Source organism: Benincasa hispida, chromosome 7 (genome assembly GCF_027475165.1).
Source record: "Benincasa hispida cultivar pf3 chromosome 7, pf3_genome.v1.1, whole genome shotgun sequence".
In the NCBI taxonomy this organism is placed as follows: Eukaryota; Viridiplantae; Streptophyta; class Magnoliopsida; order Cucurbitales; family Cucurbitaceae; genus Benincasa; species Benincasa hispida.
In genome coordinates, this window is record NC_143484.1 from 27,617,150 (window position 1) to 27,761,328 (window position 144,179).

The window sequence follows — 144,179 nt, forward strand, 5'->3', positions numbered from 1 at the left end:
GAGATAACTGCGTTTAGCTAAAGCATGCTAGACGACATCTTCAACTGTGAGAGTAGAAGTGAAGATGCCATTCTGATCTATCGAGAGAAGGTTAGAAGAATGCGTTAACTAAAGCGAGTAGTACTTCCAGACATGGAAGCAACCTTGCATTTATTACGTTCGTCTCTGATTCACCATAGACATGTGGGAGCGCGGTCGATCACTGAAAGGTATACACCAAGAGAAAAGCAGAACCATACTTATAACTTCGACGCAATTAAGAAACTTGCGCTGTTTATGTTAGTTATCTTTCTCTTTCTGTTTATACATAAGACTTGCCGCCGCATTCCCTGTTCTTTGTATAATCTTCACAGCCAGCCTAGACCCCAGCATCTTGTATCATGAAGCTTGTATCTTGTATCATCTAGCTTAGGTTTACTGTACTTATTTTATTATCGCATTTTACTGCTTTCCTTTACTTTACCACAATTTTATACACTTGTACAAAACACTCTTTAAAGATTGAAAAACCTGGTCGCATATACCATGAACATACCACAATAACCTCAAACAGTCCCTGTGTTCGACCTCGGATCACACCGAGAAACTTGCAGTAGAATTACACTTGGTTCCAACGTAAGGAAACTTGTGACAACGCAAGGCATACTACAAGAATATTCATAAATAACGCATATCTAGAAGTAGTATCGCATATTTGTATCAGTGCATTGTTTAAGAAGAATAAAATTTGCGTTACAAGTTTATGGTTACAAGTTTATGGCGCCATTTCCAAGGAATGGTTAACGGTTTATTGTTTGAGTGTGTTTTTGGTATTTTGCAGGACAAATCTCTTTGTACTGGCTATTCAACGCGGAGAGTAGTCTGACGGCTTGTGAGTGCTGGAGTGATCTAGTAACTCTAAGTGGACCTAGAGATCAAGAGTACTATTCGCGCAAGAGTTCACCAGGGCCAAAGTAATTGGTGAAGAAGTATGGCTAATGAAGATATGGCACCGGCAGGAAACCAAATGGGAAATTTACCAGCGCAAGATTCAGTTTTTCTTGTTGTTGACCATAATATCCCTATAAGGGATTATGCGGTGCCAGATTTTTATAATTTCTCACCAGGAATTTCAAGACCTATGATTGAAGGGAATGTAAGCTTTGAGATGAAACCTATTATGTTGCAGATGATTCAGAATGTGGGACAATTTGAAGGATTACAAGGAGAAGACCCACATGCTCATCTGACAAATTTTGTACACATGTGCAACGCATTCTCCATGCCTGGTGTAACTCAAGAAGGGCTTAAGCTATATCTATTCCCGTACACATTGCGGGATGAAGCCAAGAGGTGGGCTCAAGCATTAAAGCCGGATGAAATTAATGAATGGGAACAGTTGGTTGATAGGATAATGAACAGATTCTTCCCTCCAGCCGTCAACGCAAGGAGAAGGAGGGACGTTTTGAATTTCGAACAAAAGGGTTACGAAACCTTGAGCATTGCCTGGGTGTGATTCCGGCAGTTAGTGAAGAGTTATCCGCACATCGGGATTCCTGATAGTATTTTGATGGAAACCTTTTACAATGGCTTAAACCAATCAACGCAGGCAGTTGCCGATGCCTCCGCAGAAGGGGGATTAATGAATAAATCATATACGGAAGCAAAGAACATATTGGATCGCATCTTGCGACATTTTGATGAGTGGGTTGATAACGGGCTTGAGGCAAGAGGTCGGGAACAAGAGAGAGTAGAAAGTGTTAATGTGTCAACTGATACAATGAGCACACTGGTAGAGCAAATGACCACAATGACCTCACTCCTCCAGACGGTGGCTAACCAACAGAGAACTCTCTCTCAAGGATCAGCACAAGTTAATGCGGTGACTCACGTGGCTGCAATGAATTGCGTCCAATATGGAAAGGGACATCCAGTAGAATCCTGTCCATGGAATCAACAACCCGTATATTCTAGCTGTGATGAATCATTTGGCAACATCTATAACCTTGGTTGGTGGGATCACCCAACTTCAAGTTGGGATGGGAATCACAACCAGGGGATTCAGAGTTTCTATCAGAACAGTTATCAAGAGGGTAGAGGCAACCCTTCGGTCTTCATTACTTTGGACTGTAACTTAGGTAATTCTCAAGGTATACCACCCTGTGACCAACCGTTCCTATATGATACCTCTTGCAACACCTTGACTCTAGAGACATCATTAAAACATTACATTGAAAAGAGCGAGGCATTGAGACAATCGCAAGCTGATTCCCTTAAAGAATTAGAAGAGTAGATAGATCAGCTTACAAGGGAATTAAAGAAGAAAGCACCTGGTACGCGTCACGAAAATTCAGGAACAAAGGGGTAGCGAGGTAAAGTACAATGTCACGCAGTGACATTGAGAAGTGGCAAAACAACAGCCTCTATTATGCCAAAAGCACCAGATGCGACAACAACACCAGTAGATTTGACTGTTGATGATGACCAGTTAACTAATAGTGGAAAAAGTACCAGTTCAGAAGTAAGCTCTTCAATATTTGAATTCTCAATCAGCGCAACCTCCAGCTAATGATACACAGCAAACACCAGAACTTACCAGACAACCAAGTGAACAAGAAATACAGTAGGATCCTCCACCATTCTCGTCCAAGCTGAAAAAGAAAGATGATAGAAAGCAATTTCAGATGTTTCTGGACGTTCTTCGACAGCTACACATTAATATTCCCTTGATAGAAGCATTAGAGCAGATGCCGAGTTATGTAAAGTTTCTCAAGGATATTCTCGCCAATAAGAGAAAGATTGGGGAAAATGAAACAGTTGCGTTAACATATGAGTGCAACGCTCTATTTCAAAACAACCTCCCCACTAAAATGAAGGACCCTGGGACCTTTACATTACCCTGCACGATAGGAGGGAAGATGGTTGGGAACGTGCTGTGCGTTTTAAGGGCAAGCATAAATTTGATGCCCTTGTCAATTTTTAAGAAGCTGGATATCGGCGAAGCAAGACCAACCACGATCACGTCATAGCTGGCCGATAGATCGATAAAGCTTCCTGAGGGCAAGATAGAAGATGTTCTTGTGCAAGTGGACAAGTTTATCTTCCCGGCAGACTTTGTCGTATTGGATTACGAAGCCGATAGAGAAATCCCTATCATCCTAGGTCGACCATTTCTCGTTGATCGATGTGCAGACAGGAGAACTGACCATCAGGGTCGACGATCAGAAGGTAAAATTCAACGTACTCGATGCGTTGAAGTACCCAGGTGATATAGAAAACTACCAATATATCGAGGAACTGTGGGAAGGACATTGGCACGAACCCCTGAAGGAGCTGGAGGAAGAAAATTGTAAAATCGGCGCAATAATGGAGGAGGACTGCGTCGCAATTTATGTGGAAGCAAATTTTGAATCACTCAAGTTGTCTGAACGAACTTCGCAGCGCATTAAGCCATCTCTGGAAGAACCACCTGTGCTAGAGTTAAAATATAGGATAGGAATTAAGCTTGATTGCCTAAGTGGAAGATATACTTGAGGATAAGCATATATCTAAATTTGGGGGTATGATAACTTGTAGAAAAAGTTATTTAGACTGCCTTATCTAGATATTGCGGCCAAAAGAGAATAAATATGCGTCAATTGTATGAAAATTAACTTCGAAATACAATAATTATAAATTATCACAATTACACCCACTAACATCTTTAAGATGGAAGAAAAGGAGATTTTACTCTATTTTGCAGGAAACCAAGTCACCGCTTGCGCTCAAGACTAAAAAAGAACTGATCAACGCATCTCTGTCACATTGCGCCCGTCAATTAACAATGAAGAGACGATTAACGCAATGATGGCGAAATGTGATAGTCGATCCAGAGCTGACTTTCAACCGCATGCGGTAATAAAAACAAACACCGCATGCGAACACTCGATCGAAAGATGCAGCTGAACAATGCAAAAGCGGAGGATTGAGACACGTGTACAACTAACAGTTGTGCAAAATTGACTGTCTGATTGCATAACAGAAGAAATAATATCCCTCTACCGATTGAGCAAGCCTAAGAGGGAAGCTCATCCATCCATCTGATCCATCCAATCCGGCAAGCAGATCTCCACCCTAATCGGTGCCAAGACGTTGGCGCTTGTTTGTATCTATTCTATCTCTTTTCATCATTATATTTCACCTTCTTTATCTCTTCATTCACAAACCATGTATCAAATGCTTAATAGATATATTAAATGTTTCGATTGCTTTCATATTCCATTTTCTGTCTACTTCTGTTCCTCCGTGATTCAGTTTCTCTATGATGTCTTCTTAATCCCCTGGTAGTTAATATGAATTAAACGAGTACTTAACTTGTGTTAAAGAGATAACTGCATTTAGCTAAAGCATGCTAGACGACATCTTCACCTGTGAGAGCAGAAGTGAAGATGCCATTCTGATCTATCGAGAGAAGGTTAGAAGAATGCGTTAACTAAAACGAGTAGTACTTCCAGACATGGAAGTAACCTTACGTTTATTACGTTCGTCTCTGATTCACCACAGACATGTGGGAGCGCGGTCGATCACTGAAAGGTGTACACCAAGAGAAAAGCGGAACCGTACTTATAACTTCGACGCAATTAAGAAACTTGCGTTATTTATGTTAGTTATCTTTCTCTTTCTGTTTGTACATAAGACTTACCGCCGCATTCCTTATTCTTTGCATAACCTTCACAGCCAGCCTGGACCCTAGCATCTTGTATCATGAAGCTTGTATCTTGTATCATCTAGCTTAGGTTTACTGTACTTATTTTATTATCACATTTTACTGCTTTCTTTTACTTTACCGTAATTTTATACACTTGTACAAAACACTCTTTAAAGATTGAAAAACCTGGTTGCATATACCACGAATATACAACAATAACCTCAAACAGTCCCTATGTTTGACCTCGAATCACACTGAGAAACTTTCGGTGGAATTACACTTAGTTCCAACATAAGGAAACTTGTGACAATGCAAGACATACTACAAGAATATTTATAAATAACGCATATCTAGAAGTAGTATCGCATATTTGTATCAGCGCATTGCTTAAGAAGAATAAAATTTGCGTTACAAGTTTATGGTTACAGTAACCATGAGATAAAAGGAAAACTGTTTTCCTAAAATTAGAAGTTACTTGATTCGGAAAGTTTCTCACAGACATGGCTGTCAAGTGAAAATGTTTCACTAAGCGATAGCTTATAGAGAGACTAAACGATCGTCCACATTGACTATATGATAGTTCATCAACTGATCGTAGCTAAATGATCGCGTGGCATTGTCTATACGATAGGTTACCATTTACTACACGGTCGAGCATATCATCTATACGATAGATAACTTCCTATCTCCCACTTGCTCGATCATCTACACGATTGTTGTCCTCCAGTCTCTTCCTCAAGCCAAGTTCATACAGAGCCCACAACTCCTAGATTCTCACATCGAGAATACCAAGGTAACCATTGTGGTGGTGTCCTCACTCAACTCGATTGGTTTTAAGGAGCCAAAGGTCGTTCGTTGAGTTCGTGATCATTGTGTTCGTTGTTTTCGTGTTGGTGAACGTGTTGCACCATTCTGTGTTGCCATGGATGCTAGTAGATTGATCGAGGGAGTTTGAAGAATGATTTTTCAAAGGTATGCATACTCTATCCCTTGAGTACTATCTAAGCATGTTGTGATTTCTTATTGTGCATGACCTATTAGTTTCTGTTCTTCTACTGTAATTGTATATGTTCAATTTCAAATGGAATTTGGAATGATCCTTCCGCTGCTCATGGAAATCCTCATGCTTGATTTTCTTCAATTGGTATCAGAGCCAAGTTGTTATGATATTCCAAATTTCACTTCTGTTTTGAACTTCTTTTATAGTCGTGGTGGGTTTTAAGGTTTTTACATTGCATTTAAGTGTTAATGCATTTGTGGATGGATGTTGATGAATGTTTATGAGATAATTGCCTCTGTTTAAATCTTTCTTTGAATTTACAAAGTGTTAATTTTTAAGGGCCCCTACGTTTTTGGGCATAATTAACAAGTAATCGAGTATGTAATTCAAAGTGTTTGAGTTTGTTGAGTTATTCATGATGAAGTTTCAAAGCATGGAGATGCAGTTTTCATCGAGGAAGAAGACCAAAGGTTGTTCGTATCATGTAGCCTAAGGTAAACGATCGTGTAGAAAAGTTTTGCGCGATCGTATAACATTTACTAAACAATCGTTTAGCTTGGGTAAAGTGTTTGCTCTATCGCATAGTGTTGGTTACTCGATCGCGTGGATGTTGGAGGTAGACGATCGTATTGAGCATTTGATGCTCATCGTTTAATAAAATGCGTTCATACTAAACGATCGTGTAGTTAGCATGCCTCATCGCATAGTCACTGACTACATGATCACGTGGTATATGATACTTTGGTGCTCACTCAGCAATCGTTTAGACGATTTTGCTTCACCACATCGTTGTCGTTTAGTCAATCGCTTAAGGCTTGCGTTGCACATTGTGCGCTGCATGATTGTGTGCCTCATGCTTCATTGCATAGTCAAAGATACATGATCGTTGCTAGACAATCGTTTAGCTCAGGAAGCGTTGGTAAACGATTGAGTAAAGCGTTTACTCTTTCGTGTGGGCAATCACAAGGAGTTTGGTACACGAACAAGGAGACGCGGATTTCGACCAGACGATTCAAGACCCGGTTCGCCTGTTTAAACTGGTGACTCTTTGCTATTTGTAATAGTTAGCTTTGGTTTTTGAGGATTTAAGGCTAATTATCCCGGTTCATCAACTTTTACTTAATGTACATGAGATGTATATTGGTTTATATGCCATAGTATATGACATATAGATTTAAAACCCACCTTAGGTTGTGCAATTATTCATGCATCATATATTATAAGTGTTATAATATAGCTTTTGGCATGATGAAATTACAAGATAGCATGTGCATGCATTATGAAATATAAGAGTTATATTTATGCATGCAGTAAGCATATTCATGCATCATCTTTATATTATAAGAGTTATAGTATAAGGGTGAATGAAGCATGTTTGCTTGGTTCATTGCTTGGTTGTATAAGTGTTATGTAAAAGTAACAATGAATGAACAATGCATGGAGCATGACACTTAGACTTGTTTATAAGCGTTATGAATGCCTTGTATGTGTTTGCTTAACATTGTGGATGGTTTTGGTTGTTTCTGTTATAAGCGTTATAATGGAAATTAGAACTAAAATCGATAAGAAAGAGTTGCATGTGGACTTAGGCGAACTCATGTTTTAAAAGGGTTTTAAAATTGGATTGAGATAGACCTAAGTTCAAGGTTCTAACGGGATTAGCAACCTAAGTTTAATCTTTTTAAATCGATTTAATAGGATTAAATTGATTGGCATAAAAGATTAAAATTGTATTAAATCTGTTTATAAGGGACTTTTTGTCTAAGGCGGGTTCTGTCTAGGCTGGGGTACTTAAGCGGACTAAAACGGAACACTCTTACCTGGGAATACTTAAATGAAAAACATTTTCATATATCTCATGAAAAACATCCACCACACCAAAATTAAACCAAATTGAATACTTAAATGATGCTCCGATACCAATTCTAGGAATATATCAGCATGCACCGAAAGCAACAAGGATCAATAAGCATTCTAATTCATCAATTTTGGGTATAAATAAAGCATGCTCATACAATAATAAGAGGGTTTCAAGTAATACCTTTGTAGAACCTCTTTAATCTCGAATTCACCTGCAAATCTTCTCCAATTCTTCTTGTAAAAATATCTCAAGATCTTCCCTACTATTCTCTTGGAGCTTTAGATTGAGTTGTGGGACTCAAAATAAGCTTGAATGAAGGGAATTTGGAGAAGAAGCTCACTGCTACACCCTCTTGAAGAACACCTTCTTCAACTCAAGTTTTTCAACAAAAACTCAACTGATGCATGCACAATTTCCATTTCAATCTTCTTTATTTATTGCAGGACAATCATGCAATGGAGAAAGCAGCATGAGGAGCAACTCATGCTTGGAGATTTGAATCAAGAAGAAGTGGTTTTTGAGTGAGCTACTTAGTGAAGGTAAGTGGAGATTTCCAACTTTTCAAACCAAGTCCCTCTCGGGCCAATGAGAGAGTGGGGGTCTTATCTCATGAAAAACACTCACCACACCAAAATTAAACCAAATTAAATGCTTAAATGATGCTCCGATACCCCTGTAGGAGTAAATTTCATCTTGCACCCTATGTCTCCAGCTATCTACCCGGTCTTACCCCTAAAATGGAGGTTTATTGAGCCAACGCTGTTGAGCCAACCCTCACCTATGCAAATCTAGAGATAATCTCGAATAAACAGGAGTTCATAGTTGGCTCAGAATTAAGGCAAGTTACCTAAGTCATCGATTTGAAATAGTCAGTCTTAAACAGTAATCAACGTAAGAAAGTAAGAGTGACTAATTTCATGGTTCGATCTTTTACAAACCCATTGCACAGGATGCCCCCACTCCTCATGTCATAACATGTACGAATTAGGGATCACATTGTCTATAGCACTTTACAACTCTTTGTAACAACTACAGAGTGGGTCGCATCCAATAGTGTTACCAAAATAATGCACCTAACTTCATTCATATACTATAAATCATTTTGACTATTTACTCGAACTTGATCCACTTTTATGTCTCCACATAAAGTTGAAGTACTCATGTAATAGTCATGGATCTTTTAGTTTATTGGATTTATTTCTAAAATGAAATAAGCAATTCATATATTCAATAACAACTTATTGAATTTTTAGATAAGTTTTATTGTTTACAAACCACGAGTTTTAGGACATAAAACCCAATAGTCTTATGAGTCTTGAACTGTATGTAGAGACATATAGGAATCAATGTTCAAGATATAGCCTAAAGGGTTTCTAGTACAGGGATAAAGTTAGGTACCTTATCCTGGTAACACTATGGATATTACCTAGTTCGTATTTGATAGAAATGTAGTGATCGAACGTGTTTGTGTAGGAAACACGTGAGTAGGGGTATCCTGTGCAATGGGTTTGCACAAGATCAGACCGCAAAATAGTAACCACTAAATGTAAATCCATTGACTAGTTAGGTTTATATTTCAATAGGATGACCTAGGCAACTTAGTCTTCTTCCTAAGTATATTATGAACTCATGTTCATAAGGGATTGTCCTTTGATTTGTATGGGTGAAAGTAGCCAGTTTGCCGACTCAATATACCATTTTTGGGATAAGACCGAGTGGGTAGTTGGGAACATAATCATACAAGATGGATTTAACTCCTTCCCGACTTTAGGGAAAGTAGATGAGTGTTCCTTAAGTGGTGTCTCCGGGACTTGAACAAAGGACCTTACCCTCTCATTGGCCCAAAGGGGTTTTTGTTTAATTGTTGGACCATAAACAGGTTGTTGATTAGAGGAGCATATATACTTAAAAATGTAAATGTAACCCAAGGGTAAAACGGTAATTTGACCAAGTTGGTGTTACGAACACTTGTGAAGGACTAACTTGCTGTTACTGGTCTATATCCGTGGACACAGAAACATATCTATAGTGAGAAGAGTGCAGCTCTGGATCTTTAGTGGAGTGTACCAACAGTTAACAAATATTGATTAATTTGGTTAATGAGTTTAGCCAATTAATCTCACATCGTTGGAGCTTCTGATCTGTAGGTCCATTAGGTCCCATTCCTAGCTTGTAAAAAGTATTGATGTAATTTATCATTAAATTGAATTTGAAATGTTCAAATTCATAATTGAAATTTTTTTAATGTATGTTGATTTTAATATAAAGTTTAATTTTAAACTTTATTATTAATTTTGGATATGATTCAAAATTAATAAATGAGAGAACGTAATATTTGAAAGGAGATCAAATATTAATTTAATATGAATAAGATTTATATTGAAAACTTTAGGTTAAAAATAATGTACATTTGACGTGCATTAAAACTATAGGTTAAAAATAATATACATTGGATGCACATTAAAAATATAGGTTAAATGAGAGAAGTGTTTTTTTAATATGATTCAAATGGGAAATTAAATTAAATATGTGATATTTAATTGGATGATTAATTAATCATTTAATTTAATTTAATTTAATTTTGAATTTAGTTAACTTGATTAAATCAAAACTAGGTTAAATTTAATGTAAATTAGATGCACATTAAAACTATAGGTTATGTGAGAGGAAATCATTTAAATATGATTTAAATGATCATTTAATTAAATATGATTTAATTAATAAATGTAATTTAATTTAATTTAAATTAAATAAATTAACTCCCCATTTTAGGGTAGTTACTAGAAAATGTGGGATCAATTCCATGTTTTTCTCTCACCATCTCTCTAACAAAAGCACTAGAAGAAATTCGGGCTTTAATGTCGGTTGAAAAAAGTGAAATCGGATGTATAATGTCGGTTTTTTTTTTAAAAAGAATCTTTAATATCGGTTTTAAACCGACATTGAAGATGGGCTTTAATGTCGGTTTAAAATCGACATTAAAGGTGTAATGTTTTTTTTCTTATTTTATTAAATAATAAAACCCTATATTGCCGCCTCCTTCTCGATTTCTTACGCCCAAACCCTATCTCGCTCACACCGTCGCTCGTCCTTCACCCTTCTTCGCTCGTCCGTCGACCTCCTTCACATCGTCGCTCGTCCGTGTCCGTCGATCTCCTTCACGCCGTCGATCTCCTTCTTCGCTCGTCCGTTGATCTCCTTCACGCCGTGCCCATGTCCGTCGATCTCATTCTCTTCTGTGAGAGGTGATTATTTAAACCTCTAATCATTTGCAACTTCTCTTCCGTCTATATTGATCTCTTTCACGTCGTTGATATGAATGAGGATTGTAGACCTCGAAGTCTCCGACGTTGAATGAGTTAAGTTTGAGCAGTGTTGGAATTTTGATGTTTTTGTTGATTATCATTAGTTTTTCAATTCCCCCATTTTTTGTTGTTTAATTTTTTTTTTCCTTTCCATACACATTCTTTCACAAAACCATTTACAGGGTTATTCTGAATAATCTTTGATTTCAAATGATAAAAGCAGTAAGTGAAAATTTCGATACAATGTAAACTATATACATGTTTGTAAGCAAATTTCTTTTGAATTCATCATTTAGCTTGTAAAATGAGTTTATTATGTTGATGACATTTTGTTCATTGATTTTGGTTGCTACATTTTTTTAAGGATAGAACCAAAGGGGAAGGGGAAATTCTATTAGGAGTGTGAATTACTCAACGGATGATGTATATTTTACTTTTTCTTATATAAATTCGCAATTTCTATAGATTATGTTAATGACATTAATTTGACTTCTCAATTGTTGTTTGTGATAATGCCTGACTGAATAAAACTCAATAGTTTTAGTAGAGAGAGTGTGAGATTGTTGGATGGTTAGGGTTGATAATTGAAGTCATTTTTAGCTTGCCCACTTGAGGAAATGACATCTCCCAAACTTAAGATTAAGCCCTCTGATCATTGAGGCATGTTCAAGCTTTTATTTCTAAGTTGTAATTGTTTCTTGTTTTTATTTCTTCTTCTCTCCTTTCATGTTTTTTTTAAGTTTACTTTCTGGTTTAATCCTCTCCTATTGGGATGTTCTGCAAACCACCAAATCAAATCCATAAATTGACATCCAATTCTCTCTCTCTCTCCATAAACTTTTTCAGTGTCAAGCTGGTGGTGTGTTGAGAATCGGATTCTCCTCCACCTCATTGGGAAGCCTTGGTTTTATTTATTTGAGTTTGTATTGGCTTAATTCTATTATGTTAATGGTTCTTATAGATAAGATGGTTCAAAACTAGTAGGATAATTTTGATTCCTTTTGCTAAATGGTGGAGAACTCTGATGATATTGAGGCTTGAATTGAATAGACTCTAAGTCTTTATTTGGTTTTTGTGAGTTATTATCAGGTGTGAGCTTCTAGAGATTGAAAGGCCAAACAAGTAAGAAAGATGAAAGTTTCTTTTTCTTTTTCCTTTTCATAAAACATGGAAAATGAGGTGATCTATTATGCAACAGTTATCAATGTAGCTTCTAATTGGTATGCCTCTTTTATTTTGCTTAATAGATGTGTGAACTAATTGGATATTGGTTTCACTATCTCATTTTCTCTATGATTAATTCGCTTGAAATTAAAGAGTGCAAACTTTGGATTGTTAGTGAAGTACGTTTTTAGCCTTTGAGTTTGCTTGTTCAACTGCATATTTAGAATTAAACATTTGTTGCTTTCAGTTAGATATTACTTGTATTTTCTGAACACAACTTCTTACTTTATTATTCAGAATAACCCTGGAATTTTGTTTTTTGGCTTTTCTTTTCATCGATAGGAATGAGTCCTTGATATTGACTCATACAAAATACGGTCTAAGGACACGACTTATTGTGATATTTGTTTGGATTGATATTTGTTTTGATTCAATACTTGATTTTGAGTGAAGTTTTTCATTTGTTAGGTTCAAGTTTGACGTGTAAGGCTAAATTTTGATTCTTGGGGATTTGGAAGGAAGATAGGAAGATTGCATTGGACCGTGTTTTAAGAAGGTTGACAAGTGGAGAAGATGCACCCAACACAAAAAGGACTTCATAACAACATTAATAACAAGGACAAGGTAATATTTATAAGATGCTTATCTTAAAAGTCTAGTTGTTCTAAATTTGTTGAATGTTGCATATTTTACAATCATAATTTTATGCTTTTAAATTTTCCCTTGTTATTGTTTTTTTTGTAGATTAAGTTGCATATTTTACAATCATGGATAAGTCATGGATGAAAATGAATAGAATGTCAGCTGAGTATGGTTTAGGGGTCGAGGTGTTTATTAAAAATGGTCTACAACATTCAAATATACCGAATGTCATGAGTTGTCCATGTTTGAAGTGTGTTAATGCAAAGACTCTAGATGTGAACAAAATAAGAGAACACTTATTTTTTAATGGTATAGATCAAAGTTATCAGACATGGATTTTTCATGGTGAATCATTACCGATTAAGAGAAACAATGAAAATGTGTCTACTAGTGAAAGAGACGAAGTTGATGAGGATGATGTTGATGTTGATGACACAATTGGAATGTTTGAGGCTGCATACAATAACTATTTTAGTGGAAAATCCGATAATTTTGAAGAATTATTAGATGATGCGAAGAAACCATTGTACCCAAATTGTAAAACTTTTTCCAAAATATCTACATTGGTAAAGTTATATAATTTAAAAGCTAAATTTGGATGGAGCGATAAGAGTTTCACTGAGTTGTTGGAATTAATTCATGACATATTACCTAGTCCTAATGAAATTCTAACTTCTACTTATGAAGCAAAAAAGATGTTGGGTACTCTTGGAATGAAGTACGAGAAGATTCATGCATGTAGAAATGATTGTTGCTTGTTTAGAAAAGAACTCTCTAATGCAAATGTATGCCCCATTTGTGATACGTCAAGATGGAAGCTTCAAAAAAATTTAAACGAAAGGGCTAAGAATATCCCATCAAAAGTCATGTGGTATTTTCCCCCAATTCCATGATTTGAAAGAATATTTTGAAGTAAAGAAACAGCAAGTTTATTGACGTGGCATGCTAAAAAAAAAAAGAAACAGATGGTTTATTAAAACATCCCAAAGATGCCCTATCATGGAAAAAAAATAGACAATTTGTGGCCAGAGTTTGGGTCAGAACCTAGAAATCTTCGTCTTGCTCTTTCGACAGATGGGGTAAATCCACATAGAGATCTTAGTAGTAGATATAGTTGTTAGCCAGTGATGTTAGTGACATACAATCTACCTCCATGGTTGCATGAAGCGAAAATTTTTTATATTGACTGCACTAATATCTGGTCCTAAACAACCGAGAAATGACATAGATGTTTATTTAGCTCCGTTAGCAGATGACTTGAAAAAACTTTGGAAAGATGGGGTAGAATGTTACGATGCATATGAAGAACAATGTTTCATGCTTAAAGCCATTTTATTATGGACCATTAATAATTTTCCTGCGTATGGTAACTTGTGTGGTTGTACGGTTAAAGGATATCATGCATGTCCAATTTGTGGAGAGAATACTACATCCATTTATTTACCAAAAGGGAAGATGATGGCATATCTCAGGCATTGCAAGTTTCTATCCCGCCATCATCTATATAGGAAACAAAAGAAAGCTTTTAATTGTGCACAAGAATTAGAATTTGGTCTAGAACCATTGAATGGGGAAGAAATTCTTGCAGAAACAAGTAAGTATCAATATTCATTTGGTAAGAAAAGTATCAAAGAAAAGAACAGTGGAGATAGCACTTCAACTAATTGGAAGAAAAAATCTATTCTTTTCGAGTTAGAATACTGGAAGTATCTTGACATGCGGCATTGTTTAGACGTGATGCACATTGAAAAGAATGTATGTGCAAATCCTATTGACATATTGCTTGATATTCCTGGTAAAACAAAAGATGGAAAAAAGACTCGATTAGATTTGGTGGAATTGAACATTAGATCACAGTTAGTCCCTCAAGTAGGAGAGAAAAAAGTCTTTTTACCTCCCGCATGTTATACATTAACACGAGCTGAGAAATTGAGCTTTTGTAAGGTACTATCAGAAATTAAAGTACCTGAAGGCTATTCATCGAACATTCAAAGTTTAGTGTCGCTCACAGATTTGAAACTTTACGGACTTAAGTCGCATGACCATCACGTTCTTATGCAACAATTATTACCGATAGCCATTCGTGATATTTTAACCAAACATGTAAGACTTGCAATTACTCGCCTATGCTTCTTCTTTAATGCTATATGTTGCAAGGCGATCGATTCATCTCAATTAAAGGGTATGCAAAAGGATATCGTTGTCACTCTATGCCTCTTAGAGAAGTATTTTCCTCCATCATTCTTCACAATAATGGTACACCTTGTAGTGCATCTCATAAGAGAATTTGAGTTTTGTGGACCTGTTTATTTGAGGTGGATGTATCCTTTTGAACGATACATGAAAGTGTTGAAAACTTATGTACGAAATAGAAATCGACCAGAAGGATGTGTTGGAGAAAATTATATTGTTGAAGAGACTATAGAGTTTTGTTCTGAATTCATATCTGAAGTTAATTCTATTGGGCTAAACTTATCAACAAATAAAGCGAATTCAAACATTGATAGAGCATTGTCAGCTGCTTCTTTTATCAGATCGAGTAAGGATGAGTTGGATCAAGCTCATCCTTATGTCATTCAAAATATAAATGATGTGCTTCCTTACGTCGATTATGTAGATCTTCATCTTATTCTCGTTTTAGGTTACTTGATTATTCAATAATCTACTAACTTTGTCATTTATAATAGGCAACATATGGATATTTTGTCTAAGCTCAATTCTGGTAAAAATAAAAGTAAAAAGTGGATTCAGGAAGAGCATAATCGTACATTCAGCCGGTGGTTGTCCACACGGGTAATCTCTAGAGACCTACTATTTGATGTATAATTAAATGTTAACTACTAAAATATTATGAAATATATCATAGGTTGCACTAGCTAACGAAATTCCCAAAAATTCCATATCGCCTTTTTTGAGATGGATAGCTAATGAACTTTGTCCAATTGTGGCAAAATATTCTGGTTATGTGGTCAATGGTTACTACTATCACACAAAGAATCGCGATGATGTTAGGAGGGTTCAAAATAGTAGAGTTAGTATAACGGTTACCATAATGCAAGTCTCTAGTGCTAAGGATAAAAGGCTCGTCATGTCAGATATGACCTTCTATGGTGTAATACAAGAAATATGGGAGCTTGACTATCATGGATTATCATTTATTTTATTCAAATATAATTGGGTTGAGAATAGAACTGGAGTCAAAACAGACAAGTTTGGGTTTACTATTGTGGACCTCAATCGTATTGGAAATAAATCAGACCCATTTATTTTAGCCTCTCAAGCAAAACAAGTGTTCTATGTAAAAGACCCCGCAAATTCGGGTTGGTTAATTGTTTTAACATCTCCACAACGAACAATTGAGGATGATTTTTATGAAGATGAAATAGGAGATATGCTACAAGAGTGTGGTTATGGAGGTATGCAAAGAATGCCCACTGTTGATACATTTACTGAGATTGATGATACAACATCCACATACATTAGACATGATTGTGAGGGTCGATGGGTTGATAAATAATGTATTAAACATGGTATGTCATTTACTATGGTTATATGTATTTAAATATTAAGATTATATGTTTTTTTGTGTAAGTAATGTTTTTTTATTTATTTTATTTTTTTGACATGGAAACTTCAACAAGTAGCAGCGAGGATGATAGAAATATGATCCCACAAAAACATAGCAGAATAAGTATACCACGTGGCCCAACTATAATGTATGAGTTGGCACAAATAAGGACATTTGGGCAACGGTTGACCATCGATTATAATGAACATGGACAACCGGTTGGATCTGGAGCAAAGAAGCTGCAGAGTTATATAGGAGTTTGTGTTCGACAATAAATTCCTATAATGTATGATTCTTGGAAAAAAGTTCCAAACCATTTAAAAGACAAACTTTTTGATTGTGTAGCGGTATGTTTTCTAAACTTTTAATTCATGTGCATAGTATTTTATTAGTTTATTGTTTAACTACTTTTTTCATTGTGCAGATGTCGTTCAATGTGGACTTTAAGTCCAAACATTGTATACTAATGTCTGCATCTAGGAAGTTTCAGACTTTCAAGACAACGTTGACTCAAAATTTCATACTTCCATTTAAGGATGAACCCTCGGTCTTGCAATTTCCACCGCAACAATATTCTCATATAGAGTAAGATCATTGGACATCGTTCGTCAATGAACGATTGAGTGAAGAATGGGAGGTAAGTCATTCACAATAAATTACATGTCAACATTATCATTGTTTTGATAAGTAACTTCAACTAGATTTATTGTATAGAAAATCAGTCATGTTAAAAAAGAAAGACGTGCGAAATGTGTATATAATCAGCACATTTCTCGGAAGGGCTATGCGAATCTTGCCCAAGAATTAGTAAGTTATTCGACCTAAATTAAATATTTTATTCTAATATGTTTATGCTAATTAAATATGTATGTTCATGTAGAACCTATCAAATGACCCTTCTTATCGGGCGACTTTATGGAAAGAAGCAAGAAAAGGAAAGAATAATGAAAACTTTGATGAAGTTACTCGAGAATGTGCCAATCGGATTATAAGTATATATTATGTAAAATTTAAGATGACATATATATAAGTTTAAGATGATATAGATATTGTGTGAAAATTGTAATATGTTTACAGGATAAATTGGTTGAAGTTCATGAAGGGTGTGAAAATTGTAATATGTTTACAGGATAAATTGGCTGAAGTTCATGAAGGTGAAGATGTTCTCACCGAAGCATTGGGTACGGAAGAACATTGGGGACATGTTAGAGGAATGGGTGATTTTGTTTCCTATTCTCGATATTTCAAATTAGTAAGACCAAAGTCCTCTATGAGCCAAGAAATTGAAGGAGACTCTAGTCAAAAAAATGTTCAACATGGTAAAGTGTCAAGAGAAAGAACTCATAGCAGACAATCTCATCAGTCCAAATCATCTGTTGGAAGTGTTGCACTAAGTGCATCTGAAGAAGATACTGAGAAGATGTCTAAAGAAGAAGATACTGGGAAGATGTCTAAAGAAGATTTGGAGGTAATTTATTTATTGTGACTTTTAAATTTTAATCATATTGTATGTGCTTAACCGTGCATGACAAAAGTTCTTTTAAATTTGTTAAGGGGACACCATGCCACTTGGCTATAGGAACTGTAGATAATATTGTTGTAGTAGCCACAAGATTTGATGATGATGTGTCATGCTTAACTGTTAAAGTTCTGATTGACATTGTCATTGGAGAAGATTTGTCTATACCAATTCCTATGAAGGGTAAAATAGAGTTCTTAAAGCAAGCAATGGGCAACTTCGTAAAATGGCCTCATGAACTTGTAGTTATGGTTGACGAGAAAAAAGTATGTTTCCTTTTCAGTATATGAGTTTGGTTATTTATTATTTTTCCTACTTTGAATTTTTGTAACTTTGGTTATGGTAGGATCATTTGCCAATTAAGAGCTTCAGCCAGCCCTCCAAATATACTAACGCTAATGGTACTATCAAATTATTGAACGGACATGCCATGCATAACATGAACTCTCTTTGGATGAGCATATATTTGGAAGAGACAAATTTATTTATTTAGGCCACGATGATCTGCTCCAATATTGCAATATGGTTGAAATAGGCTACATGTGTATTTTGACATACATTGCGTAAGTATTACTCATCTAGATTAACTCATGTATACTTTGTTTCATGTTGATAAATAATAACTTTTACTTTGTTTAGGTATCTTTAGGATGAATGTGGTTGTGATATTACGAAGAAGTTTTTTATAATTGATCAAGCAAGAATATCGCCACACGTGAAGTCTAAAGATATCCGATCCAGAAATTTAGCCAATCAACTAGAATTGGCTAATTTAGACCAATTAGTCCTCATTCCATATAACACATGGTAAGTAGATATAGGTTCTTAAGTTATTTTTAGTTTGCATTATACACATACTAATATTTCAAAATTGTTGCTTATTATAATTATCATTGGATATTGATTGTAATCAATCTACAAGAAAATTGTGTTTATGTTTTGATCTCTCTTCGAAGCAAGGTTCAAGAGGATTTTCATGGAGTTATAAATATGTAAGTGTAATTGAACTTTCTTAGCTCTTAATTGAAGTATTTATGTTTAACTAATGTTTTTAAACTATTTAATAGATTGAAAACATGGCAAGCCAAGCACGATCTCCAACACTATCGGTCTTCTCCAAAATGGAAACCTATAAAGGTAAATTTGTATTCATTTTTAACAATTTATGTTCATTCGACTTCTTTATAATAATTTAACAATTGTTTTCAAATTCTTTATATGCAGTGCCCTCGTCAATTAGATTATGTAGGATGCGGGTACTATGTGCAAAAGTATATACACGAAATAGTGCATAATCCTACTACTCCCATTACTAGCCTCGTGCATAAATTATTTATTTTTTATATAGTACTAGCTTTAATTTAATAAATGGACGTAAACTTATATTGAATTTATCTTCTTTTTTTTTTTTTTCCTTTTTGTAGTTCAATACAAAAGATGCATATACGCAAGGAGAGATCGACGTAATCCGGACCCAATGGGCAAGTTTTATTGGCCGATTTGTGTAAGGATGTAATTCTTGTTTTTTGTCTCAATAGAATGTAAATGCTAGCTTAAAATGAATGTAAATTTATCTAACCATGATCTTTGTGAATGGAATTAGTACTAATATGATATTTGTGAATGAGAGAAATGATGGCTTGGTGTAAGTATTCTATGAAAGTCTGGTTCTGGTATTGTGATTCTTGTTTGTGGATAAATTCATAGGTGGAAGACATGATCTGTTTATTATTGGAAGCTGTATTCATGGTATTGTGATTCTGGTATTGTGATTTTTATTTATTCATGGAATTAGTACTAATTGATATTTGTGAATGAGAGAAATGATGGCTTTGGTGTAAGCTGTATTCTATGAAAGTCTGGTTCTGGTATTGTTTTGCAAATTTTGGTGGATAAATTCATAGGTGGAAGACAAATATTGATGGGCTCGCCATGCAAATTTTTTTATACTTTTTAATATAAAATAATGACGGACATTTCCTAACCCAACACGAGACATATAATATCGTTTTTAACTTATTTGACCAAAAAAATAGATTCGGCAACGGAATTTAAAAAAAAGGACTGATCGAGCTTCAATGTCGGTTAAGAATTAAAATAAAAAAGGCTTTAATGTCGGTTGCAATCGACATTAAAGACCTTTAATCACTAAAGACCTTTACTGTTGGTTGCAACCGACATTAAAGACCTTCAATGTCGGTTGCAACCGACATTGAAGGCTATGTTATGGTGTTATTGAAGCCCTTTAATGTTGGTTTAAAACCGACATTAAAGGCCTTTAATAACACTATCTTTAATGTCGGTTGCTAATGTCGGTTTAAAACCGACATTAAAGCCCAAATTTCTTCTAGTGAAGGTTTTGTTTTTTAGGGTGGGGTTCTCAAGCTCTATGTGTGTTTTTCTTCTTGAAAGAAAAATGGTATTGTGATATTCCCAAATCAAAAGAGAGAATTTCACAATTCTCCATAACCTCAATTCCTTGCAAGGTTTCTAAATGGTGGTGCTCAATCCCAATTCAATAGGATTGCCAAAAGATTTGCAAGGTAGGTTTCTTCCCGGGTATAATTTGTCTTTTTGGGAATTGCTTTTATTTCAACGCAAAATTATTTTATTTTTAAATGTCAATTTGAAAAAACAAAATGCAAAATTGTTTCGTTTTTTAATGTCAATTTGAAAAAACAAAATGATGTACACCGATGTATACCAATGCTTGGATAGAAAGGTTAACATGGTCACCTAGAGGACTGGATCACTTACTAGTATTTCATACTTATCATTTCTTATATTATGTTTTTTTAAGGTACGGATAGCAACATAACACAGTCGACAGGGGCTTTGAAACTTTAATATCTTACCAAAATCACCAAAATTGATCCCACAATTGCTGGACAACAATGTTGCCAACCTCCAAACTTATCCAACTGCAAAAATCGAAATTAAACTAATTGTTAGGCCAAAACTTCAATGGGTGATGAAGATCTTGATGAAAATCCACCAAAATAACCAAGCCCTTACCTAAAACCATGATTCCGGAAACTTGTTGCGGCTACCGGTGTCAATAGAAGGTTGGACGGTGACGGCTGAGGGTGGAGGTTGAAACGCCAAATCGGACGACCTCGCCACTCGAGATGATGCAACGAACGCCAGCGACCAATCCTGAGTGCCGACAACGTGAGCGGACGGTAACTGGCCTGCATGAGGGAGACCAATGGGCAGCAATGAGTCCGGCGGTCATGTGTTTCTACCGAGGAAGAACAGGAAGAGATATTGGAGGGGGGGTCTCACGACTGAAAAAACAACGTGAAGGCAGCTTGACTGATGCGGCCGCATTAGATTGACATCGGGTTGAAAGTGATGTTGCGTCTTATGAGCAGCAAGATGATGATGCAATCGCATCACCCTCACAGGATAGAGAGAGCAAAATTATGACTATGGAGGAGGACTTTGACTTTCTATTTGAATATGAAACGCCATGCGTGCTACGTCCAGAAGACTGACAAGGTCGGCAGCAACAGCAAAACGTAAGGCAGCCTCTAGTGGCGAGCCTTCAAGAAAGAGAAGACACAAAAATTATACAAATCAATACAAAAATACACCATTGATATACTTTAAATTTGGATTGATATACCAAAAACGTGAATGTGCAAAAATGGCAAAATTAGAATACAAAATAAATGAAAATTCAAATATGAGAATTTTACCGTGTGTGATTCTTGTAATTATACATTTTGAATTTGTTACTCATTTTAAATTTCCTTTTAAAAAATGTTTTCTTCTTTCTATTATTTGAGTTTGTGATATTATATAACTTTCAATTTCATTATTCGTACAATAAAATTTTAAATTAGAAACTCTTGATATAAAAATAATAAGAGAGCGAAAAAAACGAAAAGGATAATTTTAGATTAAAAGAAATAAAAAGTTAATTAAAAAATAGTTAGGATTGTGAGAGAGAGGAAGATGATAGACGAGTGAATAGATGAACTTGATAGGTGAGAGGAGAGGGATTATTGGATTTTAATGAATTTGGGCTCTAATTGCTTGCAAATTACAAATCAACTCTAAGCCCAACAAATCAAACATCGGTTGGACTCCAAAACCAATACAATCATTCCAAATTAACCCAATTACAATTTTTCAAACACATCTTAATAAGAAACCTCGACTTCCGACATTTTTTCGTATGAATTTAAATAGTAAATACTATTCAAGATTATTGGTTTTTTTTTCATTACAGCAATAAATTTTCAAAGTATTATTTCTCTCTTTTCTAATCTTTTCTCTTTCCATATTAAATAATTATCTCTCGAGGTTTCGTCTTTTATTAGTTTATTTTGGATAATGTACCTCTACATGACAATAATGTTTTTTGTTATTTTAATTTAATAACATTTCCAGTTTTTTTTTAGTCAATTTAACTAATTCAAAGATTGATTTTTTAAGCTTAGAGTACAAAATACTGGTTTTTAACTAACTCAAACACCAAATAAAAATTAAAACTTAAAAATGTAATATATATATATATATATATATATATATATATATATATATATATATATTTATATTCAATAAATGATTTTAAGATTTATAATACTAGTTTATTTTAATTTTAAGTTAGCATATTAGAATAAAAAAAATTATATTCAAATTAGTTAAAGTCACAAAAGTCTATAAAATTTTATTTTAAAATTTAGTAAAATTAAATAATTCAAATTATAATTTTAGTCAAATTTTAATTTTCAAATTAAAAAAATAAATATTCATTTAAATTTTTACGATAAAGTAATTGAAATTCATTTTAATTTGAATTACAAACTACCAATCTAAATTTAGTAAAATAAACAATATTGAATTTGTACTTTGATTGCATACGTATAACTTTCAATTCTTTAAACCTTTCTCAAACAATACTTTCATATCATCGTGATCTTTCTCATTCAGACGTGATCTCCATTCATTTATATCCTTCTTCTAAATTCGGTGAGTTACATATAATTTTAGATTAGACATATTAAAAAAGTATTTAATTTACGAGTTATAGACTTATTATATTCATGGCAAAATAAATATATGATGTAGGATATTCTATTTCACCTTAATTATATACAAATTAAATATATATTTTATTTTTTATGTACTCATTTAAAAAAATCTACCCAACGAATTTTGTTCAAATGAGTCAATTTTTCACATATTTAAGTTGGTCAATTTTAAATAACAAAAATATGTTAAACACAATTTTTATTATTTTATTTTGAACTTAACTATATTAAAATAATTTAAATAAACTATTAAGATGACAACTTTAAACTAGTCTAAAACCACTAATTAAATAATAAAAATTTACAAACATAGACTTCTTGAACACAAGCTTCCGAAAGTTACACCCAAACACACTTTTCTCAAATTCGTTAACTTCTAGCTTAAAATTTCAAACCTACATGTTAAATACTCACTCTTTAAATTTTCATATTGTTTCTATTAGTTTGGTTGATTTTGCTATACATGCAACCAACTTTAGCAAAATGTGTAGATCAACTTAAATAAAAAATAATATTATCCATAATATACGTGATAATAAAATAGGATAATGTATAACAGTTTGGAGTGGTGGTGTGGACTTACACTTTTGTCTACATAAACATAGCTCAACTGACATAGTGCTTGTACTATCAATCTAGAGATCAGAGATTCGATTCCTCTATCCCACATTTTAATTACAATACCTATTTAAAATTTTTCAACTTGACCCTGGTTAAAAATAAATAAATACCTCCCCTCAAATTCATTTAATATATATATATATATATGTGTGTGTTTGTGTGTGGTTATTAAAAAATATTTGAGGTCATGATTTAAATGAATAAATCAAGAGAGAATCTGATTTGCAAATGATCTTATAATATAAATGATAATTAAAAAAACATAATATTTATTGATGGTCCCTTCTTTGGATATAATATAAATTTATGGTCAAATAATATATATATATATATATATATATATATATACACCATTTGTCATTTTAAGTGACATCAATCATATATATTTTGTAGGTCAGCCTACAGAGACTTGATATTATTAAAGAATGTGCAATACTAAAATGACAATTTATTTAGTTTATATATGAATTTTCAAACTGGTCCCCTAATTCTTTTAAATATTTTAATTTCATTTTTTATTTATATTAAATTTATTTCAATTAATTTATTCCCATCAATAAATGGTACAAATATCCTAGATATATACAAATTCATTAAAAGATTTTGAAATTGTTTTTATAGTATGTGTATCAACATTTTATAATTGGTTTTAGGTAAAATATGTTTTTTCAAGATGTATTAGACGATCAAAAGGTTTGTAGTTTGAATTAGGGGTGTTGAAATGATCCGACACTCCGAACAATCTAGACTATTCAATCTAGGGGTGTTCGGGTTAGGTTGGGTTGAAAGACTTTTTAGACCCAACCAACCCAATCCAATTGTTCGGATTGTAAATTTTTTCAATCTAAATAACCGTTATTAAAAAATGAACCCAACCCAATCCAACCATAAAATATTCGGGTTGGGTTAGTTCAGGTTAATCGAGTTGTTTATTTAAAATTGTGTTCCAAAAAAAAGCAAAACACAAATATGTAAAAATCTAGTTAATTATTTCCATATATTGAATTAAGATTAACAACTCAATTTTAATTTATATAGTGAAAATTTTCTTTCTAAAGTGCAAATAAACTAATTTTGAGAGTTGTTGAAGAACAAACTATTCAAAAAATATTAGAATTAAATAAAATTAAAATCAATATATGTATAAATAATTGTGTTATAAATAATAAAAAACGTATTTTAAAGTTAATAATAAATTCGGATTGGTTCAAGTTGGTTTGGGTTATATTAGGTGAACCCATGAACCAACCCAACCCATAAAATTTTTATTTATTTGAACCCAACTCAACCCAAATGAGTTGATAACCCAACCCAAACCGCACGGATTGGGTTGGGTTGATTGTTTTTTCGGTTCATTGGATTTTTTGAACACCACTAGATGACACATACAAAACTGTCATTATTGGTTTTTTCATGATTTTTCAATAATTTAGTTAACAATAAGCATTTGTTGACATTTAATACATGTCATGAAACATTTTCTATGAAAAATTTTCATTGTTAGATAAATTTTCCAAAAGTTGATTTTTTTGTCAATTAGGCTTTTATATTAACAATAAAAATTTATCACAGAAACATAATAATAACATATTTACAGTATCAATTAATCGTGACACTTTTTAAGCGTTGTTGAATTACGATCATTGATACTTATTTATAGTCATTGAATTTTGATTAATAACAGCATTCTAATGTCATATAAATATATCTCATGACATTTTGGTGAAAAGTGAAAGAAATGTTTATGATGATAAATAATTGTTGGTTTCATATTTGTCATTACACCTATATTTCCTCCAACTTTGACATAATGTGTACAATTATAAATATGAATGTTCATTTATAACAATAAAGCCAATCGGTTATCCAAAGAATATATACAAGAAAACTAGTAGCCAAATTTTAGTTAACTTATTTACAAAGAAACTAAACACAAGTGTTGCAAAAAAAAATGTTTGCACTATCCAAAAAAAAAAACACACATATATATAAATAACTTGCTTGACGTTTGTTCACTTCAATAAATTTATGCAAGGCCTAATAAGAAAACAACATTCATTCTACTGAAATAAGTCAATATTTTTCTAAAATCGTAACAACAAACATTAATCTCCTCCCCCAAGTCACAACCACGTCCACTAAAAAAATTCACAAGTATAAAATAAATATGGAAGAAAAAAAAAATAAATATGAAAGGAAAAAACAAACATATAATTCATGAAAGTATACCTAGAAATCTACCTATAAATTCCAATACAAACTAATATATTTTGTGCTAGAAAGAAAGATCATATCTAGCAAAATAATAATAATAATAATAATAATAATAAATAAATAAATATATAAATCCTATGCAATCAAATCATCTTCAAAGCATAATATTGAATTCATTTAAATGTCATAATTTCACAAAATTTGAAAATTGACTTCTCCTATATTTTAGATTTCGACAGACTCAAATGTCACTTTTTAGTAAATTTTCAATTGTTAATTTTATCGTTCAAAATCAAGATTTATTATATATATAGAGTATATTTCTCGCAATAACTATTTCTCCTGTAATTATATTTTTTATGATAATTAATATAAGTCATAATTGATGACACTAAAAAAAAATAATCATAAAGGGCCAAAAATTTAAAATTTTCCCTAAAACGTTTTTTTTTTAATTAATTTTCAATTTTTTTAAGAGATATTGTAATTAAAGTGTGGGGGGAATCGAACCTCAAACCACGAGGTATTGTAATTAATTTTCAATTTATTGACTCTAAAGAGCTATCACTCTTTAATGACGGTTAATTCTACTCATGAATTGGAGACATAAAAAATATCAAAATAGTTGAAAATCGGAAACTTTTTGTATTTTCCTGCTAAATTTGCACGTTTTTTTTTTTTTTAAATTTTCCTATACTTAGTGACGGTTACTTTCAATCATAAATTAATGATACGAAAAAATTGTCATATATTTTTAAAAATTTGAAAAGCTATCTTTATTCTGAAAAATGCGTGTTTTAAATTTCAATAACTATTTTTTGTCTCTCCTCTCCAAATTTGCTATTATTCATGTATTATGGAATGGTTTCTAGAAAAGACTCATGTAAAATACTATGTATACATTTTTTTTAGCAAATAGATGAGTGTTGTGCTTTACTTGGAGAAAATTATAATGAGAGATACATTCAACTCGATCAATAAAGTAATATTTTTCTTAGCCTCATCATTTTATTGGTTTCATTTGTATATTTTATGACAACAAAAACTTGATTATCAAAATTATAAATACATAAAAAGTAAAATTAAAACTTTTAAAAGAGAAATGATTGAGAAAAACAAAAGCAAACATGATGTTAAATTATATACTTATTCCAATCAAATCATTGGAGATCAATTAATATTCATTATTTATATTAAACAAATACAAAATCGCATCTGTATAATTTCTTTTAGTACATATCCAAAATCCCATTTGTATCGACGTATGAATATTTGATAAAGAAAAAGGCTTTGGATATTAATTAATAATTAAAGTTTGGTGGGGAGTGACCATCATTTTTATTATATACTATACAAAATAAAAAATAAAAAATGGATCACGTCCAATCATCACACACATATATATATATTCATTGACGGAACCAAAAATTTATACGATGAGAAGTACAAATATATATAAGGTTAGAAGTTAAGTCCATAAATTTCTACAATTGTATTTATATATAACTCCTAAGCATTAAAAAAATTCAAATAGATCATTGAATTTTCGACTTTTGTGTTTTATAGATTTCAAAAATATCAATATTGCATTTAATAGTCTCTTACATATTTGAATTGGTTAAAAAGTAAATGTAATTTTTTTTAAGCAAAATTAAATGTAATTTTGAACTAATATATGATATCTATATTATAGTATTATAAACTTTTATAGAATCATTTATCTAAATATATAAGCTAAAATATTTTTTTAGTACAATTAGGAGTAGGGAGATTTGAACAACACACATGTGATTTTTAACACACTCATAAACCAATTAAGTTATACTCGGTTAGCGTGTAAAAAAATAATTTTACCAAATTTTAAAATATTTATCTATTTCTATATACGTGTGTGAGAAAAATTAAAATAGAATTAATTTTTTTGTTTGTTTCAAGTGTGCTAAAAATTAAACCATACTACTTTCCAAAATAAAAAAGTTATAAATATACGATGGTGAATAATTCATTTAATTAAATTTCTATATTTTTTGAAAAAAGTATAAATATAAAATTAGTAGCAAGTACAAGCTAGCAATTAATTAAAATTAAATTTTTACAGATAGAAAAAATGTTAAACTATTTACAGAAATAACAAAAAAAAAAAAAAAAAACATTGATGTCTTGTATCAGTTTCTATCACTTAGTATCAATGATAGACTTCTATCAGTTTCCATCACTGATTAAACACTGATAGACTTCTATCAGTCTCTATCAATGACAGACTTATATAATTTTCTATCACTGATAGACAATGATAGACTTCTATCAACATCTATTAGTGATAGACTTGCATCAAGTTCTATCACTAATAGATGCCGATAGATTTCTATCTGCGTCTATCTATGATAGACATTCATAACAATGTCAATCACAACTATCTAAAAGCAACAAAAATTTCAATAACAATATCTAGTGCATGTATCATAAACTATCTAAAAAAGAAAAAAAAACTACCAACAACTAGCAATATCAAATGATTATATATTGATAGACAATTGATAGTAGTCTGTCACGGTAGATGGTGATAGACTACTACCAGTGTCTATCTCTAATAGATAGTGATAACAATGTCTATCACAACTATCTAAAAGCAACAAAATTTTCATATTCAATAACAACGTCTAGTGTATAGTTGATGAAAACAAAATTATAAACAAAATCATTATCTATTGATAGACCATTGATAGTAGTCTATGTAAACCTTAGAACTTATTTTACTAAGTAAATATGCTTAAGTCTATTAATGTATGATATTTACCTCGTCCACCTAGTTACATAATATGTTATAAGTAATGTGAATGTAAAGAAGTGTTTAGAAGAGGAAAAATATTCTAAGTGTTAGGCAAAGGGGCTCTCGGGTAGGAAATGGAACAATCAACACTTAGTGAAATGTTGAGAAATGTAAACTAAAGGAACTAAGCATGGAGCAGGACCAAGAGTGAAGAAAAGGTTGTAAGAGGGAGATTTGAGGCTCCCTGATGCCATAGGAAGTCGGGCACTTAGACGGAAGATTGGAAGACTTGCAGAGGTTAGAGTCATGTCATGCCAAGCATCAAAGTAGCGAAGAAGGAAAAATTGGTTAAGTGTAGCAAAGAGGCGTGGGAGTGAAGACTTATGCGAAAGGATAGATGGCTACCAAGGCGTGGACATGGTGTGGATGAGGAGAAGTAGGTGTTGGCCTCAAAGAAGACCTCAAGGGAGGTTAGCGTGGCCTAGAATAGGTGACATGCGAGCCACCAAATGCCTATGGTGAGTGCTTATGGGGCACAAAAGCATGAGACCGAGCATGGGCTTAATGGTCGTTGGTAGAGAAGAGAGAAGGCAACCCAAGACTTGGCCGATGGCATGAGTGAGCGGCGTGCCTTGGAGGGGCACCAAACAATGCTAAGAGGTTAGTGTGGGTATGGGATAAGGCATGAGGCAAGGCGATGGCAATAGCCATGCGTGAGTACTAGGCATTGGCATGAAGGGCACTGAGGTGTGATTTAGAGGTTATTTGAAGCGTTGGTGAGCGGCAAGCCTAGATGCAAGCGTCTAAGCAAGGCAATTAAGGGCATTGGTTGGTGTAGACGGTAGCCGAGAGAAAAGGCTTGGTTGGACACCAGCCTATGCATTGGTGTGAGGCTTAAGCAACCAGCTTAATCACCCGTTAGTGGGCTAAATGGCATGATTAGGCTCTTAAGTAAAAATTAGTGGCCTAGGTGTCACTCTAATAAGCCATCCGATCACGCATCCCTTAGTATAAAAGAAGGTTGTAAAGAAAGCTTCGTTTGTCCAAATTACTCGTGAAAAAGAGGAAGAACTGCTGCAAAATTGAAGATTGTTCAATGTTGAAGATGATCTAGAGCTACTAGATGGAAATTCCCACAAATTGGAGCTGAAAATTGAAGAATTCCACAAGTGTCTCAAGTTCTCGGATTGCTCAGATAGGTTGAAAAGATTAAAGGATTCTAAGCTCATGAAGAGGAATTTGATGCTCAAATTTTAAAGTAAGAGAGTCAAGATATTTAAGTACAAGTCCCTAGAAGGAAATTTTGTGAGATGATGTCTGGAAATTGAGTTATTAAAGCTGAAATTTGAATTTAGAAATTTGAAGGATGAACAAGTAGACAACTACAACCCAAGAATAAGCAAGCAGCTGGCCAATTAAGGTTGTGCGTGAAGGAATGATGAAGTTCCATTGTGAAAGCGAGATCGTCCCAATTTTTTAATTTTCACAGAATACAAAAAAAAAAAAAAAAAAAAAACCACAGAACAAGATTATAAAAAATTTCAAAAAAATTACAGCATGCAATTGAAGAAGAATTTAGGGTTAGAAATAACATACCTTTGAAGAGTTGTTCTTCATGAATCCTCTTCTCCGAATTGATCAAGATCAAGGAATAGAATGACCACCACCACAAGATCTTCCTCTATATTCTATGTAAGGAATGAGAGTTTACAGAAGGAGTAGGCTCTATAATCTTGTGGGAGAGGGAGAAAGATTTGAGAGCAATTTTCTTTTGCAGTGAGTTCTTCAGAAAGTCCGAGAGAGCGATTGTTCTCTATAAACCTTTTGTGAAGAAGATCAAAAACCAATTCACATAACCACGATTGATCAAGAGAGAAAATAGGGGGAGGGAGTTACAACTCCCTCCCGAATTAATTTCAAATTAATTCTTTCAATTGATTTGAACAATTCAAATTAACCTAAAATTAATTCTCATCAATCCTGTTGAGCTGCAGAGGGGACTTTAGGACCTGTAGATTGGAGCTCCAATGATACTTAAATAATTAATTAAACTTGTTTAATTAAATTATTTAATATTCATTAACTTTCGGTCACTTCACTAAAAACCGACAGCCGCACTCTTCATGCTACAAATATATTTCTGTGTCCATTGGATATAACCAGTCAATAAAGCGATGACCTTTCACAAATTGCTCGTAAGTACAGTTGGGTCAAAATTACCATTTTGTCCCCATAGTTACATCTGATTCCTTATGTACCACTGATCCCTTTAATGAATAATAAGTCATAGTCCAACTATGTTCAAACCCTATTGGGATTGGTGTCCTAATTCTCCCGGAGTCTCGTTGTTTTGTAAAGATACACATTGTTCAATGAATAAAATAAGTGTTACTCATATCTAATAAACAAAGTTCCTTAGTTATCTTATGTGAACTTAAGCATGTATATGTGATATACAAGTGAATCATGCCTTAAGTGATAACTTAAATGGGTATGTAGTATAAGGATTAAGGTGGGATACCTGATCCTGGTGACACTACGGATACGGCCCGCTTTGTAGAGGTTTGCAAGTGTTGTAAACTACTATAGATGATAGATCCTGATCATTCATGTGGAGACGTGGAGCGGGGGTGTCCTATACAAAGAGTTTGTATAAGACTTGGACCACGAGATGACTAGACTCTGTATATAACGCCGTTGATATTAGAGACTTACATCTCACCTAAATGACCATAGGTGACACGACCTCAATCCTGAGTATTTTGTGAACTCCTGCCTTTGAGGGCGGTCCTTTGATTAGTATGAGTGTGAGTGGCCAAATTGCTAACTCAACATGCCTACCTTTTTGGAGACTTGTCTGATCTGGGAGCTGGGAACTCAATCCACAATATGAAATTCACTCATTTCCCAAAGTAGGGATAAGTAGAGAGATTGCTCCCTTAAGGGCTGATTTCGGGGCTTGAACATAGTGGCCACAACTTCTCTTTGAAAGAGAAGACTCAGTCATAGTAGGACTATGACTTATGTTCATTAGAGGGATCAGTGGTACTTAAGGAGACAGATGTAACTACAGGGCATAACGGTTATTGGCCCAGCTTTACTTACGAGCGATCTGTGAAGGGTTGTCGCACTGCTGATTGGTTAAGATGGATAATCTATAGTAAGGAAAGTTCAGTTATCGGTATTTAGTGGAGTGCCTGGCAGTTAATGGATGGTGGATCCCGTGACTAAAGAGTTTAGTCAATTATCCACGTACCGTTGGATCTTTGGAGCTACAGGTCCATGAGGACCCCTTGGTAGCTTAGATTCTATTGAGGATCAGTTCTTGGTGTTGATTTGAAATGTTCAAATTGACAAGTAGTATTTTGATTATATATGATATAATCGGTTTGATATATGAGATACATCTAGTGGAGGATTGATGTAAATGAGATTTACATTAAGTACCATAGAATAGAAAAAGAACTATGGTTTATATGTTTCTTAAGATGAAATATTAAAACTATAGGTTATAAATATAGTATGATAAGTTGGTTATCATTTATGTTTATAATAATATTAATTATTAGATAATTAATTCCTTTTCTTTTAAATAACCAAAGTAGTGGGTGGTTATTGGATCATGGTAACAGTGAGTTTAGAAGGAAAGTGGTTTCCTGTTTGAAAAGGAAGTTTTAAAAAAAATATTGAAAAGGATTTTGAGTTCTCTCTCCGCGCAAAGAAACTAGTAAATACGGATTTACTAAATGACGACTAGACGAGCTAAACGATCGTGCAGGTGCAAGCTAAACGATTGTGCAGTGTTTACTAAACGATCGCATAGCTTTGCTAGACGATCGTTGGCCCAAGGTACACAACCGTGTAGAGTTTATAGGCGACAAACCGAGCTAAACGATATAGCTAAATGATCGCATAGCTTTTGCAAGACGATCGCATAGCTTTATCTAAATGATTGGGCATCGACCTATACGATAGGTCTCCGCCTTCTCCCATTTGCCCAGTCCTGTACGCGATCATTGTTTCCTCCCTTCGTCTGCCTCATACCAAGTCCGAACAGAGCCCACCCTCCGGATTCTCATACCAAGAATACCAAGGTCGCCTTGTTGGTGGTGTCAGACTCAACTCGACATCGTCGTGGTTTTCTGGAGGCCGTTCGTGGTACTGCAGAGGAGTTCGTTCGTGTTGCGGAGGAGTTCGTGACCGAGGATATCATTGAGGACGAGCGCGAGGTGTTCGTGCGGTGTTGCAGTCATGTAGATCGCGTGCTCGTGGTAACTGTTGTTCGATCAGAGTCGCGCATCGGAGCGTGGAGACGCTTCTGCCTATGTGCGTAGAGTTTTACTCTCTGTTCCTTTGTATTTTTATATGTTGTAATTTCTGTATAAATCACATAATTGTTTGTTTGAAGTCGACTGTAAATGATTTATCGATTCATGAATGTAATTTGGAATAGTCTTGTTCCGCTGCTCATGAAAATCTCACTTCCGATTTCCTTCAATTGGTATCAAAGCCAAGTTCTCTGATATTCCAAATTACATATCTGAATTGAATGCATTTTATAATCGCGGTGGGTTTCTGCATTTATGGTTAACCGTTTTCTGCATTTGTGGATGAATTTGATGAACGTTTAGGGTTTTAAATTGCCTTTTTGTTAAAGCTTTAAGTTTTACAAAGTGTTAATTGTAAGGGCCCTGCGTTTTTGGGCGAAATTAACTTTGTATTCGAGCCTGTCATTCGAAAAGTTCGAGTTTGTTGAGTCGTTAGTGATGAAGCTTTGGCACATGGCGATGCAGTTCTCAATGAAGAAGACGATCAAACGTTGGTTGGATCGTGTAGCCTCAGGTAAACGATCATTGGGATTTTACTAAGCGATCGTTTAGATTTTTTTTAGACGATCGTGTAGTATTTTCTAATCTATCGTTTAACTAATGCTAAGCGATGGGGTAAATCATTTACCATATCGCGTGGTATTGGTTACACGATCGCGTAGGCGTTGGAGGTAGGCGATCGTAGTAGGAGCATGCGATGCTCGTCTTTTAGTAGAAGGCGCGTGCTAGACGATCGCGTAGTTAGCAAGCTTCATTGCTTAGTTACTACCTATGCGATCGCGCGCATGCGACACAGAGAAGCTAACTAAGCGATCACTTAGGCGATGGTGCTTCGCGGCATCGTAGTCGCTTAGACGATCGTGGAAGGCGGGCGTTTTGCGAAGCGCGCTAAGCGATTGCGTACTTCAGGCTTCATCGCTTAATAAAGGTACACGATTGTGTAATAATAACTATACGATCATTTGGATTTTTCTAGACGATCATATAGTAAATTCTAAACGATCGTTTAACTCTAGGAGCACTGGTAAGTGATAGAACAAAGGGTTTGTTTTATCGTGTAGACGATCACGGGGTGCTTAGTACACAATGGATGGTTGGAGAAGCATGATTTACCGAGCAGTTCAAGACCCAGTTCGCCTGTTTGAACCAGAGACTCCTTGTCTTTGTAATAGTTAGCTTTGTTTTGTGTTTTAAGGCAATTTTACCTAGTTCATCAACTTTTATTGCTTATACATGTGATGTATGGTGCTTATATGTCAAAGTGTTTGTCATATAGTTAAAAACCCACCTTAGGTTGTGCAATTACTCATGCATCATGTATTATAAATGTTATAATCTTGCATGAAGAAATTATTTGAAAGCATGCACATGCATCATGAAATATAAGAGTTATATTTTGCATGCATTGAGCATTATCATGCATCATCCTTTTATTATAAATGTTATAGTCTAAGGGTGAATGCAAGCATGTTTTGCTTGTTTCATTGCGATTTTGTATAAGTGTTATATAAAAGAAGTAGTAATGAATGGACAATGCATTGAGCATGACACTTAGGCTGTTTATAAGCGTTATGAATGCCTTGCATGTGTTTGCTTCGTATTGTGGTGGTTGTTTCTGTTTATAAGTGTTATAAAGGAAATTAGACCTAAAATCAAGAATTCAGAGTTACATGCGGACTTAGGGTGAACTCAATTTTTTTTAGAAAGGTTTTAAAATTGCATTGAGATAGACCTAAGTTCAAGTGGTTCTAAAGAGTTTAGTAACCTAGATTAATCTTTTAAAATCCGTTTAATAGGATTAAATTGGTTAGAATAAAAGATTAAATTTGTTGTAAACCTATCTATAAGGGTCCTTTTGTCTAAGGCGGGTTCTGGCTAGGCTAGGGTTCTTAAGTTAACGGAAACATAACACCACTACCTGGGAACCTACCTGGAAAGGTGAATTAGATAGATTTTCAACAAGCATGCGACGTTTTGGTCAAAGACTCCGTTAAAGAGTTTAATGGATGATGATCAAAAGTTGTTCAATCCAAGGTAAAAGTTACTCTTGGGAAAACTTAAAAGTCACTTAGTTAAAATCCTTAGCCATGTTTTTTTCTAAGTAAACTAAACCCTAGGTTATAAAATACTCAGTGGGAAGAGAAGGCGTATTAGATATGTCTATGATTTCACTCACGTTTCTCCCTGTATGTTCACACCGTTAGATTCATGCTTGGCCTTGAGATGCCCTAGGATGCATCTCCCTTAGGATGGTGTTTGCATGAGTCAATATCAAGGTGGACGGAGAGAGTATTTATAGTAAGTGGGTGAAGGTTGTGTGTCAACACGTCCTATGGTCTTTGTCATTGGTTCTTACCGTGAGATCATTCTGTACGCCCTTGTGTCGCCCTGGAAGCGGCCCCCTTAGGATGTGTTTTGTGCAGTTGGTCAATATCAAGGTGAACTCCAGAAAAGGATAGAGTCGCTTTAGGTTTTTCCCCAATCGGATTTTTTTCCTTCGGATTGGCCTTTTGGGACGGACCTCTAGGGCTTAAAATTACGGGTCACACTTACGGGAGATTGTTAAATAAGTTAATAATATCTTGGCCAAATCAATGATGGCTAGTTGTTATAGGAGCAAAAGTTGTTTTGGTATTAATGACTGGTTGAGAACTTCTCAATTCAAAGGATGGATAACTGACCTCCCTTCGGCGGCTTTTGTCCTAAACCTTTGAAGCGTCATTGCGAAACTAGATGTCGCACGAGGTTCATGTTAGTTTGGCTAAAACTTTGTTGGATGTTGTTTTATTTTACAACGGGTATTTGCTTAAAACCTAACGTAGGTCAATGTGTTTTTCTTTTCAACAACTCGTTAGTATTTCCGTTTAAAGCTTTTAAAATGACCGATTATTTACAGTGGAAAGAATCGTGTGAAACGAATTTCATGGCAAACGAACTCCATCCCACTACTCTCCAAAAGAGGAGACAAGACAATAAATATGATTTATTGGTCTTAGAGACATGTCTGGTAGAGAATGATGATTCTGCCTGGATCCTCGATTCAGGTGCTACCAATCATGTCCGTTCCTCTTACCAAGGATTCAGTTCCTGGAAAACGTTGCCACAGGGAGAGATGACTCTTCGAGTCGGTACTGGTAAGGTTGTTTCAGCTGTTGCTGTAGGCAGGCTGAAGTTATTTGTTGACAAGAAACATTATCTGTTACTGGATAATGTTTTTGTAGTTCCTCATATTAAGAGGAACTTAATCTCGGTTTCTTGTCTCATTGAACAAGGCTATACTGTCTCCTTTTCTGAGAATAAAGTGTTTATTTTTTAGAATGGAATGAAGATTGGTTATGGTTCAATAGAAAATAACTTATAAGTTCTAAGATCGTTAGTCATAAAAGCCTTGTTTAACACTAAAATGTTCAGTACGACAACAACAGCTAAAAGACCAAATGTTTCTACAAAGGAAAACGCCCATATTTTGCATCTAAGGTTTGGTCACATCAACCTCAATAGGATTGAGAAGTTGGTGAAAAGTGGACTTCTAAAGAGTTTAAAAGAAAACTCCTTGCCGACATGTTAATCATGTCTCGAAGGCAAGATGACCAAACAAACTTTTACTGGAAAAGGTTACAGAGCCAAAGAATCCTTGGATCTTGTACATTCAGACCTCTATGTCCGATGAATGTTAGAGCTTGAGGTGGGTATGAATATTTCATCTCTTTCATAGATGATTATTCAAGGTTTGGGTATCTCTTCCTAATGCAACGTAAGTCTGAAGCCCTTAACAAGTTCAAGGAGTATAAAGTTGAAGTTGTAAACTTGTTAGGTAAGAAGATAAAAACACTACGATCTGATCATGGTGGAGAGTATATGAACCTCCAATTCTAGAACTATATGATAGAACATGGGATTGCATCCCAACTCTCAGCCTCTGGTACACCTCAGTAGAATGGTGTATCAGAAAGAAGAAACAGGACCTTGTTGAACATGGTTCGATCTATGATGAGTTATGCTCATCTTTCAGACTCGTTTTGGGGTTATGAAGTGCAGACTGCATGTTATATCATGAACAACGTTCCCTCGAAAAGTGTTTCTGAAACACCTTTTGAGTTATGGAGAGGCCGTAAAGGTAGTTTACACCACTTCAGGATTTGGGGCTGTCCGACACATGTGCTAGTGATTAACCCAAAGAAGTTGGAACCGCATTCGAAGGTTTGCCTCTTTGTGGGCTACTCCAAGGGAATCAGAGGGGATACTTCTATGATCCAAGTGAGAACAAAGTGTTTATTTCCACTAATGCGATCTTCTTGGAAGAAGATCACATGAGGGATCATAAGCCACGAAGTAAGCTCGTTTTACGTGAGATGTCAAGTGAGACTGAGACTGCTGAGGGTTCAACAAGAGTTGTTGAACAGACCGACAGATCAACCAGAGTTGTTGAGGTCGGAATGTCTAGTCAACCAGCTCAAGAATTGAGACTGCTTCGACGTAGTGAGAGGGTTATGAACCCACCAGATTGCTACATGGGTTTGACCGAAGCCCAAAACGTCATTACGAATGATGGGGTCGATGATCCGTTGTCTTTTAAGATTGCAATGAAGGATGTTGACAAAGATCACAGGACGATGGTTAAGACGTTCTCCAAGTATCTTCGGAGAACGAAGGACTACATGCTTGTGTATAGAGTTAAGGATCTGATCCTTACGGGATACAACGTTGCTGATCCTTTTACAAAGGCCCTCATGGCTAAAGTGTTCGAGGATCACCTGGAGAGTCTGGGTATGTGAGACATGCGGCATCTTGTCTAGGGCAAGTGAGAGATGATACTAGGGTATGCCCTAGTTTATTATATATTGTACATATTTTATATTGTATTGTACATTAGTCTCCCGAGTCATTAGGACAAGTAGAAGATTGTTGGGATTGGTGTCCTAATTCTCCCAGAGTCTCGTTGTTTTGTAAAGATACACATTGTTCAATGAATAAAATAAGTGTTATTTAATTCTGGCATTTACTTATATCCAATAAACAAAGCTCCTTGGTTATCTTATGTGAACTTAAGCATGTATATGTGATATACAAGTGGATCATGCCTTAAGTGATAACTTAAATAGGTCTGTAGTATAAGGATTAAGGTGGGATATCTGATCCTTGTGACACTATGGATACGGCCCGCTTTGTAGAGGTTTGCAAGTGTTGTAAACTACTACAGATGGTAGATCCTGACCATTCATGTGGAGACGTGGAGCGGGGGTGTCCTATAAAAAGGGTTTGTATAAGACCTGGACCACGAGATAACTAGACTCTGTATATAACGTCGTTGATATTAGAGACTTTCATCTCACCTAAACGACCATAGGTGACACGACCTTAATCCTGAGTGTTTTGTGAACTCCTGCCTTTGAGGGCGGTCCTTTGATTAGTATGGGTGAGAGTGGCCAGATTGCCAACTCAACATGCCTACCTTTTTGGGGACTTGTCTGATCTGGGAGCTGGGAACTCAATCCACAATATGGAATTCACTCATTTCCCGAAGCAGGGATAAGTAGAGAGATTGCTCCCTTAAGGGTTGATTCCGGGACTTAAACATAGTGGCCACAACTTCTCTTGGGAAGAGAAGACCCAGTCATAGTAGGACTATGACTTATGTTCATTAGAGGGATCAGTGGTACTTAAAGAGACAGATGTAACTACAGGGGCATAACGATTATTGACCCAACTGTACTTACGAACGATCTGTGAAGGGTTGTCGTGCTGCTCATTGGTTAAGATGGACACATAATATATCTATAGTGAGGAGAGTTCAGCTGTTGGTGTTTAATGGAGTGCCTGGCAGTTAACGGATGGTGGATCCCCTTACTAAAGAGTTTAGTCAGTTATTCACATACCGTTGGAGCTTCAGATCTACATGTCCATGAGGTTCCCTTGGTAGCTTGGATTCATGTTGAAGGATCAAGTTCTCTGTGTTGATTTGAAATGTTCAAATTGACAAGAGGTATTTTGATTATATGTGATATAATCTGTATGATGTATAAGATACATCTAGTGGAGGATTGATGTAAATGAGATTTACATTAAGTACCATGGAATAGGAAAAGAACTATGGTTTATATGTTTCATGAGATGAAATATTAAAACTATAGGTTATAAATATAGTATGATAAGTTGGTTATCATTTATGTTTATAAAAATATTAATTATTAGATAATTAATTCCTTTTCTTTTAAATAATCAAAGTAGTGGGTGGTTATTGGATCATGGTAACCGTGAGTTTAAAAGGAAAGTGGTTTCCTATTTTGAAAAAGGAGTTTTTTAAAAAAGATTGAAAAGGATTTTGAGTTTTCTCTTCGTGCAAAGAAACTCACAGGTCGTCAAGTAAATACGGATTTACTAAACGATGACTGGGCGAGCTAAACGATCGTGCAGTGTTTACTAAATGATCGCATAGCTTTGCTAGACGATCGCTGGCCTAAAGTAAACGACCGTGTAGAGTCTGTAGGCGACAGACCTAGCTAAACGATAGAGCTAAACGATCGCATAACTTTTGCTAAACGATTGGGCATCGACCTATATGATAGGTCTCCGCCTTCTCCCACTTGCCTAGTCGTGTACGCGATCATTGTTTCCTCCCTTCGTCTGCCTCATACCAAGTTCGAACAGAGCCCACCCTTTGGATTCTCACACCGAGAATACCAAGGTCGCCTTGTTGGTGGTGTCAGACTCAACTCGACACCGTCGAGGTTTTCTGGAGGCCGTTCATGGTGCTGTGGAGGAGTTCGTGACCGAGGAGATCGTTGAGGACGAGTGCGAAGTGTTCGTGCTGTGTTCGTGCGGTGTTACGATCGTGTAGATCGAGTGCTCATGGTTGCCGTTGTTCGATCAGAGTCGCGCATTGGAGCGTGGAGACGTTTCTGCCTATGTACGTAGAGTTTTACTCTCTGTTCCTTTGTATTTTTTCATGCTGTAATTTCTGTATGAATCGCATAACTGTTTGTTTGAAGTTGACTGTGAATGATTTGTTGATTCATGATTGTAATTTGGAATAGTCTTGTTCCGCTGCTCATGGAAATCTCGCTTCCGATTTCCTTCAAACCCCTCACGGGCCAAGAGAAAGTATAGCACCACATTGTTAAAGCTTCAGAATCAACCTTTAAGGGAGCAATTTATCTACTTACCTAGACGTTAGGGAAGGAGTGAATTCTGTCTTGTGTAGCTGTGTTCCCAGCTCCCAATCAGACGAATTTCCAAAATGGTAGACTTATTGAGTCGACGATCTGGCAACTCTCACCCATACAAATCAAAGAACCGCCTTCATAGGCAGGAGTTCACAACTTAGTCAGGATTCAGGTCACGTCACCTATGGTCATCCTAGTGAAATGTAAGTTTCTATTATTAATGATGTTATATAACGAGACTAGTCATTTCGTGGTCCGGTATTATTCAAAGTCCTTTGTATAGAATACCCCCGCTTACATGTCTTCACATGAATGATCAGGATCAGATGATTTGTGACACTTTACAACAATTGTAACATCTACAAAACGGGCCGTATTCGTAGTGTTACCAGGATAAAGTACCCAACCTTATCCATGTAGTACAGACTATTTACGTTATCACTTAAACATGATCCACTTGTATCTATATACATGTTTAAGCTACATAAGATAACCTTAGATGTTAGTTTATTGGTTTGTGGGTTAATGCTACTAAATGTTGAATAAAACATCTTGTATTTTATTAAATAAATAAAATGTTTGTACACTACAATTACAAACTACAGAACCCACGAGATTTAGGACATCAACCCAAACATCTCCCACTTGTCTTAAAGCTAGTGGGTTATACAATATAAAAGTCATGCTAATATAAAAGTACACACAAAATAATAAACTAGCGTGCCCAGTACAAAATCTCCTACTTGTCCTAGACTAGACGTGGCCTGTCCCATAGAACCATACTTTGTAGGTGACCCTGAAACACCTTAGCCGTGAGGGCCTTTGTAAATGGATCAACAATATTGTGCTCCGAAGCTATTTGCGTGATGATCACATCCCCTTGATGCACAATATCTCTGATGAGATGATACTTATGCTCTATGTGCTTCCTGCGCTTATGACTCCTAGGATCTTGGAAATTAGCCACATCACCACTATTATCACAATAAAAAGTGATAGGCTTAGACATATCTGGAACCAATTCCAAATTAGTCAGGAATTTCCTGAGCCACACAGCTTTCTTATCAACTTTACAAGCCGCTACGTACTCAGCCTTCATAGTGGAGTCAGCAATGCACCCCTGCTTGGTGCTCCTCTAGACTACTGCCTGTCCATTAAGAGTGAACACTAATCATGATGTAGATTTCTTAAAATCCTTATCAATCTAAAAGTCAGAGTCTGTGTTTTCTATAAGGATCAGATCCTTAGAACCATACACGAACATGTAGTCCCTCGTTCTCTGTAGATACTTAAGGACGTTCTTAACGGCGGTCCAGTGATCAAATCCTAGATTAGACTGATATCTATTGACTATCCCCATTGCATAATAGATGTCAGGTCTAGTACATAACATTGCGTGCATAAGGCTACCAACAACCGATCCATTGGGGATCCATCTCATTTTCCTTAACCTCTTAAGGTGTTTTAGGACATTGTTCCTTATACAATATAACTTTATGCCTGAATGGGAGTAAACCTCTATTGGAGTTTTGCATCGAAAACTTGACAAGCATCTTGCCAATGTACAATGCCTAAGAGAAGGCTAATGTTTTGTTCTTTCGATCTCTAAAGGTCTGAATGCCTAGAACAAACTGCATCTCTCTCAAATCTTTCATTTGGAATTGGGTTGCTAGCCAATTCTTAATTTCATTTAGTAGAACTACATCATTTCCAATGAGTAGGATATCGTCTACATACAACACTAGAAAAGCTACTGAACTATTAATGATTCTCATGTATACACAAGGCTCATCAACATTTTGATCAAAGCCATAAGATTTGATTGCAGTATAAAATCTTATATTCCAAGATCGAGAAGCTTGCTTCAATCCATAAATGGACCAATTAAACTTGCAAACCTTTTGCTCTTGACCTTGGGTTATGAATCCCTCAGGCTGCTCTATATAAATGTTCTCCTCAAGATTAACATTCAGAAAAGCAATCTTGACGTCCATTTGCCAAATCTCATAGTCATAATACGAGAAAATGGATAGGAAGATCCAGATAGACTTTAACATGGCAATAGGTAAGAAAGTCTCCTCAAAGTCAAGTCCCTCAACTTGGGTATAACCCTTTGCCACAAGTCTAACCTTGAAGGTTTACACCTTCCCATCAACACCCTGTTTTTTCTTATAGATCCACTTGTAACCTATAGGTTTAACACCATCAGGTTGATCTACAAGATCCCAAACCAAATTGAAGTACATAGACTCTATATCGAGATCCACAGCTTTGATCCATTCATCTTTATCAACATCTTTTGTTGCCTTCTTATAAGTCAACGAATGCTCAACATCTCCGTCAGCTATGATAACTAAGGTTTCTGTTAAACCCATATAATGAACAGGTGGGTTCGCAACCCTTCCACTATGTCGTGGCTCCTTCAACACTTAAGGTGGATTTGACCTACTAGATGATCCAACTTCAATAACTCTTGTTGAGGTATTGAGTTGTTCAACAACTCTTGTTGAAGGTTCAGTAGTTTCATTGGAACGTTCACTCAACACAATCTTACTGCGGGGCTTATGCTCCCTTATGTGGTCCTCTTCTAAAAAGGTAGCATTTTTCGACAAAAACACCATCCTTAGGATCGAAGAAGTAACCACCTCTCATTCCTTTAGGCTAACCTACAAATAGACACAATTTTGAACGAGGATCCAATTTCTTAGGATTTGCCTCAAGCACATATGTTGGGTAACCCTAGATTCTGAAATGACGTAAACTACCTTTACGACCATACCATAATTCTAAAGGTATTCTAGTAATGCTTTTTGAGGGAACATAGTTCAAAATGTAAGCTGCAGCCTATATTGCATAACCACGAAACGAGTCAAGTAAGGAAGCATTACTCATCATAGACCGAACCATATCCAATAGGGTTCAATTTCTCCTTTATGATACACCATTTTGCTGAGTTGCATCAGGTGCTGAGAGTTGGGATACTATTCCATGTTCTATCAAATAGTTTTGGAATATAAGATCCAAATACTCTCCACCTGGATCAGATCAAAATATTTTAAATGTTTTATTTAATGCATTTTGAACTTCAGCCTTAAACTCTTTGACTTTTTAAAAGTTTCAAACTTATGTTGCATTAAATAAACATACTTATATCTAGAATAATCATCAGTAAAAGTGATGGAATATTCAAACCCTCCTCTTGCCTTAACGTTCATTGGACCACAGAGGTCTGAATGTACAAGTTCCAAGAGTTCCTTGGCTCTATGACCTTTTCCAATAAAAGATCTTTTAGTCATTTTTCCTTCAAGGCATGACTCATATATAGTAAAGAATTTTTTTCTAACTCGCATAGAAGTCCATTCTTAACCAATCTCTCAATTCTATTGAGATTTATGTTTCCTAATATTAGGTGCCATTGATGGCCATTTTCCTTATGAGAAATTTTAAGTCTTTTATTTTGAGTTACCGTAGTTTTAAACAGCTCAGTATTTAGAAGGGCTTTAGTTGCTAATTGTCTTAGCACATAAAGATTATCTTCCAGCTTACTAGAATAAATATTGATACTATTTTTGTAAATAAACACTTTTTTTTTACATTAAATGAAACAGAATATTTTTGTTCTAGTAAACACTTTACAGAAATTAAGTTTATCTTAAATTTAGGAACAACATATACATTTTCTAATAAAATATAACTATTCTGTAAAGTAAGTCGGAGTCCTCCCACTGTCGTAGTTGAGACGACATGCCCAGTTCCAACACGTGTCACCATCTCCTCAGCCTCCAATTGCCGCCTAGAACTATCCCAGAAATGAAGAACAAATATGGTTAGTAACGCTTGAATCAATTATCCAGGCTGAATCATCATTCTCCACTAAACAAGTTTTCAAAATAAGTAAATCACATTTACCTTGCTTGGCCTTCTACTTTTCTGCCAAGTATTTGGGATAATTCCTCTAGTGTCTCTCATGGTTGCAATGGAAATAGATTCCCTTTGCAGCTTTGGCCTTCTTACCCTTCTGGGTAGTAGTTGGTGGGTTAGCATTCCCCTTTCCACCTTTCTTCTTCTTCCACCTTTTGGTGCTGGAAGAAGAAATCACAGACTTAGTTTCAGAGGACGGTCCTTTGTAAAACATTTTAAAGGACATGGCAACATTTTCCTCACCCTTCTATTCCTTGGATTTCATCAAGGATTGGAATGTTTGTAGCTCGTTGAGCAAGGTGGTCAAGTTGTAGTCAATCCTATTCATAACCACATTGCTACGAAACTGCAGGAAACTTTCAGGTAAACATTCCATGATGAAGCTAACTGGACTGGCCTCATCGATGACAGACTCATTCATCTCCACCACGTTGAAGTGGACGATCATGTTGAGAACATGTTCTCTAACAGATGCCCCTTCTTACATACAGACATTGAAGATGTTTTTTAGAGTATCATTACTGAGTTATGCGGACGGTTGTCCAAACATCCCCCACAGGGACTCCATGATCTCACGAGCAATGATCATGGGCTCATGCTTCTTGGCCAAGACTTCAGAAAGGCTTCCTAATATATACGCTCGAGCCTTCTCATTTTCCCGTATCCAACGCTCATATGCCTCCCAAACGTTTTGAGAAACATTTTGAGCATGAACAAGAGGACAGTCCTTCATTAGGACAAATCTCAGGTTATCAATGATTAATATTATGTTGATTTTGTTTTTCCATGTAGCATAATTTTTTTCGATAAGTTTGTCAGCGGGTGTTGCAGAAGTCATCATGAAATTTGCTGAAACATATGATTTATTTATATTAGTATTCAAACATTACCTATTGGGAAAAACCGATCATATTTACAAAATAAGTTTAAAGCACCCTATGTGACATCTATTTTGCAATGATGTTTCAGTGAGGCAGGGTAAAAGCCACCGTAGTTTGATCAGGTACCCCTTCACTGAAATGAGACCATCTCAACCAATATTCAGAACAAATCCTTCTTATCATAAATATCAGTCACTGTTGTTCATTCCAGAAACTGTTAACTAGCTTAAAATTTTCTTGTAAGTGTAACCCCTCATTTTAGATTTCTAGAGTTCCGCCCGAATGAGCCAACCGTAGGGAAAAACCGATTGGTAAAAGAGTTTAATTAATTATTTAAGTACCATTAGAGTTTCAATCTACCGATCCATAAGGTCCCCTCTATAGCTCAATAGGGATTAATGAGAATTAATTTTGGGTTAATTTAAATTGTTCAAATTAATTGAGGAAATTAATTATATGTGATATAATTAATATAATTTATTTGATACATTATAACATAAAGTTTATTTGAGAGGAACTAAATATTTGAATATGATTCAAATATTAATTATGTGAATTGGATTCATATAATTAAATTTAGTATAAACGCGATTTATATTAAATACTCCAAATAATCGACAGAATTAAAACTATAAGTTATATTGTATTTGATACAATATAAAAGCTATAGGCTATGTGTTATATTTGATATAACATATAGTTTAATATATACTATATGATAAGATAGTTATTATATATATATATATATATATAAATTTATTAAATAATTTTTGTTTATTAAATTTAATTAATTGATTTTTTAAAAATTAATTTTGGAGGGAGTTGTAACTCCCTCCACCTATTTTCTCTCTTGATTGATCGTGGTTACGTGAAGTGGTTTTTCATCTTCTTAATAAAAGGTTCATTGAGAACAATCACTCTCTCTAGCTTTTCTGAAGAACTCACTGCAAAAGAAAATTGCTCTCTCAAATCTTTCTCCCTCTCCCAAAAGATTACAAAGCTCACTCCTGTAAATTCTCATTCTTTAGAGAGAATAACGAGGAAGATCTTGTGGTGGTGACCATTATGTTTTTCCTTGATTGTGATCAATTAATTTGGAGAAGAAGATTCATGAACGGTTCTTCAAGTGTATGTTATTTCTAACCCTAAATTTCTTCTTCAATTGGATGCTCTAATTTTTCTGAAAATTTACATAATCTTGTTCTGTGATTTTTTTGTATTCTATGAAAATTAAAAAATTGGGACGATCCCACTTCTGCAATAGAACTTCACCATTCCTTCAATTGGTATAAGAGCAAGGTTTTGGTCCCAATTTTTTTTCCCGAATTGTTTTTACAGATTTGGTGGGTTGCATTATACAAATTTTTCATATGATGAATGGGTTTGGATTGCGAATGGTTTGCAATTATGGATAATTTCGGGATTGGACCTTAGACCTTAGATTTATCGCTTTCTTTTACAAATTGGTTTGTAATGGCCCGATGTTTTGGGCATTTAATTGCAATGGAATCTGTGATTTAAATGTTTTGAGTCGTTTGTGATCATTTCAGTGAATTTTTAGAGAAAATGAGGCCCAAATCGAAGAAGGATCGATGGATTTCGCAATTGTACAGTGGCTACTATACAGTAGTGTTGCAATGCTGTGAATGGCAAATAGAAGAATTTTTCGTAGTGTTGCAACGCTTCGAGATGGAGTTTTTTTTTCGGTTCATGTGCGGTTCGACTCGATTTACATCTAGTTCGCATTCAGTTCGCTTGGTTCGAGCAGTTCGTTTTACGTGAGATCTCTAGTGAGACTGTCGAGTATAATTGATTGTGGTTGTGATCAATTAATCGAGCATCGAGTATTTACCTGAATACTATCGAGTATAATTGAGTAAGGTTGTCGAGTCATCGAGTAATTACTAAAAGGTCATCGAGTAAATGCTACTGAGTAATCGAGCATCGTGTATCGAGTAAAGGACCATCGAGCATTGAGTATCGAGTTAAAGACAAAATGCTCGCTTTTTGTTGCAAAAATTCGATGCGTCGCAACGCTCCTCACAGCGTTGCAACGCTACGGATTTAGACGCAATTCATCCCCTGCGCCTTGCGCAACCAAGCATCAGCGCAACGTTGCAACACCCAACGCTTCTTGGCTTTTCTACGATTTTGCATTGCAACGCTGGCCTTGATATCGAGACGCTATCCTTGCAACTATAAATAGTTTTCTTTCATTTTTGTTGAAAGAGGAAGCACGATTTCAATGGAGGCTGGAATTTCTCCCTGTATCAATTAGTCGCTATGGTAATTTTATTTCCTACCTAGGTTAGATTTTGATTTTTTTTTTTTTATTTGTAATCAATAACTTGTAATTCTTCATGAATTTGTCTATGGATTTATGAAGTAATTGAATCTTGTTTCTATTTCAAGAATTTGTCTATCTATTATGCACTTGGATTATATATCATGTTTATAAAATGAAATACGCATGTTTTACTGATATACTCACTTTTAGGTATATCAATTATATGACCTACTTTCACATCTTAATATTAAATATATAAACTTACTAATACACTTTGATAATATATCAGCTTATTGATATACTTGGGTTATTATATATGTAAATTTTTTTTTTTTTTAGTTAACATATCAATTATGTAACTCATACATTTGAATATTGTAAAATTTTGTTCCATTGGATCATCAATTATGTAACTCATACACTGGATCTCGGCAGTGACTGTTCCATTGAAATTGCAGGCGAAATTGATTGAAGTGGAGGTCATATATATATATATATATTTTTTTTTCTTCTTCTTTAAACACAAAGTTGAGGTAAGTTTATTAAATGGGATAATTTTGGAACAACGAAAAAAATGAAATATCAAAACAAAAAATTTCTACCTTTTCAAACGTAGGAGATTACAAAACCATATTCTTAAATTGCCACTCGATTCAAATTTTCTTAAAAATAGGTGATTTTTGTCGATACTTGTTTTAGAATTTTACTATGAACTCAAATGGGACTTTTAATATTAATATTATTGTTTTCAAAACTTATTAGAGAAATATTGTTGTTTTGAAACTTATTAGAGAAATATTGTTGATTTTGCTCACTCCTCTTCCCTTGATTTGCTTACTGCCCCTTCATAGCTCACTGCCCCCTCGTTGCCTTCGAAAATAAGCCTTCAAAATCATCTTCCTCTCCTCCCATTTCCATTTCCATTTCTCTTTTTGTATTTCATTTAATACAAATTATTCTCACACAACTATACTGGTTCATTACTCTACTAAATTTTTATTTTTTAAGAATAATTATAAATTTTATTTTTGTTCTTATATTATTATTTTTAATTTTTTTTTTTTTTTTTTTGTAGTTGTAATCAGATAACAAATAACAGGAAAAAAGGGTGAATGTTGTCACTTTGAAGGAAAAAAGAGAACTACCGTCGAATCTGTGAGTTGAATTTATGATATTTGAAAAGTTTAGTTTATTCTTATGATATTTGATTTATTTAATATTAACTTTGATGTTTATAGTGTTAAAATATTTAGTTTATTGTTATGTTTAAGAAGTTGATATTTATAGTTTAATACAAAATTATTGTGATAGTTAACAAGTTTAGTATAGTTTCAAAAGTTTAATATAGTTTGAAAATTTTAGTTTATTTGTATGAAAATTATTGTTGTTATGTTTATTGTGATAAGTTAATATTTTCTAGTATTAACTTTGAAAATATAGTTTAAAATAGTTGGAAAAAGTTTAATTTAATTTAATTTTTTATTTGTATTAAATTTGAAAAAATAGTTTAAAAAAGTTTACCTCATTTTAATTTGTCGTTATTTTTAAAAATAGTTATAAAAAGTTTAATTTATTATTATATTTAAAAATAGTTATAAAAAGTTTAATTTATTGTTATGTTTAAAAAGTTGATGTTCATAAAACTTAAAAAGTTTATGTTTATAAACTAAAAATTTTAATATTTTTTAATATACTTCTTGAATACTATCGCTACTGTGCACATCTGGATTCTGTAGGGTTGCCAGATTAGGATTTATTCAGTTGGACTGGCATCTGATAACAGCCTTGGTCGAGAGATGGAGGCCCGAGCCACATACATTTCATATGTCTGTTGGAAAGTGCATTATCACTCTACAAGACATAGAAGTGTTGTTGGGGTTACCTGTTGGCGATGAGCTGGTCATTAGAGTGATGTACGATGACTGGTCAGAAGTTTGTCAATTGTATCTCGGTGCGACCCCACCTACCTATGGTTAGGAACACAATTTCGTGAGCTCACAGATGATGCAGACGAGGAAACCGTCATAAGATATGCGCAGCATATATACTACAAATGATGGGTGGAAGTCTGTTTTCAGATAAATCAAGTCATTTTGTTCACTTGATGTTCCTATCACTGTTAGCTAACGTCCATGATGTGGGGCGGTATTCGTGGGGTGGAGCATGTTTGGCATGGTTGTATAGACAACTATGCAAACCAACAAGACCTGAGGTTCGAGAGATAGCTGGGCCTCTCATACTTTTGCAACTATGGGCTTGGGAGCGATTTCCAACAATGGCTCCACAGCTACAACATGTTAATGACGCTCAGTTAGTTGGATGAGTCTACGGTTCTCGGTATATTGTTTTAATTTAATTTAATTTTTATATCACTGATCTAATTAATTTAAATTCTAAATTATCAATTCAAAAATTTAGGTGGAGAGACAAATTTTGTGTGACTAGGACAACCACACATGTAGTTAGCCAGTATAGATACATGTTTGATCTGCTTCAACCTGAACAGGTACATTACACGGAACCTAATTGATTATTTTATACACATTTTTATTGTATTTGTCTTTAATATTCTCTAATATAATATTTTGTGTTTCAGGTTATTTGGGAGCCGTACAAAATTATTATACATACTTTGCCTAATTTTTGTACTAACGGTCAAAACATATGGCGGACGATGAGTCCTCTCATATGTTTTCACATTGGTGAGTGACATCTTCCTGTGATGAGACAATTTGATTTTCAGCAGGATGTCTCATTGCCTTATAATACTGAATCCTGCATGATATTGACCTAAGGACTGAAGATTGGTCCGAAAAAGTTGCACATTTGGTAGTGCGATGACATTATCGTGCAAGGTTTATTGTAGTGGGGTTTTTCTTGAATAGTTTGACACAGATGTCACTCCATAATATATTCATTGGTATAATAATATCACAAAGCGCTACGTCACTCGTCCGGGAGCAGCTGTGGGTCATCTGGTAATGAACGAATATTATCTAATTATTTTTAATTTAAACTTATTTTAAATATTGTCTAATTGTTTTATAATTTTCAGAGATCGAATAACAGTAGACTCCGTGAGGTTGCGAATGATCCGAACTAGGTTCTTGCTATATGTAGTGACAACCAAAGCTATATGGAGGAAATTCATTATATGTACGATATACCTATTGTTCCTCCACTAACTCCTAGACATAGAGGACCTGTTTGGGAAGAGGATGAGTTTGATGAGGTTGCACATAATGTGGAAGATTTGCCCCCTATGATGCAGACGCAGAGTCAAACTGATCATGTTAGTCTGATGATGATGATGCCAATATTTGGTTCAGGACATTATGACTCAGAGTCTGGTCCTTTGTCTTCATACGTACATGGACATGATCAGGGTCGTAGAGAGCATAATGAATATTTATATTATGAAGCGCCTGTAGAGGTACCAGAGCAACATTAAGAAGAACCCGAGCAACCTCAAGTTCGAAGTGACGACGACAAACAGCTCGAAATCGACAATGTCCGCCTTGTGAGACACATTGATTTTTGTAATTATTTTTATATAAATGAGATATTTAATTTACATTTTTTTTTTATTTTTATGAGATATTATTTTTTTTAATTTATTCTTTTTAGAGTTTAAATAAAATAATAAAATATTTTTAGAAATTGTTTTTATAAAATGGAAAATAAAAAAAAAAAGAAAGGAAGAAAGAAAGAAGAAGGTGGAATGTGTAATAATTAAAAAAGAAAAAAAAGGAAAATTTGTACGGATGACCCAAAAATTGAAGTGTACTGAGCTCTCTATCAAAATCTCGCTATCTCGCTCTCGCTCAAAATCTCGCTCTCGCTCAAAATCTCGCTCTCTCAAAATCTCGCTCTCTCTCAAAATCTCACTCTCTCAAACTCTCGCTCTCTCTCAAAATCTCACTCTCTCTCTTATTGACCTCTTTTTTACCCTCTCCCAATACAAAATTATTTTTAACACATCAAATAATTATGAGTGTTATGACGAATTTGATTGGGAAGTTCAGTGGCAAAAAGAAGGAGATTCATTAGCTCGTTAGGGACCTTATGAAAATTTAGAAATACGATCTTTTGATCGAGGAAGGTCTTCGGAATGATAATTAAACAGGCTCAAAATAATAATGTTTCAAAAAGCGAAAGGGCAAGGTCGAGGGTTGAAAATTCGACCTACTTTGGTCGAATTTTGAACCCTCGAGTTATTAAAAAAAATAAATAATATTTTTACAAATAGTTTGAAAACAACAATATTTTCCTAAATAGTTTCTAAAAGAATAATATCCTTTTAATTTTCCCAACTCAAATGACTCTAGTAAGAAAATATGAAAATCATTGTAAACAAAATTATAGGAAAACAAACACGATTTTTAAAAATACTACTTACACCTTTGATTTTATTTTTGTAACATACTTACACATTTGATTTTATTTTTGTAACATTGTAGGAATATTTCTAAATTTCAAGAAAACCTTTGAAACCTCGGGAAAAAGTAATTTTTAAAATTTTATTTTAGAATTTGACCATAAATTCAAATGACTCTAGTCTTAAAATATGAGAACTAGTAAGAAAAAATGGTAAGAAAGCCAACATAATTTTTTAAAAATTGAATTGTTATCTAGCAAAATCTTAATTAATTGGAGTTAGCAATAAGCCATTATTAAAAAGGAGAAAAATAAAATAAAATAAAATAAAAAAAGCAAACAAGCAAGCCTAATCTTATAATTTTTCTATCAAACATATATTTTTAGTTTATTCAAAAGAATATATTAAATTCCCTTTCTTAAGAAAACAAAAGAATATATTAAACTAAACTTGGCTATCTCAATTTTATTTAATTGTATTAGCTTAAGAATTGGGGCATATATCTTTTGGCATAAGCCTTTTTCTAAAGGTAATATATGTTCAATGCATCCAATGCCTTCCCTGATCTCCTTTTGATTCTTCCCTCACTTTATTATTAATTTTTATTTTTGTTCTTTTGAACTATTTGTTTATTAAGAACTAGATGGTTAATTATTCGATTTTTAGACCTCATTTGATAATCATTTCAGTTTTTGTTTTGTATTTTAAAGAATTAAGTCTAATTCCTTCACATTTCTTATAATGATTTATATGTTTCTTGAATAAATGGTTGAATTCTTAGCCAAATTCTAAAAATAGAAACACGTTTTTAAAACCTAGTTTTTTAGTTTTTAAACTTGGTTTGATTTTTTAAATCATCACTAAAAAGTAGATAACAAAAAAAAAAAAAAAAAAATTAAAGATAGAAGTAGTGTCTATAAACTTAATTTTCAAAAATAAAAAACCAAAAACCAAATTGTTACCAAACGGAGTTTTAATTTTTGGTTTTTGAAACTTAAGTCTATATAAATATATTCATTCCACTCCTAAATTATTTACTTTGTTATCAATTTTTTATCAATATTTTAAAAAATCAAGCCCAAATTAAAATATAAAATAAAAAGTAGTTTTTAAAAATTTATTTTCGTTTTGAAATTTGCTGAGAATTCAACACTTTTATTTAAAGAAAATGCAAATCATTCAAAGAAAATGACTTAGTTTTCAAACATTCAAATAAAATAAAATAAAATGGTTATCGAAAATTATGAACTTAGTTTTAATTTGATTCTCCACTATTAAAAATTATATCTTTTGAATAAAGTAGTTGGTTGAATATGTATCATAATGTTTTGTGGCCAAGTTTCTAAATAGTTTTTTTAAATGAATTATGTTGCGATGACATTATATTATAGTAATGTGCATGTAGACATGTGACAAGTCATATGGGTTGGAAACCTATAACTCTGGATTAATTTCGGGTAAAACCCATATGACTATATTTATATAGACTTAATTTAGTAGCGAGCCATCAAGGATCGGGTTCTTTCGTCCTTGAGATGCACCCAGCGCACCTGGCACTACCAAGGAACCCGATCCTTGATGGCTCGTTACTCGTTCCTTATTGACTCATCACATGATCCTCGATGCACGACCACTTAATACACAAATGCATGGTCACTCGATATATGCATCGACACGTGTATACTTGATCATAGCCACATCAGAATCGATACTCGATTAATGTATACTCGATCATTTTGAATTGTCCGTGCCGTTAGAGGACCTGCTCTATAGTTAATGCTCATGTACGAACATACAAAAATTGAGAAATTTTCTGAGAAATTCTCACTATTCTTTCAAATCAATTTCTTGAAATGTGAAGTAATTATTTTTATTAACTAAGAACAAGTAGAACTAAAACAAAAGAGAAAATCGAGCTCACTTTCCCTCCAAAAAACCCACTTCACAAAACTTATTTTTCTTTATAGAAACCAAGTTATAAAAGCATTCAGATCATTTCACTACATTGTCTCACACCTCAAGTAAGTAAATGTGCCAGCTTTTTCCTCATTTTTTGCTCACATTTTTTACTTTTCTGATGTTGTGCGAGAAATAAGAATGTAGCAAAGAGAACGAGTGAGTGTGAGTCTGTGAGTATGCATTGAGACATGTGAGTAGCTCCCAGTGGAGTAAGTATGAGTGGAGAGAAAGCTATGAAATAATAGACATTGAGTTAAGAATATTGAGTATCGAGTAGCGAAAAGCGAGTAATGAGGATCGAGTATAGTGAGTATTTAACAATAACTAATTTTCCTAACTACTCACTTTGTGTATTGTTGTTCTTGAAAGATGGAGAAATATATATTCTTATGTTATGGTGGTACATGGGACGACACAAAAAAACGTTATACGGGAGGCTGTTTGAATGGTTTGCTAGTTTCAAGTACATTAATATATAATGAGCTGGTAAATCTAGTATATGAGACCATGCAAGTTAGTTCGACAGAGTTCAAGATTATAATAAGGGTGACATATAAGATGGATATTGATTCTCCTCCAGTATGCTTAATGGACGATGCTGATGTTAAATTTCTCCTTTCAAAGTAGGACCGTATTAGACTGCAGGTATTTGTAAATCTTGAGAAAATTGAAGAAATTCATCGCGAGGCAACATTTGATTTCCCAGAGAGAGAAGACCAACCCATGTTTGGAGTAGATGTCAATGAGCATGATGTTTGTCCATCAGGTGTCTTATTGAAAAATGACAACATCGATGTTAATATAATGAACATATTTCATTTGAATGTGACAATAAAAGAGGTTGGGATGTATGTAAATGAGAATGTGATGATAGAAGAGGAAGAGGCTGGAATGAAGAACAACCAACCTAGGTTGTTTCAGGCAGTGATGATAGAAGAGGAAGAGGCTGGGAATGAAGAACAACCAACCTAGGTTGTTTCAGGCAGTGATCCTTTTGTTGTGAATGAGAACAACGAACTCAAATCTGTCAAATGATTTTGGCTATTTTGTTCGGAGTGTACCCCGTCAAAATTCATGCAATGTGCCATCTAGTAGTAATGTCAGAACAGGGGGCTTGATCATGCATCTAAAGTCATCCATAGGATTGATGGATACCATTGAAGTAGATCAAATTTTCTTCAACAAGAATAATGTGAAGATGAGGTTAACAATGTTGGCTATTAAGAACAATTTTGAGCCGGGGGTTAAAAAATCGAATAAAAATTTGTATAGTGTTTGTTGTTTACACCCGAGTTATAAGTGGGTCCTTCGAGCAATTAAAATGGACGAATGTGATATTTTTAAGATCACAAAATACATGCCCAGTCACACATGCTCGATTGAAGTATTGAATCATGACCACAGGCAAGCCAGCACATTCGTTATTGGTCACTTAATCAAGGACAAGTTCAACATTGGTCGAGGGGGAAAAACCGCACCATATTATTGAGGATATGTGACATCAGTACGGTGTCAATATTAGTTATGACAAGGCATGATGTGCAAGAGAAACTGCTTTTGCTCTTGCAAAAGAGATGCTAGAGGAATCATATTTTGTCTTGCATGCATTTGGTGAGGCTTTGAAGATAGAAAATCTTGGAAATATATTTGAGATTGAGCTTGAATAATAAAAATATTTCAAATACATGTTCATGACACTAGGTGCAAGTTTAAGAGGTTTAAAGAGCTGTCGACCCGTGATCATTGTAGATGGTACTCATCTAAAGGGTAAGTACAAGGGAATAATGCTAGTTGGTGTTGTAATGGATGGTAATAACCAACTATACCCACTGGCATATGTAATTTTTTATAGTGAGAACGACTGAGCTTTGAAGTGGTTTATGACAAACCTTAAAACAGTAATTGGAGAATGCCCTAACCTCGTATTTGTCTCAGATCGTAGATAGAGTATAGCTGATTTCATTGATGTCATATTCCTCAATTCTTACTACGAACTTTATACCTTGTATTTGAAAAGGAATATGGAGAAATACTTCAAGGACAAGTCCCTTAGAAAATTATTTCACAATGCTTGCAAAGCATATCGAGAATCAGAGTTCAAGTGCCATTGAGTCCAAATAGTGAACTACGACATTGATTTCCTTGCTAGATATTTGGAAAATATTGATATTCAGCGATGGACATAGTGTTACCAGTTTGAGAATCGATATGATAACATGACCAGCACTAGATAATATTACGTACCCGACACAAGGACTGTAATAGGCTGGTGATTTTTGTATGCCGGCCTGAAGGACACTCTTTGGTCTATGTCATGGAGTGATGTACAAATTCTCACACCTCTCATGGGCTTTAAATGGGATGTTTTTTGTTGTAGTGACACTTGTTCATCAACTGGGGGCACATGCTCGTCAATAGGGAGCTTGTGAGACTCATTATGAGAAGGGTGAGTCTCACGCTCGTCAGTATGGAGCTCGTGAGACTGATGCTCATCGAGTTCTGACTTGTGGGATCGATGCTCGTGACTCTCGTAATCACTGGAGTGACTATGAGCATCTTCATTATGGTGTGATCTATGTGTCTTTGAGGAGCTCATCTCAGCACCAATACATTTGTATACAGGTCATTCATCAACCCTAGTGTCCTTAAACCGCCTCTCCTTATCCGGCATGATCAGTGGTGTGAGTGTGATCCTTGTCTGTACAAAACGACGATTTTTTTTTAAAGTTATATGTGGCATTCACCTTAAATCCGAGTAAATATTGATGTAATACACTAACCTCTCTGGACTCAAACACGTCTTGCTGTATTATTCTGGTCGGCAATGAGTATGTACACTCCCACCTTAGGAATTGAGGTATGATATGTCTATTCAGTCAGGTTGCAACTTTCTAGCAACCGTTTATATGATCTCGTATGCCCACACCTACCATCATTCATATACAATTATGAAACAATAATAAATAGTAAGTGCTATTGTAACTAAAATAAGTAGATCCCGTATGGCCAATGAATACCCATAGTTTGATTCTGTATGGCCAATGAATGGGTATTACCTAGAATGCATGAGGTAACCCCAGTAGGTTGTACTTGACAATGTAGTCTTTATTGTTCTTGGACCTTTCCTTTGTAGTTATTTTCCTTACCACTTAGTCCTCTTTGTAGTCCAAGTAACGCCCTCTCCCATAGCATGTTTTCCAATCTATGGAATTTAAGTAATCTAAGTCCTCCACATCAATTAATAAGGTCTTATGGACATTGGCCTTCATCTTCTCCCTTTCCATCATACCCAATTTAGTGTAATAGATTAGTGTCACTTTCACAGCATCCATGTCGTTCTCAAACTCCATCTCCTTGTATACTGTCTCTAAGATACCAATGTGAATGTCCTCGCAAAATCATTCTTGAAGTACCTACTACCCAGTGATCCAAGTGTTTCATTCGTCCTCATAACTGTTGGATTAGGTGATCGCCACAATCTCATCATCAATAGGAAGTCCTCTTTGGAGAATGTAACAATCGTACCACTCAAATCGAAGGGCATGGCACCCTTCCTATTGTCTACAACCTCCCTCAATAGAATGTAGTGGACTAATGGACTATCAAAGATAATGTTCATGCCCACGAATCGCCCAAATACCGTCTTCTTGAAGAGGGCAAGCTGAGTGAGAGTAAACTTCTCTTTCACTATCTTGTTAGTCGTCCCAATGTGAGAGGATAAACTGGTCGCTTGGCCTGAGAAATGATCCTAGAGAGGAATCTTGAATTGTCTAGCCATACTGCACAGGATAACAAAAGACACAAGAAAGTAAGCATTTTTCTTTTACCCGATACTCGATACACGATTGCTCGATACTTGATACACGATACATGCTACATAGTGTCCCTTACTCGCTACATTATATATGACTAGATGGTCAATAATTGAGCATTCTGTTTGATTTTCTACCTTCATGACTTATCCTACTCAAACCCTAAACTCTAGACGGTCCGAAATACCAAAAATATGAAAATCGAAACGAAAAAAAATTTGAGCTCCAACCAAACATGAAAGATATGAAAACCGTATTGGCCAAGTATCGAGGAACATTGTTGAAAACCAACAATATATTTTCCGAGTTTCATATTAATTATATAAGGATTTTTCTTAAATATCATTTATTACGTTATCTCTCATCAATAAGTTTTGAAAATATTTAATTTTTCTTATTATCATTATTTCTAGATTTTGTCTTTGTGTTTGTTATTTATTAATTTTGGTTGATAATCATTTAATGCAAGATATTTCAAATTAATGCTTTGTTTATTTAAGAGATTTTGTTTATCTTCTTTCATATTTTCTTAGCTAAAAATCGATCATCTCCATTAAGATCTGAAGTACATGTCAAGTATACCGATAATATATAGGAAAATGTAAATATTCATCGAAAATATCATGATTTATTTTTTGTGTGTTTACAAATATACTGAAAAATGTAAATATGCATCGCATATATTATTCAGTATATAAAGTGATATATTGTATAAATGATCTTGTTCATGCACTTATCAAACATACTCTTGTTTATTTCTAGAGAATTCAAATATATAGTGTTGTATATATCAAATACACATTTTTTTTTATTTTGAAGCTTCTCATTGATTCTTGCTTTCATTTATGAAGGCAACTGATAACTACTGAAAGGTGCTATCTTATTCTACTTAATTCTGGCTTGTTCTATAATTTTACTATTCATTCTATGATTTTGTAGGTATCGAACATCTAGAGAGTAGAATTGAATGTTCGAGTTGAAATCAGACTAAAATGAACCAAAATGGCACTCCGAGAGCAACAACTAAGGAAAAGATGAAAAATTACCAAAATGCTCCTAGGGGAGTGCAGCACAGCACTGTGCATGACACCAAAACCAAAAGTTGAGCAAAGAAGAGAGTGTCGCAGCACTGATCAGCAGTGCAACACGATGTGAGAGACTGAAAGGTCAATTTTCAAGTAGTGTTGTAGTGCTACGATCTTTGATGAATGCAGAATGGACGCATGCGTGCAAGAGTGCCGTCACACTGCCCCAAGCACCGCAATACTCTACAATGTTTATAAATACTTCTTTTTTCGAATTAGGTCAAGGGATCTCGGGATTGTAGCCTCTAACTCGTCTTTTCCTCTGTATTTTTTGTTCCCAATTTCATTTTACTTGTAATTTTGTTTTCTAAACTTATGATTTGATCTTGGTACACCATGATCGGCTAAGGTAAGTCTTTTTTTTTTGCCTTAGGGTAGGATTAAAAACTCATTTATCTTGGTTGGGAGACTTGTTATTTACTGTTGCTTGCTGAATTTTTTTCGTTTCTTAAATGTGACTTTCTGAGCATTGAATTAGTGTATGAACTGGACATTCTTCATTCATTCATTGTTGGGCTAGAGAAAAATACATTTATGTGCGTTAACTTCAAAAAGGGCAAGGGTTAAAGCATACTTGTATGTGAATTTTAGGTTGTGCATGATTAATCTATTTCAAGAAAGAAAACGATTAATAACATAGGTTACTCAAGTTGTTGATTGTCTTAGTTTAGTCCCCTTACTTAATACGGGTGTTTAATAATTGACTAGGACGCTATTGAAACCAATTAATTGAGCATCTAGACTAATTAAGAAACTAAATAATGAATTAGGGCATTTAGCTTTGATCTTCTAGGCAAGCGGACTAAGGATAAAATCAACGAGCATTGCATCTTTAGAGTTCTATGATCAACCAACTAAATAGGTAGAATCCAAATTCCTTAGGCTAGGCTTTTAATCAATTCGATTCTCAATTTCAATTCCACTCTTTTGTTTATGCAATTAGATTCTCACCTTTAATTTTCTTCCAATCACAAATCAACTCAAAACCCCCGTTGTGACCATAGAAATCAAGTTTTAAGTTAAAGTTGTTCTAGGGTCCTTGTGGAGATGATTTGTCCATACTTGTTACAAGCTTGAAAGAGTGGTTAAATTTTATTTGTTTTAAGTATCGGCAAACCTCGAACAACAAAAAATTTTAAATTTTTTGAGAAACTATTCTTATTTCTGTAGGTTTTGAAAAGAAAACCATTTTGATATGTTCATAACCATAGGAAACTTCCCTTACAAGCTTCTTTTTATTGTATTAATATTATTAAATATATTAAAAAAACTAATGGTAAGGAGACCTGAAAAGGTAAATTGGGCTAGACTTTTCGGATAAAGTAATAATCTATTAGCTACTCACATAAAAAATAGGAAAGTTTAGATAATTGTATAATTAAATATATTTATTTAGGCTAACGTGCCTATATAGACTAATGTGGTAGTCATTTCTGAGTTGATTCTTAGGATTTAACAACTCGATTTTTACTTTTATTTTTCTTAATCTTCGTGATATGTTTATTTATATATTATTTTAATTTTCAATTTTCAATTTTGCAATATGTAGTTTATATTTTATTTGAATTTTGAATTTTGAATTTTATAATGTGTTATGAATGATCTTAAATCGAAGGATGTAATTGAAATAAAGTAGGAAAAGAAGCAACAAAGGCAAGAAGATGACAAAGTTCGAGCCAAAAAATAACATCCTAGGCCCATTTTGGACTTAGGGAAGAGGATTAGCTAAGGTCAGGACCAAATCAACGTGGCCTCGACCTAGCAAAATAATTGATTGGGCATGTTTCGTGTATGCTCCGACACAAAGCATCACCCTAGAGCCAAAATTGGCCTAGGGGAGGCGCTATGCTTCGATCAAACACAAAATGGGACAGGCCCCTTGGTCTAGTGAGATGAAGAACTATACCAAATCTACTAAAAAATTCCATCGAGACAATCTAGGTCAACCATTCTTATAAATAAATCATTATAGCTCCAGGAAAAGTAAGTCCATTCTCAATTGACAAACTCTTAACTTGCTACACTTATTCGTTCTCTAACTTAAACATTAGAGTGATGGTCAATACATTGATGTGCAAGTCTTCCTATTTTGTATGTCATTCTCTTTTCCTATCAAAAAATTTATCGTTGTTTCCATGTGAAGATTGGGTGTGTTTTACCCTGTTCGAATTTTGATATATCAACAATATATACATTATTTATTATTTTAATTTTGAATTTAAACTTTGAAATATATATATACTTACATATTATTTTAATTTTTAGTAGACTTGAATCCAATTTTGTTCACTAAGCATACATTTAACTCCACTATAATATCTTACAACCATGACATTGGTAGAGAAATATAATTGTATTATATTGATATGAGTTGATATCATTTAAGATAAATTACACTAGTGAGAAACAATAATGTAGCTCAAATTTGGACAATATTTTAATGATAGAAATAATGGTATTATTGTTGTTAATCTTGCATGAGGACTTATGTATATGAAATAATTAATGTAAGTTGTTGAGTATTATTTTTCATATATATTTTAATGATGCGTGTAATATATATTTTTATATTATGAACATTAAAAAAATATAGTTATCAAACAAATTTTTATTTTTATTTTTTTTCAAAAAACAGAAAATGAAAAATAGAAAGCATGAAATGAAAATGTTATCAAATGGAGCCTAAATTGTCGTTTAAGCTAAACTTAATCTATAATTTCCTTATCATTCACAATTTTTTACTCATAGAAATTAGCAGGAGATCCAACAATTAAATTTAACAAAATACTTTCTACTTTAAAGACTATTTTAGTGCATGTGTTGAAGCGATTTAAAGTAAAAAAATAATTTTTATCATGTTTAAAATCATTATAAAATACGTTTTTTAAAAACTTAGAATTGTTATTAATTACTTATATTTTCATAGGTCTAATCTCCAGCCGATCGAGGTTTGTCTCAATGATCGACCTTTTTTGTCTGCAGGAAGAAAACAAATACTTTTGGTTCGAGGAGGTCTGGACTCATTACAAGGACTGTGAAAATGCAATTCATCAAAGCTGGAGATCCACAAATGTCACTATCTTGTGTTGTGTCTCATTGAAAGCATCAAGCATACGACCAATACTCTTAATCATTGGGGTTATTCTAAGGAAGGACACTAAAAGCATAAAGTTAAGGAGGCCAACGACTGCAATCATCAACTGCTTAGCGGCGAGTATGATGGGGAGATTATAGGTCGTCTGAAACTAGAAGAGCAACGGCTAGATCACATTCTTCTTGAGGAAGAGTGACTTAAATGGGGCGACAAAAACACGAATTGGTTCCAAAGTGCCAGAGCCCAATGGTCTCCCAACTTTGTTTTATTAGAAAATTTGGCATGTGGTTGGGTGACATGTCATTGCCGCTTACCTTAGTTGTCTCACCAATGGCTCTTTTCCTAAACATTTCAATCACACTTCGATCATCCTTATCCAAAAAGGAAAAGAGGCTAGACTGGTAATTGATTCCCGTCCTATAGAATTGTGTAATGTGTGCTACAAAATTATTTCGAAAGTTTTAGTAAACAGGCTTAAGATAATTCTTGATCAAATTATCTATGTGAATCAAAGTGCTTTTATTCCTGGTCTCCTGATTGCTTACAATATTATTGTTGCTTTTGAATGCTTACATCATATGAAGATTTCCTCTAATAGGAATGATTTTGCATCTTTAAAATTAGATATGAGTAAAGCTTATGATAGGGTTGAATGACATATTCCTATGTAATCTTATGAAGCAGATGGGGATTAGTGGTATGTGGGTTCATTTGATTAACTTATGAATAAGTTTTGTGTCTTTCCTACTTCTTATGAATGGTGAACATATAAAAACTTTCAAGCTCACTAGAGGTTTAAGACAAGGAGACCCTCTATCCCCTTATCTTTTTCTTCTTTGTGCTAAAGATTTAACTAGCCTCCTCTATAAAGTTAAATTAATTTGACATCTGGTTTATGTGTTACTTGTTTTGCTCCTACCATTTCCAACCTCTTTTTTGCAGACGACAATCTTATTTTACTTAAAGTTGTGGCATCTGAGTTTTTTGAGATTATTAGGATTCTAAATGTATATGAAAAGATCTCAGGGAAGATTATCAACTATGATAAGTAGCTTTTGGCCCCCAAATTCATGTTGCAACAACAACAATCTATTTATCCTCATTACTGTTAAATTGATACATGATCATGGGAAGTATATGGGTGTCTCTTCTTCCTTATCGAAAAAAAATCGGGTATCTTTATCATACATTAAGGAAAAAATGTTTAAAACTTTGCAAGGTTGGAAGGGGGCTTATGTCTGAAAGTTAGCAGTTGCTCAAGCCATTCCAGCTTATACTCTCACTTGTGTGAAACTGTCCCTGGGATCTTGCCACGAACACAACTGACAAATTTATGGTGAGATGGTTATGAAAAAGGCAAGAAAATCCAATGGCTTAGTTGGAAGCGTATGTCATCCTCCGAGGAAAAAGGTGGCTTAGGATTTTGTGACATTCAACTTTTCAACTAAGCTTTGTTGGTTAAACACTCTTGGCATATCCTTGAAAGACATCATTCTCTTATCACTTGAACCCTTGAGGTTAAATATTTTTTCAGTAAATATTTTCTCAATGTAGGTTTGGGTTATCTACCTTCCTATATTTGTTGAAGTATTTTATGGGTCACGAGTTTGCCCTTAGAGGTGATTGATGGTGGATTGGGGATGATCAATCGATTGATATCTATTCTGATTGTTCCATCATTAGAGAATCCATATTTAGACTTCCTTTATTGTCTCGTCCTCTTATTGTGACGATGGTGGATAGTCTTATCTGTGAGGGGCATTAGAATCAAGCTCTAATTTTTGAGTTATTCTGTCCGAAAGATGTTGAGATCATCAAAAGTATTTCCCTCTATTCTTCACCTCACCCAGATAGCTTTCTCTAGGATTGTAATAAAAAAGGAATCTACTTGGTTAAAAGTGGGTACATGTTGGTTGAGACATTGTCTTTAGAAGCTTCTCTTTCTTTATCTCTGATAGTAAAAAGGTTTGGAAATTGTTGTGGGATCTTACTATCCTGCAAAAGAAGAAAAATTTCTTGTGGCGTGCTTCTCTCAACTCTCTCCTAACATGTAGTGTTCTTGCTAGTCGGTCATCATTGTTTGTGAGGATTGTCCATTATGCCATCGTGCTTCTAAGTCTAGTATCCATGTTCTTTGGTTTTTCAAGGGAAGTAAACACGTTTGGTCTTAGCTTTAGTCTCCCAATTTTCCCCTTTTTGACATGTGCTATTCTGACGTCTTTTCTCTCTTTTGTAGGACCTATGAGATTTTGACTCCAGTGGATATCAAGATCTTCTCGCTCATTGGTTCTACAATATGGCGCCGACACAACCTTATTGTTTTTTATTAGCATACCTCTCCTAAGTTTAACCCTATTCAGTGGGCATTGAACTTACTCGAATCTCTTGACGATCAGGGTATTCGTTCACAACTTTTTGGCCCTCCTTCGATCCCTGAGGATGCTAGCCATTGGTTTGCCCCTCCCCACCGTTCCTTCAAGGTGAATTATGATGTGACGTTCCTTTATGGTGAGGTGGAGATCGGAACAATTGTTCGTGACTCAAAGAGAGAGGTTATGTCGACCATGAAAAGACATTTTACCATGACTCGATTTGTTGATCTTGCTAAGGAAAATGTCATGTTTGAAGGTCTTTCCAAAGCTCTTAAAGCTAACATCTCCTCTCTCTAGGCTTAAACTGATTTATGAATCGCTTGGAACCTTTTGAAGGTCTCATCAGGTGTTTGTTGGCTCAATTCGTGATCTTTATCACTATGGTTCTGTTATTAGATTCTTATTGGTTAATCGCAAGAACTATATTGCTCATGATTTCGTTGTCCATACTCAAAGTTGTGTTTTTGAGCAATCTGACTTGAAAACATTTCTTCTTTGTGGAATTATGCTCTTTCTTTTGTCCATAATTTTGCATTGGTTTGTTTTGTTTCCTTCAATTGTACTCAACAAAATCTTAAAAGTAATTTAATATTAAATTTTGCAATTTCATATCATTAAAATTAATTTGGAAGGATTTAAAATATACTTCATATTGATTGTGAAAATGAAAAAATGATTTTAACCGTTTTAGAATCACTTCCGAACATGCTCTTTAGATTTCTTTAAACTCATATACTACAATGAATTTACGATGAACTTAAAAGCCTATTTCCTTATATTATCTTGATTTGTTTTCATTCATTGTTTATTTATAACGAACATATTTGGATTATATGACTTGGAAAATATAAGTTTTGAAAACTAACCCTTACATGTTTTTAGTGTCTTACATATTCCGTATTTGCCATCAAACACATGGTGTAAGAACTGAGTGAAAACATAGAATAAAATTTTGTTTTTCATTAAATTCCCCCTTTTCAATTTTATGTTTATAGATCACTAACAAAAATACACATTTTTTTTTTAGGGTTTGTTACTTCCTTTTACAGGTGCCTTTATGATTAATGATCCAAGCATACAATTATATGAAATCTGACCTTCTGCTTTTATATAGTATTGCGTTAGGGATGATCATCTTTATCGTAGTCTAATGTGATGGTCATCTCTATCATATCTCTATTTTCATTTCATACTTTCGTGCACACAACAATCAATCAACTTACATTACATAATATAAAAATTTTAATGAGTGGATAGAATTCAAAAAAAGAAAATGGTCCTATAAGAGAAGAAAACTCGAAATACAGAACAAAGTAGGTGCTAAATTTAAAACCAATAAAAGATTTTTTTGTCTTTTGTTTCAAAAGTTGCAATTATTACCCTTAATAATTCATAAATATTTCAAAACTACCTCAGAGTAAGAATCTTGATGAAAAATGGTCTAGAAATGAATGTGGCGATGACTTCGAACCGTGTGACGTTATTTGGGTTTCACTTATCATTCCGATCACGACTATACCTGTTTAAGATCTCAATTTCCATCCAACTAATGAATTTGTACTAAAAAGTAGCTTTGAAATATTTATGAAAAGTAGGAATACTATCGCAAGTTATTTTTTTCTTTCATAATTTAGTCTATTCTCTATATTAGTAAATAAACTAATATGGACTTTATATATTTTTATGTTTATACCATCCTCTCTCTCTACTATCTATTTAAATCCCTCCCCACAACACTATAACACATCCCTTAAACACCAAAAATCTAAAAAACTTTGAACTAACCTTCACTTATTATTTTGCATTCCTATTTTTCATTTCTGTTCAATGGTACTTCAACATGATACTGTATTCTTCACATTTTTCTTCTTGTTTGTCATTTTTTCTCCATCCACGCTCATGGGAACTTCTAGAATCATGCTTGATTCAGTATCTGCTCAAGCAACTTTGAAAACTACAATTCCTACTTTTAAAGAATCTATTGTCGACGTACTTGAGTCATCAATCTCCCTTCCTCTAAGCTCTCACAAGTTTACTACTTTTGATCCTAATGGAATAGTTGCAAGGGCACACAACCCCTGCCTCAACCTTCTTAAGTTGCATGTCTAAAGTACCGATCAGATGGTCTGCTCCAAATCCAAAACACAAGGATATGTTAGAATCAACTATATGCACAAACACAACATGAAAAATAACACATTACTAATTAATTATAATAATTTGTAATCATTTTTTCCAATACTTATATCAGTCTCATTTATTAAAAACTCACAAGCAGAAATTTTTTTCTTTTGGTATATGAACTGGGTTTGGTTATACCCAATCAAAATATATTTTCGAGCCCTTACAGGCTTGGGCTTGTAGCTCTAGCAGGACCTGGTCATCTCCGTGGGAATCAAATAAGTCTCTTAAACTAATATTTGAATTCAATGGTAACAATTACCTTAACGATAATGGGCATCAGGATTGTTGTACTAAAAAAATAGAGGCATTTCCTTCCCACCAACATTAGTTGTACTAGTTTTCAATTAGTCGACTTAAAAAGAAAATTATGGATGCACCGGTCTCATAAATTTAAACTACTTTATGAGATAGTCAACAATCGATACAAATTAATACATAAACTAAGATATTGCTTATGATAGTTAGAAAATATCATTGACGTACCTATTATGTATTAATTTATAGTAATACTTTATGAGATATTTTTCGAGTTTCACTGGACTAGAAAGCTCAGGTGGGGTGTTCCTTAGGGATCAATCAGAAAAAATATGTCATCTTAAGTCTATATTTTAGCTCCTTTCTATGCCATAAATTAGAGAAAATGTGTCATCTTAAGTCTAATGGTCTGTTTAAAAGTATTTTTTTTTAAAAAATCATTTTTATTTAGACTCTTTTTGATAAAAAATGTTTAACTTGCACTTTGAAAATGTTTCAAAACCTATGTTTTCTATGCCTTACATATTCTAAATTTGTTATCAAACACATTTGGTAAGAACTCAATGAAAACATAGAATAAGTTTTTGTTTTTCATTAAATTCACCTACAATATATTTTAAGCTAATTTTGTCTTCTGTTTCAAAAGTTGCAATTATTACCCCAAATCATCTATAAATGTTTCAAAACTACCTCTAAGTAAAATCTTGATGAAAAATGAAGGCTAGAACTAAATGTGGCAGTAACTTAGAATGGTGTGGCGCTCTTTGGGTATCGATTGTTATTCCTGTCACCACCATACCTCTTCAAGACCTCCATTTCCATCTAACTAATGAATTTGCATTAAAAAATAGTTTTGAAATATTTTTTTCAAGGTGAGGTACTATTGAAAAAGACATATATATATATATTTTTTTTTTTTTTCCATAATTTAGCTTATAACATATATTCGTAAAAAATTAATATGGACCATATGTGTATTGTATATATATATATTCTCTCCCTATCAAACTATATTATTTAAAGACCTTTCTTTTTCATAAAAGGATGATTAGAAGTTCTATAAAATGGGAAAGTGATGGCCAAAATGATCATGGTGGAGCTATGAAAGGAGCTTCTATTGATTCCTGCCCTGCAAATGGAGGCCATGGTTCCCATAGCTACTCCAAAAACTCCTATTATCAGGTTCTTCTCTTTTATCATTTTTTTTTCTTTTCAAAATCTTATATTTATTTAAGTTAAATCTTTACAATTTTGAATGAAAAGTACAAACTTGAGGGTACTGTTCGGACAATTTTTCATCATTGTTTCTTTTGCAGAAATCATCTGTAGACATAGTGAGGATCAAAATCGAAGAAGAAATCAAAGAAAAATTCAGCACAACAAACCTAATTTCTTCTTCTTCTTCATCGTCGAACACGATTCGTCTTGCCGATTTAGGATGCGCAACAGGACCAAACACCTTCTGGACAATGCAATACATAATCGACGCCATGAAATCAAATCTCAAATCTCCTTGTCCTAATTCCCCTAAACTTTCCCCCAATTTCCAAGTCTTCTTCAACGACCAAATCACCAACGATTTCAACACCCTGTTCCTTTCTCTGCCACAACAACGAGACTATTTCGCCGCCGCCGCGCCTGGATCCTTCTACGGCCGCCTCTTCCCGGACTCTTCTATCCACTTCGTTCACACAGCGTACTCGATCCACTGGCTGTCGGCGGTGCCGGCGGAGGTGAGGGATAAGAGATCGGCGGCGTGGAACAGAGGGAGGATTCACTATATAGGGGCGGCGGAGGAAGTGGTGGAGGCTTATGCGGGTGGATTTGCGGCGGATATGGAGAGGTTTTTGGAAGCTAGGGCTGAAGAAATGGTTGGTGGAGGAATTATGGTGATGATTTGTTTAGGGGTTTGCGACGGCGTTTCTCCTTCTCAACTTCCTTTCCGGATTCTTTATGATAATTTGGCTTTTGCTCTCATCGACATGGCCAAAGAGGTATATATTCACCATTTTCTCTCTATTTCCACTTAAATTATTTGGAAAAAAAACCACGGTAATTATTTTACATGGTAAGATTTAGGGTTATTTATCGGTTCGGTTGGATTGAAGTCGTTTTAAACCCAACTCATACAAAATGTCGGTTGAGTTTAAAAAGACATTCAACCCAATGTTCAATGGTAAATTTCTTCAATTCAAATAATTCTTATTAAAGAATGAACCCAGTCTAATTCAACGATTAAATATTTGGGTGGGATTGGTTCGGGTTATTCGGGTTATTTATTTAAAATTTTTTCCTAAAAAGAAGTAAGATATAAATATGTAAAAACTTGATATAATTATTTTCTTATATTGAATTAAGATTAGTCATTCAATTTCAACTTATATAATAAAATTTTTCTTTTTAAAATACTAAGAAATTATTTTTAAGAATTATTGAAGAATAAATTATTCAAAAAATAATTAAAATAAATAAAAGTAAAATCAATATATGTATAAATAATTGAATAATTTATTTTTAAGTTGATGAAATCAAAAGATTAGGGATGAAATTAATATAATTGCTCAAGTTTAGAGTAAAAAATATTTCCTCCTAAATTATACACATTACCTCTTAACTTTGGGATATGTTTTCATTAGAGTTTATCATTAATTTATTATTAATTATTGTTTTTAGAATTAGCTTTTTTTTTTTATAACTACTCTTAAAATTGTGCCCATGTACTAAAGTTATTCTCTGTTTTCTAAAACATGAAATATCTCTTCTAACTCACACAATAAATGACATAGATATTAAGAATGAAATTATGTACTTAGGTTGTCATTTTTTTATTAATTTATTTTTATTACCTTTTATTATTAGATTTGAAGCTTAATCAACCTTTAAAAATAATTATAAAAAAAAAAACAACAAAACACAACAAAAACCACTTTTAGTACAATAAATAGGAAATGTGAGGATTTGAACACCTTAAAAAAATAAGTATATGTCAATTAGCCCTAAAGTATGCAGTTTCTGTTCACATTGCCTTATAAAACGGTTTGGAGGCTTAGAACTGAAAGATTTTTTTTTTAATATTATATAAAATTATATTCAATAAATAAAAAGCTTAACCAGATTAATCATTAGATTATATTCAATTAACCCAAAAGCTTAATCAGATAAATTATAAAATATCTTACTAACCTTGTTAAGGAACATATTAATCATCACACACACGTAAGCGCACACATAATCTAAACTTTAGGGTTAAAATTGATTGAAAGCTTAAGGGTTATCATGTTTGTGGCTTCTAAGATTTCATGACGTACGCAAATAGTTTCTTATTCCAATTCACTAGGGTTTTGATACTACTGGGTATTCGAACGTTTTTGGTATCAAATATATAGCATTTTGTATGTAAACATCTTTGATATCATATCATTTGGTATTGACCAAATTAAAAAGTCATAGATTTGAATTCTCCAATCCATGTATTGTTGAACTCAATTTTTTACAAGTTATATTATTTTCACAACAGGCTATTGCTTATAGACTTTAGATATAATCATTTTTGTATTTTTTGGTCTTAGGGGCTTCTTAACGAAGATGAAGTGGACTCATTCAACTTACCAATGTACATCACATGCCCAAAAGAGATGAGAAAATTGATAGAAAAAAATGGGCATTTTAGTATTGAGAGAATCGAGCTAACAGAGTCAGCGACGTGGGTGAAAGAAAACATAGACATTCGAGTGTGGATCAATCATGTAAGAGCTGCAATGGAAGGAACCTTCATCGAACACTTCAAAAAGAAGGAATTAATGGATGAAATGTTTGAAAGAGTGATAAGAAAACTTTCAAATTACCCTGAGGAGATCAATGAAAAGCTTCATGAAAAGGTCCAACTATTTGCTGTTTTGAAGCGCAAAGAAGATGCTTTTCTAAACTAAAGAAATGGGTTGAGAGAATCTATAGTTTCAACGTCCCCTTTGTTTATGATGTGATCAATAAATACATTGTGTTGTGTATATAAAACCTTGATTGCGCTTCTTGGAACTGTATGGTGCATTTGGAATAAAGGGTATTGTAACTTTTTCTTTCATAGTTTTATTTTACATGTCTTTTTCTTATCTATTTAAACATGAACCTCGCTATGATTGATTTTTGGACTAAATGATAGAAGTGACATAGCAAAGAAGAAGAAGCTACCGGGCCAAAGAAAAGATATTAAACATATAAGAAATTGGGTTAAGAGGGTGAGATGGACTTAAAGAAAAGGACTAATGATAACTTGTGATAACTTGTAGAAATACAAGTTATTGTAGCCTTTTATTTAAAATAATTAAGAAAAGTAAGAAGAAAATGCGTTAACTTGAGATGAATTCATAAAAATAATTCAACCTACGTGATCACATGTTTACAAGAGAACAATATCCTAAAATTTATAAATTTTGATATCTTTTTATGCAAGATTCGATTACAAAAAAGTAAACGCCTCTTGAAAGCGATGCCAAAAACTTGTTCGATGTGTATTGTGTATGTGTATATATAATCTTTAGCCTTAAGCCGTGCCTAGATGAAGTATGTAATGAACATAATGACGTAGCGCAAGTTTTCCTTTTTTGAACCCAAGTATAAATCCAAACAAGGTTTCCTGGTAAGTCCAAGGTCAAACACATGGATCTAGTAACGTGACTTGTTGAATGTTTCAATAACCTCTTGTAGTGAAGTGTGAATCATAAGCAATGTTGATGTGATTCTAACTAAGTATACTGATAACCACAGGGATGATGATGTTAGAGTATATTAACGTGTAGTGGAGGAAAAACAGAATCAATAAGCACTCTAATCATACTTAATTTGAGTGTAAAACATGCTTCAAAGTAACAGTTATAGAAAAGGGTTTGCTGAGCACAATACCTTTACAGTATCATTTTCAAGTCCAGTTGAGTTCCACGTGAATGGACTTCAATCTTCAAGTAGATTACAACCAAGGTCTTCTATACTATTTTCTTGCAAGGATTGTGTGGTGGAAACACTAAATTGAGCTGGATGTATATGAGATTTGAAGAAGGTTTGGAGGTTTCTGCAGAGTTCCTTTTTAAGTTCTTGTAAGCATGAATCCAATATTCAACTCAACACTTCAAAATTATAGAGCTTTCACCATGCAAATTCATGGCTTACATGAAGGGCAGCTCATACTTTATGGAGAAAATGAAGTTGTGAATAAGGTGGTATAAATTATAGTGGAGATTTCCAACTTTTGAAATCTCCACTTTGATTTTCAAAATGTTTTTTTTTCCCAAAAAATGATTTCCAAAATCATTTTTAAATTAAACTTATTTAATTTTATTTATTAGTTTTATAAAATTAATTCAACTAATTAATTTTTAAATAAAACTAATTAATTAAACCTTTTAATTAAATTTATTAATTTAATATATGATATTAAATTAATAAAAAACAATTCCATCAAAATGAAATTAATATTTAAATCATATTTTAAACATTAATCGTTTCTCTAATTTCGTTTAATTCCGATAAAATTTCATTTTAATTTTATCGAATACAATAAATAGAAACCCTAATTGAATTTGAACATTTCAAATTCTAAACCCTAATTTCAAATCTTATCAAGATTACTCAATTTACTAATCTAAATTACGAGCTAGTAGAGGGACATTATGGACCTATAGATTATGAGCTCCAACGACTTGCAATTAATTGGTTAAACTCTTTAAACTGAATTAATTACTATTCGTTAACTACCAAGACATTCCATTATAGCTCGATAGTTGCACTCTCCTCATTGTAGATATATTTCTGTCCATTTTAATCATAATCGGTAAGTCAATCTTTCACCAGTCGTTCGTATTTATAGCTGGATCAAAGATTACCGTTTTACCTCTGTAAATATATCTTGCTCCTTAAGCTCCCACTGATCCTCCATTGAACAATTGATTTATAGTCCAACTTATAAATCATAATCTTCTCTTTCATGAGAGAGCGGGGCCTCATTGTTCAAGCTAAGACATTAACGCTTAAAAGAACAACCCATCTGCTAACCCTAAATCAGGTAGGAGTGAATTTCATATTGCATAACTATGTCCCCAGCTATCTATCCAGTCTTATCCATAAAATGGGAAGCTTATTGAGCAGTACTGTTGGACTACTCTCACCTATGCAGATCAAAGGATAATCTCGAATAAACAGGAGTTCATTGTTAGCTCAAGATTAAGATCGAGATACCCTAGGTCATTGAGTTTGAAATAGTCAGTTTTAACAGTAAACGGTTGTTATAAAGAAAAGTGACTATTTCAAGGAGTTTTGGATCACATCATTTGTATTAGTATACAAAATGGGTCGCATCCAATAGTGTCACCAAGATGCAGTACCAATCTCATCCGTATACTTATAGACCATTTTGGCTACATACTAAAACTTGATCCATTTTATGTCACCACATAAAGTTAAAGTATTCATGTTATAGCCATGGATTCGTTTATTGGATTTTCATAGAAAGATGCAATATCAATAGTAATTTATTGAATAAAAAACTCAACAACATTTTTATTGATAAATAGAATATGTTAAAAACATTTACAAACTACGAGTTTAGGCCATTCCCAATAGATGATGATGAGGCGGTGAGTGTGATGTGGTGTTTAGGCAATCACTAAAAGTAGCAGGCGATGAAGTGAGGTAAAAAAGCAATGAATAAAGTAGGGGTAAGAAGATTCACTAACATTTCCATAAGCATAACATACATAGACATTCATGCTTCAACTTCTTGCAAGGAATCCACCTCTCAGTGTCAAAAGCCACATTTGTTTAAAATATTTGCTTCAACTTCTTACAAGGAATTCACAAATGATCTAACTTTATCTCTAAAGCTAGGTCTTTCCTTGTTTAATGATGTCTAAGTCACCTCTTGAGTAGTTGACTACTTGTTACCCAATCAAGTTCTCACTGAGTTAGGCATTGAGTTAAATGCAGAATAAACAAGATGAACTTTTACGTATGCATGCTTTTGGAAAATGTTAGTTTATCTTTTTAACCCATTGAAAATTTAGTTGCACATGATGAAAGAGATAGAAAACATGAGTGAGATGAAATGTGTGGTAATTATATTAATATTAAAATAACAGAATTCTCCATGATTCTTAATACAACGTATAAAATGAAAGACGAGTAAAAGTGATAGAAAGAGATACAAAGTCGTCGGTTGCAATCTCTTGCTTCCTTTAGGTCTAATTTTGTCTACGACTAGTGATTGCTCTTGAGATGAAGAGTGAACACTCTCTCACTTCCCAGGGAAAAGACTAAGCTTTCACTTAGAATCTTCACGTGAAGTTAAGAGGTTAAAGATTGAGGTATTTTGATAGAGCTTTCACAATCTCCTGTAAAGTCTCTATGTCTTGCATAAGCTGCTATGGACTATTTATGTTGGGATTGATGCCTTAAATCTTGTAGGGTCCTGTAGTTTATAATTGTATTGTACAAACATTTTATTTATTTAATAAAATATGAGATGTTTTATTTGATATTTAGTAGCATTAAACCCACAAACTAATAAACTAACATCTAAGGTTATCATCTATAGCTTAAACATGTATGTAGAGACATACAGGTGGATTATGTTTAAGTGATAACTTAAATGGTCTGTAGTAGATGGATAAGGTTGAATAGCTTATCATGTGACACTATGAGTACGGCTTGTTTTATAGATGTTACAATTGTTGTAAAGTGCTAATATCTTATCCTGATCATTCATGTGGAGATATGTGAGTGAAGGTGTTCTTGTCGTGCTAAAAAAAGATTGTTGTATAGAAACCTCTAAAGACATTAAGGTAAATTCTCTTGATCTAAGATAGCAATCTTTCATCTAGATTATTAAGTCTAAGTCATACCATAACTTTAGGATTGTTTCCTTTTTGATTCTTGCCCATAACGGTGAATATTAAGTTGTTCGGGGATGACGGCTTTTGTTTTTTAGAAAGCATTCCTTGAAATTGGAAGATTATTTTTGTGTTTAAACTAATCATGTAAATAGATTTCTACCTAAAAAGAGGACCTTGTTTAATTATGCATGATATTGTATAATACTTTAGTCTTAATTTATGATTTAAGGTAAGCAAAATAGAATCCTTCTTAGTAAGAATACTTGATTATATTCTATGTTCGATCTTATTCCTTGGCATATATCTTATGATTTGTGCAAGTTTCGAGATAATTATTGTATGTTGATCCGTGTTGTGGAACAAATGTTTATGCCATAGTATGTTAAAGCCGCATTTATGGTTATGTCATTAAATGTGATAGGTTGAAGTGTGCCATGCATGAATATGGGCTAGGGCTTGTTGATGCTTGCCATGATAGGAGATTTTCTATATATATTAAAGTGTGATAAAAGTATGGTTTAGTTGGATAAATTGATTATGCATATATCATGAGATTACATATGAATGGGGGTTGATATCACCTTAATTCATTGATGCGGCTAAGGGTGAGTTTTGTTCAAGCATATCCATGTTGACTAAAAATCATGCGTAAGACCGGACCAAGAAATAAGTCACTCTTATTTTATAACGCTGTTTACTGTTTAAGATTGATTATTTCGCTTAGATGACCTAGGTAACTCGATCTTAATCTTGAGCTAAATATGAACTCCTATTTATTTGGGATTATCCTTAGATTTGCATAGGTGAGAGTTGGCTCAACAACACCGGCTCAATAAGCCTCCCATTTCAAGGGTAAGACCGGGTAGATAGCTGGGGATATAGGGTGCAATAAGGAATTCACACCTACCCGATTTAGGGATAGGAGAAAGGTTGTTCTCTTAAGTACTGAATCCAAGTCTTGAACAAGGAGCCCCACCCTCTCATTGGCCCGAGAGGGATCCGGTTTAGTGATTGGATCACAAACCACTTGTTCATTTGAGGATCAGTGGAACTTAAGGAGCAAGATATATTATCGGGGGTAAAACAACATATTAACCCAACCGTTATTACGAACAACCTGTGAAAGGTCGACTTACTGATTATGGTTAAATCAAATGGACACAAATATTGTTGGGGTTGATGTCCTAAATCTCGTAGGGTCCTGTAGTTTGTAAACACTTGTATGAACAAACATTTTGTGATTTATAATATATGATATTTTATTCACATTGTCTATGAAATATTTGGTATTTTAGTTGCATTAACCACAAATCAATAAACTAAGATCCATGGTTATCATTGTAACTTAAACATGTATGTGGAGACATATAAGTGGATCGTGTTTTAAGTGATAACCTAAATGGTCTGTAGTATATGGATAAGGCTTGATACCTTATCCTGATGACACTATGAGTATGGCCCACTTTGTAGGTGTTACAAATATTGTAAAGTGCTACAAATGATCTGATCCTGATCATTCATGTATTAGACATGCGAGTGGGGATATTCTATATAAAGTATTTTGTATAAGACCAAACCATGAAATGTTTAGTCTCATTATATAACGCCGTTCATAATTGAGACTTTCATTTCACTAGGATGACCATAGGTAACATGACCTTAATCCTAAATGAGTGGTGAACTTCTGTATATGAGGGTGGTCCTTTGATTTGCATGGTGAGAGTGGCTAGATCGCCGACTCAACAAGCCTACCATTTTGGGGATTCGTCTGATTGGGGAGCTGGGAACTCAGCTACACAAGATGGAATTCATTCCTTCCCCAAAGCAGGGGTAAGTAGATAAATTACTCCCTTAAGGGCTGATTCCGGGGCTTGAGCAATGTGTCGTCACACCCTCTCTTGGCCCGAGAGGAGTTTAGTCATAGTGGAACTATGATCTATTGTTTATTAGAAGGATCAGAGATACTTAAAGAGTTAGATGTAACTACAGGGGCAAAACGATAATCTTACCCAGCTGCACTTACGAGCGACTTGTGAAGGATCATCGTACTGTTGATTGGTTATATCCAATGAACACATAAATATATCTACAGTGTGAAGAGTGTAACTGTCGGTCTTTAGTGGAGTGCCCAGCAGTTAACGGATGGTAGATACTGTGATTAAAGAGTTTAGTCAATTATTTACATATCGTTGAAGCTTCAAGCTACAAGTCCATAAGGCCCCCTTGGTAGCTCAATGGATTCAAGTTGGGAATCAATTTTTGGGATTAATTTGAAATGTTCAAATAACAAGAAAAAATTTGATTATATATGATATAATTAAATTAATTTAATTATATATGATATAATTGATATAATGTATTTGATACATTAATGTTTGATTGGAGAAACTAATATACAAATATGATTCAAATATATTTTTTTATTAATTAGATTCATAATTATTAAATTTAATAAAAATATGATTTATACTAAATGCCATAAAATAAAGAAAAAAGAACCATGGTTTATATATTGTATATGATGCAATATTAAAACTATATCTTATAAATATAATATGATAAACTAGTTATCATATTTATTTATATTAATTAATTATTTGATAATTAAATTTTTTTCTCAAATAACCACCCTTAGTGGGTAGTTATTAAGTTTTATGAAAAAAGTGGGATAAATAAAATGGTTTTAATTATTCCAAGAGACAAGTGAGAAAACAGACGCTTTTAGAATCGAGTAAAAGAGTTTTACTAAATGATCACTTGAGAGCCTAAACGATCGAGTAGTTAGTTTATGCTATAGACTTCATCTTCTACACGATAGTTCCGTTGTTTACTCAATCGTTTTCCTCCTCCACTCTAAATCTACCCTCAAACCAAAATAAGCTAGAGTCCACCACTCCTGGATTCTCACACTGAGAATACCAAGGTAATCTTGTGGTAGTGTCCATATCTGTTCGAGGATCGAGTTTCTACTTGCTGCTGTTCGAGGGAGATCAAGTTGTTCACTGTGTTCATGAACGATCAAGGGATTATACTTGAAGAAGGGTTCTTCAAAGGTATAGTCTCTTATCCTTTGTATTTTATTCAAAGCATGCTGTAATTTAGTTTATAATGCACAATCTATTCTGTATGACTGTAAATGTACGTGTTCATTTACAATGGAGTTTGAACGATCCGCTTCCGCTCAAAGGTCCTCTGTAATTAGAGTTCTTTCAAATATATCTCCAGTGAGGAGAGTGCAACTCTCGAGCTATAGTGGTGTGACTTGATAGTTAATAAATACTGATTAATTTGGTCTAAAGAGTTTTAACCAATTAATCTTAAATAGTTGGAGCTCATGATCTGTAGGTCCAAAAGATCTCTCTACTAGTTCGTAAAACATGAACAACTTGAATTAATAAATTGAGTGAATATGGAATGATATCAATTTGAAGTGTTCAAATTGAATTTCAAATTGAAATGTTCAAATTCAAATTAGGGTTTGTATAATTATATTTGATATAATTAAATGTTTAATTTATCGAAATTAAACAAAATTGGAGAGTTTATAATATTTAAATATTTATTAAATATTAATTACATGAATATGATTCATGTTTAAAATTGGGTGTGTGATTAATTTAATTGTTATTTAATTAATTAAATATGTTTAATTAATTAAAAATCAAATTAATTTTCAATTTCAATTCTATTTGAGAAACTGAATTTTGATGTTTTAAATTTAATTAGTTATGAATTATTAAATCAAAATTTATTTGATTTTTGAATTAATTAAAATTTGAGTTTTAAAATACAAAAATTAGAAATTGGATTTGAGTGGAATCTTCCCATATTTTCACCAAATTGAGGTGTTACTCCCATATACACACACAGATCTCATTTTCATACATGCAATTGAGGTGACCTTAAGATGTCTCCTTTAGTGCCTGCATGAAAAAAGTGGATAAAACACTTCAATTTGTAAGGATCAATAAGAAGAAGTTGGAAGAACTAAAGTAAAAAGTTTCAGTTGAGTTCTTCTCCTTTACCTGAAAACTCATCCATTTCCCTTTACCAGATTCACTTCAATTTGGAGTTCCGCCACTCAAATTCAAGGCTGAGGATAGCAGAGAATATCTCTTGGTGGTTCATTGTTGAATTGGAGATGGGATCACATGAAGAGCACTTTGGAATTGGGAGAATTCATCAAAGGTATGTTGTTGAGAAACCATTTTCTTAAATTTCTGTTTAAGCATGCTTTTAGAACTCAAATTAAATGTAATTAGAGTGCTTATTGATTCTGTTTGCTTCCATTACATGTTATCTTATCCTATCAGTTGGTATCGGAGTGTGATTTAAGCACTCAATTAGTGTTAGTTTGGTTTTTGGTGGGTGTTTTTCACAAGCTGTATGAAAATGATCAACTGATATGGTTTTTCTGAGTTTTGGCATTGTTTTCTCTTCAATTATGTTGTAATTCTTGTAATTGACTCTTGATTGATGAGCCTTAGTGTGTGATTAAGTGTCTATAATTCGATTGGAGTCATTAGATTGCAATTAGGATGTAATTGAATAAAGGAGTGAAGAAGGTCGAGCAGCAGGAATTGGATTTTCAGCCACTGCCCAATACTCAATGGTATTTGAAATACTCGATGGTATTTTGTGAAATACTCGATGCTTGATGTCATACTCGATGGTACTCAATGGCATACTCGATGGTATTTAGTGAAATACTCAATGCACGATGATACTCGATGCTTGAGGGCATACTCGATGCTCGATGGCATACTCGATGCTTGATGGTACTTGATGGTTTTTGCCCGATTCAGCCCAATTTTGAGCATTGGAGGTCTGGTTAGAGAGGTTCGGGTCTTGTTCAAGGGGGTTCGAGCAATCCAGAGATGTTTTGGAGCCGGTTTTTGCTTTTTTTTTTTGTTGTAATAATTAGGCATTTGTTTGCTTGAAAATGCCAAAACTAAAACCATATTAGTCTATGTTTAATTATTTATGCATGTGATGTATGTTATAATTAAATAAATCTTGTATGTACATAAAGTATGCCATGTAGATTTAAAATCCCACCATAGGAAGCATGTTACATGCATTGAAAGTATGTTATAAAGTGTTATAATGTATAGTATGCATGCATAGGATTTTAAATATTTTAATATAAATATTATATTAAATGTTGAATGCCTTTGATGTATGTTATTGATGCTCAGCATGTCTAAAATTTGGTAAGTTTTTATAAAATTGGGTTAGACATTTAAAATCCATAACTAAGTTGCATGCTCACGTAGGTTAACCACCTATTTTAATAGTTAAAATAGGTCGACATCTTGTAAAATTTGGTTACAAACTCAACGGGTATATAATCCTATCTAAGGCTAGGTTTACTTAAGTTGACGGTCTATGAAACACCTCCTACCTAGGGATTATGGCCGACTAATTGAGCGTTGTTAACTAGTTTTATGAGCAACACGTGAGTGGTGTGAGGTTTTAAGACTGGTTTATCACCTTGACATCGTAGGTTAAATCCAAATATAAACATTATACTTGTATAAACACCTAAACTTAGATTGTTTAATTAGCCGGAACAAACCTGAGTAAAATTATACCCAAACAAATATTAGGACACTTTAGTGGGATTTTAATAGCATATATGATATGTTATTAGAACACTTCAATGGGAATTTAAGAATGCTTCAGTGGGAGATTAATAATATTTATGATATGTTATTTTTAGCTCTCATGTCCCTAAGAATTCACAATCCAGATTCATGTGATGCTTCGTGTCACCCTGGGAGTGACCTCTAATTGGAAAATGTTTACATAAATCGAGATTATGGTGAATTTGGAAAGTTGTTCACAGTAAAATCAAAAGTGATGTTTTGATTTTCATTCTCACATCCTAAGAATTTCACACCGTGAGATTCATGCGACGCTTCGTGTCACCCTGGGAGTGACCTCCATTCGGAAAGTGTTTGCATGAGTCAAGATCAAGGTGAATGGGGGGAAGTTGTTCAATGTAAAATCAAATATACGATATATTAATTTTGACTCCCACATCCCTAGAAAGTTCACACCGTGAGATTCATATGACGTTTCGTGTCACCCTGGGAGTGACCTCCATTCAGAAAGTATTTGTATGGGTCAACATCAAAGTAAATGGGGGATGTAGTTTATAGTAAGTGAGTGAAGAATATGTGTCAACATGTACTGCGGTCTCTTCCGTTTGTTTAGACCATGAGATTCCTATGTTGCACCTTCTTATCGTCTTTAAGTCGACATTACTAGTCGTTTAACGATGGCTATCCCCTTGAAAGGTTGTAACATAGGATTCAAAACAACTCTCCAAAAATGGATAGGATTTCTTAGGTCGTTTTTCAACCTTGACTTTCCAATTTGATAGCATTGTTGAGGCCGACCTCTGAGGTCTGAAAATGGAGGGTCACACTTACGAAATTACTAAAGTGTTAGTAAGTTCTAACAAAAAACGGTAGCTAAATGACTAACGAAATATAAGTTATTCTGGAGATAGTATTTAATCAAGATTGTCAAGTGAAGGAGTATTTGACTGCCCCTCGGTAGCACTTATTCTGACTCACTATAGTATTGTTGCAAATAAATAATGATTATGGGTACATTATTACTTTTTGCTAAAACTTGATTTGGATTTAGTTGCAATTTACTAATAAGAATATGTTTAAAATTTCAGCATGACAAATTCTTCTAAAATACTCACTTCCGCTTTAATTAACGATAATAACAATTCAACATGCAAATTACTAGCAAATGATGATTCAAAACAAGTTTTAACAGATGATTGTCCTCTATCTCCTAATTCATCTAAAGTTTTGAACAATATAGATGAGAATGAAAAATTCAAATGATAGAGTAAATGTGATTTACTAGTCATCGAAACATGCTTTGTGGAAAATGATAAAAAGACCCGGATAATAGATTTATGTGTCGCTAATCATATCTGTATTTTCTCTCAGGAAACTAGTTCCTGGAGACAACTTATAGAAGGCGAAACGACCTTTAAGGTAGGGAATGGAGAGGTTATTTCAGCTAAAGTAGTGGTAGATATGAAGTTATTTATAGGAGATAGATACATTTTACTTGAAAATGTTTATTATAATCCTTCTATGAAAAAGAATTTAATATCCATCTCATGTTTGCTAGAATGAAATTACAAAGTTTCTTTTGAAAATAATGAAGTGTTCATTACTTCAAAAGATATTAATATTTGTTCTGCAAAATTAGAAAATAACTTTTACATGTTAAAATCGATTAAGGTAAAAGTTGTTTTGAACATGGAGATATTTAAAACAACTGAAACTCAAAATAAGAAAAGGAAAGTTTCTCTAAATACCTATCTTTGGCACTTGAGACTTGGTCACATAAATCTCAACAGGATTAAGAGATTGGTTAAGAACGATCATCTAAATCAATTAGAAGACAGTTCATTACCACCGTGTGAATCTTGTCTTGAGGGTAAAATGACTAAAAGATCCTTTTTTGGAAAAGGTCTTAGAGGCAAAGAATCCTTAAAGCTGATACATTCAGACCTCTTTGGCCCGATGAATGTTAAAGCTAGAGGAGGTTATGAATATTTCATCAATTTCGTTGATGATTATTCTAGATATGGGCATATTTACCTAATACATCATAAGTTCGATACACTTGAAAAGTTCAAGGAATATAAGGCAGAGATTAAGAACCAATTAGATAAAAAAAACTTAAACACTTCGATCAGATCGAGGTGGTGAGTATATGGACTTGAAATTCTAGGACTATTCGATAGAACACAAAATCCAGTTACAACTCTCCGCACCTGGCACACCACAAAAAAATGGTGTGGCAGAAAGGAGAAATAGAACCTTGTTAGACATGGTTCGTTCTATGATGAGTTATGTTAAGTTGCCAAATTCTTTTTGGGGACACGTAGTTGAGATTGCGGTGTATATTTTGAACATGGTTCCCTCAAAAAATGTTTCTAAAATACCTTACGAGCTCTGGAGAGGACGTAACGGTAGTTTACATCACTTCAGGATATGGAGATGCACAGCACACGTGTTGGTGTAAAATCCTAAGAAACTGGAACATTGTTCAAAGGTACGCCTATTTGTATGTTACTTTAAAGAGACAAAAGGTGGTTTCAATTATGATTCTCAGGAAGATAAAGTATTTGTATTAACAAATGCAACTTTCTTAGAGGAAGACTACTTTAAGAATCACCAACCTCGCAGTAGGCTACTCATAGATGAAATGACCAGAGAAATGATAAATGCATCAACAAGAGTTGTAGATCGCGCAGGCCCATCAACAAGAGTTGTTGATGAAACTGATACTCCACGTACTTCTTAAGAGTTGAGAGTACCTCGACGTAGTGGGAGGGTTGTGCAACAGCATGATCGGTACATGGATTTAACAATAACTCAAGTCATCATACTTGGTGATGACTTAGAGGATCCATTAACTTTCAAACAAGCAATGGAAGATATGGACAAAGAACAGTGGGTTAAAGCCATGGATCTTGAAATGGAGTCAATGTACATCAATTCAGTCTAGGATCTTGTAGATCAACCAGAATGGGTAAAACCCATAAGTTGTAAGTGAATGTACAAAGAAAACGAGACCAAGTTGGAAAGGTATAGACCTATAAAGATAGGCTTGTGGCAAAAGGGTTTACCTAAAGAGAGGGGGTCGACTATGAAGAAACCTTCCCCCGGTTGCCATGATAAAGTCAATTAGAATACTCTTGTCCATAGTTGCATTTTATGATTATGAAATCTGAAAAATAGATGTCAAGACAGCCTTCCTGAATGGCTATCTTGAGGAGAGTATCTATATGTCTCAACGAGAAGGATTTATTGAACGGGGTCAAAAGCAAAATGTTTGCAAGCTTAATCGATCCATATATGGATTGAAACAAGATCTTGGAATATAAGATTTGACACTGCGATCAAATCTTATGGCTTTGACCAAAATGTTGACGAACCTTGTGTTTATAAGAAAATCGTTAATAAAACTGTCACTTTTCTGGTTCTATATGTTGATGATATTCTACTCATAGGAAATGAAGTAGAATTTCTGGCTGACGTCAAGAGATGGCTTGCTACGCAATTCCAAATGAAATATTTTGGTGAAGTGCAATATGTTATTGAGAGCCAAATAGTTCGAAACCGAAAGAACAGAACTTTAGCATTATCTTAGGCATTTTATATAGACAAGATGTTGTCTAGATATAAAATGCAAAATTCCAAGAAATGAATATTGCCTTTCAGACATGGAATTCATCTGTCTAAAGAACAAAGTCCTAAGACACCTCAAGATGTTGAGGTTATAAAACGACTTCCATATGCATTAGTAGTAGGGAGCTTAATATATGTCATGTTGTGTACTCGTCCCAACATATACTATGCAGTCGGAATAGTCAGTAGATTTCAGTCCGATCCAAGATATGATCATTGGACTACCGTTAAGAACATCCTCAAGTATCCTCGGAGAACGAGGAATTATATGCTCGTGTATGGTGCTAAGGATCTGATCCTTACTAGATATACTGATTCTGACTTCCAGGCCGATATTGATTCAAGGAAATCAACTTTGGGGTCAGTATTCACTCTGAATGGAGGAGCAATAGTGGAGGAGTATCAAGCAACATTGTATTATTGATTCCACAATGGAAGTTGAATATGTAGCTGCAAGTTTAAGTAGCAAAAGAAGCAGTATGGCTCAAAAAGTTCCTATATGATTTGGAAGTGATTCCAAATATGCACCTGTCAATCACCCTGTATTGTGATAACAGTAGAGCAATTTCAAACTCAAAGGAACCTCGAAGCCTTAAACATGGAAAGCACATCAAATGGAAGTGCCATCTCATCAATGAGATTGTACATAGATGAGATGTGATCGTCACACAGATAGCCTCACAAGACAACTTAGCTGATCCATTTACGAAAGCCCTCTCGGCTAAATTGTTCGAGGGTCATCTTGTAGGACTAGGTCTACGAGATACTTATAACTAGGGCAAGTGGGAGAATTTATGGGTATTTGATGCCCTAGTTTATTTCATTTATACTTTTGCTTTTATTCTCTCATTGTACTCAACAATGTATATATTTATCCACTGGAGTTTTAGTCCATGTGGGAGTATTGTTGGGTTGTATGTCATAAAACTCGCAGTTTGTAAAGTTAAACATATTTCATTATCAATAAAGATGTTATTCGAACATTACTTTAATTAAATTGTTATTGAATCTATAAATTGCACTTATAAAGTCTAAATCAAATAAACTAAGATCCATGGCTAATATGATCTATAGTATACGAATAAGGTTGGGTGCCTTATTCTGGTAACACTATCGGATGCGACCCACTATGTAGTTGTTACAATTTGTTGTAAGGTGCTACAAACAAAATGATCCTTATTTGTTCATGTATTGACATGAGAAGTGGGGGCGTCCTATGCAATGAGTTTGCGTAATATCGAACCAAGAAATAAGTCACTCTTAATTTATAACGTTGTTTACTATTTAAGACTGACTATTTCACTTAGATGACCTAGGTAACTCGATCTTAATCCTGAGCTAACTATGAACTCCTGTTTGTTTGAGATTATTCTTAGATTTGCATAGATGAGGGTTGGCTCAATAGCGTCAGCTCAATAAGCCTCCCATTTCAGGGGTAAGATCAGGTAGATAGCTGGGGAACATAGGGTGCAATAAGAAATTCATGCCTACTCGGTTTAAGGATAAAAGAAAGTTGTTTTCTTAGGTACTGAATCCAGGTCTTGAACAAGGGGCCCCACCCTCTCATTGGCTCGAGAGGGATCTGGTTTAGTGAATGGATCACACATCAATTGTTCATTAGAGGATTAGTGGAACTCAAGGAGCAAGATGTAATATTGGGGGTAAAACAACATATTGACCCAACCGTTATTACGAACAACCTATGAAGGGTTAACTTACTAATTATTGTTAAATTAAGTGGACACAAATATATCTACAGTGAGGAGAGTGCAACTATCGAGCTATAGTGGTGTGACTTGATAGTTAATGAATACTGATTAATTTGTTCTAAAGAATTTTAGCTAATTAATCTTAAATCATTGGAGCTCGGTCCATAAGGTCCATCTACTAGCTCATAAAACATGAACACCTTGAATTAATAGATTGAGTGAATTTAGAATGATATCAAATTGAAGTGTTCAAATTGAAATGTTCAAATTGAATTTATGGTTTGAATTTGAATAAGTTCAAATTCAAATTAGGATTTGTATAATTATATTTGATATAATTAACCGTTTAATTTATCGAAATTAAACAAAATTGGAGAGTTTATAATATTTAAATATGAATAAGATTCATGTTTAAACTTAGATGTGTGATTAATTTAATATTTTGATCTTAAATTGTTATTTAATTAATTAAATATGTTTAATTAATTAAAAATCAAATTAATTGTCAATGTCAATTCAATTTGAGAAATTGAATTTTTATGTTATAAATTTAATTAATTAATAACTAATTAAATCAAATTTTAGTTAATTTTTGCATTAACTAAAATTTGAATTTAAAAATACAAAAATTGGAAATTGGATTTGAGTGGGATCTTCCCACATTTTCACCAAATTGAGGTGTTCCTCCCATATACACACAAATCCCATTTTCATACATGCAATTGAGGTAGCCTTAAGATGTCTCCTTTAGTGCCTGCATGAAAAGAGTGGGTAAAACACTTCAATATGTGAGGATTGATAAGAGGAAGTTGGAAGAACTAGAGGAAAAAGTTTGATCTACATATACTCCATCCTTTGACAACACATGCCCTAGAAAGGACACTTGCTTCAACTAAAACTCACATTTAGAAAACTTAACATATAACTTATTCGACCTTAGGGTGTTCAACACTTTCCGCAGGTGTTCCTCGTTCTCTACCTCTGTCTTGGAATAAACCAAGATATCGTCAATAAAAACTATAAGAAAAGTGTCCAAAAACTCCTTGAACACTCTCTTCATTAGATCCATAAATACTGTAGGAGCATTAGTCAAGCCAAACAACATTACGATGAAATAATAATGTCCATATCTAGATTGGAAAGCAGTCTTAGGAATATCATTGTCCTTTATCCTCAATCTGATAACGAAGTCTATCTCTCGATACGGTGGTAAACCTAGGTGATCCTCTGGATAATCTCTCACCACTGACTTTGAAGTCAAGGCAACCTTAGCCTCTCTGGTGTCAACCACGCTGGCCAAATTACTCCAAGTATCTTGGTTAAGCAACTTGTTGGCTTTTATAGCTAAAATTAATTTGGACAAGACTACGGTCCTAACACCTTTAAACTTAAAGCTTCCTTTCATAGAAGGGTTTTAAATCACCTTCTTAGGGAACAACCTATATTGGCATGATTGACAGCCAATAAATACATGCCTAATATAAAATCAAAATCATACATGTCCAAGACTATGAAAGTCACATCTAGCGTATGATTTGCTATTACAATCTGACATGTTTTTATCTTTTTATTTGCTATCATAATTTCTTCAGACACTGTAGAAGCTGATAAGACATAAAGTAAAGGCTTTACTTATAACATAGCATGCTTCACGATTATTGATGATATAAACAAATGGGATGAGCCCGAATCAAATAACACTAATGCATAGTATTCCAAGATTAGAAGTGTACCTATCACCACTGTGTCATACTTTTTGGCCTCTTCCTGAGTGGTAAAATAAACACGACCTTGCTGACGTGGACAGTTTGCACTCCCCTGATGAGCACTCGAAGGCTGATCTCTGCTTCCAGTAAACTGAACACCTAGGCCTTGCTTAGTAGTATGCCTCTCCTGCTTGCATTTAAAGCATATCTCTATGCGAGCCAAATAGTGCACCCAGTGTTGATTTCCACAAGTCTTACAAATAGGCTTTTCTCTCCAAGTCCCTCCCGACTTAGTAGCCTGTTGCTTGAAGTGTCAGAACGACCTATATGAATGCTGACCTTTCTGCTGAGGCTCAGAAGCCTTTTACTCTGCCTTTCTTTTGTGTCATTCAAAGGTTTCTACTCCCAACAACCTTCTATCATCATCCCCCTCTTGGGAATCAACATCAATCCTCACTACTACAAGAAGCACTGAGACATAGGTTATGGGCTCATAATCCGCTCCTCAGGCCTTGAAAGAATCTTTCCGTCCTTTTTCGCCTCAGTGGCCACCAACTCAGGGGCAAAATGTGACTTGTCATACTCTTATTCATACTCCTCCACTGACATAGCCTCTTGCTTCAAACTCATAAATTTTGTCTGCTTGTTGTACCGTGTGTTGACAGAGAAGTATTTTTCATAGAAATGCTCTTTCAACTGGTCCCACAATGCTAGCCCCCAATTGGTATCTATCATATTTTTCTTGAACACCACCATTTCTCCGTGTTATCTGTCAACATAAAAACTACACACTGGAGTTTCTGGTTCTCTGGGCACTTCATATAACAGAAGATTGTCTTAGAGGGAAGTCGTAAGTTCCTTCAACGACCTGTCAAAGGTGCGAAGGTTGTACTTTTTGAAATTTCTCAATTTTTTAGCTTCAAGGGACAGATCCTACACATTCTGGTTCTGAGGTTGGATTGGTTACACCTGAACTGGTGGTACCGGTATCTACTGAGTCTAAATAGTTTGAGCACCTACTTTGCCATTGCCCGTCGAACTAGTTCTTGTATCCTGTCCATCATAGATGATGTAACAGCTTACCTAATTCGTGCTGCCATTAAATTCTCATCATCCTGTGCATTGGGGTTGAAAGCTACCGAAACATTCTAACTCCCACCAGCTCCATCCTCTTGCGCTTCCGACGTGGAAGGGTCTTGGACCTAGGAATCTCAAACTTGGGGCCCTGGACTTGTGGATCTCGAACTTAGGAGCCTTGGACTTGTGGGTCCTAAGCTTATGGATTAAAAACCCCTCCTCTAACCTTCCTTTTTACTCTGAGTTTGGTACTATATCTTAACATTCACACATAGTCAACTTATATCAAATTCCTTACCAACAGAAACAAGCCAATTACGACTATAAAACAATATTCCATGCATATAGTTCTAAAGAATTTTCCTTAAAGGACATACCTGACAATGATGAAGAATCCGTTAATGGCCAATGGGATAATTTGGACTTACATAATAAGTTAGTTTATATAATCTATAAACTTAGTCTCTGATACCAACTGTAAGGACCCGACTTTAAGACTGTTAATAGATCGCAACTACATGATACTGATCTTATTACAATCTTTTACTCAATCCAAAATGAAAAGAAACATTTTATTAAAAATGTATAAACTGAATAAATTCATTTGTTTCAAAGAACACCAAACATTTTCTCGGATCCCCCTAAAAACATAAGTTCAAATAAGAAAAATAATTTAAACATCCAAACATTTGACTACTAACAACTGTAAGATGAAAAATATGAAAAACATGTGTCGAAGCGTCTAGCTAGTCCCATAGTCTCGGTCACAAATTCTTCTTGTCATTCATCAGTCTATCATTGTCTTTACCAAAAAAACATATAAGAGGAAAGGGTAACTATATAATACTCAATAAGTGACCCACTACTGGGTCCACTAGGTGAACTTGTCAAGCTTCCTATTCGGGCACATGTGTACATTTAATAACATGATAGTCGTGGTGATCACAAAGGAACAAAAATCATTCATAAGTGGTGATCCCGAAGGAACTCACAGATCGATCATAAGTAATGAATCCGAAGGTACACAAATCAATCACAAATGGTGAACTTGAAGGTACACAAATCAATCATAAATGGTGAACTAGAAGAATCACAATCAGTCATATGATGTACACAACCCAATGAGAAAGGTAACAGTCACCATTTAATCTAGCATGCATCAGTCGACCTATTGACCTCATATCAAAATGATAGTCACATTAACATAGCCATCATATCCAACATGTAGAATGCAAACATAAGATCTCGTATCATGTTCATAACAACATAGCTCATAGATTACCAGAACACCCACATAGTCCTTTCATCATCGAAGCATAGAAAATCATTCCATAATATTTAATAGCATGCTTTTATGGTATATGCTTAATCTTATCAACAACAACTTGGTTAGGGTGCTTTGCTCGTACACAAACCGATAGTAAGACACGCACCTCGAATTCACACCCAAATATCTATCCAAGCAATCGAACCCTTCTAATTTCCACAAACTTTGAATTAGATCCTAAGCCGCGAACAAAAATTAATTTTAACATTTAGGCCTAAATTCATTTATCAATTTATCCAAATCAAATAACTTACCCAAAGTGTGTTGGTCCAAACATCACCTCAAGCTACAAAATCAATACGACCCAACAATTCTAGAGCCAAATTCAACGTTTAATCTCGATGGACAGTGGCTTTAATCCTTTGAATACAACCTTTTATATCTCAATTAAATCAATAATTAAGTCGGTACTTAGTGGGTAATAAAAATTTATCAATAAAGACCCCAAAACTTACAAAAGTGTTGCCAAAACCAGTCTCGAACCAAGTAGACAACACCTCTACTCCATTCAAAAACTCCAATCCAACCTTCAAACATCAAAATCAAAAGATTTTATGCCTAATTAATTGAGTATTCAAGAACCAACCAAAATTAACCGGAAACACCCATAAATTTACCCAAAAAACCCAAGTCCGGTAATTTTAGGGGCTTCTGACGGCAGATGGTGATGGCGAAGTACTTCACGGCGGTCTAAGACGTGTGGCAACCACTTGGGTAGTGCAGTGGAACTCTATGGTGGCGAACGAACAGTAAACACCATAACCGAGAGAGACTGTCGGAGAGAAAGAAAATGATGGACAGGCCAAACGGCGTGCGACAGACAATAACTTGCGATTGTGGACGACTACTGGCGAGGTCTGCTGGACGAAGAGAGGGGGCTGGTTGTTTTTGGGCTAAAAATCATGAGAAAGAGGAAGGAAGAGAGGAAGGAAGAGAGGAAGAAGAAGGGTCTCTTAGGCTCTGTGCAGCTCAAATAGCTTCGATTTCTTCCCTCTTTTCCTAATTTAAATATAAATATATTTAATTCCAAGTCAAAGCCCTAATCTTAACTTCCTAATAACATTTAATTTTCTTTTCCTTTTCCACTTTAACTCCTTAAAACATTCATAATTTAAATTTCAAGAACCCGAATCTTTGATCAAAATCACTTCAAAAATTCCAAATCTCTTTAAATTAATTATCTTCTCACCCTACCTCAATTCTGATTCCAAAAGCCAAAATTAAGAAAAATGAAATCCAATTCAATCGTGAGCTCAATGGATTCAAGTTGAGGATCAGTTCTTGGTGTTGATTTGAATTGTTTAAATTGACAAGAGATAATTCGATTATATATGATATGATTGATGTGGTGTATGAGATACATCTAATGGAGGGTTGATATAAATGAGATTTACATTAAGTGTCATGGAATAGAAAAAGAGCTATGGTGGTTTATATGTTTCATGAGATGAAATATTAAAAATATAAGTTATAAATATAGTATGGTAAGTTGGTTATCATTTATATTTATAATAATATTAATTATTAGATAATTATCTCTTTTTCTCTAATAACCAATTGAGTGGGAGGTTATTGGTGGTTTCATGGTAACCGTGAGATAAAATAAAAAATGTTTTCATAAAATTATGAGTTGTGATTTGAGATTTCCAATCTTGAAAATTAGTTGTCAAGCAAATTAGATTTACTAAACGACAACTTAGAGATACTAGAAAATTGTGGAGTTTTGTTACACGATAGACACTCAGCTGGATGACGAGCTAGACGATCGTATAGCTTTTGCTAGACGATCGCATAGCTTTTGATAAACGATTGGGCATCAACCTATACGATTGACTTTATCTTCTCCCACTTGCTCAATCTTTTAACGATCGCTCTTCCTCCGATTTCTCACCTCTGACCAAGTCCACACATAGCCCACACTCTGGATTCTCACACCGAGAATACCGAGGTAACCTTGTTGGTGGTGTCATACTCAAGTTGACACAATCGAGGTTCTGTGGAGACCATTTGTGGTGTTTGTGACTTTGTGATCGCTTTGTTCGAGTTTGTTGTGATCATGCAGTGTAGCGGTCGTGTTGTACGAGCATTCGAGTGTTGCAGTGTTGCAGTTTGTTCGAGCGTTCGTGATTAAGGAACTTGAAGATGCGTCTTCAAAGGTTTGTTGATTCTTTCCTTTGATTTGTAGAAAATAATGGAACACGAGATATACGCAGCGGAATTAGGACCTAATTACACTCTAATTGCTTCTAAACAAGAGGAAATTAGCATGCAAAATGAAGGAAAAAAATAGTAAATTAAAATTACCTTTGAAGCTCTCGAAAATCGCTTTTCCTTGCTGAATCTCGATCCGAACTCTTCTAGACCACCACTAGAGTTGACCTACTGTCCTATGGATTCAGAACCGGGTTGTGGGACCTGGTGGATGAAGAAACCGAGAGAGAGTAAGAGATGGAAAAGAAGATTGAATTTTGGGTTAGGGTTTTTTAATTTTTCAGCCCAATTATGAAAACCTTTTTGCAAAAAATGGCAAAAGTCTTTTATCCAAATTTAAAAGCCCATTTATAGAAAAAAGCCATGCAACAATTGCATGAACCAAATCCATAAATACCCAACACCTATAATCCACTATCTTAGTGGGCTTAATGTCTCCACTATAAGCCAGCACCTAGCTCACGATTTTGTTAGTGGAATTATCCAATAAAATTTTGGATTTTCCCACTAACTTTAGTCAAAGGGCAAAATAGTCATTTGGTCAAAGTCAAACTTTGACCAAAAAATCAACATTTTGACTTTTTATGATTTTTTTCGTGTTGACTAATTTTGACCTCCCGAGCATGAATCCGCATTCATTTTCTCGTAATTCAAATCACATTTGAATATAAGGTTGGTCAAAGTTTGACTTTTCAAAGTCAAAAGTCAAAGTCAACTCTTTGACTTTTTACGTCTTTAACCATTTCCATTATTTTCGAGCTTCCAAATATGAACGTATACATATTCTTGATATTTAAATCACATTTAAATATTAAAGTTGTATCTTTAAACTGAAAAACCCGATCACTATATCACATATACTTGTCGGTTTTTCTCTCTTCATCTAAGTCGAACAATTCGAATTATTCTATCATACTGTTCTAAGTTTATTCCATATGAGCTAGTAGGGGAACCTAATGGACCTATAGATCATGGGCTCCAACGATCCGAGATTAGCTGGCTAAACTCTTTAGACGGAGCTAATCAACATTCATTAACTAACAGGTCATTCCACTATGGTCCCGTAGTTGCACTCCCCTCACTATAGATATATTTGTGTCCATTTGATATAACCATGATTAGTAAGCTAATCCTTCATAGGTTATTCGTAATCTCGGCTGGGTCATAAAAACCATTTTTCCCCCAAGACTACATTTTATTCCTTAAGTTCTACTGATCCTCTAATGAACAATTGGTTTAAGGTCCAATCTATAAACCGAACCCCTCTCGAGCCAAGGAGAGGGTGGGGCCCCTTGTTCAAGACCTGGATTCAGTACTAAAGGGAACAACTTATCTACTATCCCTATAACGGGTAGGAATGAATTCCGTCTTGCACCCTATGTTTCCAGCTATACACCTGATCTTACTCCTGAAATGGGAGGCTTATTGGGCCAGCGATGATGAGCTGCTCTCACCTATGCAGATCTAATGATAATTTCAAGTGAACAGGAGTTCATAGTTAGCTCAGGATTAAGATTAAGTTACCTAGGTTATCAATTAACGAAATAGTCAGTTTTATACATAAAATGACATTTAGAACGTAAAAAGTGACTATTTCATAGTTAAGTATTATGCAAACTCATTGCATAGGATGCCCCCATTCACATATCTCTATATGAATGATTCAGGATCATATCGTTTGTACTAACTACAAAGTGGGCCGTATCCATAGTGTTCCTAGAATAAGGCGCCCAACCTTATTCATATACTATAGACCATTTTGGCTATATATTTGAACTTGATCCACATTTACGTCGCTACATAAAGTTCAAACTACATTAAATAGCCTCAGGACCTTAGTTTATTAGATTCAAGATTACAATTTCAATAACAACTTTATCGAAAAACAAAACAGAATATGTTTATTAATTTATAAACTATGAGTTTTAGGACATAAAATCGAACAAACTCCCACTTGGACTAAAACTCCTAGTGGAGTATCACAATGTTGAATTTAAGTGAGAAACATATGAGTACAATAAATATATGAATACAATAAACTAGGGCATATACCCAAAAGTTCTCCCACTTGTCCTAGTTTACAAACTTCATAGACCTAGACTCTATAGGTGACCTTCAAACACTTTGCCGTGAGGGCCTTTGTAAAAGGATCAACAATGTTTTGCTCAGAAGATATTTGGGTTACTACAACGTCTCCATGATGTACAATCTCCTGGATCAGATGGTATTTGCGCTCAATATGCTTACCGCGCTTGTGGCTTCTTGGTTCTCTTGAATTTGCAACTGCACAATTATTATCACAATATAGGGTGATAGGCAGATGCATATTTGGAACAACTTCCAAATCTGTCAAGAATTTCCTCAACCATACTGCTTCCTTTGCTGCTTCACAAGCAACAACGTATTCAACTTCCATTGTTGAGTCCACAATACAGTTTTGCTTCACACTTCTCCACACTACTGCTCCTCCATTCAGAATGAACACTGATCCCGATGTAGATTTTCTTGCATCTTTATCGGTTTGAAAATCAGAGTCAGTATATCCAGTAAGGATCAAATCCTTTGTACCATATTGTTCATTGCTATCGTGATTCGAGCTAGGAGTGTGTTGTATAAAATAAATTGGAAAAATAAGTTCTAAGTATAAATGATGCATTGATGCTTTAATGCGTTTTTGTATTTGTAACGCGTTGGTGCATTAGAGGTGTGCAACAGAATGCACGACACTTCTTCTATTGACGTTCAACTTTTCCTAAATTAGACCAAAGTATAAATCCAATTTAGGTTCCTGGTAAGTCCAGGATCGAACTCAGGGATTCAGTTAAGCTAATGCAGGCCTTGCATTGTAGCTGTTGTAGGGATTTCCTAAATGTATGAAGAGATGTGTTATTTACACTAAGGTGTTGTGCCTATGCAAGAAGATACAAAAGAGTTGAGTGGTGATTGATGGATCATGCGAAAATGGAGTTTAATGTAAATGGTATGCGTCGATCTAAGATGAATGCACACGAACCAGAATGTGATGTGGATGAGATGGATTGCTTATCTTTGTTTATGCGTTAGACTCTTTATTCGACACTTCTCAATGCGAATAACATACAAAACCTATCTCTAGGATGCATGCGTCAAACACAGAATGCAATAAACACTAGTAAGTCTATCTCTAGATGTACTAGGCGTTCTACTTGATGCGGCTTAGTTATTCTCCCGAATAGTCTAAGTTAAAGATGCTTTTACCAATTGATCAAGATGGCTTAAGCGTTTGAAATGAGATTTTGCATAAAGTAGAGATGCATTCAACATAAACAAGAAATAAACAATGGCAAAGTGTGATGGATCAAATATACGAATTTATAAAGAAGCAGATTGTCTTTACAAAAGCAATATTTAATCAGATGAAATGAAAGCGATAAATGAGATGAAAGGAACTGAGTCAAGCCGTAGAGTACAATCTCTTGTATCTCTTTGGCTCAATTCTAGTTGTGTACAATCACTTGTATAAGAGTTGGATGAAGTGTCTCTCTCAAGCTCGACTTCCTCCGCTCCTTGACCGATGATGATGGTGGTTCTCTTCCCTTCTACTCTTTTTGGCACCACAGCACAACTTCTAAAGATCTAACACCACGACTACATTAATTATAAGAGTGAGAAATTGAAAATTTTCTGAACTTCGAACTTTGGAGGGATTTCATCTATTTATAGGCGTTGGTCATCTCCAGCTTGGTGATGAGCAGCATTAAAGTCCATGCCCTGGTCAGCCGCTTGACACTCGAAAGCTTTTCAGACGCCGCCTACTGTAGGTGCCCATACTTGCAAGTGGTAATTTGACACAAACAGCCTGAATCAATGAATCTTTTCTGCATTGAATCCCTCCGACGCATGGCCTATGCATTAAAACTTTGCCTGCGATACTTCTTAATCATGCGTTAGCTTCTTGTTGAAATCCTACAATATAACGTGTTAGTGTCGTAATATTTAGTAATAAACATTCTTTTGCATGAGTTTGCTAATGTTTGAGTAATTCCATGCGTTTCTTCTAAAAATGAGGAGATTTCATCATTAAAAACCTTAGTTGTTCCAACTTAAGAGCCAAAATAACTTGTATTTCTACAAGTTATCACCACCCCCAAATTTGAACAATGCTTGTCCTCAAGCATTCCATAAATAATTCTTTGTTATCTCCCTTGTCTTTAGTGTGCAGAGTTCGCCTCTCATCATATTCAATTATAAGCTTGAGACAAGAGTTTGAAAAATGTAACGCAAATTGACTCATTTCTAAAAGGAATAATGTTTAGTTTCAGGTGCAACGAGCCTATTATCAACAACTCCTTTCGTTTCTCAAAACATTCTTGTTTTTTCTAAACCAGCAATGCGTTAGATGCTCTTTTTAAGATAGATACCAGATAAAAAGAAATTTTTTTTATAAATTTTCAATTACCCATGCGTTGCTCCAGGTATCCCACTTTCGTTTTGGTTTGCCCCCACGGGTGTCATGCGAGCATCCAACTACGGGTGAGAACCCTTCACAACTAAACTCATATCTAATACTCATGCATTTCAAGATACAACTTTCTTAAACTAGATAGAGGAGTTTTATGGGAAGCATTAGTCTAGGAGACTTAACTTCATTTTGGCTTGCCCCCACGGGTGTCAAGCGAGCATCCAACTACGGCTAAGTGCCTGTTCCAACTTTTTAACTCATGTCAGAGGAGTCGCGTTTAACATTTTTCTATTTTGATGTATTCGTTTTGATGTATTCGTTTAATGCGTCTTAACTCAGATTTCCCTCATCCCCAAATTTGGAGATGAGCTAAATCTTTATTGCTAAAAGAGAAACAAAATTTCGAAAAGGCTTTGAGAGTTCCAAAAGGAGTTTTGAATTAAAGCTTGCATGCGTTAGAAAGAAAACATGTAGTCTTTTTAGAGAAGTTTAGGCTTTGTTGATTTTCCTAACGCCTATTCTATACTTATATATTTCATATAGTTGATATCATTGAGGTCAGGCAAAGCACAAGACTAGAAAATAGCTAAAGAACAAAAAAGTATGCTAAGGTCAAACGCAAGGAAAAAAAATGATAGAAATTTTTCATTCATTTTCATAGAATAACATGAAATAAACAGACAAGTCAAACAAATACAAAAGATCATCAAATAAATCAAAATATAAAATAACCAACACCCCAAAACTTCATTGTTCTGGCGCGTCATCCCTGCATTCTTTTGCAGGGTCTTCATCCATAAAGTGCAAAGGGTTTCTAAGATGAGCAGGTAGTGGAGGCAGGGCAAACATTCCAACCAAGACTTGATTAATGTACTGCGTTGTATAAACAAATTGGTCTCATCCTTTTTGTTTGCTGCCTTAGGTAGTCTCTTAGAACCCTGTTTTGTTGCTGAAGACTTTCGATGGACGCGGCCAATGGTCTGAGCTGATCACTGATGAAAGCTTTCAACTCTTCAAGGTCAGTGCTGCGTTGAGGGGGTGCTGGCTCTTCACTTCTTCCAACTGGGTCTTCAAAATTTTCTGCATTGCTCGATCCTAACCCAGTTGGTTCAAAAATGGTTGGAGGAGGCACAAAATTGGGAATTGGAATTGGTGAGGGCGAAGGAAGATAACAAGGGATGTCTTAATCTATATAAGTAGGCTCTTGGTGCGTTGGATCAAAACTCCCTTCTCACGAGGCCATTGGTGAGTTTTGGAGAGTGAGGTTTAGGGTTGGTCGCACTTCTTCATCCGTAAGTTCAAGCTCTCCTTCGTAATCTTCATGCTCTGAAGCTTTATCGATGTATTCAACTATCTGGACGCGTCTTCTTTTGGGGGCGCGTTTAGATGATCGAGGTCTGGTTGCCACTTCTTTGGGAAGTAAGGCAGGCTGATGCGACGAACCGCAAAGTAAACACTTGATTAACTTGATTTTCATCAGACCGTCGATTTCTTTATGATCATCCCCCAGAGGGATGCCCCCGCGTTCACACAATGCACAGATCAGCCATGGAAAATACAATTGTCCTCTTGGTTTGGTTTTGATGGCCTTGATCTGATCCTTTATTATTCTTCCAACATCTAAAGGGATGCACTGCATGATACAGTAGGTAGCCAAGACGCGTTCTTTCGGCAATGTTTCATCATGCGTTGTAGGCATGATGCTTCTCTTGATCAGATAATACCATAGATTCGCGTCTGGATTTAGGTTCCTGGAAGCTAGCATTTTTACTCCATTCCTTGACGTTTTCCATTTGCTTCCAGGCTTGGCTACCACTCTTATCGCATCTTGAATTTGGCTCGGCGTTGGTTGTTCCAAGATGCGGTTACCTTCTGCGTCCAGATTACTCGCGATATTGAACACTTCATTGATCTTATTGGATGAGAAGCGCACCAATATCCCATCAACAAATGTTGTATTCCTCTCCATGTCAAACTCACTATTGTAGAACTGGCGGACAAGGTTGGGCTAAATTCTTGTGTGCCCAACGCAGAACTGACCCCAACCCATTGCGTTTATGGTTTCTGTTATGTATACTGGTAGTGGGTTGTGCTCGGGAAAGAAGCCTTTCTCTACAAGAATATCAATGAACTGGCGCTTTCTTCCCGTGGTCTTCTTAGGTAACTTGTCGGTTACCTTGCGTTTGCCCACCGCATGTTCCTTGGCTTCCCGTGCTAGCTCTCTCAATTCATTCTCTAATTCCCTTTGGAGAGCTGACTTCCTTCGCCCCTGCCTTGCAGGCTGATAATCTTCCAATTCCTTTTCTAATGCATTGCGCCTTAAGTAGCTCCCACGTGTTGCATCCTTAGGGTCGGATGCTGACTGCTCATCTTCTTCCTCCAAGTTTAATTTTCTCTTTCTTGTCACTCTCTTTGCTTTTAAGGGCCCTTCATTCACACCAGTTTGGCGTGATTGAGATGCGTCTGGGCCAAATCCTCTTTCTTCTTCTTTTTCATCATCTTCTTCTAATTCTGCTTCGTGCATCATTGTGTAGCGCTCCGCTTCGTCCAATTCAAGTGATGCGTTAGGTGGGTCGAAACGCATCACTTGCTCTTCTTCTTGGCCTTGATTCAGGCTTGCCAAGATAGCTTTAAACACTTCTTGCTCGTCCAGTCGAGTCAATTCCGCTAAATCTTCAAGGTTACGCTCTGACACAGAACTGTGGGTCTAGGTGGAGTAAATGGTGGGGTGCCTGATGGGGTATGAGGCGACCCAAGGGATGAGATGACTATGGGTGAACGTGGCGGTTGGCTGGACGCGTCTGCTTCAACTGGGTAGATGGTGGCCAAGGGTTGGATTGACAGTAGAGAAGGTGGACGCACGGCTGGTGATGGGGTATTATGAAGGTAGGTTGGAATGGGGTCATGCATCGTAACCACCAGAGTGGTGTTTGGGATGAATGGTGGTGGGGTGGGCTTGGTATATAGCTTATTGACAGCTGTAGATGACGAAGGGCACTGCCTAGGTTTTGAAGAGGTTTTGGGTTTTGGTTTAGGGGTGATTTTGGGCTGTTGGGTGGTCTTAGAATAAGGTTTTATGGGTGATTTAGTGGGCTTCAATCGAGACGGTCACTAGAAGGTGGAGGATGCTCCGCCGTGCAGAGGTTTGGTTGGGATAGAGGTTTTTGAGGTTTTTCGAGGGCTTGGGGGAGGCGAAGTTGAAACAGTTGAGGAGGAGAAAGAACTTACCGGTGAGTTGTCTCCAAAACTCATGGATTGATTCTAACTATCAGATGCTGACGACATCGTGGTTGAAGAGTGACCGGAGAGATGCTTGAGCGAACGACGGTAAGGAAAACGAGAGGTCTAGGGATTTTTTTTTTTCCTTTTTCTTTCACAGAGGCTCAAAGGTCATGGAAGAAGAAAAGGAAAACGAAGGGTTTCGTCTTATATAGGTTGGGGAGAGAGAGTGGAGTGACGTCAGGCAGTGCCTGACATCCACAATTAATGCGAAGTTGAAGGGACGTGTCTCGGGCTTTCAAGTACTCGAGTGCTTTGCATTTTTCAGACGCGTCCTTTCGACTTAGGCCATGCGTTAGACTTAAGTCTAACGCGTTCGTTATTCCCATCCCGATTATACACAATTTTTTTTTTTAAAAAAAAAAACAAGTAAATCTCTAACTATGAAGGCAATAACAATGAACAATCAATCTTAAAATGCAGACAAACAAACAAACAAACTCAAATGCATTGGTAAAATACATAATGCAAAAAGAACAAGGAAAGAGGAAGCGTCCCTGGAATATATGTCGATGAGAATGCAGGGATGCTTCGACACGGGCCTCAGCTGCTTCGCGTAGTACAAGAGATGACTTTTGACGTTCTATGCCATCTTCAAAGTATGGCTTCACTCTTTGGCCATTTACTTTGAACGTATTTGTGCCATCCTCTCGTGTTAATTCTACTGCTCCATGGGGAAAGACTGTTTTAATGATGAATGATCCTGACCACCTTGACTTTAACTTCCCTGGGAACAAACGCAGTCATGAATTGAATAATAAAACTTTTTGGCCGACAACAAACTCTTTCTTACTAATGCGTTGGTCGTGCCAACGTTTTATCTTCTCCTTGTAGAGCTTGTTGTTCTCGTATGCGTTCAATCGCCACTCCTCAAGCTCATTGAGCTGAAGTTTGCCTTGATTGCCCACGGCATCCAAGTTCAAATTTAGCTTCTTAACTGCCCAAAAAACCTTGTGCTCCAACTCTAGGGGTAAGTGACAAGCTTTTCCAAATACTAGAGAGTATGGAGACATACCTATGGGGGTTTTGTAGCAGTCCTGTAGGCCTAGAGTGCTTCATCCAGCTTCTGTGCCTAGTCTTTCCGCGATGCGTTGACAACTTTCTCAGGATAGATTTTATTTCCCTATTGGATATTCAGCTTGACCGTTTGTTTGTGGGTGGTAGGCGATAGCGATCTTATGCCTAACATTATATTTGGCAAGTAATTTAGAAATGATGCGATTAATGAAATGCGTACCTTCATCACTTATCAGGGCTCTTGGCGTTCCAAAGCGTGTGAAGATGTTCCTGGTAAGAAACTTAGAAACAATGAACGCATCATTTCTGGCACAAGTTACTGCTTCTACCCACTTTGATACATAGTCTACTGCAAGTAGGATATATTGTTGGCTACAGGACAGGGGAAAAGGTCCCATAAAATTAATGCCCCAAACATCAAATAATTCCACTTCAAGAATATTGTTCAAGGGCATTGCGTCCCTTGATGAGATATTCCCGATGCATTGGCAGGGGTCACATTTACGAACATACTCCCTCGCGTCTTTGAAGAGGGTGGGTCAGAAGTATCCGCTTTGAAGGATCTTCGTAGTGATTCTTTGCCCACCAAAATGGCCTCCGTAAGGAGAGTCATGACACTCAACCAAGATGCATTGTGTCTCTTCCTCCGGAACGCATCAACACATTATGGAATCGAGGCCTTGTTTATAAAGAAATATTTCATCCCAAAAATAAAAAATTTGCTGTCATGTACTAACCGTTTCTTTTGCTGAGAGTTGAAGTTCCTAGGGAATTGCTTGGTAGTTAAGTAATTAACTATGTCTACGTACCAAGGTTCCTTGCCTTCAACTCTGAATAGGATTTCATCAGGAAATGCGTCTTTGATTTCACTTTCTTGATCTTGTATTTCTTGATTTTCTAGTCTGGATAGGTGGTCAGCCACTTGATTCTCAGTTCCCTTTCTATCCTGAATGTCAATGTCAAATTCCTGTAATAGAAGCACCCATCTTATTAATCTTGGCTTCGCATCCTTTTTACTTATTAGGAACTTTATGGCTGAGTGATCTGTATAAATGGTGGCTGACGCACCAACTAAATAAGATCTAAACTTCTCGATGCCAAACACTACAGCCAACATTTTTTTTTTCAGTGGTTGTGTAGTGTTCCTAAGAGTCATTCAGTGTTTTGGACGTGTAAGATATGGGATGTATCAAATTTCCTTTCTTCTGCCCTAGCATGGTACTTACTGCAACATCACTTGTGTCGCACATAAGAATAAAACGCTGTGTCCAATCCGGTGCTATTAGCACCAGAGCTGTAGTCAACGCATATTTCAATGTTTCAAACGCATCGCAACAGTCTTCATTGAAATCGTAGGGCCGGTTCGCTTCTAGCAATGTACTTAAAGGTCGCACAATTGGAGAGAATCCTCTAACGAACCTTCGATAGAAGCCAACATGTCCTAGAAAACTTTGTAGAGCTTTCACATTTGATGGTGGTGGAAGTTTAGCTATGACATCTATCTTGGCTTCATCAACTTTCAACCCAGCTTTAGATACATTGTGGCCGAAGACAATTCCTTCAGTCACCATGAAGTGACATTTTTCCCAATTCAGCACAAGGGTTGTTTCCTCGCATCGAGCGAGGATGGCCTCCAAGTTATCTAGGCATGATTGGAATGAGTCTCTAAAGACTGAGAAATCGTCCATGAAGACTTCAACGGTCTTTTCCAAGAAGTCAGAGAAGATTGTCATCATACACCTTTGGAATGTTCTAGGTGCGTTGCATAGCCCAAAAGGCATGCGTCTAAATGCGAATGTTTCAAAGGGACAGGTGAATGCTGTCTTTTCCTGATCTTCTGGGTCAATCAAAATCTAGTTATAACCAGAGTATCCATCGAGGAAACAATAAAATTCTTTGCCAGCAAGTCTGTCAAGCATTTGGTTAATAAAAGGAAGGGGGAAGTGGTCTTTCTTAGTTGTCGCGTTGAATTTCCTATAGTCCATACAGATGCGCCAGCCCGTGATAGTCCTTGAAGGTATGAGCTCATTATTGCTATTGACTATCACAGTTGTTCCCCTTTTCTTGGGAACGCATTGGACTGGGCTTACGGAGCTACTATCGGATATAGGATTGATCACTCCCGCGTCCAACCATTTTAAGATTTCTTTCTTGACCACTTTCTTCATTATGGGATTCAGCCTTCTTTGAGGCTCAATCGATCCCAACTTCCCTTCTTCCAGCCTGATCTTATGCATGCAATAAGAAGGGTTGATGCCACGGATATCCGCTAGCGTCCAACCTATTACACGCATGTGCTTTTGCAGCATCTGCAAAAGAGAGTGTTCGTTCGGCTCGGTAAGGTTTACGGTAATAATTACAGGTAAAGTATTATTTGTTCCAAGGAAGTCATATTTCAGGTGACTAGGTAACAGTTTCAACTTGAGTTATGGTGGTTCCTCTAGTGATGGACGCATTGGTTTCATCCGCCGCTCATTCAGACTTGGCGGCTCTGGTTCTTTCATGTTTTCCTCCAACGCGAGGACTTCGAAAACTTGGGTCACTTCTTCTCCAGGCAACTCTATATTGTTCAGTTGACATTCTTCACTGTCCAGGAACTTTAATGCGTTTAACACATTAAACTTCACCTCTTGATTGTCTACGCGCATAGTCAATTCTCCTTTATGCACGTCTATTAAAACTTTTTCAGTAGCTAGAAAGGGGCGTCCAAGAATAATTGGTACCTCCTTGTCCGCTTCATAGTCTAAAATAATAAAATCTGTTGGGAATATGAAGATGTCAACTTTTACCAGAATGTCTTCAATCTTTCCTTCAGGGTACTTGATCGTTCTGTCAGTGAGATGAAGAGTAACAGAACTTGGTTGTGCTTCGCCAATTCCCAATTTCTTAAAGATTGAGAGTGGCATGAGATTAATGCTTGCTCCCAAATCACATAATGCATGTCCCACATCCAACCCTCCTATCGAGCATGGAACTGTAAAGCTCCCAGGGTTCTTCTGTTTCTTGGGTAGATTATTGCTTACTAATGCGTTGTACTCATGCGTTAGCGCAATTACCTTTGTCTTACTGACTCTCATTTTCTTCGTCAAAATATCCTTAAAAAATTTGACATATTTTAGCATTTGCTCGAGGGCCTCTATAAGTGGAATATTGATATGCAATTGCCTCAGGAGCTCAAGAAAGTGCTTGAATTGCTGTTCATCATTCTTCTTCATCAAGCATCTAGGGAATGGTGCATTCAGCAGCACTGCAGGTTTTCCCGCATTAGACGTACTTGGTTCTGAATGGCTTATGGTCTCAGGCGTTCTTTCTTCTTGATTTTTTACTGCCATTGAACGTGTGTTACGTTCTTTTGAAGGACTGTTGTTTCTTGGATTCATTCTTCTTTCTTCAAGAGCTTTTCCACTTCACAATGTCACCGTGTGACATTGCTTCTTTCCATTGTTCCCAGGTGTTTCAGTGTTGCTAGGTAAAACTCCAGGCTGCCTATTCTTCAACTCGCTCGCTATCTGCCCTACCTATATCTCTAGGTTTCTGATAGACGACGCCTGCCTTTTCAGCAATGCGTCATTCTGGGCGATGTACTGCTTTAATAGGTTCTCAAGTGGAGATCCTGAGCTCGACGCCTGTTCTCTTCTATTAAAGGGCTGTTGGTGTGGCTGATGCGTTGGTTGAAATGCAGGCGGCGGTCCTTGCCTTTGCTGTTGGTTCGCCCCGGGGTGGTGTTCCTGATGATTTCCTCCTATCCAAGAAAAATTTGGATGGTTCCTCCATCCGGGATTGTATGTATTGGAAAATGAATTATTTTTAATGAAGTATACTGACTGTGGATTTTGTGGGCAATCAGCATAGAAGTGAGGATCTCTACAGCCCATACAGCTAACCATGGACTACCCGAATGCTTCTACCTGATTCACCTTTTACTGATTTGATGCGTTCCCTAGCGATATGTTCTGCAGAAGGTTGGTCATCGTAGCCACCTGTGCAGATAGTGTGGCTATTGCATTGGAATCGATAGAATTAACATTCTGAGATCTCTTCTTCCTGTCAGCTTTTGCATCATACGATTCATTCACCCATTCCATGTTGTGCTTAGCAATGCGGTCTAATATCTCTTTAGCTTCAGTGTAAGATATATCCATAATTTCACCAGTTGTAGCTACGCCGGCTGCCATCTGCAATGATTATTCAATCCACCATAAAAAGTCTCCATCTGGATAGTTAGTGGTAGTCCATGGTTCGGGCAATTTTTGACTAATCCCTTAAAATGCTCCCATGCGGCGCTTAAGGTTTCAGCTTCTTCTTGTTCAAAGTTCATAATCTCTCGATGCCTCATCGTGTTGATGGTAGGTGGGAAGTATTTTTGCATAAATTTCTCCACCAATTTCTCCCAGGTAGTGATTTCACCAGGCTTCAGTCATCACGCAAAGAATAGGGAATAAAGATAGCCTGATCGCCTCTGGGGTGATTCCAGGAATCACAAATGTGTTACACGTTTCCAGGAAACGTTTCATGTGCGCGTGAGGATCTTCTCCACGACCACCCCAAAATTGTCCAGCAGTCTGGAGCATTTGAAGCACTACATATTTCATCTTGAATCTCGTCCCATTTAGCGTTGGGTATATGATTCTTGGAGAGAAATCATACAGTACAGAGGCCGCATACTCCCTCATAGGACGCATGCTGCTGTTCGCCATTAGGATCAGATTTTTTGCAGCATGAGCTAGTTGTTAAGGTAAGTTCTGATTTGCTGGCTGTCCGCCATTGCTTGTTGCATGTTCTGTTGTCTGAGAAGTTGTTGCCTCAACCTTCGACGACGATTAGATCGGTTTCTACGTCGGAAGGTCCTTTCAATCTCAGGGTCTTATATAAGTTCGGGAGTGCTCTCCCTGCTCATAAACGTTCACAAGCTTAGGCTTAGCTTGTAATACTCCCTCAACTGAAGTGTTCTTACAAAAGATACAACAAAATTTCTAGTTAGTTTTGTTTTTGAATCCCCAGCAACGGTGCCAAAAAATTGTTCGTTGCTATCGTGATTCGAGCTGGGAGTGTGTTGTATAAAATAAATTGGAATAATAAGTTCTAAGTATAAATGATGCGTTGATGCTTTAATGTGTTTATGTATTTGTAACGCGTTGGTGCGTTAGAGATGTGCAGCAGAACACACGACACTCCTCCTATTGACGTTCAAGTTTTCCTAAATTAGACCCAAGTATAAATCCAATTTAGGTTCCTGGTAAGTCCAGGGTCGAACTCAGGGATTCGGTTAAGCTAATGCAGACCTAGCGTTGTAGCTATTGTAGGGATTTCCTAAATGTATGAAGAGATGTGTTATTTACACTAAGGTGCTGTGCCTATGCAAGAAGATACAAAAGAGTTAAGTGGTGATTGATGGATCATGTGAAAATGGAGTTTAATGTAAATGGTATACGTCGATCTAAGATGAATGCACACGAACCAGAATGTGATGTGGGAGATGGATTGCTTATCTTTGTTTATGCGTTAGACTCTTTATTCGACACTTCTCAATGCGAATAACATACAAAACCTATCTCTAGGATGCATGCGTCAAACACAGAATGCAATAAACACTAGTAAGTCTATCTCTAGATGTACTAGGCATTCTACTTGATGCGGCTTAGTTATTCTCTCGAATAGTCTAAGTTAAAGATGCTTTTACCAATTGATCAAGATGGCTTAAGCATTTGAAATGAGATTTTGCATAAAGTAGAGGTGCATTCAACATAAACAAGAAATAAACAATGGCAAAGTGTGATTGATCAAATATACGAATTTATAAAGAAGCAGATTGTCTTTACAAAAGCAATATATAATCAGATGAAATGAAGGTGATAAATGAGATGAAAGGAACTGAGTCAAGCCGCAGAGTACAATCTCTTGTATCTCTTTGGCTCAATTCTAGTTGTGTACAATCACTTGTATAATAGTTGGACGAAGTGTCTCTCTCAAGCTCGGCTTCCTCCGCTCCTTGACCGACGGTGATGGTGGTTCTCTTCCCTTTTGCTCTTCTTGACTCCACAGCACAACTTTTAAAGTTCTAACACTACGACTACGCTAATTATGAGAGTGAGAACTTGAAATTTTCTAAACTTCAAACTCTGGAGGGATTTCATCTATTTATAGGCGTTGGTCATCTCCAGCTTGGGGATGGGTAGCATTAAAGTCCATGCCCTGGTCAGCCGCTTGACACTTGGAAGCTTTTCAGACGCCGCCTGCTGTAGGTGCCCATACTTGCAATTGGTGACTTAACACAAAAAGCCTAAATCAATGAATCTTCTTTGCGTTGAATCCCTCCGACGCATGGCCCATGCGTTAGAACTTTGTCTGCGACACTTCTTAATCATGCATTATCTTCTTGTTGAAATCCTGCAATATAACGCGTTAGTGCCGCAGTATTTAGTAATAAACATTCTTTTGCATGAGTTTGCTAATGTTTGAGTAATTCCGTGTGTTTCTTCTAAAAATGAGGAGATTTCATCATTAAAAACCTTAGTTGTTCCAACTTAAGAGCCAAAATAACTTGTATTTCTACAAGTTATCACATACACGACCATGTAGTTCCTCATTCTCCTAAGATACTTGAGAATATTCTTAATGGCAGTCCAATGATCATATCCAGAATTGGACTGATACCTACTGACTATCCCTACTGCGTAGCATATGTCAGGTCTAGTACATAATATTGCATACGTTAGGCTCCCTCTTGTGGAAGCATAGGGAATGCGTCTCATATCCTCAACCTCTTGAGGTGTCTTAGGACATTGATCCTTTGACAAATGAATTCCATATCTGTAAGGTAACAGACCTCTTTTAGAATTCTGCATCTTATACCTAGACAAAATTTTGTCTATATAAGTTGCTTGAGACATGGCTAGTGTTCTGTTCTTGTGATTCCGAATAATTTGAATCTCGAGAACATACTACGCATTTCCTAAATCTTTCATTTGGAACTGCATAGCTAGCCATTTCTTGATGTCAGTTAGGTAACCTACTTCATTCCCAATGAGTAGAATATCGTCAACATATAAAACTAAGAACACTATAATAGAATTGACAATCTTCTTATAAACACAAGGCTCGTCAACATTCTGTTTAAAGCCATAAGATTTGATCTCAGTATCAAATCTTATATTCCAAGATCTAGAAGCTTGTTTCAACCCATAAATGGATTTTTGAAGCTTACAAACCTTTTGTTCTTAACCCTATGCAATAAACCCCTCTGGTTGAGCCATATAGATACTCTCCTCAAAATCGTTGTTTAGAAAGGCTGTCTTGACATCCATCTGCCAAATTTCATAGTCATAAAAGGTGGCAATGGATAAGAGTATTCTAATCAACTTAAGCATGGCAACGAGAGAGAAAGTTTCTTCATAGTCCACTCCCTCTCTCTGGGTATAACCTTTTGCCACAAGTCGAGCCCTAAAAGTCTGTACTTTACTGGCTTGGTCTCGTTTTCTCTTGTAGATCCACTTACAACCAATTGGTTTTACATCATTTGGTTGATCTACAAGTTTCCAGATAGAATTGAAGTACATAGACTCTATTCCGAGGTCCATGGCTTTGACCCACTGATCATGGTCCACATCTTTTATCGCCTGTTTATAGGTCGATGGATCCTCTATGCCGTCATCAGGTTTGACAACTTGTTAAACCCAAGTAACGGTCAGGCTGATGAACAACCCTCCCACTACGTCGATGCATTCTCAACTCTTGAGAAGGATGTGACTGACCAGATATACTAGTTTTATCTACTACTTTAGTAGATGAACTAGCTCTATTTGTAGCGTCTTTGGAAATTTCATTCAATACTAGTCTATTGTGAGGTTGATGACTTCTTATGTGGTCTTCCTCTAAGAATGTGGCATTTGTTGATACAAATATCTTATTCTCTTGAGGATCGTAAAATAGACCACCTTTTGTTTCTTTTGGATAACCTACAAATAGGCATAGTTTTGAACGACGCTCCAATTTTTTAGGATTTTTCACCAACACGTGTGTCGGGCATCCCCAAATCCTAAAGTGACGTAAACTGTCTTTACACCCTTTTCATAGCTCGTAAGGTGTTTCTGAAACACTTTTAGAGGGAACGTTATTCAAAATATAGACAGTAGTCTCTAATGCATGTCCCCAAAAAGAATCAGGTAACTAGCTCATCATTGAGCGAACCATGTTTAATAAGGTTCGGTTTCTTCTTTCTGATACACCGTTCTGCTAAGGCGTACGAGGTGCAGAGAGTTGTGATTGGATCCCGTTTTCTATCAAATAGTCTTGGAATCGTATGTCCACATACTCTCCACCTCGAACTGATCGAAATGTCTTAATTTTTTTACCTAACTGGTTCTCAACCTCAGCCTTATATTCCTTGAACTTTTCAAAAGAATCAGACTTGTGATGCATTAGATAAATATGACCGTACCTTGAATAATCATCATAAAACTGATGAATTAATTATAGATCGTTGGAACTCATGATCTGTAGGTCCATTAGATCCCTTTAGTAGCTCATTAAATTGGAATAACAATTTGAGTATTGATGTATGAATTTTATGGTTTTCAATTGATTGTATATGATACAATTATAAACCTTTAGTTTAATTGAAATTAAACGAAATTTAAAAATCAATCAACATTTAAATTATGATTTAAATATAAAATTGATTCATTGGTGATATTGTATTAATTTAATATTCGATTATTAAATTTATATTATTTTTAATTAAAAAGTTCAATTAAAAAATTAATTAAAAGTTAGTTTTATCTAATTAATTATTTTGAATTAATTTTATAAAACTAATTTAAAATAAAAAATTAAAATAATAATGTTTTTTTAAAACATTCATAGTTAGTGGATTTTTCAACCCTATTTATTGGAAAATCACTAAATTCCATTGCTAGTCTTCAAGCTGGAAACCCTGCTCTCGTTCTTCATCAATTTCAACTTGTTCAAGTGTTTCCACCACACATTCCAGCTGGAGTATAGTAGAGAGGATCTTGGTGGTAGTCCTCTCGGTAATCCAAGATCTATCTTGGTGTTTTCAGCTGAATTAGTGGTGAAATCTTCAAAGGTAATATGTGTCTCAAACTCTCTTATGAATATTATATGAACAACATGCTTAAAACTCAAATTAAATGTAGTTTAAGTGCTTATTGACTCTGTATTCTTCCGTTGCATGATATATCATTTCTTCAATTGGTATCATAGCATGATTTAAGTGCTTAATATTGTTAATTTGAGTTTGGTGGGTGTTTTTCCATGAACTGCATGAAATAGTATGCTGATATGGTTTTTCCAGTGTTTTGGCATTTTAATCCTTTCAACTATGTTGTTTCTCTTGTAATTGGCTCTTGTTTGATGGGCCTTAATATGTGTTTAAGAGTCTATAATTCATATGGAGTCATTAGAAGTTGAAATTAGGATGTAATTGAAGAAAGAAGTGAAGAAGGTCGGGTTGCAGATTCCAGTTCATCAGCTTCTGCTTAAATCTTGTTGTTGAAGTTCAAGCGAGATTTCCCTTTCCAGCGAGAGCGAGAAGTTCCGTACTTGAGAGAGCGAGATATTGATGTAAGGTCAAGCGAGATTTCATTCCAAGCAAGATTCTGATGGAATTTTCGAGCGAGATTTCAAGTTCAAACAAGATTTTGAATCAAGTTTGAGCGAGATTTCCAGTTTGAACGAGATTTTATTGGAATTTCGAGCGAGAGATATAGTTGAAAGAGATTTTGAATCAAGTTCAAGCTAGATTTTGAAGCATGGAACGAGAGATCGAGTTTGAGCAAGAGTTGAACCGAGCGACACCAGAACTAGCGAGAGCAGCCGATTCGATCGGTTTGATTCTTTTTCTATACGGTTCAACCTTAACAGGTTTTTTCGTTGGTCCGGTTTAGGCTATTTTGGTTCTGTTCAAGTTGTTTGGGATCGGTTTGGAGTGGTTCAAAGTGGTCTAGAAGCTGTTTGGAACTGTCGACTGTTTTTGTAATACATAGGCTTTTGTTTACCTAAAAAAATGCGAAAACTAAAAGCCATATCAGTATGTGTTTAATTGTTCATGCATGTGATGTATGTAATAATTAAAAAAAAAAATCTTGTATATGCATATAGTATTCAATATAGATTTAAAATCCCATTGTAGGAAGCATGTTACATGTATTGAAAGTATGTTTTAGAAATGTTATAATATATAGTATGCATGTATAGAGTTTTTTTTAATATAAATATTATATTAAAATGCCTTTGATGAATGTTGTGGATGTTTAGCATGTCTAATTTTTATAAGTTGTTATAAAATTGAATTAGACTTTAAAATCCATAACAAAGAGACACAACATGCTCACTTAGGTTATCAACTAGTTTTAACCGTTAAAATAGATTGTTACCTTATAAAATTTGGTCACAAACTCAAATCGGTTCATAAACCTGTCTAAGGCTGGGGGTACTTAAGTTGACGGTTTATATAACACCTCCTACCTGGGGATTATGACCGAAAGATTGAGCGTTGTTAACTAATTTTATGAGCCTTCGTGGGTGGTGTGAGGTATAAAATTGGTTTAAACACTTAGACATCTAGGGTTATATCCAAATATAAATGTTATACTTGGATAAAAATGATAAAAACTTAGGTTGTTTAAAAGTTAGCCATTTTTAAACCTAAGTAAATATATACCCAAACATATAGAACACTTCAGTGGGAGATTAACAATATATTCGATATATAGTTATTAGCTCTCACGTCCTCAAGAGTTCACAACGTGAGATCCATGCTCGGCTTCATGTCGCTTTTACTGAGACTTCTCCATTCGGAAAGTGTTTTCATGGGTCAATAACAAGGTGAATGGGGGAAGTAGTTCATAGTAAGTGGGTGAAGGAAATGTGTCAACATTGTCCTATGGTCTCCTCCATTAGTTTGAATCGTGAGATTCCTATGTTACGCCTGCTGTCGTTTTTAGGTGGTACTAGCTAGCCGTTAACCACGACGATCCCCATAGAGGGTCGTAACATAGGCTTCAGAACAACCCAAGCTTCAATAATGAATAGGGTCTTATAGTTCCATCTTGGTTATTGTCTTCCATTTCGGTGGCATATTCATATCGTTCTATAAGATCTGAAAATGGCGGGTCACACTTACAAGAATTAGTAATTGTTAGTAAAGATCTTGACAGAAAATGATAACCAAAATATCTATAGGATTATAAAGTTATTCTGATATAATAGTTGGTCAAGAATTTGTATTGCTTCAGTGAAGGAATTGTTGACTGCCCCTCGGTAGCAACTGTTCTAAATCACTAAAGTAGCGTTGCAAATAAATAAATATTTATTGGGTACGTTATTATTTTGCTAAAATTGGATTTAGATGCATAAAGTTTAATAGAATTTGTTTAAATTATTTCAACAATGTCGAATTCAATCATACAACTGCTAGCTTCTGATAAATTTAACGGTGAAGGATATTCAATCTGGAAATCCAACATCAATATGATATTAGTTGTGGATGATTTGAGGTTTGTGTTGATGGAGGAGTCCTTTAGTTCTCAGTACAACAGCTAACCAAAATGTTCGGGACATCTATGATCGTTGGGTTAGAGAAAATGAAAAAGCTCGGGCCTACATCTTAGCAAGTATATCTGATGTACTTAATAAGAACCATGAGGTAATGCCCACCACCCGTGAGATAATGGCGTCGCTTCAGGAGATGTTCGGGAAACCGTCATCCTCTGTTCAACATGAAGCCATTAAGTATGTCTACATTACTCGTATGAAAGATGGAACCAACGTTAGAGAACATGTTCTCAATATGATGGTCCATTTTAATGTTGTTGAGGCTCATGGGGCGATGATAAATGAAACAAGTCAAGTAAGTATGATATTGGAATCTCTCCTAAAGAGTTATCTACCATTCAGAACCAATGTTGTTATGAACAAAATTACTTATAATTTGACCACGTTGTTGAACGAGTTACAGACTTATCATTATATGATGAAACTTAAGGAGAAAGAAGTAAATGTTATTTCTAAACCTAAAAAGTGTTTTAAGGGGTCAACGTCTGGAACAAAACCCACTGATAATAAAAAGTCTGTTCCTTCTTCTTCTAAAGACAAATCTGTACAAATGAAGAAGAAGGGTAAAAGGAATAAGAAAACCACTACTAAGAAAAACAAAAACAAAAACAAGACTCCCAAAGGAAAGTGTTTCCATTGCAGAGAGGATGAGCACTAGAAGCGTAATTGCCTAAAGTATTTGGCTGAACAGAAAGCAGAAAAGGCGAAACAAGGTAAATCAGATTTACGAATAGTTGAAACATGTCTAGTGGAGAATACTCACTTAACCTGGATATTAGATTCAAGCGTCGTTAATCATGTTTGCACTTTTCTATAGGAAACTAGTTCTTGGAGAGAACTTTCTGAACAGAAAATGACTTTCAAGGTGGGAACGGGTGAAGTCATTTCTGTTGGAGTTGATGCCCTAAAGTCTCGTGTTCTATAGTTTGTAAACAGTATGTACGCAGTATGTACAAACACTTGTGTTGTTAATATATGATATTTACTTCACATATTGTATTTTGCTCAGTTACTTGTTTTATTTGCTTTACCACAAACTAATAAACATAAAATCCCTGGTTATTTGTATGTGACTCAAGCATGTATGTGGTGACAAACAAGTGGTTCATGTCTTGAGTGATAACCAAAATGGTCTGTAGTATATGGATAAAGGAGGGAAACCTTATCTTGGTAATGTTAAGGATGCGGCCCACTTTGTGGAATGGTCACAAGTGTTGTGACTTGTCACAGATGGTCTGATCCTGATCATTCGTTTTGGGGACATGCGAGCGGAGGCGTCCTATACAAAGAGTTTGTATAAGACCTGACCACAAAGTGTTAACGTCTCGTTGTATAACACAGTTCATGACAGAGACTTCACTTCATAAGGATGACTATAGGTAACATGACCTCAATCCTGAGTGAGTTGGAAACTCCTGCCATTGAGGGCAGTTCTTTGATTTGTATGGGTGTGAATGGCCAGGTCACCAATTCAAACCTACCATTTTGGGGATTCGTCTGATTTGGGAGCTGGAAACTCATCTATACAAGATGGAATTCACTCCTTCCCCGAGGTAGGGGTAAGTAGATAGATGGCTCCCCTAAGGGTTGATTTTGAGGCTTGAACGATGTGGCACCACACACCTTCTCCTGGCCCGAGAGGTGTTTACACATAGTTTGACTATGTTTTATTGTTCATTAGAGGAATCAGTGGTACTTAAGGAGTGAGATGTAACTATAGGGGCAAAACGGTAAATTGGTCCAGCTGTACTTACGAGCATCTGTGAAGGGTCATCGTACTCATGATTGGTTATATCCGATGGACATAGAAATATATATGTGGTAAGAAGAGTTTAGCTATTGGTATTTAGTGGAATCACTGTCAGTTAACGAATGGTGGATCTCGTGACTAAAGAGTTTAGTCAGCTATTCACGTATCGTTGGAGCTTCGAGCCACAGGTCCATTAGGTCACCTGGGTAGCTTGGATAAAGTTGAGAACTAGTGTTTGGGTTAATTTGAAATGTTCAAATTGACAAGAGGAAGTTCAATTATATATGATATAATTGGATTGGTTAATTATATATGATATAATTGGCTAAATGTATGAGATACATTATTTTGGAGGAAATTAGATATAAATATGATTTACATCAAGTAGAGGAGAAAATATTATAGTAGATATATGATATCAAACTATAGGATATAGATATAATATGATTATATTTATTGATTAAACTAATTAATTAATTATATGATAATTAACGAATTTATCCACATTCGGATGTGAGAAGTGGGCTACGATGGTTATGGTAACCGGCGGATTAAAACAATGAAAATATTTTTCATTTTTGATCAATCGGGCATTTGTATTATCGCGTGCCCAAAAGAATATGTGAAAGCGTTCGTAAGAGCCTATACGATAGAAGCTCGTCCGTCTAAACGATCGTCTGCCTCACGTTTTCTCTAAATGATCGTACACGTTTTCTCTAAACGATCGTATACGTTTTTACTAAACGATCGTTCAGTCTTTCATACACGATCGTGTAGCTCTACTATACAATAAACATTTCCTTTATACGATAGCAAAGTTTCTTCTCTAACTTGCTTATCGTCTACACGACGCGTTCTCCTCCGTCCTCTACCAAACTCACCAAAGCCCACTCTTTGGGTTTTTGACGTCGAGGATACCCGGGTTTCTCTTGTGGTGGTGTCGTCCCTGCTGCAGTGTTCGTGTACATTCTGATCGTGCTATTGCAGTCGACCTACTCGCCGGGTGCTGGTAGATCCGTTGGAGGGTTTTTCGCTACTAAGGGTTCAGACGTTCGAAGAGTGTCTTCATCTGGTATGAACCCTTTCCTTGTTAATTACTGTATTCTAAGCATGCCGATAATTAAGTTTATATGCATAACTGTATGTGTAGAATGTATATCATTTTGTGTTTCTGTCATTGTGAAATCGGAGCAATCTGAACATGCTCATGGAACTCATCGATATGAGATCCTTCAATTTCAGCTCATGTAGTGGGAGATGTCAAGCTATTTTTTGGAGAATCTTTATCTTACTTAGAAATGCATATTATGTACCTAAGATGAAGAGAAACTTAATCTCTATTTCCTGTCTGCTAGAAAATATGTACATAATATCTTTTGAATCTAATGAAATGTTTGTTTCTTGAAGAGGTGTACATATTTGTTCTGCAAGACTCGAAAATAACTTGTATATATTAAAACCAACTGAAGCAAAGGCCATTCTAAATATAGGGATGTTTAAAATGGCTGAGACTTAAAATAAAAAATGGAAAATTTCTTCTAATGCCTATCTTTGGCACCTCAGACTTGGTCACATTAATCTCAACAGGATTGAGAGATTAGTAAAAAAACAGTCAGATTAGTAAAAAAACAGTCATCTAAGTCAGCTAGAAGATAGTTCTTTACCTCCTTGTGAATCATGACTTGAGAAAAAATGACAAAAAGATCTTTTTCGGACAAAGGTCTTCGTGCCAAAGAGCCTCTCGAACTAATACATTCAGACCTATGTGGTTCGATCAAAATGTAAAAGCACGAGAAGGCTATCTGTATTTCATCAGTTTTGTTAATGATTACTCAAGATATGGCTACATTTACTTAATCAGTCACAAGTCTGAAACTCTTGAAAAGTTCATAGAATTTAAAACCGAGACAGAAAATTTGTTAAGTAAAAGAATTAAAACAATTCGATCTGATCAAGGTGGTGAGTATATGGATTTATAATTCCGGAACTATCTAGTAGATCATGGAATTCAATCTCAGCTCACAACACTTGGAACACCACAACAAAACGGTGTTGTAGAAAGGAGAAATCAAACCTTGTTAGACATGGTCCGATCAATGATGAGTTATGCTCAGTTACCTCAATCTTTTTGGGGGTTTGCAGTACAGATTGTTGTATATATTCTAAACGTTGTTCCTTCAAAAAGTGTTTCAGAAACACCGTATGAATTATGAAAAGGACGCAAAACAAGTTTACTTCATTTTCGTATCTAGGTTGTCCAACACATGTGTTGGTACAAAATCCTAAGAAATTGGAAATACGTTCGAAATTATGCTTTTTTGTAGGATACCCCAAAGAAACAAAAGGAGGATTGTTCTATGGTCCCCAAGAAGACAAAGTATTTGTATCAACAGACGCTACATTCTTGAAAGAAGATCATATAAAAAATCGTCTACCATGTAGTAAATTAATATTATAAGAAATGACCAAAGATGCTACAGAAACATCAACAAGGGTTGTTGATCAAGCTAGTCCATCAACAACTGTTGTTGTCCTATCACATCCATCTAAAGAATTGAGTATGCCTCGACGTAGTGGGAGGGTTATTCAATAATCTGAACGCTATATGGGTTTAACAGAAACTCAAAACATCATACATGATGATGGATTAGAGGATTCATTAACCTTTAAAAAGGAAATGGAAGATGTTGACAGGGAACAGTGGATAAAAGCCATGGACGTTGAAATGGAGTCTATGTACTTCAACTCTGTCTGGGAACTTGTAGATCAACCACATAGGGTTAAACCTATAGGTTTCAAATGGATCTACAAGAGAAAACAAGATCAAACTAGCAAGGTGCAAACCTACAAAGCCAGACTCGTGGCAAAAGATTTTACCCAAAGAGAAGGGGTTGATTATGAAGAAACTTTTTCTCCTGTTGCCATGATAAAATCAATTAGAATACTTCTATCCATTGCCACATATTATGACTATGAAATATGGCAAATGAATGTCAAGACAGCTTTTCTGAATGACCATCTTGATGAAAGTATTTTTATGTCTCAACCAGAAGGGTTCATCAAACAAGGACAAGAGCAGAAAGTCTGTAAGCTTAAACGATTCATTTATGGATTAAAACAAGATTCAAGATCCTGGAATATAAGATTTGATACTGCGATCAAATCTTATGGTTTTGAACAGAATGTTGACGAACCTTATATATACAAAAAGATAGTCAACAAGATTATAGCATTCTTAATACTTTATGCTGATGATATCTTGCTCATTGGAAATGAAACAAGCTTCCTTGCTGACGTAAAGAGATGGTTAGCAACACAATTCCAAATGAAAGATTTGGGTGATGCTCAATGCGTTCTAGGAATACAGATCTTTTGAAATCGAAAGAATAGGACCCTAGCACTATCTCAGACATCTTATATTGACAAGATGTTGTCAAAATATAATATGCAAAATTTCAAAAGAGGTATATTACCTTTTAGACACGGAATTCATTTTTCAAAGGAACAGTGTCCTAAAATACCTCAAGATGTTGAGGAAATGACAAGAATTCCATATGCATCTGTAGTTGGGAGTTTGATGTATGTAATGTTATGTACAAACCCTGACATATGCTTTGTAGTTGGAATTGTCAGCAGGTTCCAATCCAATCCAAGACACAGTCATTGGACTGCTGTCAAAAACATCCTCAAGTATCTAAGGAGAACGAGGAACTATATGCTTGTGTATGGATCTAAGGATTTGATCCTTATCGGATACACTGATTCTGATTTTCAAACTAACGTGGATTCAAGGAAATCTACTTTAGGATCAGTTTTCATTCTCAATAGAGGAGCTATAGTTTGTAAAAGCATTAAAAAAAGTTGTATCGCTGACTCCACAATGGAAGCAGAATACATAGCTGCATGTGAAGCTGCTAAAGAAGCAGTATGGCTACGCAAATTCTTGGCTGACTTGGAAGTAGCTCCAGATATGCACCTACCTATCACATTGTATTGTGACAATAGCGGTGTTGTTGCCAACTCCAAAGAACCAAGGAGTCACAAATGTAGAAAACATATTGAGAGAAAGTACCATCTCATCAGAGAGATAGTACATCGAGGAGACGTGATCGTCACGAAGATAACCTCTGAAGATAACCTTATTGATCCATTTACAAAGGCCCTCTCGACTAAAGTGTTCAAGGGCCACCTGGTTGGACTAGGACTCCAAACAACGTAATCTAGGGCAAGTGGGAGAATATCTATGGTATTCGAGATGCCCTAGTTTATTGTATTTTCCCTTTATGTTTCTCAACATTGGATTGTATATATTTTTTCTCACTGGAGTTTTAGTCGAAGTGGGTGATTTTTGGGAATGTCCTAGGACTCGCAGTTCGTGTTAAACATTATATTTATCAATAAAATATTATTGAGTATTTTATTCAATAAAGTTGTTGATTTTGCACTCTATTTTGAAAATCCAATAAACATATCCATGGCTATAATATGAATACTTTAACTTTATGTAGTGACATAAACATGTTCAAGTTAATACTATATAGCCTAAATGGTCTATAAGTATATGGATGAAATTGAGTATCTCATCTTGGTAACACTATTGGATGTGGCCCATTTTATATAGGTAATACAAATGATGTGATCCACAGATCATTCATGTAGAGATATGTGAGTGGAGGCATCCTATGCAATGAGTTTGCATATAGACTGGACCACGAAATAGTCACTTTTCTTTATAACGACCGTTTACTGTTAAAACTGACTATTTCATACTTAAGGTAACCTAGGATAACTCGATCTTAATCTTGAGCTAACTATGAACTCTTGTTTATTCGGGATTATCCTTTGATCTGCATAGGTGAGAGTAGTTCGATAGCATTGCTTAATAAGCCTTCCATTTTGGGGATAAGATTGGATGAATAGTTGGGGACATAGCCATGCAAAATGGAATTCATTCCTAGCCATACAAAATGGAATTCACTCCTAACCTTTTGAGGGTTAGTAGATAGGTTGTTCTATTAAGTATTGATTTCAGGTCTTGAACATATAGGGCCCCGCCTTCTCATGATAAAGAAGGACATGATTCATAAGTAATATTATGAATCAAATTGTTCGTTAGAGGGTCAGTGGAAACTTAAGAAACAAGATGTATTTGCAGTGGTAAAATGATAATTTTGACCCAGCTATAAATACGAACAACCTGTGAAGGATCGACTTACTGATTATGGTTTATATGGACATAAATATATCTATAGTGAGGAGAGTGCAACTATCGAGTTATAATGGTGTGTCTTGATAGTTAACGAATACTAATTAACTCGATTAAAGAGTTTTAATGAATTAATTACAGATCGTTGGAGCTTATGATCTGTAGGTCCATTAGGTCCCTCTACTAGCTCATTAAATTGGAATAACAATTGAGTATTGATGTATGAATTTTAGGGTTTTCAATTGATTGTATATGATACAATTATAAACGTTTAATTTAATTGAAATTAAACGAAATTGGAAAATAAATTAATATTTAAATTATGATTTAAATATAAAATTGATTTATTGGTGATATTGTATTAATTTAATATTGAGATATTAAATTAATATTATTTTTAATTAAAAAGTTTAATTAAAAAATCAATTAAAAATTAGTTTTATCTAATTAATTATTTTGAATTAATTTTATTAAATTAATTTAAAATAAAAATTAAAATAATAATGTTTTTGGGAAAAATCCACTAACCATATTTATTGGAGAATCACCAAATTCTATTGCTAGTCTTCAAGTTAGAGCTGCTCAACATGCAATCCTATACATTTGCATGGTTTTTACCTATATATTAAAGCTCCATGCACGAAGACCAGCGAGATTACAGAAATGTACATTTCTGAGCTGATAACCCTGAAAACCCTACTCTTGTTCTTCATCAATTTCAACTTGTTCAAGTGTTTCCACCACACATTCCAGCTTGAGTATAGTAGAGAAGATATCGGTGGTAGTCCTCTCCATAATCCAAGCTCTATCTTGGTGTTTTCAGCTGAATTAGTGGTGAAATCTTCAAAGGTAATATGTGTCTCAAACCCTCTTATGAATATCATATGAACAAAATGCTTAAAACTCAAATTAAATGTAGTTTATGTGCTTATTGGTTTTGTATTCTTCCGTTGCATGATATATCATTTCTTCAGAAATGGCATTTCTCTGAGTTCAGGACAAGGTTCGTTTTCTTGCACTTCTACAAAACAAGAGACAGATTAGACAAACAAAACTCAAAGGAAGAACCAAGCACTAAAAAACCATCCATGAAAACCTCCATTATCTACTCTATCAGTTCGTGAAAGATGGCCATCATGCACCTCTAAAAAGTAGTTAGTGCATTGCATAACCTGAATGACATTCTCCTGAAGGAAAATATCTCATATGTGCATGTGAACATCATCTTCTCTTGATCCTTAGGAGCTATGGTGATCTGGTTATAACCTAAAAAACCATCAAGGAAACAATAGTAAGGATAACCATCTACCCGATCTAACATTTAATCAATAAAAGGTAGGGGAAAATAGTCTTTTTTGGTGGCCTTATTTAGTTTCCTGTAGTCAATGCACACCCTTCATCCTGCCACTATCCTAGTGGGAATAATTTCATTGTTCTCATTTTCAATAATTGTCATCCCACCCTTCTTAGTTACCATCTACATTGGGCTTACCTATAAATTGTCAGAAATAGCATAGATAATTCCTACATTTAACAATTTAAGAACCTCAACCTCTACTAATTCTTTCATTGTAGGATTGAGTCTCATTTGGTCCTCAATTGAGGGACTGAAGGTATCCTCCATCAAAATTTTGTGCATCATAATGGAAGGACTAATACCCTTTAAGTCACTAATTGACCAACCTAAAGTTGACTTATGTGCTCGCAATATTCTCAACAATTTTTCCCTTCTACCTTATTTAGTTTAGATAAAATAATAACAGGATTATTAGAAGAGTCTCCTAAAATGGCATATAGCAAATGTGCAGGTAATTTTTAACTCTAATGTGGGTGGTGTATTTGACTTACTTTCACTAACAGACATCAAAGATACAATATTGTTGTTTTTTTTTTTTTATCCATCTTTATGTTTTTTTTCTCTTAGTAAATGTTAACTTTTATATATTCCAAATGCTGTTTTTCTTATTGTAATTATTTTCTTTTAATGAAGAAACCTAGATCTTTTTCATATGTTTGGTGATTAAAAAATGAACAAAGAAGATCTATGTCTAGTAGACAGTGCAACTACACATACAATTCTTACAAGTAAAAAATGCTTTTCCAAATTGACAATGATGGAAGCAAAAGTAAATACAATATCAGGTTCTACAAACTTGATTGAAGATTTTGGAAAAGCAAATATTATTTTGCCTAGAAGAACAAAATATATAATTGACAATGCATTGTTCTCTAGTCAATCAAAAAGAAATCTACTAAGTTTTAAAGATATATGTTGTAATGGTTTTTGTATTGAGACTAATAGTAAGAATAATGTGGAATATCTATATATTATTATATATTATCTCTACTACCTCAAATGAAAAACGTATATTGGAAAAGTTGTCCGCTTTATCTTCTGGATTGTATTATACTCATATACGAGTAATTGAAACATATGCAACAATGTACCTAAAGTTCATAAATCCAGATATATTTTCTATTTGGCATGACAGCTTGGGTCATCCAGAGTCTATAATGATGAGAAGAATTATTGAGAATTCAAATGAACATCCATTGAAGAGCAAGAAGATTCTTCAATCTAATGAATTATCATGTGATGCTTGCTCTCAGGGTAAATTAATAACTAGACCATCACCAATTAAAGTGGGAACTGAGCATTTTTAGAAAGAATTCATGGTGATATATGTGAACCTATTAACCTAGAAGTGGACCATTTAGATATCTTATGGTATTAATAGATGTATCTAGTAGATTGGTCACTCGTGTGCTTATTATCAGGTCGAAATATTGCATTTGCAAGATTACTTGCTCAAGTAATTTAGTTTAGAGCACAATTTCCTAATTATACAATTAGAACCATTCGTTTTGATAATGCTGATAAATTTACATCCTGAACTTTTGATAATTATTGTATGTCAATTGGGATAAGTGTTGAACATCCTGTAGCTCATGTTCACACACAAAATGGTTTAGCATAATCATTTATAAAATGTTTGCAATTAATTGCAAGACCATTAATTATGAGAGCTAAACTTCCTAAATTAGTATTGGGATATGCTATTTTTCATGCAGCGTCATTTGTACATATAAGGCCAGTAGCTTATCATAAGTACTCACAATTAGCTTATGGCCATGAGCAAAATATTTCTCGTCTGAGAACTTTTGGAGTTATAGTATATGTTCCAATTGCTCCACAACAATATACTAAGATGGGTCCTCAAAGAAGGTTAGGAATACATGTTGAATATGATTCCCCATCAATTATCAAATTTCTTGAGCCCCTGACGGGTGATGTATTTACTGCACGATTTGCTTATTATCATTTTAATGAGACAATTTTTTCAACATTAGTGGGGGAAGAATTCAAAAGTTGGAAAAAAATTACATGGAATGCATCGTTATTGTATCATTTAGATCCCCGTACAGATTAATGTGAACTTGAAGTTAAAAAAATAATTCATTTGCACAATATAGCAAATCAGTTACCAAATGCATTTGTAGATGCAAAAAAAGTAATTAAGTCACATATACCAGCTACAAATGTCCCATCGAAAACTAATATACAAACACAGCAAGTTGCCATTAATGAGTCTAGAACACGTCAGAAGCATGGTAGACCAGTGGGTTCCAAAGATAAAAATCATTGAAAAAGAAAAATCGACAATAGTAAAAAAAGACTTAGTTGAGGATGTAAATATACATGAAGAAACCCTGGACATGACAGATAGTCGAATTAGTGAAGAAGGTGAAATACCTAAAGATGATAATGAAATTTCATAAACTATGACATGACAAGAAAAAGTGAAACCAGACTAATATAGTTATTGGCAACATTTTTGCATATAATATTGCTCTTGATATCATATCTGAAAATGAGGATTCTGAACCTAAATTTGTTGAAGAATCAACATAGAAAAGATTCGTTTCAGTGGAAAGAAACAATCGAGGCAGAATTAAACTCATTTTCAAAACATCAGGTTTTTGGAACAGTAGTTCAAAGATCAGAAGGTGTCAAATTTGTGAGATATAAATGGGTATTTGTGAGAAAAAGAAATGAAAATAATGTGATCACAAGATATACATCAAGACTAGTTGCACAAGGTTTCTTACAAAGACCTAGTATTGATTATGAGGAGACATATTCTCCAAGGGTGTATGCAATTATACTAAGATATTTAATTGGCCTGACTGTGTATAAAAGTCTGGATATGCATGTTATGAATATAGTCACAACATATTTATATGGATCTTTTGATAATGATATTTATATGAGAATCCCAAAATGATTTAAGCTAACTAAAACATATAAATCAAATTCTCGAGAATTAAATTCAATAAAGTTACAGAGATCGCTATATGGATTAAAACATTCATGATAGATGTAGTATAATTTTCTGAGTAGATATTTGTTGAAAGAATGATATCAAGACAATCCAATATGTCTATGTATTTTTTTAAAGAAATCACAATCATGATTTGCTATTATAACTGTATATGTTAATGATTTAAATATAATTGGAACTCTTGAAGAGCTTTTAAAGGCAATAAAATATCTTAAGAAAGAATTTGAGATGAAAAATCTCAGAAAAATAAAATTTTCTTTGGTTTGCAAATTGAGCATTTAACAGATGGGATATTTGTTCATTAGTCAACTTATAAAGGAAAAGTTTTGAAAAGATTTTATATGGACAAAGTACATCTATTGAACATTCCAATGGAAGTTCGATCACTAGATGTGAATAAAGATATATTTCGACCTCGAGATGATAATGAAGAACTTCTTGGTCCTAAATTACCATATCTTAGTGCAATTGGTGCACTTATGTATCTTGCTAATAATACAAGACCAGATTTGCATTTTGAGTAAATTTATTTGCAAGATATAGTTCTTCTATAAAAAAAAAAAAAAAAAAAAAAAAAAAAAAGACATTAGAACGGAATTAAACATATATTTCGTTATCTCCGAGAAACGATCAACATGGGTTTGTTTTATTCAAATAAATCAAATTTTGATCTAGTTGGTCATACGGATTCTGGATATTTATCTGATCCACACAAAGTTAGGTTTCAAACAAGTTATCTATTCACATATCAAGGAACTTTTGTATCGTGGCGGTCAGTGAAGACTACGACATCTACTTCCTTAAATCATGCTGAAATTCTTGCAATTCACGAGGCTAGTTGATAATGTGTATGGCTAAGATCAATGACTCAGCACATTCATCAAACATGTGGTTTGCCTTCTAGTAAAAATCTTCCAACGATATTATATAAAGACAACACATCATGCATATCCCAAATCAAAGGAGGATATATTAAAGGAGATAAAACAAAGCATATTTCACCAGAGCTTTTCTACACTAATGATCTTGAAGAAAATGGTGACATCCCTGTACAAAAAATTTGTTGAAAGGATAACCTGACAAACTTATTTACAAAATTATGACCAACCACAACCTTTGAGAAATTAGTGCACAACATTGGAATGCGGCGATGTAGAGATTTCGAACTTTGTTTCCATGAGGAGTAAATATATTGTATTATTTTTAAAAGTATTAGATTATATGAAATATGTACTCTTTTTCCTTCACTAGGAATTTTTTTCCCAATGGGCTTTTTCCTAGTAAGGTTTTAACGAGACATATTATATATATATATATATAATAGGCATCTTCAAAGAGTAATTAACATGCAGTGGAGAAAATCAAAATCAATAAGCACTCTAATTATACTAAATTTGAGTTTAGAACATGCTTCAAAGTAACTATTATAGAAGAGGGTTTGTTGAACGCAATACCTTTGATGAAACCTCTTCAAAACTAGCTAAGCTCCACGTAAAGATGCTTCAATCTACTAGTAGACCACCACGAAGATCTTCTCTACTATTCTCTTGCAAGGATTTTGTGGTAGAAACACTAAATTGAGCTAGTTTTGATGAAAATTGAAGAGGGTTTGGAGAGGGTTTCGAATTTTGCAGAGTTCTTGTGGAAATTCTGAATGTTTGGCTAATCATTAAGCCCAACACTCTAATTTATAAAGTTTTCATCATGCAATCTCAAAGTTTGCATGAAAGCCAGCTTCTTCATGGATTGAGTGGAATTGGATGAATAAGGTGCTTGCACCATAGTGGAGATTTCCAACTTTTGGAAATTTTCATTTTTTGTTTTCAAAATTTGTTTTAAAATTTGATTCTAAAATCAATTTACAAATAAACTAATTTATTTGTTTGATTAGTTTATAAAAAATAATTCAATTAATTAATTTAAATAAACCTAATTAATTAAGCCTTTTAATTATTTTTGTTAATTTAATATATAATATTAAATTAATAAAATACCAATTTCATAAAATGAATTTAATTTCATATAATTAATATTTAAATCATAATTTAAATATTAATTGATTCTCCAATGTCGTTTAATTTCGATAAAAATAAATAATTCAATTATATCAAATACAATTAATAGAAATCCTGATTGAATTTGAATATTTCAAATTCTAAACCCTAATTTCAAATCTCATCAAGATTACTTAATTTACTAAGCAAATTACGAGCTAGTAGAGGGACCTTATGGGCTTACAGATCATGAGCTCCAACGAATTGTAATTAATTGGTTAAACTCTTTAAACCGAATTAATAACTATTCGTTAACTATCAAGACATTCTACTATAGCTCGATAATTGCACTCTTCTCACTGTAGATATATTTTTGTCCATTTTAACCATAATCGGTAAGTCAATCCTTCACAGGTCATTTGTATTTACAGCTGGGTCAAAGTTTACCGTTTTACCTCTGTAAATACATCTTGCTCCTCAAGCTCCCACTGATCATCCATTGAACAATTGATTTATAGTTCAACTTATAAATCATGACCCTCTCTTTCATGAGAGGGTGGGGCCTCGTTGTTCAAGACAAGGCATCAGCTCTTAAGAGAACAACCTAGCTGCTAACTCTAAATTGGGCAGGAGTGAATTCCATATTGCTAAGCTATGTCTCCAGCTATCTATCCGGTCTTATCCCTAAAATGGGAGGCTTATTGAGCAGTGTCGTTGGACTACTCTTACCTATGCAAATCAAAGGATAATCCCAAATAAACAGGAGTTCATAGTTAGCTCAGGATTAAGATCGAGTTACCCTAGGTCATTGAGTTTGAGATAGTTAGTTTTAACGGTAAACGATTGTTATAAAGAATTGTGACTATTTTGAGGTCCAGTCTTATGCAAACTCATTGCACAGGATACCCTCACTCACATGTTTCTACATGAATAATTTTTGGATCACATCATTTGTATTAATATACAAAATGGGCCACATCCAATAGTATCACCAGGATGAGGTTCCCAATCTCATCCGTATGCTTATAGGCCATTTTGGCTACATACTAAAACTTGATCTTCTTTTATGTCACCACATAAAGTTAAAGTACTCATGTCATAGCCATGGATTTGTTTATCGGATTTTCATAAAATAATGCAATATCAATAATAATTGAATAAAATATTCAACGACATTTTTATTGATAAATAGAATATGTTAACAATATTTACAAACTGTGAATTTAGGACATTTTCAGCAATTTCCCACTTGGAATAACACTCCAATGAGACAAACATATAAATATATAATGTTTACAATGTGGAAAAATAAAGAGAGAAAAATACAATAAACTAGGGGATCTAAAATACCCTTTGACATTCTCCTACTTGCCTTAGATTATGATGCTCATAGTCCTAGTCCAACCAGGTGACCCTCAAACACTTTAGCCGAGAAGATCTTCGTAAAAGGATCATCAAGGTTGTCTTTTAAGGCTATCTGTGTGACTATCACGTCTCCTCAGTGTACGATCTCTCTGATGAAATGGTACTTTCTTTCGATGTGTTTCCAACATTTGTGACTCCTAGGTTCCTTGGAATTAGCAACTGCACCACTGTTGTAACAATACAGAGTAATGGGCAGGTGCATATTTGGAACCACTTCTAAATCTGTCAGGAACTTGCGTAACCACACTGCTTCGCATACAGCTACGTATTTTGTTTCCATGGAGTCAACTATACAACTTTGTTTAATGCTTCTCTATACTATAACTCCTCCGTTAAGAGTGAAAACTGATCCTGAAGTAGATTTCCTAGAATCTACATCAGTCTAAAAATCAGAATCAGTGTATCCTGTAAGGATCAAATTCTTAGGTCCATACACAAGCGTATAGTTCCCCGTTCTTCTGAGATATTTGAGGATGTTTTTTATAGCTGTCCAATGACTATATCCTGGGTTAGATTGGAAAATGCTGACGATTCCAACTGCAAAGCATATGTCAGGACGTGTACATAACATAGCGTACATCAGACTCTCAACTGCCGATGCATATGGAATTCTTTTCATTTCCGCAATTTCTTGAGATGTCTTAGGACACTATTCCTTTGAAAGATGAATTCCATGTCTAAAAGGTAACATACCCTTTTTGGAATTTTGCATGTTATATCTCGACAACATTTTGTCAATATAATATGCCTGAGATAGTGTTAAGGTTTTGTTTTTTCGATTTCGAAAAATTTGAATCCCAAGAACATATTGAGCATTTCCCAAATCTTTCATTTGAAACTATGATGCTAACCATCTCTTTACGCTAGCAAGGTAACTTGTCTCATTCCCAATGAGCAAGATATCATCAACATAAAGTACCAAGAATGCTACTATTTTCTTGTATACACAAGGTATATCAACATTCTGTTAAAAGCCATAAAATTTGATCACAATGTCATATCTTATATTCCAAGATCTAAAATCTTGCTTCAATCCATAAATGGATCTCTTAAGCTTACAAACCTTTTGTTCTTGACCCTGTTCAATGAACCCTTCTGGTTGAGATATAAAAATACTTTCATCAAGATGGTCATTCAAAAAAGCTGTCTTGACATCCATTTGCCATATTTCATAGTCATTATATGCAGCAATGGATAAGAGTATTCTTAATCATTTTTTCATGGAAATAGAAGAGAAGGTTTCTTCATAGTCGGTTCCCTTTAGGTAAAATCTTTTGCCACGAGTCTGGCTTTGCCAGTTTGGTCTCTTTTCCTCTTGTAGATCCATTTACAACCTATAGTTTTAACCTTATATGATTGATCTACAAGATCCCAGAAAAAAATTGAAGTACATGAACTCCATTTCTACATCCATTGCTTTTATCTATTGTTCCCTATCAACATCTTCCATTGCCTGTTTAAAGGTCAATGAATCCTCTAGACCATCATCAAGTATGATGTCTTGAGTTTCTATTAAATCCATGTAGCATTCAGGTGGATTAACAACCCTCTCACTACGTCGAGACATTCTAAACTCTTGAGAAGAATGTGATGGATTGTTGATGGACCAGCTCGATCAACAACTTTTGTTGATTTGTCTGTAGTAATTTTGGTCATTTATTTCAATATTAGTTTATTGCGAGGTTGATGACTTTTGATATGATCTTCTTCTAAGAATGTAACATTTTTTTTTAAAAAAACACTTTATCTTCTTGGGGATCATAGAACAATCCACCTTTTGTTTCTCTGGGTATCCAACAAAGAGACATAATTTTGAACGTCGTTCCAATTTCTTAGGATTTTGTACCAACACGTGTATCGGACATCCTCAGACCCGAAAGTAATGTAAACTACATTTATGTCCTTTCCAACTCATGCTGTGTTTTAGAAACATTTTTTAGGGAACCACGTTCAGAATATATACCGCAGTCTGTACTGCATATCCTCAAAAGGATTAAGGTAATTAAGCAAAACTCATCATTGATCGAACCATGTCTAACAAGGTTCGGTTTCTCCTTTCTACAACACCATTTTATTGTGGTGTTCCAGGTGCTGTGAGTTGGGATTGAATTCCATGATCTACCAAATAGTTATGGAATTGTAAATCCATATACTCACCACCTCGATCTGATCGAAGTGTTTTAATTCTTTTACCTAATAAGTTTTTCGTTTTGGTCTTGAATTCCCTCAACTTTTCGAGAGTTTCAGACTTGTGACTTATTAAGTAAGTATAGCCATATCTAGATTAGTCATCAATAAAACTAACAAAATATCCACATCCACCTCGTGCTCTTACATTCATCGAACCACAAAGGTCTGGATGTATAAGTTCGAGGGGTTCTTTGGCATGAAGACCTTTTCCAGAAAAAGATCTTTTAGTCATTTTTCCTTTAAGACATGACTCACAAGGAGGTAACGAACTGTCTTCTAACTGATTTAGATGACTGTTTTTAACTAATCTCTCAATCCTGTTGAGACTTATGTGACCAAGTCTAAGATGTCAGAGATAGGCGTTACGAGAAATTTTTCGTTTTTTATTTTGAGTTTCTGCCGTTTAAACATCTCTATATTTAAAAAGGCTTTTGCTTCAGTTAGTTTTAACACATACAAGTTATTTTCAAGTCTAGCAGAACAAATATGAACACCTCTTGAAAAAACGAACACTTCATTAACTTTAAAAGATACTTTATACATATTTTCTAATAGACATGATATGGAGATCAAGTTTCTTTTCATCCTTGGTACATAATATACATTTCTTAATAAGATAAAAGATTCTCCAAAAAATAACTTGACATCTCCCACTGCTTTAGTTGAGATGACTTCTCATGTTCCCACCTTGAAAGTCATTTCGTACTCTAAGAGTTGATTCCAAGAACTAGTTTCTTGTAGAAAAGTTCAAACATGGTTAGCGGCTCCTGAATCTAATATCCAGGTCAAGTGAGAATTTTCCACTAAACATGTGTCAACTATAAGTAAATCTGATTTATCTTGATTTTCATTTTCTGCTTTCTTCTCAGCCAATTACTATGAGTAGTTTCATTTCCAGTGCCCGTTTTCTCCACAATCGAAACATTTTCCTTTGGGAGCCTTGTTTTTCTTTGTAGTGGGTTGCTTATTCCCTTTTCTGCTTTTCTTCATATGTACACCTTTGTCTTTAGATGATGAAGAGACAGACTTCTTTTTGTTAGAGGGTTTCGTTCCTGACGATGACCCTTTAGAAATTTCTTTTGTTGTGAAACAATATTTGCTTCACTCTCTTTCAATTTCATCATTGATTGATAGGTCTGAAGTTTGTTTAATAAAGTAGTCAAATTGTAATTAATTTTATTCATTACGACATTAGTACGAAAGGTTAGGTAGCTCTTTGGAAGAGACTCTAATATCATACTAACTTGACTAGTTTCGTCTATGGTAGTCCCGTGAGCTTCTACGACATGAAAATGAACCATCATGTCTAGAACATGTTCTCTGAAATTGGTTCCATCTTTCATGCACGAGTTATAAACAGACTTTATAGCCTCGTGTCATACAGAAAATGATGGTTGCCCGAACATTTCCTATAATGACGCCATCATTTCACGGGCTGTAGGCATGTCTTCATGTTTCTTGTTGAGCATATCGGATATGCTCGCTAAGATATAGGCCCTTGCCTTCTCATTCGTCCTTACCCACCTATCATAAGCATGCCGAACGGTTCGGTTTGCAGTCGAACTGGGAATAGGAGGACATTCATCCGTTAACACAAACCTCAGATCATTAACTACTAATATTGTGTTTAAATTTGATTTCCAGTTGGAATAACCCTCTCCACTAAATTTTTCAGAAGCAAGAAGTTGTATTATTGAGTTTGACATTGCTGAAAAAATTTAAACAAATTCTATTAATCTTGTGCATCTTTAATCCAATTTTAGCAAAAACTAATAAAGTACCCATATATCTTTATTTATTTGCAACGATACTATAGTGAGTTAGAATAAGTGCTACTTCAGGCAGTTAAATACTCCTTCACTAAAGCAAGACAATCTTGACTAAATACTATCTCCAGAATAACTCATATTCGGATAGTGATTTAGATACCATTTTTTGGTCAAGAACTTACTAACACTTAGTAATTCTGTAAGTGTGACCCGCCATTTTCAGATCGTATAGAACGGTATGAACATGCCTTCGAATTGGAATACAATGTACAAGACGGAACTGTAAGACCCTATTCATTTCTGAAGCTTGGGTTGTTCGAATCCTATGTTACCACCCTCCGAAGGGATCGCCGTTGTTAACGACTAGCGAGTGCCGCCTAAAAACAACAGCAGACGCAACATAGAAATCTCACGGTTTAAACTAATGAAGGAGACCGTAGGATACGTTGACATATTTCTTTCACCCACTTACTATGAACTACTTTCCTCATTCCCCTTGTTATTAACCCATGCAAACACTTTTCAAATAGAGCAGTCGAGGTAAAATTGACACGAAGTTGAGCATGGATCTCACGGTGTGAACTCTTGAGGATGTGAGAGCTAAAAACGATATATTGTATATATTGTTAATCTTCCACTGAAGTGTTTTAAACGTTTGGGTATTCTTTAACTTAGGTTTATTACGGCTAATTTTAAACAACCTAAGTCTATATATTTATTGTCCAAGTATAACGTTTATATTTGGATTTAACCTATGATGTCTAGGTTAAAACTTAATTTTAAACCTCACACCACTCATGCAAGCTCATAAAAACTAGTTAACAACGCTCATTATTTTGGTCATAATCCCCAGGTAGGAGGTCTTACGTAAACCGTCAACTTAAATACCCTCAACCTTAGATAGGATAGTGAACCGATTGAGTTTGTGACCAAAATTTTATAAGATAACGACCTATTTTAACTATTAAAATAAGTTGTTAACGTAAATGAGCATGCTGTTTATCTTTGTTATGGATTTTAACGTCTAATCTAATTTTATAACAACTTACAAAAAAACATGCTAAACATTCAAAACATACATCAAAGGCATTCAACTTTTAACATAAGCTTTATATTAAAAAAAATTGAAACTCTATACATGCATACTATACATTATAACATTTTATAACATACTTTCAATGCATGTAACATGCTTCCTATGGTGGGATTTTAATTCTATATGGCATGCTTTATGCACATACAAACTTTATTTAATTATAACATACATCAAATGCATAAATAATTAAACACAAACTGATATGGTTTTAGTTTTGGCATTTTCAAGCAATTAAAAGCCTAATTACTACATAAATTAGTAAAAACCGGCTTCAAATTGGACCACTCGAACTGCCTTGAACCGGGCAAAACCCATCGAGTATCAGTGAGTAATGAATACCATCGAGCAAACCATCCAGCATCGAGTATGCTAATGTGCATCGAGTATGACATTGAGCATCATTGAACATCGAATATTTCACAAAATATCATTGAGTAGATGCCATCGATCATCGAGTAAGGCATCATGCATCGAGCAACGAGTATTTCATTAAATATCATTGAGTAGACGCCATCGATCATCAAGTAAGGCATCATGCATCCAGCAACGAGTATTTCATGAAATATCATCGAGTAAACGCATTGAGTACCATCGAGTATGGTATCGTGAATTGAGTATTTCATGAAATATCATTGAGTAAACGCATCGAGTACCATCGAGTATGGCATCGTGCATCGAGTATTTCATAAAATATCATCGAGCATGCCATCGAGTATTCTTTCGAGCATCGAGTTTGTGCCAGTGGTTTGAATTTCCAGTTCCTGCTGCTCGACCTTCTTCACTCCTTTCTTCAATTACATCCTAATTTCAACTCTAATGACTCCATACAAATTACAGACACTTAAACACACATTAAGGCCCATCAAACAAGAGCCAATTACAAGGGTTACTGAAGGAACTTTTATACAAGAGTACCTCTGAGCGAAAGCGGATCTTTCCAAAGACTTTGTGACAGAATTACCACATTCACATAAAACCATACAGATATACATCATACTGTAAATTACTGACATGCTTTAAGATTAAATAACAAGAGAACAAGAAAACTTACCAGTCGAAGAACTTTTCTCCACAACAAGTCTCATTCTCTCCAAGCGAACGGCTCCTCTTGCTCTCGCTGGAACGTCAAACTATCGTTCAGCAACACCATCAATCGTCTACCATGAATGGCCTCTACATGAGTAGAAGGAAATGGGGATGACACCACCACTTGGAACCCTCAGTATTCTCGGTGTGAGAATCCAAAGCGTGGGTTCTGTTGGGATTTGGTAGAGGGGAGAAGGAATGAAGATTGTATACAACGATCAAGTGTTAACGCAAATTTTTATCTATAAGCTACAAGTCCATGTCCCCATTACCAGTTCCTCGGCAACGACACCATAAACTTGTTAACGCAAATTTTTAGCATGATGCAAGTCCATGCCATAAGCTTGATGACATAGATTTTATGCGATGATATGTGATACTACTTCTAGATATGCGTTATTAATGAATGTTTTTGTAGTATGATGTGCATTGTCACAAGTTTCCTTGCGTTGAAACCAAGTATAATTTCACCGCAAGTTTCTTGAGGTGATCCGAGGTCGAACACTGGGACTGTTTGAGGTTATTGCGTTATGTTTGTGATATATGCGACCAAGGGTTTTTCAATTTAGAAAAGAATTTGTGTACAAGTATTTAAACATGCGGTAAAGTAAAGTAAAGCGATAAAAATGCGATAATAACATAAATTGCATTAAAGTAAATTGCAATAAAGTAAATCTAAGCTAAAATGATACAAAATACAGGTTTCATGATACATGTGGTCAAGGCTGGCTGTGAAGATTATACAAAGATCGTGTAATGCGGTGACAAGTCTTATGTGTGAAGTAGAAATAAAAAAAGATAATTAATATAAACAGCACAAGTTCCTTAATTGCGTTAATGATATAAGTGTGGTTCCACTTTTCCCTTAGCGTACACCTCTCGGTGATCGGCCGTGTCCCCACATTTATGTGGTGAAACAAAGGACGAACGTAATGAATGCAAAGTTGCTTCCATCTCTGGAAGTACTACTTAATTTAGTTAACGTATTCTTCTAACCTTCTCTCGACAGATCAGAATGACATCTTCACTTCTGCTCTCATAGGTGAAGATGCCGTCTAACATGCCTTAGCTAAACGCATTTATCTCTTTAGCATAAATTAAGTTACTCGTTTAATCCATATTACTTACCAAGGTATTAAGAAAACTTCATGGAGAAATCGATTAATGGAGGAACAAAAATAGACAGAGAAATGGAAATGAAAGTGATCGAGACATTCAATAACACTATTTAATGTCTGATACGTGATTTGTGAATGAAGAGATTAAGAGAATGAAATACAATTGATGAAATAGAGTTAGAAAAAAATACAAATAAGAGCCAACATCTTAGCGCCGATTTGGATGGAGATTTGCTTGCCGATGTGGATGGATCGTGTGGAAGGATGAGCTTCCCTCTCAGGCTTGCTCAACCGGTAGCAGGGACCTAAGCACAGAGCTTCACGGTGGGGATTTGGCAGAATAGCACTGAGACTAACCTCTCGGCCTTGTCTCTTCTCTTCTCGGATTTCTTCCGATCAGTACTCAGCTCAGTCTCTCTCTCTCAATGATCTAGCATCAATTAGCCCTCCTATCAAGTATGCCCGTATCAAGTATATCTTCTCTGAATTCTATGAGGGTATTTATAGGTGAAAAGCTTTGACTCTTGGCTTATGGACCCCACTTCTTGTTATGAAAATTTTGAAGATGGAGGAATAAATATTCCTTTTGTTATGCAATCAGACCGTCAAATCTGCACAACGGTTAGTTGTACACTTGTCACAATCCTCCGAGTTTGCGTTGCTCATCTGCATCTTTCGATCGGTTGCTCGCATGCGGTGTTGTTTTTATTACCGCATGTGGTTGAAATTCAGCTCGGGATCGACTGTCGCATTGCGCCATCATTACGTTAATCGTCTCTTCATTGTTGATTGATGGGCGCAATGTGACAGAGATGCGTTGTTCAGTTTCTCGTTGAGCCTTGATCGCAAGCGGTGACTTGGTTTCCTGCAAAACAAAATAGAAATATCTTCTTCTACCATCTTAATGATATTAGTGGGTGTAATTGCGTTAATTTATATTTATTGTATTTCTGAGCTAATTTTCATACAATTGACACATATTCCTTCTCTTTTAGCCGCAATATCTGAATAAGTCAACATAAATAACTTGTATTTCTACAAGTTATCATCAAGCAAGTGGGAGAAGGCTTAGTCTATCGTATAGACAAAATGCTTGATCGTTTAGGGGAAGTACACGATCGTGTAGAAAATAGGCAGTGATCGTCTATACGATCGTTTAGTAAAAGCTCGGGTGCTATACGATCATTTAGTAAAACATAAGCGATCGTTTAGAAGATGGCACGCGTGCGTGTAAGCGATCGGGTAGTAATTTCGAGCTATCGCATAGTCTCTCAATTTACTAAGCAATGGGCAGCATACACTTTCTGAGCAAATAACCGTGATATTTACAAAATGAAAACGATTTTCATTTTATTCTTTAGTTACGAAAATTGATTGGAACTTCCCACTAACGCACGGTTACAGAGAAAACGGCGGCCAATTATCCTATAATTGTCAAATTAATAATAATAAATATAATCATATTATATTCATTAACCTATAGTTTAATATCACATATAATCCATAGTGTTTTCTCGTCCACTAGGTATAAATCATATTTATATCCATATTCCTCCAATTAATGTATCTCATACATAAAGTCAATCATATCATATATAATTAACCAGTTCAATTATATCATATATAATCGAACTTCATCTTGTCAATTTGAACATTTCAAACTGATCCAGAAATTGATTCTCAACTTGAATCCATTGAGCTACCAAGGGGACCTTATGGACCTATGGCTCGAAGCTTCAACGGTACGCGAATAGCTTACTAAAAGATGCTCGTAAGTATAGTTGGGCCAATTTACCATTTTGCCCCTGTAGTTACATCTAACTTCTTAAGTACCACTGATCTCTTTAATGAACAATACAACATAGACCTATTATGTGTGGACACCTCTTGGGCCATGAGAAGGTGTGTGGCACCACATCAGCCCTTAAAAGAGCAATCTACCTACTTACCCCTACTTCGGGGAAGGAGTGAATTCCATCTTGTGTAGCTGAGTTCCCAGCTCCCAAATCAGACGAATCCCCAAAGTGGTAGGTTTGAGTCGGCGACCTGGCCACTCGCACCCATGCAAATCAAAGGACCGCCCTCAAAGGTAGGAGCTCCCAACTCACTCAGGACTGAGGTCATGTTACATATGGTCATCCTAGTGAAGTGAAGTCTCTGTCATGAACGACGTTATATAATGAGACGTTAACATTTCATGGTCAGGTCTTATACAAACTCTTTGTATAGGATGCCCCCGCTCGCACATTCCCATATGAACGATCAGGATCAGACCATCTGTAGCAAGTTACAACACTTGTAACTATTCTACAAAGCGGGTCGCATTCGTAGCGTTACCAGGATAAGGTTTTCCTCCTATATCCATATACTACAGACCATTTTGGTTATCTATTAAGACATGATTCACTTGTATGTCACCACATACATACTTAAGTTACATAATGACAACCAGGGATTTTAGTTTATTGGTTTGTGGTAAAGCAAATAAAACATCTAATGTTCAAAGACAAGTAGTGAAGAAAATATCATATATTATACATCACAAGCATTTGTACAATAACTGTGTTTACGAACTACAGGACACAAGATTTTAGGGCATCATCCCCAACAGTTACAATATATTGAAAAGATTTAAATGCCAAAATATTGAAAAACCATATCAGTTCACCATTTTCATACAGTTCATGAAAAACACCCACCAAACTCAAATTAAAGACAATTGAGTACTTAAATCATGCTCTGATATCAATTGAAAGAGTAAATTAACATACAGCGGAGAAAATCAGAATCAATAAGCACTATAATTATACTTAATTAAAGTTTAAAACATGCTTCAAAGTAATTATTACAGAAGAAGGTATGTTGAACACAATACCTTTTATGAAACCTCTTCAAAACCAGCTAAGCTCCACGTAAAGATGCTTCAATCTACCAATAGACCACCACGAAGATCTTCTCTACTGTTCTCTTGCAAGGATTGTGTGGTGGAAACACTAAATTGAGCTAGTTTTGATGAAGATTGAAGATGGTTTGGAGAGGGTTTTGAATTTTGCAGAGTTCTTGTAGAAGTTCTGAATACTTGGCTAATCATTCAACCCAACATTCTAATTTATAAAGCTTTCATCATGCAATCTCAAAGTTTGCATGAAGGCTAGCTCCTTCTTCATGGATTGAATGGAATTGGATGAATAAGATGCTTGCACCATAGTGGAGATTTCCAACTTTTGGAAATTTTCACTTTGTGTTTTAAGAATTTGTTTTAAAATTTGATTTCTAAAATAAATTTAAAAATAAACTAATTTATTTGTTTTATTAGTTTTATAAAAAAATAATTCAATTGATTAATTTTAAATAAAACTAATTAATTAAACCTTTTAATTAATTTTGTTAATTTAATATCTAATATTAAATTAATAAAATACCAATTTCACAACGATGAATTTAATTTCATATAATTAATATTTAAATCATAATTTAAATATTAATGGATTCTCCAATTTCATTTAATTTCGATAAAATTAAACATTTCAATTGTATCGAATACAATTAATAGAAACCCTAATTGAATTTTAACATTTCAAATTCTAAATCCTAATTTCAAATCTCATCAAGATTACTCAATTTATTAATCCAAATTACGAGCGAGTAGAGGGATCTTATGGACCTACAGATCATGAGCTCCAACGATTTGTAATTAATTGGTTAAATTCTTTAAACCAAATTAATCATTATTCGTTAACTACCAAGACATTCCACTATAGCTCGATAGTTGCACTCTTCTCACTATAGATATATATATTTTTTCATTTTAACCATAATCGGTAAGTCAATCCTTCACATGTCGTTCATATTTACAATTAGGTCAAAGATTATCGTTTTACTCCTGTAAATACATCTCGCTCCTCAAGCTCCCACTGATCCTCTATTGAACAATTGATGTATAGTCTAACTTATAAATCATGACCCTCTCTTTCATGAGAGGGCGGGGCCCCGTTGTTCAAGACAAGACATCAGCGCTTAAGAGAACAATCTATCTGCTAATCCTAAATCGGGTAGGAGTGAATTCCATATTGCAAAGCCATGTCCCCAGCTATCTATCCGGTCTTATCCCCAAAATGAGAGGCTTATTGAGCCGTGTTGTTGGACTACTCTCACCTATGCAGATCAAAGGATAATTCTGAATAAACAAGAGTTCATAGTTAGCTCAGGATTAAGATCGAGTTACCCTAGATCATTGAGTTTGAGATAGTTAGTTTTAACAGTAAACAGTTGTTATAAAGAAAAGTGACTATTTCGAGGTTCGGTCTTATGCAAACTCATTGCACAGGATACCCCCACTCATATGTCTCCACATGAATGATTTTTGGATCACATCCAATAGTGTCACCAAGATGAGGTACCCAATCTTATCCGTATACTTATAGACCATTTTGGCTACATACTAAAACTTGATCCTCTTTTATGTCACCATAAAGTTAAAGTACTCATGTCATAGCCATGGATTTGTTATCGGATTTTCATGAAAGAATGCAATATCAATAATAATTGAATAAAATACTCAACGACATTTTTATTGATAAATAGAATATGTTAACGATATTTATGAACTGCGAGTATAGGACATTTCCAACACATCTAAGGAGGAGCATTATAAATATCACAAATTATGTGTAAAATAGATGTATATTCTTAATGTCAAAAGCCAAATATCACTCCCTTTACACCCCATGTATGTTACCACGTGTCTTGTAAATACTCACTCTTGGTTTCCAAATAAACCACCTCCTACTTATCATTTTGCCTATAAATAGAGGCATTTGGTGGAGCTTGAAAAACACATATACATTGGTGAAATCTTAAAGAAAGTTGGAGAAAGTGGAAAATTTTAGAGAATTTTCTATTTTCATTTTTTTCTTGTATTTTATTTATTTATATATTATATTATATTTATTTTAATATTATATTTTATTGGTATTCGTGTTCCCGCTGTGCTCCTTAAATTGACAACAACATATAATTTTTTTAACTCTTTTTAATTTTGCTATGGCTAATTGATAACATTTTAAGGTTTAGTTAGAGGCTACCCTAAAGCCTTACTGTTAGGTTACTTAACAAATTTATGATGAATCGAAGTGTTAGCCTTTGCATGATTTTCCTTTCAAGTTTAGCAACGAGCTTCGTGAAGAGTTACATGTCAAGAACATTCAAGTAAAAATGATTCAACCCTATCTAATATAGTGTTTGACTTTTAGACTAAGAAATTTGATTTTTTTTTTTGTCTCGAACGCTTTGATCTTAAGATAATTCATGTCCAACCTAAACCATTAGAGTGAAAATTGATTGAAAGTTTTAAGGGTTATCGTTTTTGTGACTTATAGAAGTTCATAACATACTCAAATAGTTTATGATTTTAATTCACTAGGATTTTGATATCACTTAGTACCAGTCTTTTTGGTCTCATATATGTATCATTTCGTTTCATAATATCTTTGATATCATATCATTTAAAATTGATCAAGATGTCATAAGTTCAAACCATTCACACAGATATTATTCAACTCGTTCTAGCTTATATTGTTTATAGATTTTTAATGATCATTTTTTGTTTTTTGTTTTATTTTCTTTATTATTATTATTATTATTATTATTTGGTCTTTGGGCTAGTGAAGATGAAATGGACTCATTTAACAAACCAATATACATGACTTACCCAAAATAGATGAGAAAATTGATAGAAAAAAATGGGCATTTTAGCATCGAGAGAATCGAGCTAGCAGAGCCAACGGCATGGTTGAAAGAAAACATAGACATACGAGTGTGGATTAATCATGTAAGAGCTGCAATGGAAGGAACCTTCATTGAACACTTCAAAAAGAACCCTTACAAGAACACTCTTGCAAGCCACAACGTTCACAAAACATAATAATCCATTCAAAATACCTAAGAAGTTTATATAACACACAAAACAGGATATTCCTGTTCACTACCTCTTTTCCTGCCTCTGATCAGTCTCTTCTTATACAGTACCTGGTACATTTAGGTATGTAGTTCCTGTTTTACCCTTCTTACCGTTTGTTTTGACTATTGGAGGCCTAACAAAAATCTCTCAAATTATCTAGAGGAGATCAATGAAAAACTTCATGAAAAGGTCCAACTATTCGTTTTTTTGAACCACAAACTAAAGAAATGGGTTGAGAGAATCTATAGTTTCAATTAGTTTGTGATGTGATCCATAAATATATTGTGCATGTTTGGTTGTGCTTCTTGGAATTGTGTGGTCCATTTGGAATAAAGTGTATTGTAACTTTTTCTTTCATAAATTTATTTTATAGGTCTCTTTCTTATATATTTAAATATGAACCCTTTACAAAAAGATTTATCATCAAAACGCTTTGACTATAGGCTTCTTTTATGCCAAAATTCAGGGAGTAAAAAGTATACCTAACTTTCATATGATATCGATAGTAAATTTGTAATTTGAAAGAAAGAATAGCGTGATCTGTAAAAGGAAAAATCTGCATACCGATATAGTGTTTGCTATGAACACTGATGCTTAAGTTAGAGAGTAAAAGAGTGTGGAAGCTTGAAAATTTAAGAGTTGAATTCAAGTTAGTTACTGTCTTTAAGAGTTATATATAATGATATATTTATATTAGGTTTGACGTGGAACTTTTCCCATCTCCTTCAGGAATTCGGTTATTAGATAACTAAATAAGATATTTAGTGAGCTTGCTAAACTGGGGGTGTGCGAATTGGGCTCCTTGGTCTCGGAGGCTGAGGGTGAGGGAAGGGTTGACCCAAAAGTCCAACTCCTTTCACTTGGCCCATTTCACCTTGTCTGGGCCCTAAAGGCTGAGGCCGAGGAATGAATGGCCCAAAGACCCAATTCTTTTCCCTTGAACGAATCTGTCTTCTCTTGATCTTCGCCAAATTTTTCTTTTTCTTTTCTTTTTCTTTTCTTTTTTTACTTTTTGATTTATCCTTTTTAGTCCAAAATTATCCACAGTAGGCCTTACTTGAGATAGATTAGATATGGATAGTTGGCTCATGTAAAAAAAAAAAAAAAAAAAAAAAAAAAAATCTCCAAATACAATAGAATTGTAAATAAGGATAGGTACATAAATGGATTGAGATCACATATGAAAGAGAGATTCTAAGAACATAAAATTATGGTTAAGAAAGACTTAAAAGAATAGAAAGATACTACATATACCCATGGTGGAAAATTTCTATTGAAATCTCGAGATTTTGATGGCCTCAAAATTTTGATAGGAAGACTTTTGTTTTCCCTCTATTTTGACGAAAATTTGAGTAAATTTTTTATTTTCTTTATTAGTTAGCTACATTAGCTCAATTCTAAGGGTTTTTTTTTCCCAATTTTATGACCCTAATTACACGTAGTTGTATAGTTTGAAGTGCTAATGTCTTTTTTCATGAAAGATGAAGCTTTTTCAATGTGTTTTTTTTTTTTTTTTTTCTAATTTTCAATTTTCCCAATTTTTAGGTTTATTTTCAATCCAAAACTTTCATTTTCATAGAAATTGAATTTGAAAAAAATTGCAAAAAAATCCTATACTTATTTTCACATTATTTCACCTCAAAATTGAATTGATGTAAGTTTTATTTCTTTTATTATCCAAAAATTTCATTTTCACATCATTTCACCTCAAAATATTCCTAAAATTTATATTATTTTGTAATTATTTTTTCCTTTTCTTTTTAAAATTTATGCTCGCACATCGATATTTACTCAAACATTTATAATATATATCTAAATGTCGTCGTACTTTGTAGAAATAATGTTAAAAATGGGAGACTTTCTTTAAATTTTCTTATGAATCATGTAAGTGAGAACAAACATGTTATTTTAACGAATTAATTTTACTCTTATTGTTACAAATATACCATATAACATTTTAAACCACACTTTGATAATTTTTCTAACATTTATATAATGCTAAAAGAAAAAGGAAAAAGAAAAGTATGTATCTTCACAGACACACAAGAAAACAAAAAAAATTAGATTTTTAATGAAGAATCCACTTTCATATATACCTCACTAGCTTTAAATATGCTGGACCAATAAGTATTTAACTACTCCTAATTTAGTGGTAGTCCATAGAAGTATACCCACTTTTCAACACAATGTGCACAAAAGGGAATTTGGTTCAAAAAGATGTATGTAGTTTAAATATTATTTTCGTCTAGTAGTTTACAAATAAATATTTTCATTTTCATTTATTTAGCTTCTATATTTTCAAAGCATACTTTTTGGTTCTTATATTTTATAAAAATGATCATTTTATTCTCTTAGTTTTCTTTTGTACAATTTTAGTGCAACATTACACTGATAAATTTCTTAAAAAAGTAGTTAGTTATAATCGGTTTATGTTGTGTACATAATTTGTGTTAGAATTTCGCAATTAGGAACTAAAATGGTCAATTTAACAACATAAATATAGAGTTTAGAAAGCATATACAAATCAAAGTAGTCATTTAAAGTATGCAACTAAAATGAAAAAAGCTAAAAATAAATAGCCATAATGAATATAGTTCAACTGATATAGTGTTTGTACTATCAATCTCGAAGATTCACCCACTCCATACATTGTTAAAAAAAAAAAAAGCTAAAAGTTAATGAACACAATAGTATTTAAACCTAAAAGTACTTAAACTTAAAAGTATTTCTAGAAAGAATGATGCTAAGATATGTCTTAGGCTATACTCATTTTTTATATCCCATCCAAGTGTCCAATCATATTTGCCAGCTCTTTTATGGCATGAAACTGTGTTGCACGATCCATTACGAATAAAAACTGTCCGAAGGGCTATACTTAGTCATATTGCTTTGATATAATAAAAAAAAAGTCAAGAAGGACAAATACCAATCTAGTCATAACTCTCTTGATTAGACATAGCCCAGCCCGTTAATTTGTGAGCAGTACAATTAAAAGATCTAGAGAGAATTTGAAAACCCTTAATACAAATTTGAATCATCCAATCTCGAATTTCTTCCAAAATAACACCCAAGGGAGTGGAATCCAAACTATGTGAACGGATCACTTTGACTAGCACCTGCAAATCCAATTCTACCTAGAAATTTTTGTAACCCAAACAATCAGCCAACATCAAACCATGAAGCAGAGCTAAAGCATCCACCACCAAGACATTAACTTGAGTCAGCATGAACACTGAAGCAGCCACCATCACCAGTGCCTTAAAGTCCTGCAACACCTCACCCAATTGAGTATTACAAGTCACATCCACGTTTAGTTTGAGGGTGTGCCATTCCAATGCCTTCCACCCATCAGACTTCCCACCGCCACTACTGCCTACAGGACTTGGCACTTCAGGAACAACCGACTCTGATAGGACCCCAACCGACTTAAACTTTTTGATATAATCAACGTTCCATTCAACTCTCTCCTCAATCGGCAGGATCAAGGAATTATGAAGTATCTTACTCCGATCAATCCATCATGTCCAACCAACCCATATAAAACATAACCATCTCCACCATAAAAGTACTTTAGCAAGGAAAAGAAACACCCCTTCCATTGAAATCTCGTCCCCAACAAAGGGACCAAAAATGGCCATAGTCGCTTCCTCCTGAGTCCTTTTGCACCGTAAAAAAGTATGCTCCAACGATTCCTTCTTTTTCCCCACACCACACATACTAAGGGTCCACATGCAATTTATAAAAGGGTGTTTACCAATTTTGCATTAACTTATTTTCAAGATTTCCTAATTAAAAGAATAACAATAAATTAAAAAGAAGTTGATGAAAAAGGTAGTGTGGGGGCAAAAGATCAAATAATAAATTTCTTTTTTTAAAAAAAGAATAGGGACGTATTTTAATAAATGAACAAACGAGAATCCAAAAATAAAATAATTTGTGTACTAAAGTCAATAAATGGTCTAAATGTAGGAACCATCAGTTTGGCATGATTTTAACAAGAAGATTTTTTTTTTATTAAATCAAAATTTTAAAAAAATAATGGTACTCAAAAAATAAAAATAAAAAAATGTCTCAATAATACACGGCCACATATTACATGTATGGTAGTGTTTTTTAGAAAAAAAAATATTTATTTGTTAAACTAAACATAACTCTATTAAAAGGTATTTAAAAGATAAATAAATAAGTATTTAATTCATATGTTTCTTCAAAAGACATTTTTCTTACAAAAAGAAAAATCTGATTGGAGCTAAAGTCTCTAATCTAATTATGTGGTCTTAAATGGGCAACTTCAAGGATTGTTGATGATTTTTCTAAATTAGGAACATTTTATGAGGAATATATATCACTCTTGATTGGAAGAGTAGTTTAACAAGTTGAGTTTTTGATAAATTTAGAATAAAAAGGTAGTTTGTTAATTGCTCATGGCCATAACACATCCCTTATGCACTAAAAATCTCAAAAAAACTTGAATTATCCTTCCCTTATTATTTTGTATTCCTATTTTTAATTTCTATATAATGGCATTTCAATATGATAATTTATTCTTCACATTCTTGTTCCTACTTGTCATGTCTTTTCCATCCACACTCATGGCAACTCAACTTTAGAAGCTACAATTCTTACTTTTAGAGAATCTATTATTGACGTACCTGAGTCCTTAATCTCCCTTCTTCCAAGCCCTTACGAGTTTAC

The 144,179-nt window shown here is 34.7% G+C and overlaps 2 protein-coding genes, 2 long non-coding RNA genes, 1 other non-coding gene and 2 pseudogenes across 6 annotated transcripts; 6 read left to right on the top strand and 1 right to left on the bottom strand.

Annotated features, from left to right (window-relative positions):
• The first annotated feature begins 12,735 nt into the window (after positions 1 to 12,735).
• LOC150035075 (uncharacterized) lies at positions 12,736 to 14,236 on the top strand (annotated as a pseudogene).
• A 124-nt stretch (positions 14,237 to 14,360) lies between these two features.
• Positions 14,361 to 15,299, top strand: LOC150035076 (uncharacterized). Its single transcript, XM_090315223.1, has one exon. The coding sequence runs from the start codon at positions 14,376 to 14,378 to the stop codon at positions 15,297 to 15,299; it is 924 nt and encodes a 307-aa protein (XP_090171349.1). The 5' UTR covers positions 14,361 to 14,375.
• Positions 15,300 to 16,301: 1,002 nt separating this feature from the next.
• LOC150035077 (uncharacterized) lies at positions 16,302 to 54,261 on the top strand (annotated as a pseudogene).
• Positions 54,262 to 61,148: 6,887 nt separating this feature from the next.
• Positions 61,149 to 64,084, top strand: LOC150035078 (uncharacterized). Of its 2 annotated transcripts, none has more exons than XR_016530856.1 (2): positions 61,149 to 62,690; positions 63,517 to 64,084. It is a non-coding gene; the product is annotated as an uncharacterized LOC150035078 (long non-coding RNA). The 2 variants fall into 2 exon arrangements; XR_016530857.1 differs by having other exon boundaries at positions 61,149 to 61,681.
• Positions 64,085 to 65,290: 1,206 nt separating this feature from the next.
• Positions 65,291 to 67,617, bottom strand: LOC120080938 (uncharacterized). The gene is made up of 2 exons (XR_005482686.2): positions 67,477 to 67,617; positions 65,291 to 65,778 (listed from the first exon to the last, which is right to left on the bottom strand). It is a non-coding gene; the product is annotated as an uncharacterized LOC120080938 (long non-coding RNA).
• Positions 67,068 to 70,172, top strand: LOC120080937 (loganic acid O-methyltransferase). Its single transcript, XM_039035623.2, has 3 exons — positions 67,068 to 67,273; positions 67,408 to 68,085; positions 69,661 to 70,172. The coding sequence occupies exons 1-3, from the start codon at positions 67,136 to 67,138 to the stop codon at positions 70,018 to 70,020; spliced, it is 1,176 nt and encodes a 391-aa protein (XP_038891551.1). The 5' UTR covers positions 67,068 to 67,135; the 3' UTR covers positions 70,021 to 70,172.
• A 34,031-nt stretch (positions 70,173 to 104,203) lies between these two features.
• Positions 104,204 to 104,307, top strand: LOC120082307 (small nucleolar RNA R71). Its single transcript, XR_005483138.1, has one exon. It is a non-coding gene; the product is annotated as a small nucleolar RNA R71 (small nucleolar RNA).
• Positions 104,308 to 144,179: the final 39,872 nt, after the last annotated feature.

Coding starts and splice junctions, on each gene's coding strand:
- LOC150035076 (XM_090315223.1), top strand. CDS start 14,376: ATGCACATTGAAAAGAATGTATGTGCAAATCCTATTGACATATTGCTT.
- LOC120080937 (XM_039035623.2), top strand. CDS start 67,136: ATGATTAGAAGTTCTATAAAATGGGAAAGTGATGGCCAAAATGATCAT. Junction 67,274..67,407: donor CCAAAAACTCCTATTATCAG/GTTCTTCTCTTT, acceptor TTTCTTTTGCAG/AAATCATCTGTAGACATAGT. Junction 68,086..69,660: donor TCATCGACATGGCCAAAGAG/GTATATATTCAC, acceptor TTTTGGTCTTAG/GGGCTTCTTAACGAAGATGA.